This window comes from Cotesia glomerata, linkage group LG5 (genome assembly GCF_020080835.1).
Source record: "Cotesia glomerata isolate CgM1 linkage group LG5, MPM_Cglom_v2.3, whole genome shotgun sequence".
NCBI classification, from domain to species: Eukaryota; Metazoa; Arthropoda; class Insecta; order Hymenoptera; family Braconidae; genus Cotesia; species Cotesia glomerata.
The window spans coordinates 24,844,823-24,951,548 of record NC_058162.1 but is presented as its reverse complement, the minus strand read 5'-3'; the positions used below and the strand labels follow the sequence as shown (position 1 = coordinate 24,951,548).

Genomic DNA, 106,726 nt, shown 5'->3' with positions numbered 1-106,726 from the left:
TTATAAACAATCATATCGGTTACGTGGATTTTTTAATTTTTTTATTTTGTATCTTTTTGTAAAGGAAAAAAAATTTTTTTTTTCCTAATAGTCTTATGAACGTGGACTTAGCGCGATTTTTTTACAGTGAAACTGTTTTTGTTCGGATTTTAGTATTTTTTGTAATTATAATGAAAATTTACAATTGGTACCAACTAAAATCTCGCGTTGGCAGCATTTTTTACTGCAAACTATCCCCTTGAAGCTACAGTTTATGTAGATATAATTCCAGTGCACCCTGGCGGCCGTAAATGTAAACTGTGAATTACTTTTTTTAACTGTAGTTGCGTATTTATAGGAGGATTACTACACATTTTTATTTTATCTAGTCTGTGGCGCTGACCTTTCTCCATAAAAAAAAAGTCAGGATCGAAATTTGTGAGCGAGCTATAGTATGTGCTGATAAAATTTAATAATTTCAAGTAAATAAATTGTTACAAGTGAACATAATTAATTAATACGGTGAAATGAATTATGAATTACTGTTATGATAAACAAATTGGGTAAAAAAAGTACCGTAGAATTAAATAAAATTTCGTAACCTCAAAAAACCGTTCTGCTTACAGTAAACATAGTCGGTAGTCTGGCGCTCCGTTTACAACGGATTTGAACGGAACTTGGCGCCAGATTCTACCGAATCTGTGGATCAGTAGCCTAGTTTACGTATTTTTTTTTAAATTGAATTTTTATTAAAATTTATTACAATATAACCGTACAAAGACAAACAAATTTTTCTTATTTGTCACGTGAAAACTATGGCGCCACTTGATAAAGCTAGATTTTTTTAGACTGCGTACGCATATAACAAGAAAAAAGGGCGCTGATATTTAAAAAAAAAAAATACTCTGTAAGAAATTACTTAATTATAATTTTCTTTTTTTTTATCAGTTACACAATTTATTTTTTCTTAAAAAATGAATGAGCGTTATGAGGCGTGCACTTTTGGATTTTCCAAACTTTTTATTTATTTTAAAAATAATTTATTGAATCAGAAGAGTTCAAACTCTTACAGTTAATTTTTTAGGTTAAAGTCAAAAAAAGGCGTAATAGCGCTGTCGAATGGCTGTCAATATGAGATTCAACTTAAAAATTATCAACTAGTTATTGACACCCATTATTTAAACATTATAAAGCATATAATTAATTTCAATTATTCAATTTTATAAATTTTTCATATATTGTTAATTGAAAAAAAAAAAAAAAAGATGATATAATTAGATGAAGAAATTAATTTAAACTCGACATTAAAAAAAAAATGCTTTTCTCATAAACGTTCGTAAGCTGGTTTGATGAACTGGTGGTAACTTTATTTTTTTTTAATAATTAATATTTAATATTCTGAACTGACAGTTATTTTTTTCAATTTTTTAATTAATCAGAATTTAATAAAAATTTATATGATAGTTATTCTTATTACAGATGATTAAATATATTTAAAAATAATTTAGAGTATCAATATTTAGAATCCTGTTAATGATTTAGAGCTTTTACCTTAATTTTAGAAAATTTTTTGGTCAAATGGGATGAATAATTCAAGCTACGAAAGATGAAATAAATTTTCTAGTATGAAATTAAATGTCTTCTCTTGAGTTATTGATAAAGAAAAAAATTCAATACTTTTCTATTAAATATATCGTTCTATAACGTGCAATCAACGGCAATATTTAATATCGGCTGCGATAAATTAACCCGAGACGATATTAAACAGCAAGTTTATAACTCAAGAGGATTTTATTTAATTTAGCTCATACAAACTCTCAACATTTTTCATGATTTCTCTTAAAGAAGAGCATCTAAAGTTATATTCCAAGCTCTTATTCTCCCCCAACAAAGACTCCTTTTCCTCTGTTTAACTAACTCTAGACTCCAGAGTAGAGCGGACTGTTTAAATTGCACAGAGAGGAAATGAAATAAAAAAATTATAAATAAAGCGCTCCAGCTGGAACGTAAGTCAAAAATTACTCGGTAAAAAAGAAATGAAAGAAGAAATATAGTAAACCATATTCACTGTTCTGTCCTTTGCTAGCTCCTCGGGGCTACTTGGTTAATTATCTCCGAATGTATACAACGGGTTTAACATTATTTATATTACTTTTGAATAAATTCAAAACTTCGCCGCGCTATCTCTATTTAATTAATGGTGTAATGTAGCTTTATTTTTATTACAATTTTTTTTATCTTAAGAAACTTTTTTTAAACCGTAACATTCTTATCTTTTATAACTTTAGAATTTTTTACCTTTTGTTCTTAAACAGAAACAAAGTCGATATTCTTCAAAATATTTCATCAAAAACTTAAATAATTTTTTTTTATAGCTTCAAAAATATCCAAAATATAATTCTACCAATAATTAGTCCAAAATTCATTGCATTTTTATCTTAAAATCAGTAATTTATAACCAGACCGCCATTTCGTGGACTTTTGATAAAATGGCGCTTAGAAACAACGGAAAATTTGAAATTTAAAATAAAAACATTGATATCTTTTCAAAAATCCAATCAATGCTTTTGATTATTTTTTTTTAAGTCTTAAAAGTATACAAATATTTCTACAAAAAAATTACCAGAAAAATCATTTTAAATTTGTCCATACAATATTTTTTTCAAGAAAAAAAAATTATTAGTGAAGATTTCAGCGTTAAAACAAAGTTTTTTTAATGATTTTTTGTATTTCGCGGTTGGCAACGCGGGAAATGACGTACATAGATGGTGCATCTGTAAGCGCGCGAAATTTGAAATCTAATAGGCGGTATTATTCGAAAATTTTGAAAAAAAGAGTTTCTTTATTGAGATCCACGCGAAGTATTCAAATTTTTAAGACTGAAAATTTGTAAATTTAATCTACGTAGCCTAATAATTAATAGAAAAATTAAAAAACAGGTTTCTGGGATATTTAATCAAATGATTAGGTTTGAAAATTGTAATTTTTACATGTTAATGGAGATTTCACCAGTCGTTTATTTGGTTAAGAATTTAATGCAATTAACGATTAAAAAAAAAATTTTATTTCCACTGAATTTGATTGAAAAAATGATAAGCTTTCGATTAAAACAATAAAAAAGTAGCTTTCCGAACGTATTACGAAGATATTTTATATTTTTTATGAAAAATCACTCGGAACTTCCGTTCTTTAAAGTCTGGTATTTGACATGGCAACACCGCTTGCGCAGTTACTCGGCGCATAAGTAACCGCGGTTCTTTAAATGATAGAAGATCTTAGTCATTTTAGTTAGACAGTAAAAATAAATAAATTTTAAGGTTAGAGAACTCTTGCGGTTTTGTCAAGTGTATAGTAATTCAGAGTGCTATATTTTTTATTAGTCAATTAAATGTTAATAATTATTTAATGAGTAAATTTTTCGGAAATTTCCTTAAAAATATTATTAATTAATTTAGAAATTAATCTTCAGATGTATAACCAAAGTATTTGTAGGTATTATTTTTTTATAGACATTCTTTACACTAGAAGGATACGTGGATGTTCTTAAAACTGGTAAGTTTTCGTCACTGATCGACATTTTGTATTCAAAGTTATGTTTGCTAAAATGGTGCTTAAAAATGGCAGGAAATTTAAAATTCAAAATAAAAACATTGATATCTTTTTATAAATCCAACCAATGCTATTAATTATTTATTTTTATAGCCTTAAAAGTCTACTAATTATCATTTTACAGAATATTACCCCGAAAATCCTTCTAGATTTTCCTACACTAAACATTTTTAGCTAAAAAATAGTAAGTTTCCGTCACTGATCGCCATTTTGTATTCAAAACTCTGCTTACTAAAATGGCGCTTAGAAACGGCGGGAATTTTAAAATTCAAAATAAAAACATTGATATCTTTTTAAAAATTTAGTCAATGCTTTTAATTATTTTTTTTATAACCTTAAAAGTATACAAATAATCATTCTACAAAAAATTACCTCAAAAATCCTTTTAGTTTTTTTACAATAAACATTTTTAGCTTGAAATCGGTGTTTCCATCGCTGATCGTCATTTTGTATTCAAAACTACGTTTGCTAAAATGGCGCTTAAAAACGGCGGTAAATTTGAAATTCAAAATAAAAATCCAATCGATTAACGCTCAAGAAAAGTATTTTCAAAAATTTTCTTGAATTACACAATTGTGTTATCGAATTGTAGTATTTCAGGAAAAAAAGGCACATTCTACCCTGGCCTACATACTGAAGTACGTCTATCAGTTTGAGTTTATGTGAGTTAGTTAGATTGGTTATTCTAGAGTGGAACCACAATCTCATGATAGAACACTAGTGTTGCAGGAGTGCTCATGAGATTGGTGATCGTATTCCGCTCCTTATACATTGTACTGCTTCAACTCCTATTCTGGTGGTGTAACCATAATATAACACTCCACATGTGTTGTAGTACATCTAAGCAAGATATGTATATACATATCATCAACTGATACCAACTACGCACACACAATATACTCAGGAGTGCTTCGAACGTGTTACGTATCTAGTATCTACGTAACGATAATAATTTACGTATGTAAGCACACAAGAGAGCTTGCAAACTATGAAAGTATGATTAATTGGATCATGCGTTGAGACACTAAAAATTACTGCTAGCAAACAAGTTTAAATTACTTTAATTAGTTAAGAACATATTTGGAATGAAATTTTTATACGCTAAAAACAGTATAAATAATATTTAATTTATTTGAAAGCTTTCTATGTTAACTAAAAGCACGTATATTTACTTTGACGTGATAAATATTGTCCCTTGCAAAATATTTTTTTTTTTTTTTTTTTTAGGGAAAAGCCTGAAAAAGAACCGTTCAATAATGGCTGTTGAAAGGATATGTAGATATATGATACATGACACTTGAATATTTATTGTAGAGTAGTATAGTAAGGTGTCAATTAAACGGGTATGCAACAGTTGCGACAAACGTTCAATTTTAGTTGGAGCCGTTGACCCTTTATTGTATACGACGCTACATGCCCGCAAGCGTTTGCGTCAAAGCCAAAGCTTGTTTCTTATGTATTTGGATCAGAACCGAGGATCATACTTCATACTAGGTTTACTTAGCCTAAAATAATAAAATTCTGTGTGCTGAATAGATATACAGGTCATACCACAGTTATTTTTAGTTATAATTATAGTTTTATATTTGATGTGGTTTAGGTTAAAAGTTTGATTCTGAGCATTTGAAGTTACTTTTTCTCCTGCGCATGCGCCAAGATTGTTCCATAGGTTAAAAATGTTATACTGCGCATGCGCATATATTGTTCCATAAAGAACAAAGGGTACTACGCATGCGTATAAATTGTTCCATGTATTTCAAAAGAAGTCTATAGTGCGCATGCGCATATATGGTTCCAATAGGAACAAAGGGTACTACGCATGCGCATAGATTGTTCCATGGGTTCCAAATAAAGATTATAATGCGCTTGCACGTAAATTGATCTTTAGATTCTAGAAATAATTTTATTGCGCATAAATACGTAAATTCTAAAGAAATTCTGCGCATGCGCATAAATTGTTCCATAAGTTCCCAATGTTATTTTACTGCAAGCATAGATTGATTTATAAAATCCTAATGTGTTTGTACTGCGCATGCGCATAGATTGTTCCGTAGGTTTTAAATGCTATTACGCCTGCGCGGAAATTGTTCCATCGATAAATATCTTAATACTATTATTTTTTTCACAATTTTAAGAGAAAATACAAGCTTACAATGTAATAAATGGTATAAATAACTATTTAGAGAGTTAAAAAATAAAAAATTAAATGTTAATTCATCTAAAACAAGTTATAAGGTATCTTTCAATTCTCACCTCGTATTTCTCCTACATGAATAAATTTCACATCTGTGACATGAATCTTATTCTCTGTGGCCACTTGACAGATGTACATTTGTCATATCAAACAATCGGAGTCTCCACAATTGCGAGGGTGACGCTGAATATCAAATTGCCTCTGAACTTTCGGTGAGTCCTCAGGCTCTTCTCTCTGTTTGTATTACTTTATGTCTCCTTCCTACGCAGACCGAACCTTACTTTATTTTTATTTACCTAATAGAAAATTTTATAAACTTATATTCTTCTTTTATATTTAATTCAAAATATCAAGGACACTCTACTCACCTTGAGCAATTCACGAAAAAAAGTAAACTCTAATAGATAATAGTTGATTTATAATAAATAATGATCAACTGGAAAAAATTATTATTTCAATCAGTAAAATCGTGAATTTAATAATCACTTTATTATTTTTATCATTTAAATGCTACAATTTGTTATTTACATGAAAGAAAATACTATTTCAAACAGTAATATTCGCTATTTAAAAGTCAAAAATGTTAAAGTATAATAATTAAGAATGTTGATTTTGATATTTATCATTTTGTACCTAAAAAATGATCTTATGACATGTAAAAAATATAGACTACAGTTAATAAATTTTTATACAAGCAACGTCAATATTTACAAAGTTAAATGGTAAATTTCAAACGCAACGCTGAAAATCAAACTCTAATTATTGATTTGCTTGGACTGATAAAATATATATTTTAAGAGTAGAAATTTTACTGTTTCAAATGTAAAATTCTCCAAGTGTGAAACCTTCCGCTTCTCCTTATAGTATAGACTATATATTGAAACGGCAATTTTTACTGTTTGAAACTGTAATTTTTTAAGATTAGAGACTTGTTATTTACTATAGTGACTGCTACTAATCACATTTTCGATATTAAATTGTAAATTGTGCACGAAAAAAGTAAACTGTAATAAATAATAGTCGATTTGTAATAAATAATGATCAACTGGAAAAAATTACCATTTCAAACAGTAAAATTGTGATTATAACAATCACTTTATAATATTTATCATTCAGATGCTACAATTTATTATTCACACGGAAGAAAATACTATTTTAAACAGTAATATTTGCTATATGAGTCCAAAATGTTAAAGTATAATAATTAAGAATTTTGACTTTGATATTTATCATTTTGTACCTAAAAAATGATTTTATAATATGTAAAAAAGATAAACTACAGTTACTAAATTTCTATACAAGTAACGTCAATATTTACAAAGTAAAATGGTAAATTTCAAACGCAACGCTGAAAATCAAACTCTAATTATTGATTTGCTTGGACTGATAAAATATATATTTTAAGAGTAGAAATTTTACTGTTTCAAATGTAAAATTCTCCAAGTGTGAAACCTTCCGCTTCTCCTTATAGTATAGACTATATATTGAAACGGCAATTTTTACTGTTTGAAACTGTAATTTTTTAAGATTAGAGACTTGTTATTTACTATAGTGACTGCTACTAATTACATTTTCGATATTAAATTGTAAATTGTGCACGAAAAAAGTAAACTGTAATAAATAATAGTCGATTTGTAATAAATAATGATCAACTGAAAAAAATTACCATTTCAAACAGTAAAATTGTGATTATAACAATCACTTTATAATATTTATCATTCAGATGCTACAATTTATTATTAACGTGGAAGAAAATACGATTTCAAACAGTAATATTCGCTATTTGAAAGTCGAAAATGTTAAAGTATAATAATTAAGAATTTTGACTTTGATATTTATCATTTCGTACCTAAAAAATGATCTTATGATAAGTAAAAAATATAAATTACAGTTACTAAATTTCTATACAAGCAACGTCAATATTTACAAAGTAAAATGGTAAATTTCAAACGCAACGCTAAAAATCAAACTCTAATTATTGATTTGCTTGGACTGATAAAATATATATTTTAAGAGTAGAAATTTTACTGTTTCAAATGTAAAATTCTCCAAGTGTGAAACCTTCCCCTTCTCCTTATAGTATAGACTATATATTGAAACGGCAATTTTTACTGTTTAAAACTGTAATTTTTTAAGATGAGAGAGTCGTTGTTTACTATAGTGTTAGCTACTAATCACATTTTCGATATTAAATTATAAATTGTGGCTTTTTCACTTTCTACATTAAGTTTTGTAATATTCACATAAGTGCCACTCCGATTTCCGCTGTACTGTTTGAAACTATAAAAATTAACCGGAATTCGAGTGCATTTTACTTTTTACTTTTTTCCGGGTTGATTTCCATAATAAATTTTTGATTTTGCGTTTGTTCTTTCCAAGTCTTCTTTAATTTAAAAACTACTCTTCAGATCTACAAAACCACTTTGGATAAAAAATTGCTTACATTACGCAACATTTCATTCACTTTTTATCAACCCTTCGATCAAAACGTTCTACGTAAAAGCTTTTTTTTTTTTTTAATTCCATTTTCCAACTTTCTTTTTTATGCAAGCACAAAAATGTTCCAGAGAGATGAAATATACGTGAAAAAATAATTCCAGTGAATTCTCTACTGTTAACGGTACATTAAATAGACAAACAATTTATGCGCTTGACATTTCCATGCATGCAGTCCATTTAAACCTCTTTAAATATTCCGACTGTTATTAGATAACCAACAACTGTACGAGCAAACTATTTTAGTTACAAAATACATTATTATTTTTTAAGTATATAATTACAGCGACAGAAAAAACATTTAAAATAAAAAAAGTTAAGTCTGAATAAGACAATAGGAGACTTTTAGAACTTGAGATAATTTCCGAGCTTATTGCAAACGCGATCCGATGATTATCCCAGGACTTTTAGCTCTTAGCTCCGTTTCTTCTTACTAGTTCTGCTTCTTTTCTTATTCTTGTCATTATTTTTATTGTTTTTGTTTGTTATCTTCTCGTACTCGGTGCAGGAGGGCTGGTAATAGCAGCTTGGCACGCTAGCGTATGATATGACTTGGGAAAAACGGACCACTCTTCTGAAATTAACAAAATTTATAATCGTTGTTTATAATTAATGTTTTACGCACTCAGGAGAGTAGAAAAAAAAAAAGGGAATAAAATTTCTTACATTAAATTTTTTTATAAAACTTTATAAAAGAATTGTGTAACAATTTTTAACAAAAAGAAAAATAATTTTTTAATTATTTTTAAGGTACACTGATAGAAGGATTTATTAACTATTAAGGGGGTCCTTTCGCCATCAATGTTAAATAAAAAATATTAGATTATGCATAAAATTAAGTTTTATCTAATAGTTAAGGTCTTATTTATCTACTAGTGAAGTTTAATTTATTCTTCACCATGCAAACATTTGAAAAAAAAATTAGGAAAACAGTTGACCCTAAAGGCCATCCCTGCAACTTCCCGCTAATTCCGTTAATATCTGGCCGCTTTTTTGAGCTCTTCGAGCTCAAAAGTACAATCTGTGTGTTGTTTTAAGCTCTCCGAGCTCAAAAAGATACCTTTTCTATGCTTTTGAGCTCTTTGAGCTCAAAAGTCTGATAGAAGTTTCATAGAACACTATTTTTTGAATGTTCATACCGCAATAACTTTTGAATGAATGAACCGATTTTTACGCGGTTGGCGGCATTCTACGCAGTTTTTTAAGCCTCAACAAGAATTTCTAAGTTTTGATTGGTCAAACTATAAATTTCGGAGGAACTCCGAAAAAACACTTTTTTCGGGTTTCTTTCGTTCACGATATCTTTCGAACGAATCAACTGATTTTGACCAGATTGACGGCAATCTACGTGGTTTTTCAAGGTTGAAAGCTAAAAAGTTTTTGAAATCGATCAGTAGAGCCGTTTAAAAGTTATTCCGAAAAAACCTCTTCTGAAAAAATTTTTTTTCCTATTTTTTTTTAGATTTCTCCAAATTCCTCAAAATCTATCGGTCTGAATCGGTTCAAATTAACAGAAAATCTAAGTTTGGCAAAGCCCTTTCGAATGGCACCAACCGCGATGAAATTGGTTCAACCGTTCAAAAGTTATAAGAGGTTTACATATTTACACACACACACACACACACACACACACACACACACACACACACACACACACACACACACACACACACACACACACACACATACATACAGACATAGTGACACCTTCGCGGGAATAGTCAGGAAAGCTTCCTAGGACCTCAAAACGTCGAGATCTGACGAAAACTCGATTTTCGAAAAACGGGGTAAAACCAATAACTTCCCGATTTTTGAAAATTTTCAATTTTCTTAGCGGGAAGTTAAAAATTTCTAAAAATGTTAGTATTTTTTTCGAGTTTTACGAGAAAGTCAGACCTTAACAACTTTCTCGAATTATGGCATTAACCACCGATTAGATGGGATAAAAAAAAACTCAAAATAAGGTTTTCAAAATATTCAGGTTTGATTTTTTGCAATAAAATATATAAGTTGCCGTGGAATTTATGGAAAAATTATAATTATAAAATCACAGAAAATTTTTAAGTAACCTACATTTAAATGGCGTCAGAATATTTGGCAACGTTGTGTAGCGCGCGAGCTTCAGACTACTCAATAAATTCAAACTAAACTTTAACGCACTTATGTTTTTCATACATACTTATTAGTTAATTTATTGTTAATAAATTTTCATATTTCATAATTGAAAAATAAAACAATAATTAAAAATACTAGCATTCCTGCCATGAGACATTAGAATGTTATAGTTTTGTGACTAAAAATTTTTAATTAATTTATTTATTTACACTGACTGCAAAAACTTAAACATGGTTAAAGTTATATTGTGCAAATAAAAATGTAAACAACCAAAATAAAGCGTTGCCAAATCACGGACAGGTTACTGACAGCTGATTTACAAGAGTCAAATTAATTTTTGTATTTAACTATTTTTTTTTTAATTTTTAAAATTTTAACGATTAATGCCTCATATACTATTTATTTTTTTATTTTAGGAATTTTTATGGGTTTTTTATTTTAATTTATCGAATATTGACTACTACAGTTGTTGTGACAACTGGAGCGAAAGGACTTCCTTAATAATTTAATTTATTTGAAAACAATTACTTAATTTATTAAATTTTAATAAATATTTTTTAACATTCAATAAATATTTATTTGGGAGGAAAGTACGTTTATTAATAGTTAATAAGTATTTATTAACAGTTAACAAATATTTATTAACAGTTAATAGATATTTTGTTGAGTGAATTTCTTTCGCTTGCAATGTCATATGATATGAAGATTGCTTATAAACAAAAATCATCTTTATAAATTATTTGCATTAATTATATTACATTATAATAACGTTTATTGTAAAATAGCAAATTCTATCACAGCTCATAATTATCTTTTATATTTTTAAATACTAAAAACGTTAATTTATTTAGTGAATTTAATTATTATTATGTTTTCCAGCTATCGGGTTATAAAAAGTGTCAAAAGAAAATAGCTATTTTTGCTTTTCATTTTAAATAAATATTTGTTAACAGTTAACAATAAATATTTATTAACAGTTAATAAATTGTACTTAATAAATTACTTATTAACTGTTAATAAATATTTGTTAACTGTTAACAAATATTTATTAACATTTAATAAATCGTATTTAATAAATGATTTATTAACTGTTGATAAATATTTATTAAATCCTATGATATTAAAAAATCATTTATTAATAGTTAGTAAAGCTTATTAAATATAAACAAATCCTTCTATCAGTGTAATTATTATCACGATTCAAAAAAATTACTAGCATGAAATTTTGTAATATTAAATAAGAGACCGATGCTAAAATTGAGAAAAATTTTTAAAATTTTTTAATAACTAAATTATCACAAGAAAAATTTATTCAAAAAATTTAATTTCTTAAAACTATAAAATCGACAGCTCTATCACGCCTTTTTTTGACTTTAATCTAAAAAATTAACTGTAAGAGTTTGAACTCTTCTGATTCAATACATTATTTTTAAAAAAATTTTTATATTTTTAAAAGTAATTAATCATTTATGGAAATTATTATTAATAAACTTTAATAAAATTAGTTACTTAATAATAAGTTCGGATAAATAAGAATAAGCAGATGATTGTAGGTATGCTTAGTATAGGTGTCAATAATTGGGGCGAAGGTATGTCAATAATTAGATCAATCGATTTTTTAACCTGCCAATAATTGGTGTATCCGGATAATCTAATTAATTATTTAAAATTAATTATTAAATATCAGTGATTATCATTTTAAAAAAAGAAATTGCTTAGTAAAAACATTACTTGAGACATTACCACAAACAAAATTCAACGATATTGATATTTGATTGCTTAAAAAAAATCAAATCATAACTTTGTATCTAATAGTGTCAATAATTGGGGCTTTTACCTTAATGAATTTTATTTTAATATTTAAAAATAAATATTTATTTATTTTTCATTGAAATTTTTCGTGTATATTTTTACTGTTAAATATATCAAAAAAAAATAAAATAAAAATAGATTCTTTAAAAATTCTAAGTGCGTATAACCCCTTGAGGTCATATCCCAAGACTTATCAATGAATAGTTTGTTAATGAATAAAAGATGAGGATTTACTTGGAGTGACGACGATGAGGCAAGAGGCTTAAAATCCTCACGATTGTACTCTCGAGACCCTGGATTATCCACCTGATACACTCGGCCATTCCATGTCTTTTCAGAGAAAATTTATATTTCTTTTTTTTTTTTTTACCCGATAGATAAATTTAATCACTTATGTGGTAATCCTGCATTTATTAATTTATTTTTATTTTATTTTCATGGTCGTAATTAATTTTACGGCGAATTTAGTGAGAGTGCAGGTTAGATCTAGAATTTGTTTTATCAATATGTAGTGCTTTGTTTTTAGATAAAATAAATTGTTTAAAGTTTAAGTCTCCAATTTCAGTACTTAGTTTCAAGTTTTCTTATCTTAAAGATGTAAATCTTAGATTTTTTAGTTTTGTAATATAACTTTAATGCATTTCAGGATATAATTTCTAAAGGAAGCTTAAGTGGTCTAAAAAACATTAGTTATTTTTTAAAATATATTATTACTTCTCAATTTAAAAATAGATTAACCTAAAGAAAAATATTTTTTTAAAAATATTGATATAATTTATTTATTTGAAAAATTCTGAAAATTATTAAATGTTTTAATTGAAAAATTAAAAAAATTCCTTGTATTTTTTTTTTAAGTGTTTTCTATTTTAATTAAAACATAAAAAATTGACAAAATTTCAAAAAACTAGACCGTAATTTAATTAATATAAAATTTTTAGTCAATTTATTATGATAAGTATTTAGGCTGCATTCGAAAATCCTCTATCTCTAGATACATAATTAAGAAATGACCTTGTATCTTGTGAACTATTGACATTTTTAAAGATATAAGCTCGTCCCGATGCTACACTCATCGAGGCCTTTCTTTTGAATACCCATATCAATTTTTCATATATTTTATATATTTATATATATCACAAATACCATATATATAAAATATATAAAAAATGCCATGTGGGTACTCAAACGAAAGATCTCGATGAGTGTAACATCGAAATGAGTTTATATCTTAAAAAATGTCAATAATTAAGAAATTACTTTGTATCTTGTGAACTAATGACATTTTTAAAGATAAAAGCTCATCCCGATGTTACACTCATCGAGACCTTTCATTTGAGTACCCACATCAATTTTTCATATATTTTATATATTTACATATATCACAAATACCATGTATATAAAATATATAAAAATGCCATGTGGGTATTTAAATGAAAGGTCTCGATGAGTGTAACATCGAAATGAGTTTATATATCCTAAAAAATTACTTTGTATTTTGTCAACTAATGATATTTTTAAAGATAAAAGCTCATCCCGATGTTACACTAATCGAGGCCTGTCTTTTGAATACCCACATCAATTTTTCATATATTTTATATATTTATATATATCACAAATACCATATATATAAAATGTATAAAAAATGCCATGTGGGTACTCAAACGAAAGATCTCGATGAGTGTAACATCGAAATGAGTTTATATCCTAAAAAATGACGTTGTATCTTGTGAACTAATGATATTTTTCAAGATATAAACTCATCCCGATGTTACACTCATCGAGACCTTTCATTTGAGTACCCACATCAATTTTTCATATATTTTATATATTTATATATATCACAAATACCATATATATAAAATGTATAAAAAATGCCATGTGGGTACTCAAACGAAAGATCTCGATGAGTGTAACATCGAAATGAGTTTATATCCTAAAAAATGACATTGTATCTTGTCAACTATTGACATTTTTAAAGATATAAGCTCACCCTGATGTTACATTATCGAGACCTTTCATTTGAGTACCCACATCAATTTTTCATATATTTATATATATTATATATATGTATATATGAAAAATATATCAAAATGCATGTGGGTACTCAAATGAAAGCTCTTGATGAGTGTAACATCAGGATGAGCTTACATCTTTAAAAATATCAATAATTAAGAAATGAGCTTGTATTTTGTGAACTATTGACATTTTTTAAAGATATAAGCTCACCTCGACATTACACTCATCGAGACCTTTCATTTGAGTACCCACATCAATTTTTCATATATTTATATATATTATATATATGTATATATGAAAAATATATCGAAAATGCATGTGGGTACTCAAATAAAAGCTCTTGATGAGTGTAACATCGGGATGAGCTTATATCTTTATAAAGGTCAATATTTATGAAAGTACAGTGCAATTTAACAAAAGTCATTATTTAATGAATCAAAATTTATTTATTGTTCACAAGTCACGGGGGTCTTTTTAATCTATTAATTTTTAATAGATTAAAAAATAAATATTGTGATTACTCATAAAAAATAAAATCATTAAAGTATAACAGTTTGATATAGTATCCAAGAATAAGTAACAGAAAATAAAGAAAACTAACCCAACTACAAAAGTCTTCAGTAAAACTTAGCGGTAATCATGTTTAGCGTACAAACGTAGTTTCCGCTGGCCATAATATAGATATATAAACATAACGGGGGTGGAAAGGGTGAAATAGGGGTGAAGTAGAGAGAGAATGCCCCCTGGTGGTTGCCCGCCCTTGGGTGTATTCGTGCTGCACCGAGTAAGTAAAGCATACAAGGCCAAACTGATTAGCGGTGGACAAACTCAAACAACTAGGCGTGCTTCTCTCCACAGACTCTAGCCTCTAGTCTGGTGAGGTCTCTGGCTCCACTTCTGTCTCCTCAACACCCTCCACCTCCTTCCGCTCCTCGGCCGCAGTGACTCTTTCTCTCGTCTTCAATTATTAAACAAAACTCAACTAATTACATTGGTTTTGCCTTTTATAACAAGCTCACAAAACAAAGCGCTAATTAATCTGAAACTAAATCGAATTTTATTTAATTATAGTCATCGGTTTGACATTGACCTACTTTTATCAATTTTTTGGATTTATTTACGTTATAATTTAGGAAAAAAAATATTGATTAAAGAAAATTATTATTGATCAAAGTAAATTAAAAGTTGTATCTTTGTGAGCTTTATACCTCCGATATTATCGAGGTAATACGTCGATGCTTTTTATTTTGTCGATTTGACTTTTAAAGGAGTGTTGTATTGTTCCCATTTTATGCTTTCGTTCATTTAAATTCAATTCCTGGCGCGTTTTAAGTATTAAGTTTGCTTTTATCTGATTTTAATACCGCTCGTTCTAACCTCACAATTTATAAACACAGTCTCAGGCTTTTTTAATGGCTTTTTTTTTAAACGAAACGAGTTGAATAGGCTATTTTTATGTTAGTTCACTTTTATTGAGCATTAAAAAAATTATTGTAACATTTTTCAATGTCATTCTTTCACAGGACAATTAAAAAGTAATGCTAAGTGGTAGCAAGTCGGCCATTTTTATGCGCGATTCATATTTACATCAATGGTTGTTACTTTTAGCGTCAGCCATTTCGAATTGACTAATTTTTTTGGTGAGTGTTAATAAAAACGTTAATAGTTTATTTTCACTATTACAGACTTTAAAATAATTTATTTTTTCATTTAATTATTATTAAAATTTATTCTGTAATAGATTAAAATCAAAACTTTTAAAAATTCCGTAGTAAGTCGGCCATTTTGAATCAACAAGTTTATAGTTGTTATTTCCACTTTAAATTCAATTAAAATCTTAAGTAATTAAGTTTTTAAGCTTAATTCATTGTTATTGTACTTGAAAAATATTACTCAAATAATATTTATTAAAAATTCTTTGTGTAAAACTCAATAAAACTTTCCAAGCGGTAACAAGTCAGCCATTTGTAATTTTAAGGTAACTCATTGAAATAACGCGCGAATTTTTAATTTTTCTGAATAGCAGTGTCAAAAATTAATCAATTATTCAAAGTGAATTTTTCGGTACATAGAAATTTTATTTCACCCCACAAAAATTCAATATTAAAAATAATTATTTAATTTAAATAAATTCTTTATTAATCCTCCAGTTTTGTTCAAAAAATTACATAGAAGTTTAAAAAAAGAAATATTAAAATTAAAATCAAATTGAGTCTAAACTTTTTTCCGAGCTTGCATGGCCATCAGAATCAACTCTGGACAAAACCACCGGCCTCTCATGCACACTTGTCAGCACAGTGTTGTGCTTTACTGTCAACCCCGGGTTTTCCTGAGGTGTCCTACCAGCAACAGCTCCTCCTTTGGCAGCACCACCACTTCCTTTTCCTTTATCACCGGGTGTTGCTGCTGTTACTGATGCTGATTTTGATCTTGGTGGCTTGTTAACAATCACTTCCGTCAGCTGCATCGCCAAGGCCGCTCTACGTCGCCGAACCTGGATCCAAAATGACAAATGATTACAATTTGCACACGGGTAATGCTTCTACGCTTCAACGCTAATCAAATTCTTCATTTGCACCCGTTTGTTTCACGTTTCCATTCATCTTCTCATCTCGCGATATATATACGTAAATATATGACCTATGTTTATCAATACATCGACGTATCTACAGAACAGTCCATACGTCATCGCCAACTGTATGTTTTTATGATTATATTTAAATATCAAATTACTTTTTATAATTTGGTGATTTAAATTATTATTTTTAGAATTTAAAAACTTGAATATAAATTTTTATTGAAAAAAAAATTGTTTCAATAATAATTTAATTAAAAATAAATTACAAAAAATTTATTTTATTTAAGATTATATTTTAAGGTGTGTTTAAACGAGGATTTTTTTATACGAATTGAACGCCCTCATGGTCCGATAAGTGAATCATAAAAAAAGAACCAATTAAAGAGTATATTCGCGGCGGTCAGCTAGTGAATAACTGAGTATAGCATCAGCTGTCTTCAAGGTGCACGGAAAAAAGTACACTGTAAAATTCACTACGATTCCGGTTAATTTTTATAGTTTTAAACAGTGCAGCGGACATCGGGGTGGCACAAACGTAAATATTACAAAACTTAATGTAGAAAGTGTAAAAGCCACAATTTATAATTTAATATCGAAAATGTGATTAGTAGCTGTCATTATAGTAAATAACGACTCTCTCGTCTTAAAAAATTACAGTTTTAAACAGTAAAAATTGCCGTTTCAATATATAGTCTATACTATAAGGAGAAGGGGAAGGTCTCGCACTCGGAGAATTTAACATTTGAAATAGTAAAAATTCTACTCTTAAATATATATATTTCACCATCCCAAGCAAATCAATAATTATAGTTTGCTTTTTAGCGTTGCATTTCAAATTTACCATTTTACTCTGTAAATATGGACGTTGCTTGTATAGAAATTTACTAACTGTAGTTTATATTTTTTACTTATCATAAAATCATTTTTAGGTACGAAATGATAAATATCAAAGTCAAAAATTCTTAATTATTATACTTTAACAGTTCTGATTTTCATGTAGAGAATATTACTTTTTAAAATAGTATTTTCTTCCATGTAAATAATAAATTGTAGCATTTAAATGATAAATATATATAAAGTGATTGTGAAAATCATGATTTTATTGTTTGAAATGGTAATTTTTTCCAGTTGATAATTACCTATTACAAATCGACTATTATTTATTTCAAAGTTTACTTGAGGTCCGTGCACAATTAATTTTTATAAAATCTACTAAAAATGTGATTAGTAGCAGTCACTATAGTGAATAACGACCCACTCATCTTAAAAAATTACAGTTTCAAACAGTAAAAATTGCCGTTTCAATATATAGTCTATACTGAGAGGAAAAGGGGAAGGTCTCACACTCGGAGAATTTAACATTTGAAATAGTAAAAATTCTACTCTTAAAATATATATTTCACCATCCCAAGCAAATCAATAATTATAGTTTGCTTTTTAGCGTTGCATTTAAAATTTACCATTTTACTCTGTAAATATGGACGTTGCTTGTATAGAAATTTAGTAACTGTAGTTTATATTTTTTACATATCATAAGATCATTTTTTAGGTACGAAATGATAAATATCTAAGTCAAAATTCTTAATTATTATACTTTAACATTTTGGACTTTTACATAGCGAATATTACTGTTTGAAATAGTATTTTCTTCCATGTAAATAATAAATTGTAGCATTTAAATGATAAATATCATAAAGTGATTGTTAAAATCACGATTTTACTGTTTAAAATGGTAATTTTTTCCAGTTGATAATTACCTATTACAAATCGACTATTATTTATTGCAGTTTACTTTTTTCCGTGCACAATTAATAATTTAATATCGAAAATGTGATTAGTAGCTGTCACTATAGTAAATAACGACTCTCTCGTCTTAAAAAATTACAGTTTTAAACAGTAAAAATTGTCGTTTCAATATATAGTCTATACTATAAGGAGAAGGGGAAGGTCTCGCACTCGGAGAATTTAACATTTGAAATAGTAAAAATTCTACTCTTAAAATATATATTTCACCATCCCAAGCAAATCAATAATTATAGTTTGCTTTTTAGTGTTGCATTTAAAATTTACCATTTTACTCTGTAAATATGGACGTTGCTTGTATAGAAATTTAGTAACTGTAATTTATATTTTTTACTTATCATAAGATCATTTTTTAGGTACGAAATGATAAATATCAGCCAAAATTCTTAATTATTATACTTTAACATTTTTGACTTTGACATAGCAAATATTACTGTTTGAAATAGTATTTTCTTCCATGTAAATAATAAATTGTAGCATTTAAATGATAAATATCATAAAGTGATTGTTAAAATCACGATTTTACTGTTTAAAATGGTAATTTTTTCCAGTTGATAATTACTTATTATAAATCGACTATTATTTATTACAGTTTACTTTTTTTCGTGTGTGTTTAGAAATAAATTTTTATACATAGCTGCTCAAAGGACCGAAAATTTCTCCAACTGCCAGCGGAAAAAAATTAATTATAATTAAACAAAAGAATATTAAGCTGCAATTTTCAATCCGCAAGTTTCCATCAGGCAGATGAGGAGATTAAAAAATAAATTGAGTTGAAAATTTTATTTTTTAAACAATTATCGTGTTTACACCTCCGTAAATACTTCAAAAATTCACACCAGCTATTTAAATCGCTTTTAAGGTAAAAAATAGTGGTTAATCGATTTGAAAAAAAATTTTGATGAGTTTAGGGATCATTTTTATTTCTAATAGTGCTTTTTGAATCATTATTATGTACATTATAACTGTCAGATATGATTTAATGGCAATTAGACATTTTTATTTATTTTTCTATGATAAAATTACCCGTAAAAATTTGATGTTAAAAAATAATGTTCCTTAAATATCGTAAAAAATATTCCGCAGATTTGAAATAACATAATACTCACATTGAGAGGAGATTAAAAAAAAAATATATGGGATGAAAATACATAAGATGATTATCAAGGATTTTCACGAGTATTTTAGTAATTTCGGAAAATCACCTTCTGGATGTGATTACGTGTGCTAGGTCGAGCATGTCTGAACACACATATATGCATATAAATATCGTACCCATAGAGAGTAGAGACAAAGCTTCATTATATCAAAGACAAAGTTCGTCGTTCTAAAGGGCAGAAGGTTAAAGCTCTCATACGGTTTACCGTTCTCACAATTTTTTACAATATATAATAGCGACTCCCAATCTCGGCTATGAGTACACAACTTTTAACATTTCGGCACTTTATTCCCCTCAGCTTCTCAGAGACGTGTCGCTCTTCTCGTATACCACCACCGAGAAGACTATACCTGGTGTACTTATGATAAACAAATTTTTTTATGTACGGCCCGTAAAAATAAGATTACTGTAAGAATAAATTTTTAGCGAATGAATAAAAAATGTGAGACCTTGAGCTTATCTCTCCGAGCTGAGTAGGCAATCCATAGAATGTAGCAGCCCATTATGATAGTGGGTACGAATATTCCAGCTATTTTAGAAGCGTCTCTCAAGAGCACGTGATGGAGAGTTAGCAACGTGACTATTAGAAATGCCCCGACGGCGATGTAACGTCCTGTGCGATGTTTTTTCTAAAAAATACAGAGAAAGTTCAATTAGATTAGGGGGATAAATTTTTTCTATGTAAGTTAAATTGTAAATTTTAATTTTAAATTCAAGCCCTGAGGCAATTTTCAGCTTCTATTTTTAGATATCTAATCGAAAAAGTCATTTAAAAATTTTCCGGATGATATAAACAGTCAAATTGCTTGGATTAGATAGTCATAAATAATTTGACGTTTGAATTTCCCGCTTGTGTGGTGATAGTAGCGTCCCTGCAGATGGCGATGGAACTAATCATGGCGGCGAGGTTAGACTGTCGGTTTTAGCGTTAAAATGTTTATTATAAGAAAACTAAAGGGATTTGAACATTTATTTTTTGTAGGGTTCAATTTTGGCGGAATCTGGAGCCAGTTAAAAAATAATAAGCTTGATTGAGAAAATTTTTTTGAAGATATTGTAAGTTTTAAATTAGGCTTAAGAGCCATAATAAAATTATATTTTGAAATCGCTGTATTTTAGAAATGGTGAGTTTTAAGAAAAAAAGTCTACCCTAGCGGTTTCGGTGCCACCGATAAAACTCTGTAGAAACTCGTCCGAAACTCAGCATAACGACGGAGTATAGTCAGCGCATATGGGGAGTAAACTCGGAGTATTGTGTGCAGTTGTGACACATAAAGACGATAGTGGTTAATAGGTGTATAATTGAGATCGTTACGGAGTTTGGTTGGAATTTTGCTGGTATTCTCATGAAGTTTTCCCCGAGTTTTATCAGTGTTTTTACGGGTTTTCTGTCGAGTTTAGTCAGCGTCTTTACCGAGCTATTGTGGAGCTTTCCAAGAGTATTTTGCGAGTTTCATCGGAGTTTTTGATGGATAATGAATGAAAAACCGAAAAAAATAATTCGTACAGACCGGGAGTCGAACCCGGACTATTTGATTTCCAGCCAAGGGCTCAATCGGTCAAGCTATCTTAGACATTATCAGTATTAACTCTTTAGTCACATAATAAGACCCACCAAGTAATAAACAACACTGTCTATCTTACGGAAACCGAAAAAGTTTTGAATCGCTTTATGTATTGATAAAATTCTAATTTTAGTTATGATAATATTGATTCAGTGTAACAACTGTAAACTTTTGACAATTTCATTATGATGTCATTTTTTTTATATATCATATATTTTACTTATAAACTTCATAATATATTTATTAAATAACATATTCTATGTAGATAAATATATTTCAACTTGTAAATAAATAAATTAATTAATAAAAAGTACACCGTAATTGAAAAATGATTTATTTATAGTCATCTTTGTGAAATTAAAATTAATTTTCATGCCGTGAAGTATTATTAATTGCGAGTAAACTCCACAATAACACTACCAAAACTCCGAAAAAACACCAGCGAAACTCTTATAAAGCTCCGCAAAACATTGAAAAAAACTCGACAAAAACTCCCTAGCAACTCCGAAAATACTCAACAAAAACTCGACGAAAACGCCAAAAAAACTCCACTGTAACTCCGAAAATATTCGACAAAAACGCGAGGAAAACTCCATAGCGACTCCGAAAAAACTCGTCAAAAACTTCTGGAAAACTCCAATAATACACTTTTGTGACACCGTGTCGTAACTGCACACAATACTCCTTGCATATACCTCTAAAACTCCGCGTAAACTCCGCTTATACCCCGATTAAACTCCAAGAGGGAGTATACTCCATAGTAACTCCGCGTAAACTCCGAGTTTACTCTGAGTCGTCGATACCGCTAGGGTAAGAATAATTTTTGTCTTCTATATTTTTCCTAAATTTATGAAAAATTTTTTAATCAAGTATTTTTTGTTCAAATTAAAAATAATTTTTTAGTTATAAAATATTTCTACTTAAATCAAGAAAATGGTTTTCTTGGTTCAGGAATTTTTCTTTTGAATCAAATTAATTTTTTTTTGCAGTGTAGTTTTATGCGAGTTATTATAAGCTTACAACCATTTTTAACTTAATTAATCAAACTGAAAACTAAAGCATTGCATAAAATATATAAATGGTCTTGTTAAATAAAATCAAGATTAGGAATCTTAAAATCTCTAGTTAGCGTATTAAGCTAAATTAAGATTTATACTAAAAGATATAAAAAGCATATCTATCTCTATTTAAAGTAAGTAACACGCAATACAAAAACAATGCTTTTTTTTATCGATCGCATTCAAACAGGTTTCATTCCATGTCGTGACCGTTGATGAAGATACTTGTCAACCCGCGATTCAATTAAAGTGCTATAAAATTATATTAAGTGAAATTTGGATTTATCAAGAGTTTTGATTTAATCAAAAAAAGTTTGATATTTATCGAACAAACATTAATTTAGTCTGAAGAAAAAAATTAGAAAAACGGCAGACCCTGAAGGCCATCCGTGCAACTTCCCGCTAATTCCATACCTAGGTGCATAAAACTGCACTAATGACGTTTTTGAGCTCTTCGAGCAATTTATGTGTTATTTTGAGCTCTTCGAGCTCAAAAGTCTGAGAGGAGTATCATAGAACACTATTTTTTAAATTTTCAAACCGCACTAACTTTTAAATGAATCAACCGATTTTCACACGGTTGGCAGTATTTGACGCAATTTTGTTAGTTTCATGAAGAATCTTCAAGTTTGAATTGATAAAACTAGGAAATTTGGAGTAATTCCAAAAAAACACTTTTTTTGGTTTTTTTTTGTTCATGATATTTCTTGAACGAATTGACCAATTTTGACCGGCTTGACGGCGATCGACGTAATTTTTTCATGCTAATAGCTGATTAGTTTTTGAAATCGATCAGTGCAGCCATTTAAAAGTTATTCCAAAAAATGTCGGAGTTATATTAAAAAAACACTTGTTTCCAAATATTTTATCGAGGATATCTTTCGAGCCAATCAACCGATTTCCACGTTTTTGGCGGTGATCGACGCGGTTTTTTAAGTTCTGAAATTATTTTATACCATCAAAAATGATTCGAGAAGAAATGACGAAGTTATGTCAAAAAAACACTTTTTTCGGTTTTCTTTCGTTCACGATATCTCTTGAACGAAGAATATATGGCGAGGCTTTCGCCTAACTCCGAAGAGGCCGTTTCCTGGGCTCAAAAGAGCTATACACGCACGTATATCCATCCTACCTTCACATAGGAAATACACAGCCAAGTTTGCCGGCAAGGAAAAACCCTGTCCTCAAGCATTTACGCTATCATAGGACAGATGTGAATTGAGTTGATTTTAATGTCAATCTGTCCTCGTACTTAGTTAACTGTATCAACCCATTCAACGACTGCGTTAGCCTGATCGGTAATATAATAACAACCCGACCAGTTACCAGCGGGGCCCATGCGGGGAGGTGCAGCCGTAAGACCTGTTTGAGCCATAACACTCATCCCCCCTTACAAGAGTCTCGTTCGTTCGTTCTTCTGTCTAGTCTCGTCCCCGAATCTTTGAGCTTACCTGCGTTGCCAAATTATTTTGACAACGTCACGAGGCCTTGCTCAGAATATCTCTTGAACGAATCAACCGATTTTGACCGGATTAGCGACGATTGGCGTGGTTTTTCAAGCTTAAGGGCGGATTAGTTTTTGAAGTTGATCGATAGAGCCGTTTAAAAGATATTCCAAAAAAACCACTTTCAAAAATGATTTTTTTCTTATTTTTTTTGAGATTTTTCAAAATTTCTCAAAATCTATCGGTCCGAATCGTTTCAAATTCTCAGGAAATCTAAGTTTGAGGGAACTCTTTAGAACGCCGTTTAGTATGTTCCGATCGATTCAGTCGTTCAAAATTTATAAGCGAGTCACATAGTCACACACACACACACACACACACACACACACAGACATAGTGACAACCTCGCGGGGATAGTCAGGAAAGCTTCCTGTGACCTTCAAACGTCTCGACGAGATCTGATGAAAACTCGATTTTTGCAAAACGGGGTGAAAACAATAACTTCCCGATTTTTGAAAATTTTCAATTTTCTTAGCGGGAAGTTAAAAATTTACTTTAATAAACGTTCAGATTTTTTGAATTTTTAAACCTTATCTTCTTATATATAAGAAGTTGTATATTTTTTCTAAAAAGAATTTATTTATTTATGCCAAAGCCTGATGGCAAAGTAAAAATAAAAAATACAATTAATTACAAATTTAAAAATATTAATAACAACAATTTTACAATTATAATAAGCACTCTGATTGCAATTATATAAAATAATTATGATTTTGATTTCTCTTATAATCTTATAAACATTTATAAACCCTATTTATTCATCTAGATTGAAAAAATAGTCAAAAATTTTATTTTTGAAAACTTCAAGACTGGACGCATTTACAATATCAGACGGAAGTTATTGCCACAGACGTATAGCAGTAATTATAAATGCATCTTCATAGTGATAGTGGTTGCAAGGTTAAGTATTTTAAAGTTTACATTGTTTTTCTTAGTAGCTAAACGATTTGATCGTCTGATTTCAACATCTTCTATGAACATTTTACGTAGATAATAAGTTTTATTTACAGAAAGTAATTTATAAAAATAATTAGCTAAATAATAAGTTCTAGGACTTGTGATAGAAAGCCAGCCTAGTCTACATCTGTAAGGGGTCACATGAATATCACGCTTTAAGTTAAAGATGAAACGGATGGTAGAATTTAATGCTATTTGCATTTTCAAGTTATTTTCAGAAGTAGAATTTGACAAGTTGGTAATAATGTTTTAATAAAAAAAAATTGTTTTGTAAAACAAACGTTGCAGCGTGTTAGTTATAACTAATAACGTTAATAGAAATGAAGTACACTCAACGATAATTACAAAGTAATAATAATAAAAATATAAAAGCAAACAACACGCGTGTGCTCGTCTTTTTCCAGTCACAATTGGACCATAGAGAAGTACACACGTTAATGTCGAGTTATTGTAGCAGAAAATTGGCAGGGATGATAGGAGAAATAAATTCCAAATTGAATAAAATTTCAAGAATAAAATTAAAATGTAAATAATGTTTTAGATTTTTTCAACGCATTACATGCAAAATAATTGGATTATCCCCCTGGACAGTTGATGACAATAATATATACAGTGTTTCGTTCATCGGGTCATATTATAATATTTTATATTGTATTGTTTTGTCGGTATGGAGTCTACATGGAGTGTTCAATGATCCACCTCCTACTTTTTCTTCAGCAGTTAGTTTTATAGTAATCCGAACAAAAACAGTTTTACTGTAAAAAAATCGCGCCAAGTCCACGTTCATAAGACTATTAAGAAAAAAAAATTTGTTTTTTTCTTTACAAAAATATATAAAATAAAAAAATTAAAAAATCCAAGTAACCGATATGATTGTTTATGATTTTCGGAAATTAAAAAAAATTTTGTTACAAATTTAAAAATTGAAAAAAAAGTTTGGAACGTATTTAGTGTGCGCGGTTGCAAAATTTGAAAAAATTGAAATACACAATGACGCACACTAAATACGTTCCAAACTTTTTTTTTAATTTTTAAATTTGTAACAAAATTTTTTTTAATTTCCGAAAATCATAAACAATCATATCGGTTACTTGGATTTTTTAATTTTTTTATTTTATATCTTTTTGTAAAGAAAAAAAAAAATTTTTTTTTTCTTAATAGTCTTATGAACGTGGACTTGGTGCGATTTTTTTACAGTGAAACTGTTTTTGTTCGGATTTCAGTATTTTTTGTAATTATAATAAAAATTTACAATTGGTACCAACTTAATTAAATCTCGCGTTGGTTGCATTTTTTATAGCAAACTATCCCCTTGAAACTACAGTTTATGTAAAAATAATTCCAGCGCACCCTGGCGGGCGTAGATGCAAGCTGTGAAATATCTATTTTTAACTGTAGTTTCCCATCTAATGAAGGATTACTATGCATTCTCGAATTATTTAGTCTGTGGCAGATCACTTTGCCCATCGAAAAAAAGTCAGGATCGAAATTTTTGCGTTGCTATAGTTTGTGCTGATTAAATTTAATAATTTCAAGTAGATTAATTGTTATAAGTGAATATAATTAATTAATAACAGTCAAATAAAGTATGAATTACTGTTATAATATACAATTTAGGAAAAAAAAGTACCGTAGAATTAAATAAAATTTTGCAACCTCGAAATACCGTTCTGCTTACAGTATACACAGTCGGTAGTCTGGCGCTCCGTTTACAGCAGATTTGAACGGAACTTGGCGCCAGATTCTACCGAATCTGTGGATAAAAAGGATTATATTCGTTTCACTGCTATCTTTAATTTTGATTCCGCTGTATTATATAATTCGACAAAAGCGACTAATAAGTGTTTATAATCGATTTAAAAAAGTCAACGGAATCTTAAAAAAGTGCACTGATTATGAGTTGAGACGCGATTGCACTAATGATGTTATATTCTGTGTAAATTTTGTAACAATTGTTTTTTTGGTGGTGATTTTGGATATGTGTTATTATGCCCCGGATAGAGTATTGTTTGAAAGTTTTCCGAGTGTAATTGGGGGAAGTGTAATGATCCAGTATGCAATCCTGCTCAATAAAATCGAAAGCAGATTTAAGAGCATAAATTCCGTTATTTTGAAGATTAGTGAGCCAAAAATGAGTGTAGTCGGCCCGCAAATGATGTCAGTAACTTATGAGTCTTAATTTCGGGAATCAATTCTGTACAATATAGAGAATCTCCAAAAAGCATATATGGAACTGTACGAAATGTGCTATAACGCGGCTTACTTCTATGGAATTCCCATTATAATTGTGATTTTGTGTTGTGGTGTAAGAGTGATCACTCTATATCTAGTAATCTTGTCAGTAGTTTACTATGAAGCGAATTACGCTCCTATATGATACGTTGTTGGATTTCGTTTTTCTGTTTGAAGTTTTCACTTCAAGCACAACTGAAATGAAAAAACAGGTACGGAAAAATTTGTTAAATTTACACTTTATGAATATTGTTTTTTTTTATCGGGATGATTTAAAGATAGTGTGCGAACAAATAATTGAATTTGTTTTCAGAACCGCAAGCTGGCGAGGACTATATGTTCCCTAGTTGATCAAAGTACACTGGATGATAAAGTTGTCGAAAAGGTAAGATATGCAACAACAGTAATACTTACACACTCATAAGCAATTATTTAAACAGTATGAACTTGAACGGAATTAATTTAAAAAAAATTAGGAAAACGGTTGACCCTAAAGGCCATCCCTGCAACTTCCCGCTAATTCCGTTAATACCTGGCAACTTTTTTGAGCTCTTCGAGCTCAAAAGTACAATCTGTGTGTTGTTTTAAGCTCTCCGAGCTCAAAAAGATACTTTTTCTATGCTTTTGAGCTTTTTGAGCTCAAAAGTCTGATAGAAGTTTCATAGAACACTATTTTTTGAATGTTCATACCGCAATAACTTTTGAATGAAGAAACCGATTTTTACGCGGTTGGCGGCATTCTACGTAGTTTTTTAATCCTTATAAATAATTTCTAAGTTTCAATTGGTCAAACTAGAAATTTCGGGGTAACTCTGAAAAAACACTTTTTTCGGTTTTCTTTCGTTCACGATATCTCTCGAACGAATCAACCGATTTTGGCCGGATTGGCGGCGATCGACGTGGTTTTTCAAGGTTGAGAGCTGAATAGTTTTTGGAATCGATCGGTTGAGCCGTTTAAAAGTTATCCCAAAAAAACCACTTCAGAAAAAATTTTTTTTCCTACTTTTTTTTAGATTTCTCCAAATTTCTCAAAATCTATCGGTCTGAATCGGTTCAAATTAACAGAAAATCTAAGTTTGGCAAAGCCCTTTCGAATGGCACCAACCGCGATGAAATTGGTTCAACCGTTCAAAAGTTATAAGAGGTTTACATATTTACACACACACACACACACACACACACACACACACACACACACACACACACACACACACACACACACACACACATACATACATACATACATACAGACATAGTGACACCCTCGCGGGAATAGTCAGGAAAGCTTCCTAGGATCTCAAAACGTCGAGATCTGATGAAAACTCGATTTTCGAAAAACGGGGTAAAACCAATAACTTCCCGATTTTTGAAAATTTTCAATTTTCTTAGCGGGAAGTTAAAAATAATAAATTTTAGTCACATACTTTAAAATATTTCCATTAAACTTTTTGGTTATTTTTCTTCTCTAGTTGACAAAACAAGCCTATCAGGTTATGATACACACAATAAAATTTCTAATCTACTAAAAATCATTTTATTGCAGTTGTCCTGCTTTTCCAGTGAACTCAGTGAATTAGAAATCGTATTAACAGCCTGCGATATTATACCATTAAACCGTTCGCTTTTAGGAATAGTAAGCAAAATTCAATTTTTGATTCATCCGATTGAATATGCTCCAGTATCCTTTTACATTATGTTACTTTCTAGGCAACGGGTACTGTGACAATTTATTTGGCCATTTCTTTACAATTTGCACTTTTGAATTATTAAATGCAATCAAACTAAACAATTTTTTAAAATTCATTTCAATCACCATGGTTTTCTTCACAACTTCAAGATGCAATTTCAACATACAAAAATTTTGAATACTATTACTCCTACTACTTTACAAATTGTTTTTTCTATGTATAATAAAGCTGTAACGTCCACGTTTTCAAAAATTATAAAAATAAATAATTTATTTGTCCCCGGCTCGAAATTTGCTCGCCGGAGTCCAGGGTCATAAACGGGGATTACATTATCAATAACAAAATATAAACAAAACACTTTATTTTAAATAAATCAAAGAAAAAGGAAAACCTCTTTATTGGCCTGATCATGTTAATAAACGATATAAACAATATAAACAATATATTAGAACACTCTTTTCACACATTATTCGCGGTTCAAAATCGCGAACTAACTGTCAAGAGCTGGTTCCCCCCTTCCCCAGGAGACTAGCCGTCACCCCTGGGCCTAAACCTCTACCCCGAGAGCGAATGGAGAGTGTCCTCTTCGCCCCCACCTACACGGCTTATGATCACCTACCGTACCTCAGCTGAAGGCTTCGGCACGGGGAGAAGCACTTTCATCCGGTCGGTTCATGATACTTATCTGGGCCTTGGTCAGACTCCAGGTAGAGTATCATCCTCTGAAATTACTTGGTGAAGAGTATTCGCCCGAGTAATTCTCCCGAGAAAGAACTGCTTGCTTTATCGAGCCAAATTTTGGCGTTTATCATTTTTCCCCCAACTCTCTTGTAACTAACCGGAAGGGTCGTTTTAGACACCTGTCCGGTGCCCTCGAACTAGCATTCAAAAATAATTATTTATTATTTTAGTCGTAATTTCCTTCATTTTCTATCCATTCGTTTTGCCAAATTCTAAGTTTTTATTTTCGAAACTCAATTCTTTATTATTTTAATCGCAATTTTCTTCATTCTCTATCCATTCGTTTCGTCAAATTCACAATTCTTTATGATTTTAATCGCAATTTCCTTCATTATATATCCATTCGTTGATTTTTCCATACTAAATTGTCCTCGGGACTTATAAAATTTTCGCTTACCTAATTTATTTCTTACAAAATAATAATCGTCATTTCTTTCATTTTATATCCATTCATCACTTTCCCATACTAAATCTTGTTCGGAACTTAGAATAATTTTCCCAGTCTTTTAATTTCTTTTACAATTAATTCGCTCGGCTTCGTAATAATTTCTCACACGCTTATTTTCTTAATTTAATCATACCTTCGGTAACAATAATATAAAATTATTAACTAAATAAATACAATAATTAAATAATAAACGCCGCACTAATAACAATAATTGTTTCTATTAATTTTTAAGTAATTAATAAAAAAATAAACTAAAATACTCAAATACAAAAAGTAAAATTTGGGTCATAAAGCAGCAGAATTGAAATATGCATATCAATAATTAGCAAAGAGAAGTAAAATATGCATAAAAATAATTGCGGAAAAAAAATCAAGATAAAGAACCAAACAGCAATAACGTGCTGATAATTTCACAGTTGCATTTGTGACAGAACATTCGCACAGAACGAGTCAATATTGATCTATTGCGACAACATATTTGGTGAAGCTACTGAATAAAAGACCCAGCAAATATCAACAATGAAGAATACTCGCAATAATTCAGCTTTTCATCAAGTTTACAAATATCTTCAACGAATTTCGTGCAAAACCCTCGGATTAGCACCGTGGGAAGTTAGTAGCAAGCAAGAGGATTTGTTAAATGTTTCATATGTCGGGGCATACTATAATGTTCTGCTGATATTTCTTCTAATCGTTCTCGGTATCTGTGAACTATTTAGTGGATCACTATCCGATGATTACCCTGGAAAGCTCATGCCATTAATAATGGTGGAAGTTTTATTTATTACAATATTGTGCGCTAGTGTGATTCCGTTGCTTTACATAATTCGACAAAAGAAACTCATAAACATTTACAATCGGTTCAAGTTTGTCGACAAGCTGCTACAAAAGTGCGAAAATCACAAATTGAAATACGACTACACTAACGATGTTATCTTCGTTATTAATTTATTGGCAACTATCTGGTGCATTATAATAGTGGACGTTTGGAACTTCCCAGCACATCGAGTTTTTTTTGAAAATTTGCCTACGGTCATCGGGGGAGGTGTTATGATCCAATACGCAATGCTGCTTAATATGGTTGAAAACAAATTTAGAAGCATTGATTTAATTATTTCTAAATTTAGTCTGGCAAAAAGCAATGATAATTACCCGCAAATCTTTTCAGTTACTCAAAAAGTTCTAACACGCGAATCAATTCTCTACAATATAGATAACCTTAAGTCTACGTATATCGAACTTTACGGGATGTGCCATGATGCTGCTGACTTTTACGGAGTTCCTATTTTGATAACGATTTTGTGCTTCGCTGAAAGGGTTATTTATTGCGTATACCTTTGTATTTTGACGTTGTTGAAAGTTAAAGGTTTTTACGTATCATGGCTCGTAGTGATACTGCGTTTAATTTGGATCGTATTTGTTTTTCTGGTTTTTACTTCCAGTGTTACGACAATTAAAAAACAGGTGAGATATCAAACAGATATTTTTTAACTACCCGCTAAGAAAATCGAAGATTTTCAAAAATCGGGAAGTTATTGTTTTCACCCCGTTTTGCAAAAATCGAGTTTTCATCAGATCTCGACGTTTGAAGGTCACAGGAAGCTTCCCTGACTATCCCCGCGAGGTTGTCACGGTGTCTGTATGTATGTGTGTGTGTTATAACTTTTGAACGGCTTGACCGATTTCATCGCGGTTGGTGCCATTCGAAAGGGCTTGATCAAACTTAGATTTTGAAAACTATTTGGACCGATTCAGATCAATAGATTTTGAGAAATCGTAAAAAAACTGAAAAAAAAATTTTTTTCAAATGTGGTTTTTTTGGAATAACTTTTAAACGACTTAAAGGTTCAATTCCAAAAACTAATCAGATCTTAACCTCAAAAAATCACGTCGATCGCTACCAGCCCGGTCAAAATCGGTTGATTCGTTCGAGAGATATCGTGAACGAAAGAAAACTGAAAAAAGTGTTTTTTCAGAATAACTCCGAAATTCCTAGCGCCATCAATTCAAAATTTGAGATTCTTTGTGAGGCTTGAAAAACTGCGTCGAATGCTTCTAACCGCGTAAAAATCGGTTTATTCATTCAAAAGTTATTGCGGTTTAAAAATTCAAAAAATAGTGTCTTATCAAATCTCTATTAGACTTTTGAGCTCGAAGAGCTTTAAAGCATAGGAAAGCAATCTCTTTGAGCTCGGAGAGCTCAAAATAACCCATAAATTGTATTTTTAAGCTCGAAGAGCTCAAAAACGTCATTGGTGCAATTTTAAGCGCCTAAGTATGGAATTAGCGGGAAGTTGCAGGGATGGCCTTCAGGGTCAACCGTTTTCCTAATTTTTTTCTTCTTTTTCAATAGAGAAATTGCACTGAGAAAACAGTTTGTTTGATTTAAATTCTTTGATTTATTTAAAATAACTTAAAAATACGTATTTAATATAAACAAATTTGTTTGATTTAAATTTGGATTACTTTCAACCAAATAATATTTTGTTTTGGTTTATTTGATTGAATTCGCCGATTTATTTCATTCAAATAAGATTTGTTAATAGTTAACAAATCTCGTTTGAAATAAATCATAAGACGTTTGTGTCGCTACTGTCGCTATTTGAGTTATCGTAATTTTAATACCTTTATTGTTGCCTGTTAAAATTGAGTAATTTTGTATAAATACATAAATTTTTAATGAATTTTACAATGGAAAAAAAACTATAAAAATCCAACTCGGATCTCATAATTTTAGTTTATTAGAAGATAACCCAATATAAATTATATGAATAAACTTTCATAACCCTAAAAATAGGTCAGATATTATTTACAATATTACAGAGCATGATTTCTTTATCGACATTCAAATATCACATTTGTTTATAGTTAACAAATTTGATTTGACTGAAATAAATGATTTTAAAGTATTGAAGAAATATTTGTTCTACAAACAAATAACTATTTCATTTAAATACATATACTGAAACCATATCTTTGTCTCAAATAAATTCATTTAATTGTGTCAAATAAGTATTAGTCGGTAGTATTTAAATAAGAGATTTCTTTATAATAAACGAGTCTCATTTGATTCAAATAAATTGTTCTCTCAGTATGCATATTTTGTAATTTTATTGTTTTTCTGAAATTAAGCGGAAGTTATTGAAAGAAATTATAAAAGAAATTGAGAAAATTCATTTTAAAAAGTAATTTTAAAATTGTTTTTTCAAATTTAAATTCAAACGGTAGTGACGTAGTATTCTATCCGATGCGCAACGCCATCTAACGTCAAACAGGTATAATGACGTCACAACAAATTATGTTGTTTTTTTTTTACGTTAAAAATTTATTCTTTTTTTAAAATCAGTTTAGAAAATATTTAATAAAGAAAAAAGGATCAGAAGAAACTTTAAATAAATAATTTTTTTATATATAAATTTTTATTTCGATATTAATTATTAATTATTACACTGTATATTTTTTTTCTTCTTAGAATTGCAAACTGGCGAAGACTATAACTTTACTGACTGATAAAAATACAATGGATGAAAAAATTATGAAGAAGGTATCTTTTATAAGGATAAATAAATTCTTTCAGTAGGATAAATTTTATTAAATTATATTATTCCAGTTATTATTCTTCTCGAATGATCTCTCTCATTTGGAAATTAATTTAACAGCATGTGACATCTTACCCTTAGACCGTACGCTTTTAGGGATAGTAAGTAAATTTTTTAACTTTTTTACTTTAAAAAGTATTGATATTTCTTCTCTAGACACTATTTTCATTTTTTTTTTTTTTTTTTTCAGACTACGGGTACCATTGCAATGTACCTTGTCATTGCTGTTCAATTTGGCAGTAGTTCAATCTCTCATTAATTTATAACTACGATTTTTGTCAATTTTTTTCTATTGAAGTTTTTTAGAATAATTTCCGTACAAAATTTGAATTATTAAGTGTTTTGTGAAAAGATATGAAAAAAGTGTTAATATTTCTTTCATAATTGTGTCATTTAATCACTTTTTATTGCAAATTTGTTGAAAATATTATTGATTTATCGCATAAGTTTTTCTAATGAAGAAATCATTACTTAAAATATGAAAAGTTTGGAAAATCCAAAAGTGCACGACTCATAATGTTCATTTAATTATGAAATATAAAAAAAAAAAAAAAACTTAAGTCGTTCAAAATTAATTGCCGAAAAAACAGCTGTAGTAGGAAGGTACTGCACAAGCGCCCCTGGTGGAATAAAATGTACATAATATCTATAGATATAGATATATCACCATCCATGTTAATTTTACATGGATATATATAGATATACAGTCTTGTAGTTTTCGTTTTTTAGTAGATTTCATAGAAATCTAACTATTGCATTGGTCCTCATGACGGAACTTTTGAAAAATTTTGCTATATTTCGACTCAGCTCGTCAAGCGAATTCAGAAAATGCATATGGTTCAAAAGTTTATATATATATGTATTTATATATATATATATATATATATATATATATATATATATATATATATATATATATATATATATATTTATATATATATGGGATATAACGCGGCTTGTCAGGACGATAGCGTCGCCAATTTACAACGGATCTCTACCAAACTCAACATACTTATTCTACAGATAAATACCAAAGTCAAGTTCGAAGATGAGCTTAATCGGTCAAGTAATTTAGAAATACCAGGATTTCAAAATTTTGAAAATCATAAAAATTCATATTTCTTCACTTTCGAACTCGAATAACTTTTGAATGGGATAACTTATTGCAATTCTGAATTGCATCCGAAAGCTCTTTAAATAAGCTTTAATGTGAGTACCATGTCATATGTGTAGTCTAAAAATTATGCCCCATTCCCCTATGCCAATTATGAAATTTGCTATTGCACTGGTTTTAGTATTTGTCCGTCGATATATATTTTTGTCGATTGCATATAAGTTAAAAGCCCTAGTTCTGTATACAATCTTCGTTATATTTTTTTCTATTCATGATGAAATCTACTTCCATTTCGGCTGCCGAATGGTCTTTTTATTAATTGCAATTAAACGACACTGAATTAATTAATCATTCGCATTCAGTGACCTACAATCGTCGATTAGAATTTTTTAAAAAAAAATTTAACTCAAATAATGGATTTTTTCACAAGTTACAGTGTTTTCGGGTTTCACACATGACGGACAGGAAAATTTTTTGACCTATTTTGGTGTTTTTTTCCAATTCTATTGCAGTAAATCAATTTTTAAAAAGTATGAAATTAATCTCCATTAAATTATCTCGACAATAGTATGCAAAATATCTTGATTCTGTGAACTAACAAGGCTATAATAATAAAAATAGCCGCCAAAATGAGGCGAAAACAATTTTTCGATCGTAAAGCACTCTCTGATGCTTCGCATCATGAGTCGTGCAAAAAAGTAAATAAATGTAGATGTTACTGAAGTAAAAAATAAAAACTATAAATTTAAATATATGAAAAGATAAATAATAGTTTAAAAAAACTAAAAACACGCTTTTTATAGAAAACCAAACTAAAAAATAGAAAATAAATTTAAATTAAGAATAGTGTTAAAAATTTCAATAAATATAAATTAATAATAGTGTAAATAAAAAAAATGTATTTTATTTTAAAAAAAGCGTGAGGTGCATGGTGTCAATAGTTATAAATATTTTATTGACAGATATGAGTAGAGTGATTATCATTTTGATAATATCTTAAAAAGCACCCCACGCTTTTTAAAATAAAATACATTTTTTATTTACACTATTATTAATTTATATTTATTGAAATTTTTAACACTATTCTTAATTTAAATTTATTTTCTATTTTTAATTTGGTTTTCTATAAAAAGCGTGTTTTTAGTTTTTAAACTATTATTTATTTTTACTTTTAGTTTGGTTTATTTATAAAAGCGTGATTTTTAGTTTTTAAACTATTATTTGTTGATTATCAAAAATATTCAGGCGCGCAAATTACCCACGGAGAGTTACATACTGACATACTGACATACTGACATACAAGTGAAGCTAATAAAAAATAATTATTTATAAATATTATAAATACGGGGAATCAGAGTTCGATTTCGGAGAGCGAGCCTGAGAAACGGCTACCAGAACCAAGGAAGGCCGCAGGCGCGCAGATTACCCACGGAGAGTTACATACTGACATACTGACAAACTGACATACAAGTGAAGCTAATATAAAGCGTGTAAAAATGAAATAATTCAATACTAACTCTTCTTTTACTGACGATGATCAATGTTAATTAAACAGAAAGCTTTTCTTCAGACACGCAATTTTAAAACTGCACTTCACAACATATTAATTTCGCAGCGATGGCATGAATAAATTATTCATCAATTGTCAGAGAATAGTAAAAGCTAGCTGTAAAATCGAATATTCTTGCACCGTTCATTAGTAACAAACGTAACATCGAAGCAAACACTAGTCCAGTGAATGCAATAGAACAAAAAACGAGTGAATTACAGAAAAATCAAAAATGAATTATCAGAAAATAAAGTCAGTGTGTTATCGGCTTTCCGTAATTACTCAATATTTTTTTTTCAAACTAATCGGATTGTCACCTTGGTCAATTGACGCTTCTGAGATAATTCGCAGAAACCGAAGAATTGAAAGCCACAATTTTAAATGCAGTTTTTCATACGCTGGAATCGTTTACAATCTTTTATTTATAACAGTAATTTTATTCTACAATAATCTGTATATTTGTTATTCATCACCATCATTTATCGGCTTAGAAGCTGCGAGAACATTCGAAGAACCTTTTTCATTTTTGTCAATTATATGCGTAATTTCAATAATAGTGATTTACATGATTCGGCAGAAGTTATTGATTAATTTAATCAACAATCGGTTACAAGTGTTGGACAATAATCTAAGTAGTTGTGCTGATTACGACATCAAATATGATCACACCAATGACTTCATATTTTACTTAAATTTCTTCTATATAAGCTCCACACTGCTATCATTGCAATTGTACCTCAAGTCACTTCCGTTAATTATTTTTATGAATTTACCCACTTTTTTAATATGTTGGCCTCTGATTCAACATTTAATGTTTATAAATATGATGAAATTGCGATTCGAGAGTATCAATTCAACACTTTTAAAACTAGGAACTTACGAAAGTAAAATACTGCGATCCCGCGAATTAGTTTTGAATGATATATCAAGCTTAAAACGCGCATATGTAGAAATTTGTAAAGGATGTGATGATATCGGTAGTTTTTTTAGGATTCCTGTCTCCATGGTAATTTTTATCCAATCGGTCAGATCAGTTCATAACTTATACTTCATAACAATTGAATTGATCACATCTCTGAAATTCAAGTTTTTAATATACTTTGCTATGACCAGCGTATTACATACTGCATTTCTTTTTATACTTTTGACAACTGCTGTAACCAAAGTGATTAAACAGGTACGTAACTATTAATAAATAGATGTTAATTTTTAAGTTCCCGCTAAGAAAATTGAAGATTTTTGAAAATCGGGAAGTAAATTGGTTTTATCCCGTTTTGCAAAAATCAAGTTTTCATCAGATTATGACCCAAATTTTACTTTTTGTAATTGAGTATTTTAGTTTATTTGTTGTTAATTACTTAAAAATTAATAGAAACAATTATTGTTATTAGTGCGGCGATTATTATTTAATTATTGTATTTATTTAGTTAATAATTTTATATTATTGTTACCGAAGGTATGATTAAATTAAGAAAATAAGCGTGTGAGAAATTATTACGAAGCCGAGCGAATTAATTGTAAAAGAAATTAAAAGACTGGGAAAATTATTCTAAGTTCCGAACAAGATTTAGTATGGGAAAGTGATGAATGGATATAAAATGAAAGAAATGACGATTGTTATTTTGTAAGAAATAATTTAGGTAAGCGAAGATTTTATAAGTCCCGAGGACAATTTAGTATGGAAAATCAACGAATGGATATATAATGAAAGAAATTGCGATTAAAATAATAAAGAATTGTGAATTTGACGAAACGAATGGATAGAGAATGAAGGAAATTACGATTAAAATAATAAAGAATTGAGTTTCGAAAATAAAAACTTAGAATTTGGCGAGACGAATGGATAGAAAATGAAGGAAATTACGATTAAAATAATAAATCATTATTTTTGAATGCTAGTTCGAGGGCACCGGACAGGTGTCTAAAACGACCCTTCCGGTTCGTTACAAGAGAGTTGGGGGAAAAATGATAAACGCCAAAATTTGGCTCGATAAAGCAAGCAGTTCTTTCTCGGGAGAATTACTCGGGCGAATACTCTTCACCAAGTAATTCCAGAGGATGATACTCTACCTGGAGTCTGACCAAGGCCCAGGTAAGTATCATGAACCGACCGGATGAAAGTGCTTCTCCCCGTGCCGAAGCCTTCAGCAGAGGTACGGTAGGTGATCATAAGCCGTGTAGGTGGGGGCGAAGAGGACACTCTCCATTCGCTCTCGGGGTAGAGGTTTAGGCCCAGGGGTGACGGCTAGTCTCCTGGGGAAGCGGGGAACCAGCTCTTGACAGTTAGTTCGCGATTTTGAACCGCGAATATGTGTGAAAAGAGTGTTCTAATATATTGTTTATATTGTTTAATTTGATTATATTTGTTTATATTGTTATTAACATGATCAGGCCAATAAAGAGGTTTTCCTTTTTCTTTGATTTATTTAAAATGAAGTGTTTTGTTATATTTTGTTATTGATAATGTAATCACCGTTTATGACCCTGGACTCCGGCGAGCAAATTTCAAGCCGGGGACAAATAAATTATTTATTTTTATAATTTTTGAAAACGTGGACGTTACAAGATTTTGACGTTTAAAGGTCACATTAAGCTTCCCTGACTATTCCCGCGATTTTGTCACTATGGATTCGAAAAGACTCGACCAAAATTAGATTTTCAATACAATTTGGACCAATTCGAACCGGTAGATTTTGAAAAATCTCAAAAAAAACCACAAAAAAAAATTTTTTTAAATGTGGTATTTTTGGAATAACTTTGAAACGGCTTTACCGATCGATTCTAAAAACTAATCAGCTCTTAACATCATAAATCCAAGTCGATCGCCGCCGGTCCGGTCAAAATCGGCTGATTTGTTCGTGAATTATCGTTGTCGAAAGAAAACCTGAAAATGTGTTTTTTCGGAATTGCTTTGGAATTTCTAATTCAATCGATTTAAACTTAAGAATTATTCATGAGGCTTAAAAGAATTCGTCAAATGCCGCCAACTGTGGGAAAATCGGTTCATTCATTCAAAAATTCTTACGGTTTGAAAATTCCAAAAATAGTGTTTTATTAAATTGCTATTAGAGCTTTGAGCTCGAAGAGCTCAAAATGACACAACAATCATATTTTTGAGCTCACAGAGCTCAAAATGACACGAAAACTATATTTTTGAGCTCGAAGAGCTCAAAAACGTAATTAGTGCAATTTTGAGCGCTTAATTTTGGAATTAGCGGAAAGTTGCAGGGATGGCCTTCAGAGTCAACCAGTATGTTAAGAATTTAAATATTCCTTGTCCTTCATGTTCTTCAATAAATAAAAAAAAAAAAGTGTGTGTGTACTTATGTACGCGCGTTAGAAGTTATACTTCTTTGGTGTAACAAGATAGAAATCTTTCTAAATATTTTATCTATCGCGTTATCCTACGTTTGTAGAAAAAACGACACTAATAATAAAAAAAAAGGTATTTAATACATTGAAAGTTTTATTATAACGCATTATTTAGTTAACTAAAGTTTATTTAAAAATCATAAAAAAATTATTTTTACATAATTAAAAAAATCTGGTAATCGGTTGACCGTGCAGGCTAGCCCTAGAACTTCCGGCTAAGTTTGCATTTCAAGCACCTTAAAATGTGTTTTTTGATTAATATTTGAGCTTTTCAATCTCAAAGCACAGTTTTTCACATTTTGAGCTCTTCGAGAAAAACAAAATTTTACGAATTTTTAAAAAACTATAACTTTTGAATGCATCGTTCGATTTTTATTTTCAAAAAAGCATTTGACGCAGTTTTTTAAGAACAAAAAATATATACATAGTTTTGTTATGATTTTTTCGCACGCTTTGGAGTTATTTTTAAAAAAAATAAAAATTCAAATTTTTTTTTTAATTTCTTCGGAATGGCTTGATGAATTAACTCTTAAATCTAATCAGATCTACGTTTTGATAGACCCTTTCGAATGACGTGTCGTAGAACTCAATCGGTTGATTTGTTTTTGAGAAACCGTACGACAAAAATTCATTGACACACACACACACACACACACACACACACGACCGGACACCTCGGCAGGAATAATCAGAATGGCTTCCTGGGACCTTAAAACGTGGACATCCGATGAAAACTCGACTTTTGAAAATCGGACCGAAATCAATGTGATATCCCCTGTAGATGGATAACTAGGGATAAGGTTCTTATTTCTAGAAGTGATGACTAGTCGAATCTAAAATGATTGTAAGTTTATTTAGAACAATGTCTTACAAGAAAAATGGCACGTCTTTGTCAAATGCTCGTATAGAACTAATTTTCACACATAGGTCAACCAGTGTTCCCAGAAACTTTTGCTTGTCTGATCGACACAGTGCCGTCAAATTATCAGATCTTCTGAAAAATTATCGTACGCACAAAAAAAAAATTTTAAACTTAAGTTCTTGACTAAATTTACATATTTCAAATTTTTTTATGCCAAAATATTTTCATTTAAAATTCGGACATAAATTTACTCTTGAAAAATATTTACAAAAAAAATGTTTCTTCATGAAATGAAATCAAATAAAAAAATAATCAATTTTATATATTGATTCATATTAATTTATTAAACATTAGCATAACAAAATAAACTGTGTAGGGCGATAGGGCACCCGCGGGGTGCTGCATACTTCGAGCAGGTAATAAATGAAAGTTAACCCGCATGGATAAGAATGAAAATCAAACATATCGAAAATTATCGTACAATTACCGTACAAGACTCATTTTATCGTAACTTTTCGTCACATAATCAAAGTCGGATGTACGATCGTATAATGCTTCAAATTATGTGACGTTTACGATAATTATGTGACGGATGGGAACACTGAGGTCAACTGACCCTCAGCACTCATCCTCTTTTCCCACTCCTCGTACTTACTCTGACATCTCTCAAAAATCATACCTACGTACCTTCCCAGTCAGCATCCAAGTCAGAAAGATTTCAGTATGAAGTCTTTTAAAAAACTTCTTATAGAAGTCCTAATGTGACGTCTTAAGGAGCTCTTTTTTACGAGGTCAGAACTAAGAGCTCTTAATGAACTCATAAGTTTGGAGTCAATTTTCTGACATCTAACTGAGTCCCTTTTTTGGACTTCTTTTTGAGTTGCGTATAATGAGCTTATAGACATTATAAATCAAAAAACAAATTTCATTTTAATATAAAGCTGTCAAAATCTTATTCATTTTTCATTTATTACTTTCCTGATTGAGAAATTAAATTGAAAATGATTAAAAATAATTCGAATTAAATAATTTAAAACAATTTGAATAGATTAATATATAGATATACACTTGGCATAGGTTAACTCATTTCTCTTAATCCAGGTTAATTAAATTTTTCAAAAATTTTAAATTATATTATGAAGTAGTAGGCAATAATGTTAAAATCTGGTTCGTAATCAAACTAATTTAGATAAAATAATAAAATTGGATTCTAATCTGAAAAAATTATGTGAACTTTCTACATTTAAGGAGTACTTTGCATGTATCAATTTTAAACATTTTATTCGAATTTAACGATATCTTATAACTATATACTTATTTATTATTGTTGAATTTTTAATATTCATTAATTTATCTATTAGATTTTATATTGTGAAAAGTAAACAAAATTTATATAGACTATTTAAAAAAATATTACAGGTAGACTTTTGAATATTTTTTAGTATATAAATATTCATAAAAGCTACTTTTTCTCTATCGATACACAGTATCAAATAGAATAAATAATATGATCGCAACATTTCATCACTATATAAACTTAGCTTATAAGAATAATGAGATGTGTAACGACATATCGTTTGAACAGCGTAGGGGGTTAGGTATCGATCTAGCACGCGCGCGACTAGGGTTCGAATCTTAGTTACGGCAATTGCGATTTTCACTTTCTCTCTTTAAACCGACAATATTAGGTCTAATTAAAATAATAAACATTCGAAATCAGCATCGGTGCTTCATGAAACTCTGAATTATTTTTTATAATTTACTTTTATTATTATTATTATTATTATTAACATTATTTTTGTTGTGTTCTTATTATTGTTATCATTATAATAGCGTATAGAGATAAAAAATCATTTATTTGTGCGAGTTCAGAAAAAAGAGCTCTTTAAGAGCTCGTTTTGATGAGTTTTTAAAGTCTACAATAAGCGGCGCATTCGACCTCTTCAGAAGGTCTTAAAGACGTCTTTTAGACGTAGACTCTGACGTCCAAATCAGAAATCTGAGCTCATTCGGAATAACTTAATACGTCATTTTGCTATCTGGGTTAGTACATACTCTCGTTCTCATTCTTTCTCTCTTGCACTCATACACTCCAGACATGGTATCTTACAGCTAGACTTAAATACTACCTGATGGCCTACGCTTTTTGCGTATACTCTTTTTATTTTTGATATTACATCAATAACTCCCCATTATTAGAAATTTTCAATTTTCTTAGCGGGAAGTTAAAAATATATATTTATATAAAATATCGTGAATACAGTTGCCAGTTCTCACGCAAACATACGTAGATGTACTTATTTTTATTTTGTTGGTAACTTTTTTTGAAAAACTAAAATGTTGAGTAGCTACACGGAAAAAAAGACTCTGTCAAAATTACAGAAAAAACTGTCAAATTTACAGATTTACCGCTGTCAACCCAAAAATGTCAATTTTACAAAGTTAAAAATGTTATTTTCACATTGTGAAAACTGTCAATCTAAAACTGTTAATTTTACAGTTTTTCAATGTAATAATGACATTAAAAAAATGTGAAATTCACTTTTAAAAAAAAAAAAGTTAAATTTATGTTAAAACAAAAATTGAACTTGTTATTTATGAGTAAGAATTTCACATTTCGTGAAATGTAAACAATAAACAAAAAAATATTTTAAAAATTAAAGTTTTAACTGAAAAAATTAGGTAAAAAAATTAGGTCACATAAAATAATTGTTCAAATCTGCAAACCATAGAAAGTAAAAAGCATTAAGATACATATAACTATAATAATGAATATTAGATTTATCTATACTGTTAAGAGAATAAGCAAAATTCTGTGGCCAGTGTATTTATATGACAAAATGGGTTTTTATGATTAAATTTGGTATTGTTGGAAAAGTCTTGACCTAGAGTTGGGCCTTTTCATGATTTAATATCATTCTCACCAATAGTCAATTTATGATGATAAGTAGTTACACAGAAAAAAAAATTAACTTGATTCAAGAGAAAAATTCTTGAACAAAGAATATAATTTTGAAGAGGGTAATTGTCTTGAATCAAGACGAAAAATTCTTGAATTAAGTAAAGTTTCCTTAAATCAAGAAAAATTTTCTTAAATCAAGAATTTTTCTACTCAAGCCAAGAATATTGAGCTCTTCAAAAATATATACTTGATTCAAGAACATTTTTTTTTCTGTGTAGGCTGCATTCAAAAATGCTCTATCCCTAAATACATAATTAAGAAATTACCTTGTATCTTATGAACTATTGACAGTTTTAAAGATATAAACTTATACCGATGTTACTTGATAATTTTCAAGAATATATTTTCTTGTCTCAAGTATTGATCGAATTAATCGAAGTATTTATTGTTTAATTCAAGTGAATCTATTTGTTTGTAAATCTATCGAAATTAATGCAAAAATTTTATTATGATAAATATTGATATTTTTTTGTCAAAAAACTAAAATTCATCTCAAGGTAGTACCTCCACGAAAAGCATATTTCAAGAAACTTATGGAATTTTTTTTATCGAAAGATAAATATATTAATAATTCACCACCAAAATTTCAGATCAATTCACTGCACCGTTTTTGAATAATTAATTTTCAAAATTGCATCTTTGACACGTAGGGGTATAGAGAGATGGTAAAGTTAGTATGAAATCTATTTGCATCACTTGAGTGGTACGGAAGATTTCATACTAACTTTACCATCTCTCTATACCTCTACGTGTAAAAGATGCAATTTTGTAAATTAATTACTCAAAAACGGTACGGTGAATTGATCTGAAATTTTGGTGGTAAATTATTAATATATTTATCTTTCGATAAAAAAAATCCCATAAATTTCTTGATATATGCTTTTCGTGGAGGTACTTCCTTAAACGATTTTTGAGCCAAGAAATTTTTTTCTGGACAAAAATTTTTTTTTCTCAGTGCATCTTTAAAAATATCAATAATTAAGAAATAACTTTGAATCTTGTGAACTATTGACATTTTTAAAGATGTAAGCATTTTTTCAAATTTTTTTGTTTTAATCTAATTTTTTTTTTTTTTTTAACTGAGGTCTTTTTTTTGCTTCATTTTGATTTTTTTCTTTGTTCTCAGCGATACTCAAGACTTCGGGCGATACTTAAGAATCGTGGTTTTCCCTCGACGATGTTTTCTGGGAGGAGAATATCTAGATTTTGATGACATTGGCTTCAAAAAATAAAATTTGTTTGCATATGATTTTTTTGGGAGAAGACCGTCGTAGCTCACAAAAAAAAATTTTTGGCTGATTTTTTGCAAAATTTCGACTGATTTATTCGAAACAGACGGAAAATAAACGAATTTGATAGTTAAAAGCCGCAAAAACCGTCTTGAACCTTCAAAAACCGTTAAGGGGACCGTCGTGCCCCAGGCTCCCCTAATTAACTTTTTACATATTATTACTGTTAATTTGACAGTTTTTATCTGTAAATCTGACATCTTATGGTTATGTTATTTTCACATATTATTTCTGTAAATTTGACAGTTTTTCTTTGTAAATCTAACAAAATCTGGCCATGTCAATTTAACATTCCCATATCTGTCATTTCCACAGATTATTTTATTCCGTGTAACTTCAGGGTGTCGGTTTTTCCTGACGGTGTGCGCGCGCATCGTAAAAATTTAACCTCATCATTTTTGCCTAACGCGCCAAAAGAAGTATATCTTCAAAAATTTATAAAATTGTTTCAAGCAAAAATTAAATGTTTTCAGAATAAAGAAACCGTCAGAATTATCAACTTACTAAGAGATCGATTTGATATGGATGAAAAATTATTCAAAAAAGTAAGTGAATCATATCTTTGCATCATTTGTGAAAAAAATTTTTAATTAATTATAATTATATGAATTTGACTGATTATAGCTAGTGAAGTTTTCTTCTCACCTTCCATATTTGACTGTTGAATTCGCCTGCTGTGGAATAATACCACTAGATCGCGCTCTTTTGATTATTGTAAGTTTACTTTTAACGATACGATAAATATCCGATATCATTTTGATAATAAAATTTCAGGTTTCCACCACTATTGCCTCGTATCTCGTTATTTCTGTTCAATTCTACATCAGCTTATCTGCCAATTAATTCAAAATTATTTATTTCAACAAAAATATCTGGTAATTTTTGGAGTTAATTATAAACAAGTTTGTATTGTTCCATTTTTGAGAAATAATACTGTATTATAAATCATAATCCGAGAATCAAGTGTTGTCAATTTTAATTTACTAAAAACTATTGATTTATACAAACGCGAAGAAAATTAAATAACTTAGTATGCGACTAATATTTAGTTGTTGCTGTGCAATTCCATATCGATTTTTTTTATTGACAATGATCAGAGTTGTAAAGCGGAAAGCTTTTCTTCTAGCACGCAATTTTTAGACTATATTACACGTAACATCATAGTATAGAAGCGATACCATGTATAAATTATCCATTTCTCATCATATTTTTTTAAAAATGTCAATAGTTCGCGAGATACAAGGTCATTTCTTAATTATATATCTAAAGATAGAGCATTTTCGAATGCAGCCTAAATACATCATAATAAATTGACTATTGGTGAAAATGATATGAAACCATGAAAAGGCACAACTCCAGGTCAAGACTTTTCCAACGATACCAAATTTAACCATAAAAACCCATTTTATCATATCGCGTGCCTAATGCCAAAAGGGCGTATTACAGCAGTTAGATAAGGTTTTATGCCAAAAGGACGTATAAAAAAAATTTTTTTTGCCATTCTTTCTAGAATCGCTCGAAACGTAAAGATCTACAGAAAAAAAATTTTTGACGTACTAACGCCAAAAAAGCGTATCTTAAGATATACGCCCTTTTGGCTTTAGGACATTGTCGGTCTAAAGCCAAAAGGGCGTATATAAAAAAATCAGGATTTTTCAAAATTTCGAAAAATAGTCTTCAAAATTGTTGGGAGAAAATTTGGATAAAAAAAATTTTTTAAAAGTCAACATTTTCGATGGTAGTAACTTCAAATTTTCATCATCTTGGACAGACCAATGATTAAAAAAGCATATGAATTAAAAATTTTTTCGCGTACTAAAATGTTCATATTTTTTATAAATTTCTTTTTTTTTCAGACGAAAATGTAAAAGATGCACGTATAGAAGGTGCAGGAATTGTACCCCAATAAACTTTCCGTATTTTGATATTAGTTTTTTCTAGTATTTTTTAACTTCGAATTATTATAATAATTCCTTGCCCGCAATAGCTGCAATAAAAGATATATTTTTGTTTAATTGTATACTTTAAGCGCAAGCGTAGGTATGCTCTACTCGTCTAAAAATTCAAACCACCGATTCCGTTACGTAAAATTGGTGTTAAAACCCATAATATGTATGCATAAAATGAAAAACACCTTAACGGGAAGTTAAAAATTATACGCCCTTTTGGTTTTAGATCACTAAATTTTCAGTGTACTAAAGCCAAAAGGGCGTATAACTTGAGACATACGCCCTTTTGGCTTTGGAATTTTTTTTTTTCATTTTTAGGCTTAGAACATGTTTACAAAAGGATTGGCACCAAAAAAAAAATTATACGCCCGTTTAGTTTTGCAAAGCCAAAAGGGCTAATAACTTTTTATACGCCCTTTTGGCATTAGGCACGCGATATTAATACACTGGCCACAAAATTTTTCTTATTCTTTTATATTAATAATACAGATTATTCTAACAAGTGTATTTGGTAATTATTAATAAAAATAATAAAAATTGTACTCGTGCTACGTTTGATATTTAAACTGGGTGGAAACAATTCTGTAAAATGACATAAAATTTCGTTTGTATCGTTCCATTTTTGATAAATAATATGATGTCATAACCTGAGAATTAAATATAGTTAAAAATTTTTTATAAAATCATAAGCGCATGCAACCTCTTGAAATAACTGTTCCAATATATGCGAAGTAAATTGATCAACTCCGTATGTGACTAATATTTAATTGTTGCTGTACAATTCCATATCAACTCTTTTTTTACTGACGATGGTTAATGTTAATAAAGCAGAAAGCTTTTCTTCGAGCACGCTATTTTAAAATTGCACTTCACGATATATCAATATAGCAGCAGTGATATGAATAAATTATTAATCCATTATTAGAGAATAATAAAAGCTAGCTGTAAAATCGAATATTTTTATACCGTTGATTAGTAACGACCGTGACATCAAAGCAATCACTAGTCCAGTGAATGTGATTGAATACAAAACGGGTGAATTACAGAGAAATTAAAAATGAATTATCGTAAAATAAAGTCAGTGTGTTATCGGCTTTTTGTGGTTAATCAGTACTTACTCTTCAAGCTGATCGGGTTGTCGCCTTGGTCAGTCGAAGCTTCGGAAATAATTACCAGAAACCGAAGAATTGAAAGTCACAATTTTAAATTTTTATTTTATTTTTATTTTCTTTATTAATAAATCCTGACAGCCTGTATGGCCAATTATGAGGATACAAAAAGATACATTAATGTATTTTAGAAGGTATATTACACATGTTGCAATGAGCAATTATAAAAGAAACATATTTTTTAAACTATTAACTAAAAGTACAGGTGTTTAAATTTGATTTATATAATAAAATATTCGCATATTTATACTTATTATTACAATAAGATAGTATATATAAGCTCAATACAATAAATATAATTATTATTAAGGCAGTGGAGCATGATCATATGCTTTTGCTAATTTAATTGTCTAGAGTTAATTATGATGGATGCTAGAACATTGGCGCTGCAGCGCGTTTGATAGCCAAGCAGGTCAATATCACTATTCTGTTGAACTATATAATTACAGGCGTTAATCAGTCTATTAATAGGTGATGTAAGGATGAAGTTGCTCCTCTGCCGAGGTGGATAGAAAGGCTGATCAGATCTTAAGCATCTTTGCGGTACTAATATTGGAATCCGTTCCAGAAATCTGGGACAATCAATTTCATTGGATAGTAGTCCGGATACTAATAATATTGATGCACAAATTCTGCGCTCTTCAAGAGTCAGTAAGTTCGCATCCACACACATGGTAAGATAATCATATCCACGGTCCGGGTATATGCCAAACTTTTTAAATGAGAAATATTTAAGGAATTTACGCTGTATTTTCTCAATGTTGTTAGTATGGATCTTATATGTTGGTGACCATACTACTGATGAGTACTCGAGTTTAGGCCTAACAAGTGCAACATACAGGGCTTTGACAACATTATAGTTCTTAAATTTTTTAGTAGTACGTATGATAAAACCCAGTGTTCTCATAGACGATCTTATAATGTTAGTATAGTGTTGAATAATGAGATAGAAAAAATTGTTGATTGGTGCAATTTAAATTGCTTGAAATTGAATGCTACAAAAACTAGTGCTATTATACTAGGAAGTAGGCAGAGAGCAGTAATTTTTGTAAAAGTGCCCAAAATATAATTGTCAGTAATCATGTGATTCCATATGTACAATCAGTTAAATACTTGGGTTTGATAATTGATAATACTCTATCGTGGGAGAATCAAGTTGTAAGCGTATGTATTCGTGCGATGAAAACGCTAGCACAACTAAAAATTAATAATGAGATTTTTAATGAACAGTTACGCATAAAATTGGTTACGACCTTGATTTTTCCCATCTTCGATTACTGCTGTGCTGCTTATACAAACATCTCAGGCAAATTACAGCATAGATTGCAGCGTAAAATAAACTCATGTATAAGATATATTTTTAAAATTTCGAGATTTGAGCACACTACTCCGTATTATAAAAAATTAGGCTGGTTAAAACTTGATGTTAGAAGAGATTATTTCATAGCTTGTTTATTTTACAAAGAAATTAAGTTAAATTACTGTCAATTATTTAAATCGAATTTAGAATTTCTGCCGATTGTGCTAAGGAGAGGTGACGTCAGGAATGATTATCTACGTCTGCCAAGAAGTAATTGTGCAATTTATGAAAACTCTTTCCTAATTCATGGTATAAAAGTTTGGAACTCGTTACCGGCCGAAATTACATTAATTGACAATTTCGAACAATTTCAACAGGCTTGCTATGACTTCTTCTTACAATAAATGTTAATGTTATTATTTCTCTGTTAATATGTTATTATTTTAAGAATTAATATGTTCTTACTTTTAATAATTTAATATCAAATATTTAAATTGTATTAAAAACACTGTATCAAATGTATACATGTAAATGATAAAATTTATGTATTGTTGATGGTCCTGAAGGAGCTTAGAACTCTAGGATCAAATAAATTTTTCTATCTATCTATCTATCTATAGTGATCAGTGAACGTAAGTTGAGAGTCAAATGTTATTCCAAGATCATTTACTATGGAGACTCTGTCTATGGAGACAGAATCGTCCCATCTATGGAATAGTCGTATATGATAGGGTTTTTAGACTTGTGAAACGTTATTATCTTGCACTTAGTTCGATTTAATAACAGTTTATTGCTACTGCACCATTCCGCAAATGTAACCAGGTTATCCTGCAGAACAGTACAGTCACATGCACTATTTATAGAGTGATATAATTTTGCGTCATCAGCAAATAAATCCAAGTGCACTGATAGTAACGATCCAACATCGTTGACAAAGATAATAAATAATAGTGGTCCAAGATTGGATCCTTGAGGTACTCCTGATGTTGAGTAAAAGACTGGAGATAGAAAACCATTATAAAATACAATGTTTTTTCTATTTGTTAGGTAAGAAATCATCAGGTTAGCTAATAGTTCGGGTATGCCTAAATTTATTATTTTGTCAACGAGTATTGCAATGTCTACTTTGTCAAAAGCTTTTGAGAAGTCTGTATGGATGACATCAATCTGTTTCCCACAAGATATATTGTCAGCAATATATTGTGTGTATGGCAACATATTGTGTGTAAATACAATTTTTCATATATTGGAGTGTGTTATAACATTATTTTCATTGCAGTAACTTCATCGTTAAATATTTACTGTTTTTACTGTATAACATCAATGAAAATAGTCGACCAAATTTTTGATACATTTCAAAATATCTTCGCATTTTTTTCATCGTTTTGTATTATTTTTATTGTACTATTTATCACCACTCGACAAAAATTAATTATGAATTTCATCAACAACCACCTGCGAAATGTTGATAAAAACTTGAATACGTGCGCCGATTATGAAATAAAATACGATTGTACCAGTGATGTAATCTTCGCTAGCAACTTTATCTTCACAAGTACCATAGCAATAGTGAGACAATTTTTTTCCAAAACAAAACTAATTGCCTTCATAAACCTACCAAATTTTTTAATAACTTGGCCACTGATTCATTATACAATCTTTATAAATATAATAAAATTACGATTCAAAAGTATTAATTCAATGCTTTCAAAACTTGGTACCACCGAAAGTAAAATATCGCGATCGCATAAGTTAATTCTGGATGATCTTGATAGTATTAAACGCGCATACGCGGAACTTTATGAAGGTTGTGATGAAATTGTGACTTTTTATGGAATTCCTACCTTGGTTGTGCTAATTATATTTTCGACAAGAACTATTCGCAGTTTGTATTATATAGTGATCCACAGATTCGGTAGAATCTGGCGCCAAGTTCCGTTCAAATCCGTTGTAAACGGAGCGCCAGACTACCGAGTGTGTTTACTGTAAGCAGAACGGTATTTCGAGGTTGCAAAATTTTATTTAATTCGACGGTACTTCTTGTTCCTAAATTTTATATTATAACAGTAATTCATACTTTATTTTACTGATATCAATTAATTATATTCAATTATAACCATTAATTTACTTGAAATTATTAAATTTTATCAGCACAAACTATAGCAAGCTCAAAAATTTCGATCCTGACTTTTTTTCGATGTAAAAAGTGACATGCCACAGACTAAGTAATTCGAGAATGCATAGTAATCCTTCATTAGATGGGAAACTACAGTTAAAAAAAGATATTTCACAGCTTGCATACACACCCACCAGGGTGCGCTGGAATTATTTTTACATAAACTGTAGTTTCAAGGGGATAGTTTGCTGTAAAAAATGCAACCAACGCGAGATTTAAGTTGGTACCAATTGTAAATTTTTATTATAATTACAAAAAATACTAAAATCCGAACAAAAACAGTTTCACTGTAAAAAATCGCGCCAAGTCCACGTTCATAAGACTATTAAGAAAAAAAAATTTGTTTTTTTCTTTACAAAAATATATAAAATAAAAAAATAAAAAAATCCAAGTAACCGATATGATTGTTTATGATTTTCGGAAATTAAAAAAAATTGTGTTATAAATTTAAAAATTAAGAAAAAAATTTTGGAACGTACTTGGTGTGCGTCATTGTGTATTTCAATTTTTTTAAAGTCTTAGTAAATAGATTTTACGAATTTCATTAAAAGTAAAATATTTTGCAACCGCGCACACTAAATACGTTCCAAATTTTTTTTTTAATTTTTAAATTTGTAACAAAATTTTTTTTAATTTCCGAAAATCATAAACAATCATATCGGTTACTTGGATTTTTTAATTTTTCTATTTTATATCTTTTTTTAAAGAAAAAAAAATTTTTTTTTTTCTTAATAGTCTTATGAACGTGGACTTGGCGCGATTTTTTACAGTGAAACTGTTTTCGTTCGGATTAAATATCTCGGAAACTAGATGGTCAAAAATTCTCAAATTGCGCCAATCGACGCAGAATTATATGAACATTAATCTGCCAAAATTAAAAAAAAATCCTAAGAAAACGACTTTGGCGAGGGTACTACCTTAATATCGACTAATTTTAACTGAACATGGCCTGAAGTTAGAAATGAAAAAATTTTTCTTCATGCATGCAATTTTTAAATTACATGACACGAACATCAATATAGAAGCGATACCATAGATAAATTATCTATACAATGTCACGGAATTATACAAGCTGGATGTAAAACCTAATATTCCTGCGCCGTTGATTAGTAACGACCGTGACATACGAAGCAATCACTAGTCCAGTGAATGTGATAGAACAAAAAACGGGTGAATTACACAGAAATTAAAAATGAATTGTCGTAAAATAAAGTCATTGTGTTATCGGCTTTTTGTCATTAGTCAGTACTTATTCTTCAAGTTAATCGGATTGTCACCTTGGTCTATCGAAGCTTCGGAAATAATTACCAGAAACCGAAGAATTGAAAGTCATAATTTTAAATACACTTTTTCATATGTTGGAATATGTTATAACTCTATATACATATTTATTACAGTATCATATAACATTTACGTTGTTTTGTATTTACAACTAACATTTTACCGCAAACAGATACAGACTTTCGAAACTTTGTTTTTATTATCTTCAGTGCCATGTATTGTTTTTATTGTGCTAAATTATAGTATCCGACAAAAAGTACCAATAAATCTAATCAACAATCGATTGAAAAGTGTTGATAAAAATTTAAATAGTTGTGCAGATTATAAAAGTGAAAATGATTACACTATCGATTGGATATTTTCAATAAATTTTGTTTGTACTTGTAACGTAGTAATACTCATTTATTTGGTCAATAAATCCGAAATAATAATCTTTATGATGTTATTGCCGAATATTTTGACAAAGTGGCCCTTGATTCATTACACTATTTTTATAAATTTAATCCGAAGACGATTTGAGGCGATCAATTCGACGCTTTTGAAATTGGGCACTACCGAGAGTAAAATATCGGATTCCCGTGAGTTAATTCTGGAAGATCTTACAAGCTTAAAACGCGCGTACGCGGAAATTTGCAAAGGATGTGATGAAATAGTGAATTTTTACGGAATTTCTATTTTGATTGTTTCTTCTGTCATGTCCATCCGGCTGGTGCGCATTTTATACTATACAATCGTAAAAACGATTTATTTACCGATAGTTGATGTTACATTATTCATAGTTGGACTGAGTTTGTGGGAATATATTTATATCTTTATAATATTGACAACAGCAGTAACTAAAGTGATTGAACAGGTTTGTAAATTTTATCGCCAAAAAAATTTTTTTTACTTATTGAGTTTTATAATTACAGAATAAAAAAACTTCAAGGATTTTAAACTTGCTCAGGGATCGATTCGATATGGATGAAGAAATATTTAAAAAAGTAAGTTAATTTTACAAATCAAAAGCAAATATTTTTTTTACCCACTCTGAAATATATTTGAGGCTTTTTTTAATGACAAAAAATAATAAAAATTCAAAAATGTCTTTAATAAGCGCCTTCGCGTAACCTTATCCTTAAAAAGAAATCATTGCGTAATAGTATATTACACATCTAGGGCAGTAAAATAAGAAATGTCTCAGATCACATGTAATTATTGTCCGAGGTGGAGCCGAGGTCAATAAACATGTGATCTGAGGCTTTCTTATTTACTGCCCGTGGTGTGTATACTATTTTTCTCCTCGACGGAGGCTGAAAGCATCAATTTTCCGCCCGCTGCGCTAAATGAAAATGCCGCTTTCCGCCTCCGTCGAGGAGAAAAATAGTATTCTCACCACGGGCAGGAAATAAGAAAGCCTTAGATCACATGTTTGTCAACCTCGGCTTCGCCTCGGTCAACAATTACATGTAATCTGAGATATTTCTTATTTTCCTGCCCTAGGTAAGAAATATACTATTATTTTATACCTTTATAATTGTCATTCTAACCGTAAACTGTACTGACATATTATAATTCTGTTATTAAGCATAAATAAGAATGACAAAAGAAAACTATTCAATTTACGAATAATGTTTGATAAAAAATAAACTATTACTTTCTATTTTATTATAAGTTTTATAATAAAATGGTATTTTCGCTATTCGTCTGAAACTATCTAGTTCTGGTTGGCTCCAGACATTGAAACTAGCATTTTTAATGCAACTTATATGAAAAATATAATGTGTGACGCGGGATGAAACACGATTTCAGACCGAGTGATGCCAGCCCTCGCTTCGCTCGGACAGGCAACTTCACTCTGGTCTGAAATCGTTTTGTTTCATCCCTAGTCAGAAAATATACTAGTATTCAGTGTATACGGCGAGTGAAAAAATGACTATTGAAGAAAAAAAATACTTTTTCTTCCCTCCGGGCGGAAAGCGTCAATTTTCTGCCCGCTGCGCTAAATGAAAATGCCGCTTTCCGCCTCTGTCGAGAAGAAAAACAGTATTCTCACCACGGGCAGGAAATAAGAAAGCCTCAGATCACATGTTTGTCGATCTCGGCTTCGCCTCGGTCAACAATTACGTGTAATCTGAGACATTTCTTATTTTCCTGCCCTAGGTAAGAAATATACTAAATTGTTGTAAAATTTCAAAATGTTTCTTTTAGTATTTTTTTTTTTTTTTTTAATCAAAAGTGTTTTTTTTATCTATATTTAATCTATCATGCTTGTAAAATTGATTAAAAATAATTGTTTGTTATGAAAAAATTGAAGTATTTATTAAAATACTTGTTGATTTTTTTAACTTCCCGCTAAGAAAATCGAAGATTTTCAAAGATCGGGAAGTTATTGTTTTCACCCCGATTTGCAAAAATCGAGTTTTCATCAGATCTCGACGTTTTAAGTTCTTAGGAAGCTTCTCTGACTATCCCCGCAATGGTGCCTGTATGTCTGTATGTCTGTATGTCTGTATGTATGTGTGTGTGTGTGTGTGTGTGTGTGTGTGTGTGTGTGTGTGTGTGTGTGTGTGTGTGTGTGTGTGTGTGTGTGTGTGTGTGTGTGGATGTATGTAAACCTCTCATAACTTTTGAATGGCTTGACCGATTAAATCGCGGTTGGTGCCATTCGAAAGGGCTTGACTGAACTTAGGTTTTGAATATCTTTTGGACCGAATCGGACCGGTAGATTTTGAGAAATTTAAAAAAAACTACAAAAAAATTTTTTTCAAATGTGGTTTTTTTTTAATAACTTGTAAACGGCTTGACCGATCAATTCCAAAAACTAATCAGCTCTTAAGAAAGTCCTTTCGCTCCAGTTGAGTTACAACAACTGTAGTAGTAAATATTCGATAAATTAAAATAAAAAACCCATAAAAATTTCTAAAATTAAAAAATAAATAATATATGAGACATTAATCGTTGAAATTTTGAACATTAAAAAAAAAAATAGTTAAATACAAAAATTAATTTGACTCTTGTAAATCAGCTGTTAGTAACCTGTCCGTGATTTGGCAACGCTATATTTCGATTGTTTACATTTTCATTTGCACAATATAACCTTAACTGTGTTTAAGTGTTTGCAGTCAATGTAAATAAATAAATTAATTAAAAATGTTTAGTCATAAAACCATAACATTCTAATGTCTCACGGCAAGAATGCTAGTATTTTTTAATTATTGTTTTATTTTTAAATTATGAAATATGAAAATGTGTTAACAATAAATTAATTAATAAGTATGTATGAAAGACATAAGTGCGTTAAAGTGTAACGTCCACGTTTTCCAAAAATTATAAAAATAAAATAATTTATTTTTCCCCGGCTCGAAATTTGCTCGCCGGAGTCCAGGGTCATAAACGGGGATTACATTATCAATAACAAAATAATAAACAAAACACTTTATTTTAAATGAATCAAAGAAAAAAAGAAAAACCTCTTTATTGGCCTGATCATGTTAATAAAACGATATAAACAATATAAACAAATTAAACAATATAAACAATATATTGGAACACTCTTCTCACACATACTCTCACTCGCCGTGAGCGTCAAAGTCGCGAACTAAACTTCAAAAGCTGGTTCCCCGCTTCCCCAGGAGACTAGCCGTCACCCCTGGGCCTAAACCTCTACCCCGAGAGCGAATGGAGAGTGTCCTCTTCGCCCCCACCTACACGGCTTATGATCACCTACTGTACCTCAGCTGAAAGCTTCGGCACGGGGAGTAGCACTTTCATCCGGTCGGTTCACGATACTTACCTGGGCCTTGGTCAGACTCCAGGTAGAGTATCATCCTCTGGAATTACTTGGTGAAGAGTATTCGCCCGAGTAATTCTCCCGAGAAAGAACTGCTTGCTTTATCGAGCCAAATTTTGGCGTTTATCATTTTTTGCCTAACTCTCTTGTAACGAAAAGGAAGAGTCGTTTTAGACACCTGTCCGGTGTTCTCGAACTAGCATTCAAAAATAATTATTTATTATTTTAATCGCAATTTCCTTCATTCTCTATCCATTCGCTGGTTTTTCCATACTAAATTGTCCTCGGGACTTATAAAATTTTCGCTTACCTAATTTATTTCTTACAAAATAATAATCGACATTTCTTTCATTTTATATCCATTCATCACTTTCCCATACTAAATCTTGTTCGGAACTTAGAATAAATTGCCCAGTCTTTTAATTTCTTTTACAATTAATTCGCTCGGCTTCGTAATAATTTCTCACATGCTTAATTTCTTAATTTAATCCTACCTTCGGTAACAATAATATAAAATTATTAACTAAATAAATACAATAATTAAACAATAATTGTTTCTATTAATTTTTAAGTAATTAACTAAAGATAAACTAAAATACTCAAATACAAAAAGTAAAATCTGGGTCATAAAAGTTTAGTTTGAATTTATTGAAAGGTCTGAAGCTCGCGCGTTACGCAACGTTGCCAAATGTTCTGACGCCATTTAAATGTAGGTTACTCAAAAATTTTCTGTGATTTTATAATTTTAATTTCTCCATAAATTCCACGGCAACCTATATATTTTATTGCAAAAAATCAAACCTGAATATATCGAAAAGCTTATTTTGAGTTTTTTTTTACCCCATCTAATCGATGGTTAATGCCATAATTCGAGAAAGTTATTAAGGTCTGATTTTCTCGTAAGACTCGGAAAAAATACTAACATTTTTAGAAATTTTTTTTTCAAAAATTTGCTCGGTGAAGTATAAATTAAACTTCACTAGTAGATAAATAAGGACTTTAACTATTAGATAAAACTTAATTTTATGCATAATCTAATATCTTTTATTTAACATTGATGGCAAAAGGACCTCTTTAACATCGAAAAACCACGTCGATTGCTACCAAGCCGGTCAAAATCGGTTGATTCATTCGTGAGCTATCGTTGACGAAAAAAATCGAAAAAAAGTGTTTTTTTTCGAATGACACCGAAATATTCGGTCGGATCAATTTGTGTTTAAAAGTATATCATAGAATTTGAAAAACCGCGTCGAATGCCGCCAACCAAGTGAAAATCGGTTTATTCATTCAAAAGTTATTGCGGTTTGAAAATTCAATAAATAGTGTTTTATTAAACTTCTATCAGACTTTTGAGCTCGGAGAACTCAAAATTACACGAAAATTATATTTTTGAGCTCGAAGAGCTCAAAAACATAATATTTGCAATTTTGAGCGCTTAATTATGGAAGTAGCGGGAAGTTGCGGGGATGGCCTTCAGAGTCTAACGTTTTCCTAATTTTTAGTAGATTTCATAGAAATCTAACTATTGCATTGGTCCTCATGACGGAACTTTTGAAAAATTTTGCTATATTTCGACTCAGCTCGTCAAGCGAATTCAGAAAATGCATATGGTTCAAAAGTTTATATATGTATGTATTTATATATATATATATATATATATATATATATATATATATATATATATATATATATATATATACATATATATATATACAGGGTATCCCAAAAGTCACGGACGCCATTGTAGCATCTGATGAAAAAAATAATTCTGAGACGAAAAGTCCTTAGCCATTTTTCAATTAACCGTATAGATAATTAATTATTAATTAAAAATTACGTCTCTTTATTTGTAAGAGAGAGAGCGCCAGTGTCCAGTAAAGTATGTGCCAAACAAAGACACAACTAACTGTATGACTAACTAGTTTCTATAGCTAACGTAGTCACATATATTTACTTACACATTCACACGTGCAAGCGTCTTCGTTGGAACGCACTTGACTGGACACTAGTGCTCTCTCTCTAACGCATAAAAGAACGTTATTTTAATTAATAATTAATTATCTATGCGTCTGATTAAAAAATGTCTAATGACTTTTCGTCTCAGAATTATTTTGTTTATCAGATGCTACAATGGCGTCCGTTACTTCTGGGACACTCTGTATATATATATATATATATATATATATATATGCTGTATATATATATATATATATATATATATATATATATGCTTATATATATATATATTTATATATATACATGGGATATAACGCGGCTTGTCAGGACGATAGCGTCGCCAATTTACAACGGATCTCTACCAAACTCAACATACTTATTCTACAGATAAATACCAAAGTCAAGTTCGAAGATGAGCTTAATCGGTCAAGTAATTTAGAAATACCAGGATTTCAAAATTTTGAAAATCATAAAAATTCATATTTCTTCACTTTCGAACTCGAATAACTTTTGAATGGGATAACTTATTGCAATTCTGTAAATTGCATCCGAAAGCTCTTTAAATAAGCTTTAATGTGAGTACCATGTCACATGTGTAGTCTCAAAATTATGCCCCATTCCCCTATGCCAATTATGAAATTTGCTATTGCACTGGTTTTAGTATTTGTCCGTCGATATATATTTTTGTCGATTGCATATAAGTTAAAAGCCCTAGTTCTGTATACAATCTTCGTTATATTTTTTTCTATTCATGATGAAATCTACTTCCATTTCGGCTGCCGAATGGTCTTTTTTAAATTGTTTCTTTTTGTATGAAAAAAATTTAAAATAAAAAATGTAATTTCTTCAGCTGATAAAAAAAAGTGTTGAAAACTTCCGACAATTGTAATTCTTTATATTTAAAATTAAAAATTATAATAATTACAGTTTAAAAATATATTTTTTATAAATTAAAACCTCGGATGTTAATTTTACCAGCTATGAATCTAATATTTACATTTTACAATGTAATTTTTATAAAATCTGTCAAATTTACAATTTGAAATTGTAATTCTTCTCTAAAGTAATTTTTTCTCTCAGTGGTAAGTATTATAAATAATTAATGATTAATTTTTCTGATTATAGGTGTTGAAGTTTTCTTCCCACCTTCCGTTTCTGACCGTCGACTTCACCTGTTGGGGAATTATCCCATTAGATCGCACTCTTTTGACTATGGTAAGTGTACTTTTAACTACAAAAAATAATCGATATAATTTTTTTTTAATTTCAGATTTCTAGTACTATTGCAACATATCTGGTTATTTCCATTCAATTCTACAACACCTTATCTGCCAATTAATTTGTAAATAATTATGTTAAAAAAAATATTCTGTAATTTTCAAAGCTAATTATAAACAAGCGTGAAATCATCTGTAAAATTTGTATTAATAATAATCTAATATCAAATTAGAGATAATCGTCATAATCCTTCAAAGGAATTAGGAATTAATTAAACGTCATGCGTGAAAATCTCCGGAGTGCAAGTGAGAGAAATTAAACACAACATGCATGAATATATCCTGATTATCGTAAAATTTAATGCTATAATTCAGAAACAATGTATACTTGAATATTTAAGTATGTATATCCTAAAATTGTTAAAAATAAAAATTAATTTTAATTTAAAAGCCTTCAATAATTTTTTTTTCACTAACGATAATATTTAAATTGATCGTTGATTGACATTTAATTTAGAAAATTAAAGCGCAATTTGTCCTGGGCTTAAAAACAATTAACATAAATTATCTATTGTGTTACATAAAAGAGCAAATGAGACTCGCGGGAATAAAATATCGTTAGTAATATCAAACATCGATCTCTTGTTTGAGTATTATTTGAATGCATGCTGATGATGATAGACGCGTGATGTTTAATAACATATTATATTTGATTATTATTATATACACCCACATACACACTAACTAAATATATATTCGTAGATCTGTCGACGGTAATTGAATTGTCACTCACAATGATTCAATGTGATAATTATAATTAATCTTTTATCATTTATCCCATTTTTAAATTTAAACACTTTTTGAATTTGCCGCCTTTTTTTCTTAGTTTTAAAATTCAAAATATCAAGATGGCGGCGAGATGCCGAACATATGGTCGGCCAGTTTTAACAAAAAAATGAATATTACAAACTAATTAAAAGACTTTTAATGCTAACTTTTTGCAGAAATATATTTTTTATGAATCTGAACTTAAAAAAAAAAGAATTGAGATGTTTTATAAAATTTTAGCAGAGATATCGTCATTTTTATTTACGAACAAATGCACTTGACATTTTTACGGCGATTTTTTGGATTAAAATTGAAATTTAAGGAAGTTCGAGCGTAACTACACTGATAGAAGGATTTTTATTAACTATTAATAATTTAATTTATTTGAAGACAATTATTTAATTTATTAAATTTGAATAAATATTTCTTAACATTCAATAAATATTTATTTGGGAGAAAAGTACATTTATTAATAATTAATAAGTATTTATTAATAGTTAACAAATATTTATTAACAGTTAATATAGTATATTTCTTACCTAGGGCAGGAAAATAAGAAATGTCTCAGATGACATGTAATTGTTGACCGAGGCGAAGCCGAGGTCGACAAACATGTGATCTGTGACATTTCTTATTTTACTGCCCTAGATGTGTAATATACTATTGTTGAGTGAATTTGTTTCGCTTGCAATGTCATATGATATGAAGATTGCTTATAAGCAAAAATCATCTTTATAAATTTTTTGCATTAATTATATTACATTATAATTACGTTTATTGTAAAATATCAAATTCTATCACAGCTCATAATTGTCTTTTATATTTTTAAATATTAAAAACATTAATTAATTTAGTGAATTTAATTATTATCATGTATTCCAGCTAGGGTTATAAAAAGTGTCAAAAGAAAATTGATATTTTTGCTTTTTATTTTAAAAAAATATTTGTTAACAGTTAACAAATATTCATTAACCATTAATAAATATTTATTAATAGTTAATAAATTGTACTTAATAAATTACTTACTAACTGTTAATAAATATTTGTTAACTGTTAACAAATATTTATTAACATTTAAAAAATCGTATTTAATAAATAATTTATTAAATGTTAATAAATATTTATTAAATCCTATGATGTTAAAAAATCATTTATTAACAGTTAATAAAGCTTATTAAATATAAACAAATTCTATCAGTGTAATGAGTCAAAATAGTGTTAACATTTTTTTAAAATTTTAGTTTTTCCAATATTCGTAAAAATTCTTTATTTTAATTTAAAATAATTTAAACAATTTAATAATTGATGAGTTTTACTTATTTAATAAAGTAAAGTAATAAAATGACTTTGGTATTTATTACTTGCCGGAATAAATAAACAGATTTGGCAATAGCGCGCTTGATTGTACCCATAACTAAGACGTGGATGAGTGTGTGAGTTAAACATTTCTCTCTCTGTAACTATATTTCTATCCTTTTGTTTTTTCTCAGCTGTTGACGCGATCCCAGATAGCAAAATGACGTATTAAGTTATTCCGAATGAGCTCAGATTTCTGATTTGGACGTCAGAGTCTACGTCTAAAAAACGTCTTTAAGACTTTCTGAAGAGGTCGAATGCGCCGCTTATTGTAGACTTTAAGAACTCATCAAAACGAGCTCTTAAAGAGCTCTTTTTTCTGAACTCGCACAGATGAATGATTTTTTATCTCTATACGCTATTATAATGATAACAATAATAAGAACACAACAAAAATAATATTAATAATAATAATAATAATAAAAGTAAATTATGAAAAATAATTCGGAGTTTCATGAAGCACCGATGCTGATTTCGAATGTTTATTATTTTAGTTTGACCTAATATTGTCGGTTTAAAGAGAGAAAGTGAAAATCGCAATTGCCGTAACTAAGATTCGAACCCGAGTTGCGCGCGTGCTAGATCGATACCTAGCCCCCTACGCTGTTCAAACGATATGTCGTTATACATCTCATTATTCTTATAAGCTAAGTTTATATAGTGATGAAATGTTGCGATCATTGTCTATATTATTTATTCTATTTGATACTGTGTATCGATAGAGAAAAAGTAACTTTTACGAATATTTATATACTAAAAAATATTTAAAAGTCTACCTGTAATATTTTTTTAAATAGTCTATATAAATTTTGTTTACTTTTCACAATATAAAATCTAATAGATAAATTAATGAATATTAAAAATTCAACAATAATTAATAAGTATATAGTTCTAAGATATCGTTAAATTCGAATAAAATGTTTAAAATTGATACATGCAAAGTACTCCTTAAATGTAGAAAGTTCACATAATTTTTTCAGATTAGAATCAAATTTTATTATTTTATCTAAATTAGTTTGATTACGAACCAGATTTTAACATTATTGCCTATTACTTCATAATATAATTTAAAATTTTTGAAAAATTTAATTAACCTGGATTAAGAGAAATGAGTTAACCTATGCCAAGTGTATATCTATATATTAATCTATTCAAATTGTTTTAAATCATTTAATTCGAATTATTTTTAATCATTTTCAATTTAATTTCTCAATCAGGAAAGTAATAAATGAAAAATGAATAAGATTTTGACAGCTTTATATTAAAAAGAAATTTGTGTTTTTGTTTATAATGTCTATAAGCTCATTATACGCAACTCAAAAAGAAGTCCAAAAAAGGGACTCAGTTAGATGTCAGAAAATTGACTCCAAACTTATGAGTTCATTAAGAGCTCTTAGTTCTGACCTCGTAAAAAAGAGCTCCTTAAGACGTACGTCACATTAGGACTTCTATAAGAAGTTTTTTAAAAGACTTCATACTGAAATCTTTCTGACTTGGATGCTGACTGGGATGTTGTCAAATCTTTATTCGAATAAATGGCTGACGATAAACAAGTTACAAACATAAAATTTGACTTTAAATATTTCAAAAATTATATCGGTAATGTATTATTATTAAATTGTTTTTATATTTTGCAATAATCCAAGTTTTTTGTGTATAGTTTTTTATCCGTTAAAGTTGGGAGATTAATATTGAAAAAAATAATTAAAGTCTCGACAAAACGTTTGTCCGCCATAAGAGCCCGTGTATAAGGAGATAAAATATGTGATTTTTAAAATTTAATATTTAAGTAACTAAACGGTGAATCTTTTTTAAATTTTGGGATTAGATAAATTACGTATTTATTTATACGTATACTTAATTTCAAAGCTCAAAGTTGGAAATTATTTTTTACATTAGATTCGCTCGAACCTCCTTAGAAAAATGAATCATTTTTTTTGAGAATAAATTAAAAAATAAAATCGATAACTAATACTTAAAAATAATTGATAAAAAAAATTGAGAATTGATCTGGAGTTATCTCAGGAGACAGCGGTCTATTGAACCTTAAATTTAGTCTGGAACAATTCTTGTAACTGGAGCAGAGCTTTGACCGGCTTTCTATCTCAGTAGCTTTTTATTAACTAACTAAATATTTTCAAGATGAAGTTTCTGGGGCAAAAATTATAGAATATAGAACAAAATTTCAGATTCACTCACCCGGGAGATTTTGCTAAAACTAGAACGGAACCAGAATTAGAGCAGTCATTTGTTGGCAAGAGTATAAACAATTCTTTTTATGAAAATTGTTATGTAAATTCGGTTATTTTATGTAAAAATTCTATTATTAAAAGAATAAGCAAAATTTGGTGGCCAGTGTATTTATATGATAAAATGGGTTTTTATGGTTAAATTTGGAATCGTTTAGAATTGTCACCAATAGTCAATTTATTATGATAACTATTTAAGCTGCATTCGAAAATGCTCGATCTCTACATACATAATTAAGAAATGACCTTGTATCTTGTGATCTATTGACATTTTTGAATATATAGGCTCATCCCGAAGTATCACTCATCGAGACCTTTCATTTGAGTAGCCACATCAATTTTTCATATATTTTATATATTTATATATTTTACAAATATATATATATATATAATATATGAAAAATGTCATGTGGGTACTCAAATGAAAGGTCTCGATGAGTGTAACATCGAAATGAGTTTATATCTTAAAAAATGTTAATAATTAAGAAATTACTTTGTATCTTGTGAACTATCGACATTTTTAAAGATATAAGCTCATCCCGATGTTACACTCATCGAGACCTTTCATTTGAGTACCCATATCAATTTTTCATATATTTTATATATTTATATATTTTACAAATATATATGTATAATATATGAAAAATGCCATGTGGGTACTCAAACAAAAGGTCTCGATGAGTTTAACATCGAAATGAGTTTATATCTTAAAAAATGTCAATAATTAAAAAATGACCTTGTATCTTGTGAACTATTGACATTTTTAAAGATATAAGCTCATCCCGATGTTACACTCATCGAGACCTTTCCTTTGAGTACCCACATCAATTTTTCATATATTTTATATATTCATGTATTTCAAAAGTACCATGTATATAAAAGATACAAAAAAATGCCATGTGGGTACTTAAATGAAAGGTCTCTTTGAGTGTAACATCGCAATGAGTTCATATCTTCAAAAATGTCAATAATTAAAAAATGACCTTGTATCTTGTGAACTATTGACATTTTTAAAGATATAAGCTCATCCCGATGTTACACTCATCGAGACCTTTCATTTGAGTACCCACTTCAATTTTTCATATATTTATATATATTATATATGTATATATGAAAAATATATCAAAAATGCATGTGGGTACTCAAATGAAAGGTCTTGATGAGAGCAACATCGGGATGAGTTCATATCTTTAAAATATATATTATATATATGTATATATGAAAAATATATCAAAAATGCATGTCCCTGATTAAGAAATCTGATTTGAAATCATTTAAAATGACTTGAAGTGATTTAAATGCATGGGATTTGAATACTATATAGATATACAATTAACATGAAGGTAATCATTTCAAATCATCTTTCTGAATCAGGGGTGGGTACTCAAATGAAAGCTCTAAATGAGTGTAACATCGGGATAAGCTTATATCTTTAAGAACGTCAATAGTTAAGAAAGTACAGTGCAATTTAACAAAAGTCATTATTTTATAAAGCAAAATTATATTCATTTATAGTTCACAAGTCACGGCAGTCACATAGTGACTACAAGGTTGTTAGTTGTAATCAATATATTACAGGAATTTGGAGTAAAAAAAAAAACTCACCTTTGGGAAGCGAGACTGCGATACCTCTCTGAAATTTTTCGCACGCATGATTACCAGACTCCGATATGGAACATATTATATGATATCAATCAAAGTCACAGTTCTTGTAAAATTATTTTGATTGATAGGTTCACCCCTTAGAGCCTTCAAAATCACGACACTTGAGAAAATTAGGCAGCGACACTGGATTGAAGTGTCAATATACGCTCACATCAAAACTCGGCGATCGGCGGCTGCTGCATTACTGGCTGTTGCTGACGATGATTGTTAAATCCTGGGAAGTAAATGCAGAATCTGGAAAACATTTCAAGATTTATGATAACTATTGATATAAACCACACCGCAATGCTGAAATAATAAACCGACAAAACATAAAGAGTTAAAATAGAAGTATAAAATAAGATAATAAAAGTGGATTAAAAGGAAGAAAGAGATAGAAAGAATAAAAATTAAATCAGCAGACTTAAAAATTTTTTTTATATTGAAAACATTATTACAAAATAATAAAAAAAAAATTTTTTTTTGTAAAAAACTATATAAGTGGAAGTCCTAAGTATTGACAGGGGCCTAAATATTGACACCCTAAATTATTTTTAAATTTATTCAATCATCTGTAATAAAAATAACTATCATATAAATTTTTATTAAATTCTAATTAATTAAAAAATTGACAAAAATTACTGTCAGTTCAAAATATTAAAGATTAATTATTAAAAAAAAAATTGGAAAAACGGTTGACCCTGAAGGCCATCCCTGCAACTTCCTGCTAATTCCATAAGGCGCTTAAAATTGCACCAATGATGTTTTTGAGCTCTTCGAGCTTAAAAATACAATTTGTGGGTTATTTTGAGCTCTCCGAGCTTAAAGAGATTGCTTTCCTATGCTTTTGAGCTCAAAAGTCTGATAGAGATTTGATAAGACACTATTTTTTGAATTTTTAAACCGCAATAACTTTTTAATGAATAAACCGATTTTCACGCGGTTGGCAGCATTCGACGCAGTTTTTTAAGCCTCACAAAGAATCTCAAATTTTGAATTAATCGCGCTAGGAATTTTGGAGTTATTCCGAAAAAACACTTTTTTCGGTTTTCTTTCGTTCACGATATCTCTCGAACGAATCAACCGATTTTGACCGGACTGGTGGCGATCGACGTGGTTTTTTGAGGTTAAAAGCTGATTAGTTTTTGGAATTGAACCATCAAGCCGTTTAAAAGTTATTCCAAAAAAACCACATTTGAAAAAAATTTTTTTTTCAGTTTTTTGAAGATTTCTCAAAATCTATTGATCTGAATCGGTCCCAATAGTTTTCAAAATCTAAGTTTGGTCAAGCCCTTTCGAATGCCACTAACCGCGATGAAATCGGTCAAGCCGTTCAAAAGTTATAAGCGGTTCACATACTTTCACACAAACACACACACACACACACACACACACACACACACACACACACACACACACACACATACAGACTCCGTGACAACCTTGCGGAGATAGTCAGGGAAGCTCCCTGTGATCTTCAAACGTCGAGATCTGATGAAAACTCGATTTTTGCAAAACGGGGTGAAAACAATTTCCCGATTTTTGAAAATCTTCGATTTTCTTAGCGGGAAGTTAAAATAAAGTTACCACCAGTTCATCAAATCAGCTTACGAGCGTTTATTTTTTTAACAACTTTGATTAGAAAAGCATTTTTTTTAAATGCCGAGTTTAAATTCATTTCTTCATCTAATAATATAATCTTTTTTTTTTTAATTAATAATATATGAAAAATTTATAAAACTGAATAATCGAAATTAATTGCATGCTTTATAATATTTAAATAATGGGTGTCAATAACTAGTTGATAATTTTTAAGTTGAATCTCATATTGACAGCCATTCGGCAGCGCTATCACGCCTTTTTTTGACTTTAACCTAAAAAATTAACTGTAAGAGTTTGAACTCTTCTGATTCAATAAATTATTTTTAAATAAATTTTTATATTTTCAAAAGTAATTAATCATTTATGGAAATTATTATTAATAAACTTCAATAAAATTGATTACTTAATAATAAGTTTGGATAAATAAGAATAAGCAGATGATTCTAGGCATGCTTAGTATAGGTGTCAATAATTGGGGCGAAGGTAAGTCAATAATTAGATCAATCAGTTTTTTAACCTGCCAATAATTGGTGTATCCTGATAATCTATTTAATTATTTAAAATTAATTAGTAAAGATCAGTGATTATCATTTAAAAAAAAAATTAATTAGTAAAAACATTACTTGAGACATTACCACAAACAAAATTCAACGATATTGATACTTGATTGCTTAAAAAAAATCAAATCATAACTTTGTCTCTGATAGTGTCAATAATTGGAAATTTTACTTTAATTATTGATTTTATATTTTAATTTATTATCCAAAAATTATTAACTCTTTTAAATTTAAATTTTAATCCAAAAAATTGCCGTAAAAATGTCAGATGCATTTTTTCGTAAATAAAAATGACGATATCTCCGTTAAAATTCCATAAAATCTCTCAATTCTTTTTTTTTAAGGTTCAAATTCATACAAAAGATATTTTTGCAAAAATTTAGAATTAAAAGTCATTTAATTTGTTTGTAATATTTGTTTTTTTGTTAAAACCGGCTCACCATATGTTCGGCATCTCGCCACCATATTGATATTTTGTATTTTAAAACTAAGAAAAAATGCGGCAAATTTAAAAAGTGTTTAAATTAAAAAATGGCAGAGATAAAAAAATTGATTAGTAAAAACATTACTTGGGACATTATTACAAACAAAATTCAACGATATTGATATTTGATTGCTTAAAAAAAATCAAATCATAACTTTGTCTCTGATAGTGTCAATAATTGAGTCTTTTACCTTAAGTTCAATTATTAAAAAATATTTTTAATAAACTAATAAATAAAAAAATCAAAAAACTTCGGCTAACTTTAATATTATAAAATAAAAAGGTTCTTAAGAATAAAATCCTTTAATGAAATAGTTTAAAAAGTAAAATACTCTATATTTCTTACGTCTCGTTTTGTATTATATCGTGTGCACTGAGCATCCAAGTAATTTATCTCTGCTGGGGTGTCTCTGACTAGACGATTCTGGTGCTTGATCTATATGTATAGCTTGACTACACTAGTGGAACACAACTCCTTAAATGCGGAAAATCAGGGCAATAGAATTCCAGTGAAACCCACCGTGAATTCTTTTATTCATCACATACCTCCCATCTGGACATTTATTTCTCAACGGATCTATTTTTAAATCTCAACCTAAAACAAACAATATAAATCTTTAACTATTTTAAAAAGCTTCTGACTTCATTAATGTTAACATTTACATACTTACATATTATTTTTTAAGTGGATTTTTATATGAATCATACATAATTTATAATCTTCTTTTTTTATTTATAAATTTTAGAAAGTATTTTTAAATTTATTATTTTTCTTTTATTTTTACAAGTCAATTTTTTTTACCACAATTTATTTGTTATAAAATTCTTAAAATTATTAAATATCTGTTAAATTAATTTTCATAATTTTTTGGTGCATAATAAATAACAAAAGTTTTAGAATTAAAGTATTTATTTAATACTTTATTACATATACAAAAAAAAACTCATTAACATTCCTTCAAATAGCGACTTGTAATATTTCTTATAGAACAAAAAATTAAATTGTCATGTAAATGCTACATAATATTACTCTTATGTCTTTAATCATTGTAATTAAATGATTAATTATTATTATTAACTATAATTACAATACTGTAAATTACATACATATAATTTTAATATAAAATTACAATAGCAATTATTTAAACAGGGCGTATAAAAATAATTTATGAAAATTAAATTAGCCGACATTTAAAAATTTTTGTAATTTTTTTTATTTAAAAAATTATTACACAAAATTTCAAATGTGAAAGATTTTTAAAATTTTACGTCCAATTTTAAAACTTGCAATTGAATTATTTAAAAAAAATTACAAAAATTGTTGAAAGTCGGCTAATCTATATTATTAAGAGAATAAAAAAAAATTTGTTTCCAGGATAGTCATATGATAAAATCGGTTTTTTTAGTGAAATTTAGTGTCATTACAAAGGTCTCGATTTGAATTTGTGCCTTTTCAAAGTTTCATATCATTTCTACCGATAGTCAATTCATTATGATAAGTATTTAGGCTGCATTTGAAAATTTTATAACTCTAGATACATAATTAAGAAATGACCTTGTATCTTGTGAACTATTGACATTTTTAAAGATATAAGCTCACTCCGAGGTTACACTCATCGAGATCTTTCATTTGAGTACCCACATCAATTTTTCATATATTTTATATATTTATATATTTCACAAATAACATACATATAAAATATATGAAAAATGCCATGTGGGTACTTAAATTAAAGCTCTGGATGAGGGTAACATCAAAATGAGTTTATATCTTAAAAAATGTCAATAATTAAGAATTGACATTGCATCTTATCAATTATTGACATTTTTAAAAATATAAGCTCACCCCGATGTTACACTCATCGAGACCTTTCATTTGAATACCCACATCAATTTTTCATATATTTTACAAATACCATATATATAAAATATATAAAAAATGCCATGTGGGTACTCAAAAGAAAGCTCTGAATGAGTGTAACATCGAAATGAGTTTATATCTTAAAAAATGTCAATAATTAAGAAATGACATTGTATCTTGTCATTTATAGACATTTTTAAAAATATAAGCTCACCCCGACATTACACTCATCGAGAACTTTCATTTGAGTACCCATATCAATTTTTCATATATTTTATATATTTATATATTTCACAAATAACATATATATAAAATATATAAAAAATGCCATGTGGGTACTTAAATTAAAGCTCTGGATCAGTGTAACATAAAAATGAGTTTACATCTTAAAAAATGTCAGTAATTAAGAAATGGCATTGTATTTCGTGAACTATCGACATTTTTAAAGATATAAGCTTATCTCGACGTTACACTCATCGAGACCTTTCATTTGAATACCCACATCAATTTTTCATATATTTTACAAATACCATATATATAAAATATATAAAAAATGCCATGTGGGTACTCAAAAGAAAGCTCTGAATGAGTGTAACATCGAAATGAGTTTATATCTTAAAAAATGTCAATAATTAAAAATTACATTGTATCTTGTCATTTATAGACATATTTAAAAATATAAGCTCACCCCGACATTATACTCATCGAGAACTTTCATTTGAGTACCCATATCAATTTTTCATATATTTTATATATTTATATATTTCACAAATAACATATATATAAAATATATAAAAAATGCCATGTGGGTACTTAAATTAAAGCTCTGGATGAGTGTAACATAAAAATGAGTTTATATCTTAAAAAATGTCAATAATTAAGAAATGACATTGTATCTTGTCAACTATTGACATTTTTAAAGATATAAGCTCACCCCGATGTCACACTCATTGAGACCTTTCATTTGAGTACCCACATCAATTTTTCATATATTTATGTGTATTATATATATATATGTATATATAAAATTCATATCAAAAATGCATGTAGGTACTCAAATAAACGCTCTTGATGAGTATAACATTGGGATGAGCTTATATCTTTAAGACGTCAATATTTAAGAACGTATAGTGCAATTTAACAAAAGTCATTATTTAATAAAGCAAAATTTTAATTATTTACAGCTTACAAGTAACGGCAGTCACTACGTGACTGCCAAGTTGCTAGTTTTATTATTAAAATTTCATGAACTTTATAAACTATTAAAAATACCAAAAAATATTCAGAGATGGATAATATAAAATAAACTGCTCGATAACCTTAAATAAATGTTACTTGTATAAATATTAAAATTTGTCCCCGGATCAATTTCTTCTGAGAATAATTTCAAGAAATACTCTAGCATATATAATATTCATAAAATAAATATTTTGATAATTTATAAATGTTTCATTATAAAAGATAGATAATGTATCCCGGCCCTCGGTGATTCAGGTAGGTAATAAAAATAAAAATAAACGGCGTATTCTTAATCACAAAATTTAAATCTCGGTTTTGTATAAATTTCTTCCCATCGTAACCTTGATTACTATTTTAGGTTGACTGTGTCTGTTTAATATCGGTGGTAACTTTTAAGACTTTAATTACCGACTGTATTTACTTGATTCTCGTGACCTGCCAGAAACTGGTGAGAGTATGTAGATTAAGATCCGAGAGGAGTTTGGGAGCTTCGAGGATAAATGAGCTCGAGTTGATCGCGAAATTCCGGAGATTCCGTCTTTCCAAGATCAAGATCCTTTTAATGGTGATGTTTCCCCGAAATTCCAGCTTATTTTATCTCGGTTATTCTACCAGGAAGTCTGACGTCTTAACTACGACATTTATTAATTATCATTTACCTCCATGCCGGTAATTAAGGAGATCCAAGTACCGTCCTAGTGTAAATAATGTCTATAAAAAAATAATACGTAGAAATACTTTTGTTATGCATGTTAAAATTAATTTTTAAATTAATTAATAACATTTTTGAGGAAATTTCCGAAAAATTTACTCATTAAATAATTATTAACATTTAATTGACCAATAAAAAAATATAGCACTCTGAATTACCGGTATACACTTGACAACACCGCAAGAGTTCCCTAACCTTCAAATTTTTTTATGTTTACTGTCTAACTAAAATTACTAAGATATTCTAGCATTTAAAAAACCGCGGTTACTTATGCGCCAAGTAACTGCGCAAGCGGTGTTGCCAAGTCAAATAGAAGACTTTAAAGAACGCAAATTCCGAGTGATTTTTCATAAAAAATATAAAATATCTCCGTAATACGTTCGGAAAGCTACTTTCTTATTATTTTAATCGAAAGCTTATTATTTTTTCAATCAAATTCAATGAAACTAAAATTTTTTTTAAATCGTTAACTGCATTAAATTCTTAACCAAATACACGGCTGGTGGAATCTCCATTTTACATATAAAAATTACAATTTTCAAACCTAATTATTGAATTAAATATCCTGGAAACTTGCTGTTTTTTAATTTTTCAAATAATTATTAGGCTATGTAGATTGAATTTACAAATTTTCAGGAAGTTTTTAAAATTTGACTACTTCGCGTGAATCTCCTTAAATACTCAATTTTTAGAATTCTAACTATGAGAGCCGTAGCCACCTAGTGAATTTTTTTAAAACTAACTTTTTGATCCAATTGATTTTTTATTATTAAGGAGATCCAAGTACCCTCCTAGTGTAAAGAATGTCTATAAAAAAATAATACGTAGAAATACTTTTGTTATGCATCTTAAAATTAATTTTTAAATTAATTAATAACATTTTTGAGGAAATTTCCGAAAAATTTACTCATTAAATAATTAATAACATTTAATTGACGAATAAAAAATATAGCACTCTGAATTACCGGTATACACTTGACAACACCGTAAGAGTTCCCTAACCTTAAAATTTATCCACAGATTCGGTAGAATCTGGCGCCAAGTTCCGTTCAAACCCGTTGTAAACGGAGCGCCAGACTACCGACTGTGTTTACTGTAAGCAGAACGGTATTTTGAGGTTGCAAAATTTTATTTAATTCTACGGTACTTCTTGTTCCTAAATTTTATATTATAACAGTAATTCATGCTTTATTTTAATGATATTAATTAATTATATTCAATTATAATAATTAATCTACTTGAAATTATTAAATTTTATCAGCACAAACTATAGCAAGCTCAAAAATTTCGATCCTGACTTTTTTTCTATGTAAAAAGTGACATGCCACAGACTGAATAATTATAGAATGCATGGTAATCTTCCAATAGATGGGAAAAACTACAGTTAAAAAAATACATTTCACAGCTTGCATCTACATCCGCCAGGGTGCGCTAGAATTGTTTTTACATAAACTGTAGCTTCAAGAGGATAGTTTGTTATAAAAAATGCAGCCAACGCGAGATTTAAGTTGGTACCAATTGTAAATTTTTATTATAATTACAAAAAATACTAAAATCCGAACAAAAACAGTTTCACTGTAAGAAAAAATCGCGCCAAGTCCACGTTCATAAGACTATTAAGAAAAAAAAATTTCTTATTTCTTTACAAAAAGATATAAAATTAAAAAATTAAAAAATCCAAGTAACCGATATGATTGTATTTAATTTTCGGAAATTAAAAAAAATTTTATTGTAAATTTGAAAATTAAAAATAAAATTTTGGAACGTACTTGGTGTGCGTCATTGTGTATTTCAATTTTTTTAAAGTCCTAGTAAATAGATTTTACGAATTTCATTAAAAGTTAAATATTTTGCAACCACGCACACTAAATACGTTCCAAATTTTTTTTTTAATTTTCAAATTTACAATAAAATTTTTTTTAATTTCCGAAAATCAAATACAATCATATCGGTTACTTGGATTTTTTAATTTTTTAATTTTATATCTTTTTGTAAAGAAACAAGAAATTTTTTTTTCTTAATAGTCTTATGAACGTGGACTTGGCGCGATTTTTTCTTACAGTGAAACTGTTTTTGTTCGGATTTATGTTTACTGTCTAACTAAAATGACTAAGATCTTCTAGCATTTAAAAAACCGCGGTTACTTATGCGCCGAGTAACTGCGCAAGCGGTGTTGCCAAGTCAAATACAAGATTTTAAAGAACGGAAATTCCGAGTGATTTTTCATAAAAAATATAAAATATCTCCGTATTACGTTCGGAAAGCTTTTTTTATTGTTTTAATCGAAAACTTATTATTTTTTCAATCAAATTCAATGAAAATAAAATTTTTTTAAAATCGTTAACTGCATTAAATTCTTAACCAAATACACGGCTGGTGGAATCTCCATTTTACATGTAAAAAATACAATTTTCAAATCTAATTACTCCATTAAATATTCCGGAAACCTGTTTTTTATTAATTATTAGGCTACGTAGATTGAATTCACAAATTTTCATGGATCTCCTTAATTTAAAATCAAATTTTTATTAAATCTCACCTAAATAGTGTTTGTTACAGCTTGCACATCTTTTCAAACTGACACTCGTCTTCTTCATCAGGATATTTATCTCTCATGACTGCCAGCGGACAGGGAGAGTTTTTTGGACACCCAGGAAGATTTACGATTCGTTCTTGATGCATGACTAAAATACTGGGCGTTTTTTTATTTTCTTCTGCTACTGATTCTTTCGACGACTTTATTGGCTCTTGTGACTGACAGTCGTAGGAAATAAATGCTAAGTTTGACGCAAAAGCGTCGATAAGGCTCACTCGCCACAAGCGGTCTTTTGATGAATTGTAGGAGTTGTGGAGAAGCGGGTTCGGGTCCCTTGCTATTCCCAAAAGAGATAAGAGTTTCAAAATTGTTCCTGAGTGGGTGAAATACGCAGATACCTTTAATTCGTCGTCAGTACTGTAATAAATCATTCACATAATTGTAATAATTATTTATTAAAGAGTTAAACATATATATTTAATATTTAATTTATATTATTGAATGAATAAGACAAATTTTGTCATTGCAAAAGTCTTGACTTGAATTTGTTAATAAATATTTAGGCTGCATTCGAACATTTTTTATCTCTAGATACATAATTAAGAAATGACCTTGTATCTTGAGAACTATTGACATTGTTAAAGATATAAGCTCATCCCAATGTTACACTCATCAAGACCTTTTCTTTGAGTACTCACATCAATTTTTCATATATTTTACATATTTATATATTTCACAAATACCATATATATATAAAATATATAAAAAAGCCATGTGGGTACTTAAATGAAAGGTCTTGTTGAGTGTAACATCGAAATGAGTTTATATCTTAAAAAATGTCAATAATTAAGAAATTACATTGTATCTTTTGAACTATTGACATTTGTAAAGATATAAGCTCATTTCTATGTTACACTCATTAAGACCGTTCATTTGAGTACCCACATCAATTTTTCATATATTTTATATATTTATATATTTCACAAATACCATATATATAAAATATATGAAGAGTGCCATGGGGGTACTCAAATGAAAGGTCTCGATGAGTGTAACATCAAGATGAGCTTATATCTTCAATAACATTATCAAGTGACAAGATATAATATTATTTACTAATTATTGATATTTTTGAAGATATAAGCTCACTCTGAATTACACTCATCGAGACCTTTCATTTGAGTACCCACATCAATTTTTCATATATTTTATATATTTATATATTTTACAAATACCATATATATAAAATATATGAAAAATGTCATGTGGGTGCTTAAATGAAAGGTCTCGATGAGAGTAACTTTAAAATGAGTTTATATCTTAAAAAATGTCAATAATTAAGAAATGACATTGTAACTTGTCAACTATTGACATCTTTAAAGTTATAAGCTCATCCCGATGTTACACTCATCGAGACCTTTGATTTGAGCACCTACATCAATTTTTCATGTATTTAATATATTTATATATTTCACAAATACCATATATATAAAATATATGAAAAATGTCATGTGGGTGCTTAAATGAAAGGTCTCGATGAGTGTAACATCGAAATGAGTTTATATCTTAAAAAATGTCAATAATTAAGAAATTACCTTGTATCTTGTAAACTTTTGACATTTTTAAATATATAAGCTTATCCTGATGTAGCACTCATCGAGACCTTTCATTTGAGTACCCACATCAATTTTTCATATATTTTATATATTTATATATATGTATATATGAAAAATATATCAAAAATGCATTAGGGTACTCAAATGAAAGCTCTTGACGAGTATAACATCGGGATGATCTTATATTTTTCAAATATATATTATATATATGTATATATGAAAAATATATCAAAAATGCATGTGGGTACTCAAATGAAAGCTCTTAATAAGTATAACATCAGGATGAGCTTATATTTACAATTATCTGTTACTTTAGTTAAAAAAATTAACAAATAAATACATTGGTAAAAACTAAAAAAATCAATTTTGAATTTAATTTTAAGGTTTTTAATGTTTAGAAAAAAAATTGAATCCAAAATTTATGACAAATAAATTAATAGCAAATAAAAAAGATAAAATAAAATAAAATACTCACTTTAAAAACTTAAACATATCCCCGATAGCGGTACACGCATGCTGATACGTCAAAGGATATCCGTACCCATCAATCCAATAGTACTTAAGGTCATGACTGAATTCCATAATCAGAAATTCATCCGGTGATAAAAGCTCGCACCAGGGAGATTTAGAATTCTCATTCCAGGCAGTCTCAAACGCGCACGTTGCTCGAATTGATTTCAGTTTGTCTATAAACATTAATTCCAATATATTAACTCGGGTATAGATTGATCTAAATACCTCATTGTTCAAATAATTCTATTTATAGCCGCGTAGACAATATAACTACGCAATATATATATTGCCGTTGAGTATAGATTAAATCACATAATCACTATATAAGTAATTAGAATTACTAACCGAAGTCAACGGTTACACCGAGCCGATTAGATAAATTCTTAAGCGTTTGAATCATCACCGGAGAAGATCTGAATTTTTCAACTTCTGCGTACGCTTCAAGGTTGTCGTCGACATCTCTTTGCCATTTGTCGCATGCTTTGTAAAACTGTAATTTTTTTACGATCAGTCAATTGTAAATTATAAATAATTTTTTTAATTATCTTAGTAGTAAATAAATACTCTTAATATTTTATCTTTTGCATCAACTGGCGGATATTCGACATCAGAACTCCCTTTTTTTCCGAATAAACCTACTGTAAAATTTCCAGCGCTTTCTTTAGTTCTTTGTCTGTCTGTAAATTTAAACTAAAAAAAAAAAAATTGTATTATTTCATTAAAAGAAACAAAAAAAAATTTAATTTAATTATGAACGAAACATTTAAACATTGATTGGATCGTTTTTAGTAGATTTCATAGAAATCTAACTATTGCATTGGTCCTCATGACGAACTTTTGAAAAATTTTGCTATATTTCGACTCAACTCGTCAAGCGGATTCAGAAAATGCATATGGTTCAAAACTTTATTTATGTATATATTTATATATATATAGATATACGATATAATCGGCATTGTCTCTTCTCTAACTCCCGTAATTCTATACGGATCTCAATAAAACGTAACATACTTATTCTTAGGACGATTTCTGTGGTTAAGTTCTAAGATGAGCTAAATCTGTCGATTAGTTTAGAAATGAGAGCAATTCAAAAATTTTCAAAATCGCAAAAAATTTTCACTTTTACCTTATTTCCGTGCAATAACAATAGAACGCGACATCCTATTGGATTTCTGTAAATTGCATTTGAAAGCTTATTTAATAAGCTTTAATTTGTGTACTTATTTATTTCTCCAAATCGAATAGTTTAGGAATAATAGCAATTCAAAAATTTTCAAAAATCGCAAAAATTTGCACTTTTACCGTATTTCCGTGCAATTACAATTGAACGCGATATCTTATTAAAATTCTATAAATGGCATCTGAAAGCTTATCAAATAAGCTTTAATTTGTGTACCTCATTATCAGGGTAGGCCAAAAATCACCTACTTTCTCAGACAGATTTTACTTTTGCATTCGTTTTGACGTCATTGTTGTTTAATCAAACAGAAATTTATTTTTTTTTTTTCGTATGCAACCCTAGTAGTATTTTTATTATTCATCATGAAATCTACTTCCATTTCGGCTGCCGAATGGCCTTTTTAATTAAAAATTGTTCTTTTAACAGAAGAAACGCCATTTTCAGGTATAGTTAATGTTTAGAAAGGTACTCTAGAGCCGCCATCTAGCGGAACTAGTAGAACGCACAATAAACAGTTCCGTTTTTTTTATGATCTTATAACAGAGTTCGGAAAATCCAAAAGTGCACGCCTCATAATCTCATTTTTCACAATAAAATTGATTAAAATAAAATATAAAAAGCCATTCGGCAGCCAAAATGGAAGTAGATTTTTCAAATAAAGAAAATTGATTTTTAATAAAATAATATAATAACACTAATAATGTACAACTTAATTTATGAATTAAAAACAAAATTCAATAATAAATTTAAAACTATTTAGAACAAATTTTGGAAAAAAAATTAACTTTTGAAGAAAAAGTTTCTCAAAGAATTGCAAAGATTATAAAATTTGAATTATAAATGACCAAATTTTAAATAACTGCTTAGGAACAATAATTTGCAAATCAATCAGATGTTTGAAACCGGATAAAATTTTAATTAAAGAAAACAATATATAGAACTAATTTGTGACATATTTACTGACGAATTACCTGAAAACATTACACGAAAGACTAATCATTATCGTAATTATTGAATTTACATCATGATTAAGCTATGATGCAGACAATAATTCTAAAACGGCTGCAACAGTAAAACTGTTTCATTAAACGAACTCTAAAAGGAGTAATATTGAGGCTATTACCACTTCTGAGTAGTCGAAATTGAAGCTTATAAAAAGAGCTTTACGATGCATTTTACCGAATTTTTATATCTTGTCTTGATCAGTAATTATATCAAGTTGAAGTAGTAAAAACATCAATTTTTACGATTTTCAAAATTTCAAAATCTTGTCATTTCCAAATTACTCGCCCGATTAAGCTCATCTTCGAACTTAATCTTGGTCTTGATCGATAGATAAAGCATGTTGAGTTTGAGAAGAATCGGTTATAAATTGAAAACGCTATCGTGCTGACAAGCCGCATTATATATATATATACTTATATATATATATATATATATATATATATATATATATATATATATATATATATATATATATATATATATAAATACATACATATATAAATTTTTGAACTATATACATTTTCTGACTCAGCTCGACAAACTGAGTCAGAAAACGACTAAATTTTTTCAAAGTTGCGCCATGAGGACGGCTGCAATAGTTAGATTTTTATAAAATCTACTAAAAAGCAAAATAATAGAAAACAGAAAACTCTGCTATGGTTTAGTAGCGCCATAATTCTAAGGCGAGGAAAAAAAATACTACAATAAAATGTATAGATAGATATACAAAAAAATCTACAGCCATATATTAGTTTTTTATAAATAATAATTAAACGACAGTTAATTGAATGCCAATATTAATTGAGAAAGTCCTAAGTGTGTTACTTTAGATAATAAAAAAAAATAATTCCGGTACGATAATTTTTTCGAGCAATTTCCCTACCACACACACCAATCCATAAACACAGACACACGAACGTCCAGAAAAGATTATTTATAATGTTATTATTTACTATGTTAAATAAAATAATTGTTATTCAAGTATATTTTATGTGCTTGAGAAATTATTTGACTTGATACTAGTACACTCATATAAACCTGTAAATGCGATATAAATTAAAAAAAAAAATCAAATTTGGTTTTGAGAAAACTGCTTTTTTTTTTAAATGTCGAGAGTAGAGCACTACCTCAACGCTTCGCTTATGAGGCGTGCAAAATTGCACGCCTTAAAACATTAAAACATTGACTGGATCGTTTATAATTAAAAATTGTTCTTTTAACAAAAGAAACACCATTTTCAAGTACAGTTAATCTTTAGAAAGATACTAGAGCCGCCATCTAGCGGAACTAGTAGAACGCACAATCAATAAACAGTTCCGTGTTTGTTATGATTTTATAATAAATCTTATAATAAAATTAAGATGAAAATATGTGTTGCAAACTATTCGTAACATGATTGGTCAACTATATATATTAAGTATGAATATATATGCAAACTTCATATTCAGGCGCGCGCTTGCGCGCGCAAATTTAATTTCTAGTAAGGAAAAAAATTTTAATGAATATTTAATGATTAAATTAACTGAAAATTAAAGTTTGTACTTTATAAGTTCGATTATCGTATTTCTCAGGCATCAAATCAGGAAACCGTGCCTGAAATCTCTCAGCAAGGCCACGTAGTTCAACGCCACCTTCTTCAGCCAACGCCATCGGCTCATTTTGTCCTATAGAAAACCTCCAATTAGCTAGATTAGTCTGTTGTTTCTCAGCCAGCTGACATTTGTTGTTTTCACAACTTTTCGAAATTTCATCACGGAATTTCTCGAGTCCAGCCATTGCGTCGATAACTTTTTTTTTTGGGTACCTAGTTCCGTGTCTTATTAACAGCCAAATTTTCTTTGCTTTACAACCTATAAATAATAATAATAATAATAATTTATTTAATTTTAATTAATTTAATAATCCGTTGTAAACGGAGCACCAGACTACTGACTGTGTTTACTGTAAGCAGAACAGTATTTTGAGGTTGCAAAATTTTATTTAATTCTACGGTACTTCTTGTTCCTAAATTTTATATTATAACAGTAATTCATGCTTTATTTTACTGATATTAATTAATTATATTCAATTATAATAATTAATCTACTTGAAATTATTAAATTTTATCAGCACAAACTATAGCAAGCTCAAAAATTTCGATCCTGACTTTTTTTCTATGTAAAAAGTGACATGCCACAGACTGAATAATTCGAGAATGCATGGTAATCTTCCAATAGATGGGAAACTACAGTTAAAAAAATACATTTCACAGCTTGCATCTACATCCACCAGGGTGCGCTAGAATTGTTTTTACATAAACCGTAGCTTCAAGAGGATAGTTTGCTATAAAAAATGCAGCCAACGCGAGATTTAAGTTGGTACCAATTGTAAATTTTTATTATAATTACAAAAAATACTAAAATCCGAACAAAAACAGTTTCACTGTAAGAAAAAATCGCGCCAAGTCCACGTTCATAAGACTATTAAGAAAAAAAAATTTCTTATTTCTTTACAAAAAGATATAAAATTAAAAAATTAAAAAATCCAAGTAACCGATATGATTGTATTTGATTTTCGGAAATTAAAAAAAATTTTATTGTAAATTTGGAAATTAAAAAAAAAAATTTGGAACGTACTTGGTGTGCGTCATTGTGTATTTCAATTTTTTTAAAGTCCTAGTAAATAGATTTTACGAATTTCATTAAAAGTTAAATATTTTGCAACCACGCACACTAAATACGTACCAAATTTTTTTTTTAATTTTTAAATTTACAATAAAATTTTTTTTAATTTCCGAAAATCAAATACAATCATATCGGTTACTTGGATTTTTAACTTCCCGCTAAGAAAATTGAAGATTTTCAAAAATCGGGAAGTTATTGTTTTCACCCCGTTTTGCAAAAATCGAGTTTTCATCAGATCTCGACGTTTAAAGGTCACAGGAAGCTTCCCTGACTATCCCCGTGAGGTTGTCACGGTGTCTGTATGTATGTGTGTGTGTGTGTGAAAGTATGTGAACCGCTTATAACTTTTGAACGGCTTAACCGATTTCATCGTGGTTGGTGCCATTCGAAAGGGCTTGACCAAACTTAGATTTTGAAAACTATTTGGACCGATTCAGATCAATAGATTTTGAGAAATCTTCAAAAAACTGAAAAAAAAAATTTTTTTCAAATGTGGTTTTTTTTGAATAACTTTTAAACGGCTTTATGGTTCAATTCCAAAAACTAATCAGCTCTTAACCTCGAAAAACCACGTCGATCGCCATCAGTCCGGTCAAAATCAGTTGATTCGTTCGAGAGATATCGTGAACGATAGAAAACCGAAAAAAGTGTTTTTTCGGAATAACTCCGAAATTCCTTGCGCGATCAATTCAAAATTTGAGATTCTTTGTGAGGCTTAAAAAACTGCGTCGAATGCTGCCAATCGCATGGAAATCGGTTTATTCATTCAAAAGTTATTGCGGTTTAAAAATTCAAAAAATAGTGTCTTATCAAATCTCTATCAGACTTTTGAGCTCGAAGAGCTCAAAAGCATAGGAAAGCAATCTCTTTGAGCTCGGAGAGCTCAAAATAACCCATAAATTGTATTTTTAAGCTCGAAGAGCTCAAAAACATCATTGGTGCAATTTTAAGCGCCTAAGTATGGAATTAGCGGGAAGTTGCAGGGATGGCCTTCAGGGTCAACCGTTTTCCTAATTAGTAGATTTCATAGAAATCTAACTATTGCATTGGTCCTCATGACGGAACTTTTGAAAAATTTTGCTATATTTCGACTCAGCTCGTCAAGCGAATTCAGAAAATGCATATGGTTCAAAAGTTTATATATGTATGTATTTATATATATATATATATATATATATAGATATATATATATATATCTATATATATATATGGGATATAACGCGGCTTGTCAGGACGATAGCGTCGCCAATTTACAACGGATCTCTACCAAACTCAACATACTTATTCTACAGATAAATACCAAAGTCAAGTTCGAAGATGAGCTTAATCGGTCAAGTAATTTAGAAATACCAGGATTTCAAAATTTTGAAAATCATAAAAATTCACATTTCTTCACTTTCGAACTCGAATAACTTTTGAATGGGATAACTTATTGCAATTCTGTAAATTGCATCCGAAAGCTCTTTAAATAAGCTTTAATGTGAGTACCATGTCATATGTGTAGTCTCAAAATTATGCCCCATTCCCCTATGCCAATTATAAAATTTGCTATTCCACTGGTTTTAGTATTTGTCCGTCGATATATATTTTTGTCGATTGCATATAAGTTAAAAGCCCTAGTTCTGTATACAATCTTCGTTATATTTTTTTCTATTCATGATGAAATCTACTTCCATTTCGGCTGCCGAATGGTCTTTTTTTTTTTATTTTTTTATTTTATATCTTTTTGTAAAGAAAAAAGAAATTTTTTTTTCTTAATAGTCCTATGAACGTGGACTTGGCACGATTTTTTTACAGTGAAACTGTTTTTGTTCGGATTTATTAATCAACATACATCAATAGAGAGTATTTAAAATTAAATAACATTAATTAAAGAGAAAAATTAATTAGAATTTAATTAATGGAAAAACGAGAAAAAAAGTATAATAATAATAATAATAATCAATAATAATAGTGAAATTAATAGACATCTCTCAATTGTTTTAGATTTTTACACCAAGTAAATTATAGCAAAAAAAAATTTATTTAAAAAATTCAACTTTTAGAAAATCTGAAAAATTATAAATTTACTTTTTATTTATTTTTTACATCTAGTCTAAATTTTATCTTTAAATTTAATTTTTTAGATCTAGTTTATATTTTAAGAAAAATCAAAAAATTATCATCTGCTTATTTCAATTTCATGTTTTTTTTGTGTATAATTTATTTTTAGTAATAATAAAAAAAAATCATTAGACGTCCGCTGATTTCAGTATCATCTATAAATATACGACTATTATAAATGAAAATTAAATTAGCTGATACCTAAAAATTTATAGAATTTTTTTATTGAAAAAAATTATTAAAAAAAAATTTGACACGTATAGAAAATTTGATAAATTTTAAGTGCAATTTTAAAAAAAAAGTTTTACTTAAAATTTTTATTGATTCAAAAAATAAAAAATAAAAATAAAAAATGAAAATGTAAAAAAATAAAATAATTTACCTGGGAATTTAATTTCACTGTCATCATAGTTTGCAATGAAGCGATAAGGAGTCTTTGACGTAAGCCGGCAATTAAATTTCTCACTATTGTAATCACATTTTAGCTTATTATCCGAAAAACTAACACTAAATACAGTGAAGAACAGTACAAAAAATAATCTGAGTTTCATTTTTTTAATTTTTACGTAGTCTAAGTAGACGGTGAAGAGTAACTCGATGTACTAAACTATGTAGTAAAAAGATATGTGATTTCTTATGTCAGAGAAGTAATTACAAAAATGACGGTTATTTTGAAACATCTCGGGACCTTGAAATATTTTTCATTCCCAGTCAGCTGACTTAACTAAATGGTAAGGAGAAACAGTCGGTATGATCAGAATTAAAACCACACTTGGATATGTGGCGGTACTATCAGCGCAGTCACGCCTCTGGCGGCAGACCTGCAACCAAAAACGCCTCAACACCGCCAAGCGCCAGCAACTGGGACGATCCAACGATATATACAACCACAGCTGTGGATGCAATCCAATCTAATAAAAGTTTATTAAATAATAATTAACTATTTAAATATGTTTAGTGACTAATAAATAATAATAATCGTATCACTTGGTCTAGTTATTTTTAGTATAGTGTATTCCCCTTGAATCCACAGATAAGGAACTAAAAGCGCCATCTGTGATATTTTACTAGAAATATATAATATACAATTAGACTGTTGGGATTGGTTGTCTAAAGTGAAGAAAACTGCAAATTTTTCATTTTTAAAAGAAAACAACCTTACCAACTAATTGTAAAAATTAATTTGATGATCCACTCTTATAATTTAGATGAAAAATATGAAAATATATCATGTAAGCAAACTATTCGTAACGTGATTGGTCGAATATATCATAAGAATGAAAATATATGCAAACTCAATAGTCAGGCGCGCGCTTGCGCGCGCAAATTTAAATTCTAGTCTCATAATAAAATTGAGATGAAATGTATGTGAAACCAATCTATTCGTGATGTGATTGGTTGAAAATATTTATTCTCATTCTGATTGGTTGAAAGTGAATATAATATACATAAACGACACATAAATATATCATGACAATAAATATGAGGCGCGCGCTTGCGCGCGCAAATTTGAATTCTAGTTTTACATATAAAAAAAATTGTAAAGTGACAGCTAACTTTTTTAAAGTGCGCCTGCGCGTCAGTCAAAAATCTTAAAATTAAACTATAGTAAATATACAGCTATAGTTTATAATTATATTGTTGTCGCTCCTGTTATATATAAACTGTTTTTGTTTACATCAGACAAATTCCAGAACATAATCTTAAAAAAAATGTTTAACACGGGATTAAAAATCGATGAAAATAAATAAATTAATTATTGTACTTGTCTCACATTTTTTATAAAAAATTATTTAAGAAATTTAAGTTAATAAAAATGGAGATAAATAATTCTTCGTTCGAAATGGTAATTATAAAAGTGGAAAAATTCGACTCTGAGGTAAGATATTTTTTTAGATAGAAATTTTTTAATAACTTTAATGATACTGAAATCAGATGACAGTTGATTGAAATTTTTGCAAAGACAATTAATTTAGCAGATATTTAATAATTTTTAGAATTTCCTTAACAAATAATAAATTATGGCTGAAAGAATAAGAAAAAAATATTGACATGTAGAAGTTTTAAAAAATGATAATTGCAATTTTTCAGAAAGAATTTGTTTATTAAATAAAATTAAAAAATTATCAAGTGACTGCTGACTTCAATGTCATATTTTTGCAATAAAGCAATTATGAAAAAAAAAAAAATATTTCTAAAAATTTGCACTCACGATTTTTTAAAATTTTTTCATGTGGAATTTTTGTTATAATAATTTATTTGACAATAATAGACTTAGCCGACGTTTATAATTTTCTGTTTTTTTTTTTTTTTTTTAATTATTAAATTCGAACCAAAAAATATTTTTAAAAAATTGCACGTATAGGTTTTTCAAGTTTTTTACAATTGAAATTTTTTTTTTAATTTTTTGTAATAATTTTTACAATAAAAAAAATTCTAAAACTAGACACATAATTTCAGGGTTGGCTGAACAGTGAAGGTGCAGGCGATAATCTTGTAAGAAAAGATTATAATTGCGAGTACCCGATTGATGTTAAAAAAATTAAATCAGAAGAACTTGAAAGTCCATTACACCCAAAATACATTTGTGATAAACCTGGTTTGATATTAAATTACAATTATTTTTGTTAAGTACCCTTATTCAAAAAAAGATTTAAAACGGTTCAACCCATGCAAAATGTATATCTATATATTTGTCGAGTTAAATCGTTTTTAATCGCTTTGAGCCATTTTAAATCGTTTTAAGGTAGTTGTAGCGTGATAGGCATTTCAACAGAAAATTATGAAATTTTTTTTATTGAAAGATAAATTAATATAAACCCGTGCAAAAAAAAATTTGTTTCATTATGAATTTCATTGTGAATTTGATAATGAAATTCAGATTTTGAAACAAATATGAGTTTGATAATGAATTAGCTATAAAAATCCTCTAATTTTCTATTGCAGCTGAATCTAACAGCTAACCAACAGCTGAAATCTAATAATTTAATGGGTTATTTTTAAAAACTTACTTGTCACTTTAAACAAGTGATAAGTACATTATAAAAATCGTATATTTCCAGCTTTGAAGAAGATTCAAAATTGTTGAATCTAAAGAAATTAAGACAACGAAGAGGAGTAATTCATGATGAATTTGATGATAATGATTATCAATTTAGTACGAGAGTCATATTGAATTAATTATTTTATTTATTTTATTTATTTATTTAATTTAAATGCCAAGGCACTAGCCGAATGGCAAATGGTACAAAAATAGCAGATAAAAAGTACATGTAGCAATATAAACAGATCTATATAAATAAATTGACAAGTTTAGAAATATAACTATTTAAACATAACATACAATTTGAAGATAAGAATAATGAAATCAACTAATATCGCTTAAAAATAAATAAGAGTGAAGTAAATAAAGGAGAATAAAAATTTTTAATTAGGATAATAGTTGATGAACGATAAATGATAAATGATAAATCTCGGACTTGGATTTGAATTTAAAATTTGGGATTTAAAGTTTGAATTTAAAACACAGCCAATAGCACTAGTTTAGTGATTTGAATCATCTTCAGTTATGCCAGGTATCCAGTTCTCCTTTAGCTCAAGACCACGGAAAAATTCATATGCTTTTATCTTGAAAGTATCAATGCTAAGTGCATTGATGACATCAGTTGGTAATTCTTGCCAAAGACGAATTGATGAGATTAAAAATGAATGCTCATAGGGAGACAGTTGAAAAATTCGGGATTATAAATGCAACATTATTATGTTTAGCCGCCAAACGCTCAGAACGTCTAATGTCAGATGGTTCATCGATGAACAAGTTTCTGAGGAAACTAGGTTCACCAGTGCTAAAAAGTTTATATAAGAAGCACGCCAAGAGGTAACATCGCTTTGATTTAACTGTAAGCCATTGTAGGGAGTGTCTGTGAGGAGTGATATGTTCATCACGCTTTAAGTTGAAGATGAACCTTATACCGTTGTTTATCAGACGTTGCAACTTATAATCAAGCCTTTTAGGAATATCTATCAACACCAATGAACAATAGTCAATGATTGGAATAATCATTGCTGTAACCAATAATTTTCGGGTTGAAGTAGATAATGAATTCTTCTTATGCTTGAGGCTATTTAGAGTACTGTAGACCTTACGAGAAATATGAGAAACGTGAAGGTCCCAGGAGAGATTTGCTGATAAATGAACACCCAAATGTTTAGTTGAGCTTACATAAGGGATCACGTTGCCATCAACAATAATTTGAGGAAGATCACAATCCTCGAGAAGCTTTAATTTTCTACTGCTACCTAGAATCATGAATTATAAGATAAATATGTTTTATTTTGTAATTGTATTTTTTGTTTTTTCCCCCAAAATTACAAAAAAAAAAAAAAAAAAAAAACTATTTTATTTAACTTAGAGGAAATGTATTACTAATTTAACAGTAATCAACAAAAATCATGGAACCATATAAAAATTAATACTTGATTGATAATAAATTTATCATAAAAAGGTTATAAATTTTATATTAATTTGATCTTACCTTAATACTTGATTCATAATAAGTTTATTATAAATCATAAATAATTATCATAAATAAATAAATAAATAAATAAACTTAATTTAATAATGCAGAATGAACTATATTTTTTAGTTTATTTCTTTTTTAAATTATTCAATAAATAAATTTTCTTTTGTAATAGCACAAACAACGAACTGTAAACAATAGATATATATTTTTAAAAATAAATTTTAAATCTTGTTAACGCTTACATAAGAGTCACAAATAATTTTTTTTTAAATAGATTTATTATCATCAAATTCATCATGAATTACTCCTCTTCGTTGTCTTAATTTCTTTAGATTCAACAATTTTGAATCTTCTTCAAAGCTGGAAATATACGATTTTTATAATGTACTTATCACTTGTTTAAAGTGACAAGTAAGTTTTTAAAAATAACCCATTAAATTATTAGATTTCAGCTGTTGGTTAGCTGTTAGATTCAGCTGCAATAGAAAATTAGAGGATTTTTATAGCTAATTCATTATCAAAATCATATTTGTTTCAAAATCTGAATTTCATTATCAAATTCACAATGAAATTCATAATGAAACAAATTTTTTTTTGCACGGGAATGTAATTTATATTCTCAAATGAAAGCTCTTGATGAGTATAACATCGGGATGAGCTTATATTTTTAAAACTGTCAATAGTTAAAAAAGTACAGTGCAATTTAACAAAAGTCGTTAATTTAATAAAGTAAAATTTTATTTATTTATTCATAGTTTACAAGTCGCGGCAGTCACACAGTGACTACAAGGTTGCAAGTTTTATTTAATTTAATTTTTCTTTCTATGATTTATAATCTTTATTACATTTAGAGTATTTTAAAAGATTTTACCGTGATATATTTTGTAAGCATATACTCGAAGTGTTTTTTGTAATATGAGCTAAGTATGAAAACTAAGAATTATCTTCATTCTATATTCATTTCAGTTCTCTAAAGAGGTTCACCCAGAAAAGTCACAATATAATATTTTTCTGAGAGTTCGTAAAAATAATTTCAAATTAAATAAAAAAAATTAGTTTCATTAATATTAAATTAACCTTATTTTTATTTATAAATAAATTTGTTAATAAATTCTTAAATTACATTACATTCTTAAATTAATTATATTCTTAAATTACATTTATATTAATATTATTATATTAATATATTAATAATTCACTACCAAAATTTCAGATCAATTGACCGCACCGTTTTTGAGTAATTAATTTTCGAAATTGTATCTTTACGTAGAGGTATAGAGATGGTAAAGTTAGTATGAAATCTTCCGTACCACTCGAGTGGGCCAAAGATTTCATACTAACTTTATCATCTCTCTATACCGCTACGTGTAAAAGATGCAATTTCAAAATTTAATTACTCAAAAACGGTGCGGTCAATTGATCTGAAATTTTGGTAGTGAATTATTAATATATTTATCTTTCAATAAAAAATTTCATAATTTTCTGTTGAAATGCCTATCACGCTACAACTACCTTAAATCTTTTTATTTATTTAATAAAGGTAAATTAATTTTGAGCGTGAAAATTATTTATCTCACCAAATAAATAATTAAAAAAAAAAAATTACTATAATAAATTTTTTAAAATTGATAATCAATTTATTTGTTAAAAAAAAAAAAACTTAAAAATCATCAATATTGGTTTTAATATGATCATAAAACTGACAATAAATCTATAATTTTAGATTTAATAAGAAAAGAAAATGAGGATCCTGATCAAATTTCTAGAAAAGAAGAATTTCCAATTGATATTAATTTACTAAAAACAGAAGATATTTCTCTGGCTCCAGAAGACATTGGTAATAAGTCTGGTATGACTTTTAAATATTAAAAATTAATAAAACTTCAATTTTTATACAGCTTACAATTTTTTAATTTTATTTTACCTAAAAAAAATTTTTTTTTTAATTTTGAGCTGTCTAATAAATTAAAAATAACAAAAATTTGCAATTTTTTTTTTTACTATTAATCTTTATCTCTAAAATTAATACTTTTTTTAGAGTTAATCAACGCAGAAGACTACATGCAAATATACCCCGAAAAAAAACCTTACAAGTGCGACGTATGCTCCCATAATTTCCGTCAGAAGAAACAGATCCGCATTCACATGCAAATTCACCTCCGAGAGCAACCTTACTCCTGTGACATTTGCTTTGCTACCTTCAACCTGAAAGGAAATTTAAGCACACATCTAAAAATCCACGAGGACAAACATCCTCACACTTGCAATATTTGTTCCGCCCAATTCAAAACTGAGCGGCTTCACGACAAGCACTTGCAAAATCATAATAAAAAATCAAGTACTTGTTACTTTTGTTACTCAAAATTCGGAAGTCAGAAACTTCTGAAGGATCACATGCGGATTCACGTGGCTGAAAATATTCGAACTTGCGATGTTTGTCACTCGAAGTTCAGCACTACCAGCAGTTTGAAACAGCATATTAGAATTCATACCGGGGAAAAACCACATCAGTGTGACGTTTGTGAGAAGAGATTCACTGCTAGGTCTAATTATATGAGACACATGAAGACTCATAGTATAAAATAAAAAGTTATTCAGTAATAATAAATATGTAAATATGTAATATCTAAATCAGTTGGTTTGTTTCAAAATAGAGTACTAATTATTTAGATTTTTCTTAATTATTCTTGTTAAAATAGAATAATAATTAAGAAATGACCTTGTATCTTGTGAACTATTGACATTTTTTAAAATATAAGCTCATCTCGATGTTACACTCATCGAGACCTTTCATTTGAGTACCCACATCAATTTTTCATATATTTTATATATTTCACAAATACCATATATATGAAATATATAAAAAATGCAATGTGGGTACTTAAATAAAAGGTCTTGATGAGTGTAACATCGAAATGAGTTTATATCTTTAAAAATGTCAATAGTTCACAAGATGAAGTCATTTTTAAATTATTGACATTTTTTAAGATATAAACTCATTTCGATGTTACACTCATCAAGACCTTTCATTTATGTACCCACATCAATTTTTCATATATTTTATATATTTATATATTTCACAAATACCATATATATAAAATATATAAAAAATGCAAAGTGGGTACTTAAATGAAAGGTCTTGATGAGTTTAACATCGAAATGAGTTTATATCTTAAAAGATGTCAATAATTTAAAAATGACTTTTTATCTTGTGAACTATTGACATTTTTAAAGATATAAGCTCATCCCGATGTTACACTCATCGAGACTTTTCATTTGAGTACCCACATAAATTTTTCATATATTTTATATATTTATATATTTCACAAATACCATATGTATGAAATATATAAAAAATGCAATGTGGGTACTTAAATAAAAGGTCTTGATGAGTGTAACATCGAAATGAGTTTATACCTTAAAAAATGTCAATAATTTAAAAATGACTTTTTTCTTGTGAACTATTGATATTTTTAAAGATATAAGCTCATCCCGATGTTACACTCATCGAGACCTTTCATTTAAGTACCCACATCAATTTTTCATATATTTTATATATTCATATATTTCACAAATACCATATATATGAAATATATAAAAAATGCAATGTGGGTACTTAAATAAAAGGTCTTGATGAGTGTAACATCGAAATGAGTTTATATATTTAAAAATGTCAATAGTTCACAAGATAAAAAGTAATTTTTAAATTATTGACATTTTTTAAGATATAAACTCATCCCGATGTTACACTCATCGAGACCTTTCATTTGAGTACCCACATAAATTTTTCATATATTTTATATATTTATATATTTCACAAATACCATATATATAAAATATATAAAAAATGCCTTGTGGGTACTTAAATGAAAAGGTTCGATGAGTGTAACATCGAAATGAGTTTATATCTTAAAAAATGTCAGTAATTAAAAAATGACTTTTTATCTTGTTAACTATTGAAATTTTTAAAGATATAAGCTCATCCCGATGTTACACTCATCGAGACCTTTCATTTAAGTACCCACATCAATTTTTCGTATATTTATATAACATATATGTAAATATGAAAAATATATCAAAATGCATGTGGGTACTCAAATGAAAGCTCTTGATAAGTGTAACTTAGCGATGAGCTTATATCTTTAAAGACGTCAATATTTAAGAAAGTACAGTGTAATTTAACCAAATTTATTATTTAATAAAGCAAAATTTCATTTATTTATAGTTCACAAGTCACGACAGTCACATAGTGACTGCAAGGTTGCTAGTTTAAAGTATTAAATAATTCAGATAAATTTTTACAGTTACTGTATTAAAAAAAAAAAAGCTGAAATGTAAAATTCTATAAAAAATAAGTTAGTAATAATTGTAAATTATTCATTAGATACTAATATTTTTCCACCAATTTGTTAATTAAATTAGAAATAATTGCTTACATTTAAGAATAACTTTTTTGTACATTTTGTATAAATTTACTCGACTAAAATAATGTATCTATTTTTTTTTGTATACATGAATACATTACGTTAGCTTCGATGTATTTTATTTTTCCATTTATGAATGAATGAGAAGTCATATTTTCTATTCAGCGCCTTGTTGAAAGTATTCATAAAGGAATTTATTTATAAATAGATAAGTATAAGTAGACTTTTTGTTAGTTGTTTGAATGAATTAATTTACATATAAGTAGAACAGCTTATGACCATAAATTCAATAATTAATTTACTTTGTAAATTATTATTTATGAAAAAATTTCTTTGGTAAGGTAAAAGCCCTAATAGATGATCATATACTGGTACGTGATCATCTATTGGAGCTTTGACCTTACCACAGGTGTCAAATTTTTCATAAAAAGCTTTACTTTATTAACGTAGTTGATTTTCTTATTGAAGTCGCATTGAAGAAAGAGAAACAGAGATAATTTTTAAAAGTTTTTTTTTATTAATTATCATTATTACATGCTTAGAATCTACACTTTTAAGGAAGTCCTTTCGCTCCAGTTGAGTCACAACAATTGTAGTAGTCAATATTCAATAAATTAAAATAAAAAACCCATAAAAATTCCTAAAGTTAAAAAATAAATAGTATATCGCGTTACTGATGCCATAAGGGCGTATCCCGAAAAAAATACCCTTAAATAGGCATAAGGGCGTATAAAAAATATTTTTCCGGGAATCGACGTAGTTATGCCTGAAACGGGCAGAAATGCAAAAAAAAATTTTTGGTACGCCCTTATGGCACCCATAGTACCTACCGGGAGCCATAAGGGCGTACAAAAAAATATTTTTTTCGGGAAACAACGTATTTTTACTTGAAACGCGCAGAAATGACAAAAAAAAATTTTTCTCAAATTTGAAATTTTTTGCTACGCCCTTATGGCACCCATAGTACCTACCGGGAGCCATTAGGGCGTACAAAAAAATTTTTTTTCGGGAAACAACGTATTTTTACTTGAAATGCGTAGAAATGACGAAAAAAAAATTTTTTTTAATTTGAATTTTTTTTTGGTACGCCCTTATGGCCCCCAGGGGCACTCCGGGTGCCATAAGGGCGTACCGAAAAATTTCAAATTTGAAAAAAATTTTTTTTCGTCATTTCTACGCGTTTCAAGTAAAAATACTTTGTTTCCCCAAGAAAAAATTTTTTGGTACGCCTTTATGGCTTCCGGTAGGTACCCTGGGTGCCATAAGGGCGTACCAAATTTTTTTTTTGCATTTCTGCCCGTTTTAGGCATAACTACAGTTATGCCTTATAAATACAGTGATTGATAAGGAACTCTTCTTTATCGACCACTGGAGCATTAGGCCCCTCTCCTAGTGTGCAGAGATCCCTCGCGCTAGCCAACGCTGACTAAAGTGGTCACCCATTCAAGTTGTTGCTTAAATGTGTAATCGCCCAAGTCAGACGTGTGCCGCCCGGCTATCTCTGCCACTTCCAGAGGCTGGCAACGTAACGTAACGCACATATTTTTAATTATAATCACTGAAAAATATTGGTGCGTGCTGGGATCGAACCCGGGTCCCACTCTTTCGAAAAGCGAGCACCGAGCCGACCAGGCCATTGCCAGCCTCTTACTTATAATCTACTAATATATCAAATTTAATTAAATTTTGAACGGTAAATCTCTTCACTGATTAACAGGGTAGCTTGTAACTCAAGAAAAAAATTTTATAATAAGGAAAAAAAATTTTTTTTGAGCTCGATTAAAATTCTTAGTTATAAAAAAAAATTTCTTGGCTTACGAATTTTTTCTCTTGTCGCAAGAAATTTTTTATTATTTTTTTCCTTATTGTAATTTTAAATATCAGCATAAAGCACTAAGACTATAAAAAAAATTAGGAAAACGGTTGACCCTGAAGGCCATCCCTGCAACTTCCCGCTAATTCCATACCTGGGCGCTTAAAATTGCATTTACAACGTTTTTGAGCTCTTCGAGCTCAAAAATACAATTTATATGTTGTTTTAAGCTCTTCGAGCTCAAAAAGATAACTTTTCTATGCTTTTGAGCTTTTCAAGCTCAAAAGTTTTATAGAAGGTTGATAAAACACTATTTTTTGAGTTTTTAAACCGCAATAATTCTTGAATGAATGAACCGATTTTCACGCGGTTGGCGGCATTCGACGTAGTTTTTTAAGCCTTATGAAAAATTTTTAAGTTTATATCGATCAAACTAGAAATTTTGGAGTAATTCCGAAAAATCACTTTTTTGGGTTTTCTTTCCTGCACGATATCTCTCGAACGAATAAACCGATTTTGACCGGATTAGCGGCGATTGACGTGGTTTTTCAAGGTTAAAAGCTGATTAGTTTTTTAAGTTGATCGATGAAGCCGTTCAAAAGTTATTCCAAAAAAACCACTTTTGAAAAAATTTTTTTTTAGTTTTTTTTAGATTTTTCGAAATCTATCGGTCCGAATCGATCCAAATTGTATCCAAAATACAGTCGACAAAGATTTGAGTATTTATCATTTTAATACCGGAGATTTTAATACTAATAATTTTAGTTCATTTGTTTTTTCCTAATTATAATAATATTTAAAATTGTGATATGTTTGAATAATGGTCTAAAGTAAAAAAAAAAAAATAGCTGTTTTATGCTTTTGAGCTCTTCGAGCTCAAAAGTCTTATCAAAGTTCGATGAAACACAATTTTTATAATTTTCAAACTGTTATAATTTTCGAATGAATCAACCGATTTTCACGTGGTTGGCGACAATCGATGTACTTTTTTGAGCTCTATTAAAAAAGTAGCTATTTTAAGCTTTTGAGCTCTTCGAGCTCAAAAGTCTTATCAAAATTTGATAAAACACGATTTATTCCATTTTCAAACTGCTATAACTTTTGAATGAATGAACCGATTTTCACGCGGTTGGCGGCAATCGACGCAGTTTTTGAAGCTCCATGAAAAATTTTCAACTTTAAATCGATCGAGCCATGAATTTCGAAGTTATTACAAAAAAAACACTTTTTTCGATTTTTTTCGACAACGATATCTCACGAACGCATCAACCGATTCTAACGTTTTTGGTGGCGATCGATGGGGGTTTTCAAGGTTAAGAGCTGAGTAGATTTTGAGACCGATCGGTTCAGCCAATTCGGAGATATTTAAAAAAAATTAAAAAAAAACAACTTTTTTTTTCACTTTTTTTGGATTTTCTCGAAATCTATCAGTCCGAATCGGTTCAAATTTTCAGGAAATCTAAGTTTAGTGAAGCCCTTTCGAATGCCACCAACCGCGATGAAATCGGTCAAGTCGTTCAAAAGTTACAAGAGGTTTACACACACACACACACACACACACACACACACACACACACACACACACACACACACACACACACACACACACACATACAGACGTACGGACATCATCGTAAAAATAGTCAGGGAAGCTTCCTGTGACCTTCAAACGTCGAGATTTGATGAAAACTCGATTTTTGTAAAACGGGGTGAAAACAATAACTTCCCGATTTTTGAAAATCTGAGATTTTTAGCGGGAAGTTAAAAATCCAAAGTCTTTTAATATTTCAACAATTTTATATTTTTATTAGCAAATTTTAAACCAATACAGTATTAATGCAAGAATCACACCTAAAAATTCTAAACATCATCTTCATCGTGAGGCTTATCAGCATCAGCAATGGCCTTCTTGATCCAGTCTCGGTAGAAGAAAACTCTGGTGTAGACATCTGGGTACCCTACTGCGCAGGGTCGTCCAAAGGAAACCAGTCCAATGAGAGTTCCATTAGCGGTAAGCGGTCCACCGGAGTCACCCTAATCGTCCATAAAAAATTACAGTACCTACCATAACTTGAACAGAAGGTTAAAATGTAAAAACTTACATGACAAGCGCCTTCTCCCCTGGTGGTCAAGGTGCAAATGTGTCCTGCTGTGACTATCGAGTGGTAGATTTTGCACCTAACCTGCGAAATCACTGTAAGATTTATCTCCTGAAGCTTATCCGGTAGCGCTCCGCCCAAGATGGTGGATCCCCATCCGGAGAGCTTAGCGGGGAACTCTTTTTTAGTTTCATCCTTTGTCGCCAGGGGGATTGGCGCCACTTTCTTGGTGAAGTTAAACTTCCCGGAGATTCTTAACAGCGCAATGTCGTTCGTCAGGTCTCCTGTGTAGTTTTTGTGGACTGTTGTGTAGTTTGTTTTGTAAACGTCTCCGCCTATCTTCAGGCTATTTGTTCCGACTACTACTGTGATGTTTTGTGTGTTCATGCTGGAATTTTTTAAATTAATTAATCACTTTTCTTCTTTTAATTGTTTTCTTCTTATTTTTAAGGTAAGTTAATGAGTATTTTCTTTAAAAAAAAAACAGAGCCCCAATTATTGACACTAATAGAGACAAAGTTACGAAAATTAATTTAGCAGATATTTAATAATTTTTAGAACTTTTATTAACAAATAAATAACGGCAAATAAAATAAGAAAAAAAAATTGACATATAGAAATTTTAAAAAATTAAAAATGCAATTTTTTAAAAATAATTTTTTTAGAATTAATTTAATTGTTAAATAAAATTAAAAATTGATCAAATGTCAGCTAACTTTAATGTCATACAAAGTTATGATTTGATTTTTTTTTAAGCAATCAAATATCAATATTGTTGAAATTTGTTTGTAGTAATGTCTCAAGTAATGTTTTTACTAATCAATTTCTTTTTTTAAAATGATAATCACTGATATTTACTAATTAATTTTAAATAATTAGATTATCCGGATACACCAATTATTGGCAGGTTAAAAAACTGATTGATCTAATTATTGACATACCTTCACCCCAATTATTGACACCTATACTAAGCATGCCTACAATCATCTGCTTATTCTTATTTATCTAAACTTATTATTAAGTAATCAATTTTATTAAATTTTATTAATAATAATTTCCATAAATGATTAATTACTTTTAAAAATATAAAAATTTATTTAAAAATAATTTATTGAATCAGAAAAGTTCAAACTCTTACAATTAATTTTTTAGGATAAAATCAAAAAAAGACGTGATAGCGCTGTTGAATGACTGTCAATATGAGATTCGACTTAAAAATTATCAACTAGTTATTGACACCCATTATTTAAATATTATAAAGCATACAATTAATTTCGAATATTCAATTTTATAAATTTTTCATATAAGGTAAAAGCCCCGATTATTGACACTATTAGAGACAAAGTTATAATTTAATTTTTTTTAAGCAATCAAATATCAATATTGTTGAATTTTGTTTGTGGTAATGTCTCAAGTAATGTTTTTACTAATCAATTTCTTTTTTTAAAATGATAATCACTGATATTTACTAATTAATTTTAAATAATTAGATTATCCGGATACACCAATTATTGGCAGGTTAAAAAACTGATTGATCTAATTATTGACATACCTTCACCCCAATTATTGACACCTATACTAAGCATGCCTACAATCATCTGCTTATTCTTATTTATCTAAACTTATTATTAAGTTATCAATTGTATTAAATTTTATTAATAATAATTTCCATAAATGATTAATTACTTTTAAAAATATAAAAATTTATTTAAAAATAATTTATTGAATCAGAAAAGTTCAAACTCTTACAATTAATTTTTTAGGATAAAATAAAAAAAAGACGTGATAGCGCTGTTGAATGACTGTCAATATGAGATTCAACTTAAAAATGATCTACTAGTTATTGACACCCATTATTTAAATATTATAAAGCATACAATTAATTTCGATTATTCAATTTTATAAATTTTTCATATATTGTTAATTAAAAAAAAAAAGATGATATTATTAGATGAAGAAATGAATTTAAACTCGGCATTTAAAAAAATGCTTTTCTAATCAAAGTTGTTAAGAAAATGAACGTTCGTAAGCTGGTTTGATGAACTGATGATAACTTTATTTTTTTTTTTAATAATTAATATTCAATATTTTGAACTGACAGTAATTTTTTGTAATTTTTTAATTAATTAGAATTTAATAAAAATTTATATGATAGTTATTATTATTACAGATGATTAAATATATTTAAAAATAATTTAGGGTGTCAATATTTAGACCCCTGCCAATAATTGAGGCTTTTACCTTAATTGTTATGAAATTAACACCAAATTAGACTTTTGACACTTTTCTCTACAAATTCAATCAGAAAAAAAAATTTTCTAAAATTCTAATTCTCAAAATTTGGTAAAAATAATTATTTTTACCAAATTTTATGAATTTGAATTTTATAGAAAATTTTTTTAATGTAATTACTAATTACAAAGTAAAAAATCGCTTCTAAAAAAAAAAAATCAATCAAAAATACTTACTAATAAAGACAATGCCCAGCAGTAAGAACCCAGCGATCATTAATAACAACTCCTCCGCAAAAGTGAGACCCGGAAAGTCTCAAAGAAGCTTGATAAGGATACGCGCCATCCTTAGCGGCCTGGCCGCCCACGACCCGCGGAATTTCGCGAGCTGCTGCCGGAGCAAGAGCACTTGCGATAATTACCAAGATTATTATTGTACCTGCTGACTTCATCGCGGATAAAGACTCTCATTAATCTTTGACTACTCACCACCTTTTATACCATCGGGTTCTTTAAAAACTATCGATAAACTTATCTACTGAGATTGCGGAATTTTTAAATGTAATTACACTTAAATTATTACGCACTACAAGTTTGAATCAAATGATTATTTAGTATCAAAGTTTTTGTCTTTTAAAAAATTTTTTTAAAATTCTTAAAATTAAGAGAAACAATCAATTTTTTTTAATTTAATTATTGAAACATAAATACATTTCATAAATTAATAAATTTATGGCGAAATGGGAAAATGACTAAAATTTTAATATTTCTCTAATTCATTCTAATTTAGTCCTAATTTATTATTAAAAGTTTATATATTACTAATTTGTAAAGAAAATTTTTTTTAATCAATAAGAAAATCGATTTTTCTCCCCTCCGGGCGGAAAGCGTCAATTTTCTGCCCGTCACGCTAAATGAAAATGCCGCTTTCCGCCTCCTTCGAGGAGAAAAATAGTATACACACCACGGGCAGTAAATAAGAAAGCCTCAGATCACATGTTTATTGACCTCGGCTTCGCCTCGGACAACAATTACATGAGATCTGAGACATTTCTTATTTTACTGCCCTAGATGTGTAATATACACAGTAAAAAAATTTTCGTAAAATTTAACATAAAATTTTGTGTAGATGTTTTTTTTACATAAAATTTATGTTAATTCTATACAAACGGTTTGTATTGATCAATCCATCCATTTTTTAACACACTCAAGTGTTAATTCAAAGTAAAACTACACTTTTTTAATGTTACTGGCCAACCAACACAAAATTTATGTTAAAGAATTCTTCATATATAGTCACGTATGCCACACAAGATAGACATGTAAATGTGATAGCCTCAACGTCATTTTAATTTGGTGGATTTTGATTTGTGTCATTACGTAAAATACTTAAATGCAGCTAATAAATATACAATTGTAGTGTATAGCAATTAAAAACTAAGTAAATAAAGGGTAATTTATATTAAAACATCCGATAACAGAATTGTAACATTAAAATTCATTACAAGGTTAATGTCCTTTCTAGTGTGAATCTAGAAGACAGAATAAATTTTAAATTATGAGGAAATAAATAAAATAAGAAAAATTATAAATTTTATGATTATGAATCTAGCAGACATGTTGATTTTTTGACAAATTATTTACAAGTTAAAAATACTTAAAAAAATTACACGAATAATTCTTCAAATTTTCTACAAGTGAAATTTTTTTTAATTTTTTTGTAATAATTTTTTCATTAAAAAAAATTGTAAAAATTTTCAGATGTCGGCTAACTTAATTTTCATTTATTTTTTTGAGTTAGACAAAAAAATAAATAATTGAAATTAATAAATTATTAGAAAATAAACTTACAGTTTTTTTAATTTTCTACATGTGCATTTTTCCTTTAATTTATTATTTTCAATTGCTCATGTATTTTTTTTAATCACAAAATATATATATATATATATTTAAATTATTAGTAAAACTCACATATTTGACAGCTGATCTGAGTAACACAAAGAAAAAGTTACAATCAACACTTTATTTGTGTTATGGATAACATTTAAGTGTGTAGAAATCCGAGAATCAGCCAATGAAAGTTTTAACATATTTTTGTGTTACTTTTAACACAGAATTATGTTGATTTCATCAATACAAACAGTATGTGTAGAATTAACATAAATTTTGTGTAAAAAAATCATCTACACAAAATTTTATGTTAAATTTTACGAAAATTTTTTTACTGTGTACTATTTCTCTTCTAGTAACTTTTCAGCCGTACTAACTTGTATCCGGGTCAAATGTTGTTTTAATAGTTTTAACAACTAATTCATTTTATGTTTGTTATTAACTAACATATTTATTATTATAGTTTTAAGAACAAATTTTGTTTATGTTCGTTATTAATTAACACCTAAGTTTATCAAGATCGTGTTGTCAGCATGCTAAATCCTTTATTTGTGTTTTTTAATTAGTTTTTTTTAATTATCCTAAATAATTTACAGTTAAATATATAAACAATAATGTTTCTAAGGTTGAAATAATATAAAAGTCTTTTTAATAAACAACTTGATGTAGACATTTAGTACTTGTCCCACCAGTCACAAATGCCTGTCCCACCAGTCACAATAAAAACAAATTTTTTTAATTGTTTCTACGTAGGTAATCAGTCCAATTCTTCATAATATTGAATGTTTGTAGGATAAATTTAGTATTGAAGGGGAAGTATTTTTTAAAAGTTTACTGGTCGAACTGAAATTGGATTTTAAGTATACCTTTGGTAAGAGAGAAGGATTTTTCAGTCCCACCAGTCACACTCAGTCAAATGATAATTTCGAGAAACTTAAAAAGTAATGGAGGTTTTTGACAAAGGGATGTTGTTAATTAGTTATTCTTCTATATTATAAGATAAATTTTACTATAGTATAAGTTTTAGTCATGTAATTATAACTTATAATTGATGGAATTCCAGAATCAAGTGTCCCACCAGTCACTATGGAATGCCTCATAAATACATTTCATAAATTAATAAATTTAAGTTATTACATGGAAAAAAAAGTTCACTTGAGCCAAGAAAATATTTTTCTTCCTTATTATTTTCTTGAGCGAAAAAAAATTTTTTTTTGACACAAGAAATTTCACCTATTCCAACAAAATTAATTCTCTTGCTTTAAGAAATACGGATCTTGATCCAAGAAAATTTATTTAAGTCAAGAAAATCTTGTTGTTTTGAGAAAATTTAGCCTCTTGCTCCAAAAAATCTAGTTCTTGATAGAAGTAAATTTTCTTGTCTTGAGAAAATTTCTCTCTTGCTCCAAAAAATTAAATATAAAGATAGAAGTGAATTTTCATTAATATTTTTATTGATTAACATGTCAAATGGGAAGATCAAATAATATTTCATAATTTTTTTTCATTCAATATGTATAATTGCACGCTAAAATAATATAAAATGGAAATCAAATATTCTCTAGAAAAATTTTCTCAAGGTGAGAAAATTATTTTCTCAGCTGAAGTAAGTGGCGCTGCTTCCTTAAAGTATCTAAAAATCTTGATCAAATATAAAAATTTATTGTATCAAGTATTTATGATAATTTGAATTAAGAGAAAAAAACTTCCAGCAAGAATAGAATTTTAAGAAAAATTTTAACTTCGGGCAATACAATTTCGGTTTTCCTTCAGGCACCCGACAAATTTTCTTGAGCCTAGAATTTTGTTCTCCAGTCAAGAAATTTTTCTTTCTGTGTACAATTTCATCAAGAAAATAATTTTGAAGAACTTATTCATATATTGTCTTGATTTTAGAAAATTTTTTTTCGATTAAATAAATTTTACTTGATTAAAGAATTTTTCTAGATTTAAGATAAAGAAACCTTTTTAAAATTATTTTCTCGGTCCAACTAATTTTTTTAACTTCCCGCTAAGTAAATCGAAGATTTTCAAAAATCGGGAAGTTATTATTTTCACCCCGTTTTGCAAAAATCGAGTTTTCATCAGATCTCGACGTTTGAAGGTGTGTGTGTGTGTGTGTGTGTGTGTGTGTGTGCGTGTGTGTGTGTGTGTGTGTGCGTGTGTGTGTGTGTGTGCATGTATGTGTGTTTCTTTTTTTTTTTCTTAGGGGGGGGGAATCCTTTTTACGGATTCTAGGCATAGCTGTTTGGCCTGGATATGTGGCGACTCGGCGCAGCGTCATACTAAAACTCGACGCTGACGCCCCTACCCACTAAACCCTAAACCCCTTTCTCTTCTATCCTCTGATCCCATAGTACCACCGTAAGGCATTTCTTCGCGGGGGGAGGAATTAGCTGCCGTTCTTTCTCCGGTGGCTAAGATGTTATTTCTTCTTTCTAGATTCTGTCTTTCGCTCTTTTCCTCTCAATGGATCGCAACTCTGTAAGCACTTTTGTAGTAAAAGTGCTTGCGAGTAGCTAAGCAAGGAGGGTTTGACCCCCGATAAAGTAGATTCATGCAGTACCGACATTTGGGTTTCTGCCATATCGACGGTTGTTGTTGGTGTTTTTGTGATATCGAAGGTCGTTTTTTTGTGTTCTTTTTTACCGGCTGTTGGGGATTGGCATCGATTTGTTGATCGATTTTTACCGACTGTTGGGGGATTATCATCGATTTGTTGATCGATTGTTTGAGGTCAAAATGCTTTCACATAATTTCAGTCGAATCGTTCAAGAGGTAACTTCACATAACTTCATGTAATTTCACATAATTTCAGTCAATTCGTTCAAGAGATAACTTCATATAACTTCACATAATTTCAGTCGATTCGTTCAAGAGATAACTTTACATAATTTCACATAATGACGCATTTTCGTTAAATCTATGATCACAACAGATGGATCATCAATTAATTTTTCAAGCCATTCTTTCTTTTGTTCACCTTCAACATATAAATAGCTTAAATAACACTTCAAATTATTAAAAATTCCCCCAAGTACATTATACGCAGTTTTACCGACATCCCAGCTAATAGCTACTTTTGTGGCGTTCCAGGCAGCTTCTGTCGACAACATTGCTTCTACTATTGACTCTGGTGGGGTTCTCTTTTTCAGAATCTTCTCCAACTTATCGCGCTGTTGGTTGAAACGTGGACACACAAAGAAAACATGCTCCGCATCTTCATTGACCCCTGGACAGGACGGGCACTCTGGGGTATCATCGTGCTTAAAGCGGTGAAGATACTTCCGGTAACATCCGTGTCCTGATAACATCTGCGTTAAATAATTGTTGATCTCACCGTGACTCCGGTTGAACCACACATCAATCCGAGGTATGAGACGGTACGTCCACCGACCTTTCTCTGCAGCATTCCACTCCTGTTGCTATCTTGCGATGCTGTGTTGCCGTTCTTCCCTTCTAAGTTATTCAGGGCTCAGTGTGGTTGACCTTCTTCGTTGATATAGGTTCCGTCTTTCCTCAGCTAGGACTCTGAGAGGCAGAGTACCGCAAATAACACACACTGCTTCCGCTGATATTGTGCCGAAGGCGCTAGCTACTCGTAAGGCACTCAGTCGATATACTGGTCCAGCCTTTCTCCATGATTCTTGCGTCTTTAGTGCGTCGGCCCAAATGGATATTCCGTAAGTGAGCACCGATGTGACTACTGATGACAATAATAGCCTCCTGCTCTGCTTTGGGCCTCCGACGTTCGGCATCAGTCGTGCGAGACTAGCCCTCACTACTGACGCTTTGGCACTGACATGTTCCACTTGCTGCTTGAAGTTGAGTCGGGCATCAAGCATCACTCCCAAATATCGGATATAAGGTTGTGATGTGATTTCTTGTTCACCGACTTTCAGCTTAATGGTCTCTACCACTTTTTTGCTGGTAATAAGCACTGCCTCAGTCTTGTGTTGCGTCAGTTGCAGGTTCACTGCGTCCATCCACCGGTTAACGCGCTCAAAAGTGAGATCTAACATATGGTTTATCTCGTCAAGGTGTTTGGCAACGATCACTACGGCTACGTCATCTGCATATGCTACGAGTTTGACGTTTCTTGGCAGAGTTAGTCTTAATAGACCGTTATACATAATATTCCACAGGAGCGGGCCTAGAACTGAACCTTGTGGTACACTTCCAGTAATATCATACTCCCTCGGACCGTTCTTCGTGTCATACTTCAGGACCCTGTTTTCAAAGTAGCTTGCTACGATCTTAAGGTATTCTGGTAGATTCTTCTCTTGGAGGGCCTGCATGATGCATTCCTAATTGGCGGAGTTGAAGGCGTTTCTGATGTCTAGAGTCGCCACCAGGCAATACTTCTTCGTTCCACCCTTCCATCTGGTTCCTGCGATTGCTTCCTTGGCCGTATCAACAACCAGTTTGATTGCGTCCAGGGTTGATCGTCCTTTCCGAAATCCATACTGATTGTCTGTCAGGAGTGGGTCGACTACTGCTTTAATTGTCTGGTAAATTATGCCTTCAAATATCTTACCCGCTGTATCTAGCATGCAAAGTGGGTGGCAAGATGACGGTTCATCCGGTGACTTTTTCCCTTTAGGAAGCAGCAGTAACCGTTGCTGTTTTCACTTTCGAGGAAAAATCCCTTCTTTGAGGCAGGTGATGTAAACATCTAGGAATAATGCCGGTGCTGCCTTTATAGCTGTTTTAAAGGCAATATTAGGGATTCCGTCTAATCCTGGTGCTTTATTATTCCCTACGCGGTTGCAAACCTCCGTCAGTTCTTCTTCCGTGACAGGTGGAATGTCTTCCAGTTCGCCTTGAGCTAACTGGTAATGAAGCTCGCGTTGCTGCGGAAACAGCGCGGTAACGATTCTCTGCAGAAGTTGTGGGGATGTGGGTGCCGGCATTTGTTTGACTTTTAGGTGAGTCATGACCACCTTGTACGGTCTACCCCACAGGTCTTTGTCCACCTCGTTGATGAGCTCTTTCCAGTATTGCCTCTTACTATCCTTGATGACTTTGTTCAATGATCGACGGGCTTTTTTGTACTCTGCGACCAGCTCCGCAGAATTAGGTCGTCGATAGCCACGCTGGGATATTCTTCTTTTCTTTAGACACTCTTTCCGAAGAACGCTGATGTGGTCGTTCCACCAGTGTACTGCCGGGCGTTGGCTTATGCTGCGTTTCCGGACCATACTTGCGTCACAAGCCTGGACAACTGTTTTCATCAGGTCCTTGGTCATTTCTTCTGCGGATCCAGTAGTAATCGGTTCACTATTCAGGACTATTACCAATGTGCTTGTGTCCAAAGACTTCACTTTCCATCCAATGGTATTGAGTGACTTGATTGGTCTTCTTGTATTCCGATCATGTGATATTTCCCAGAGAATTGCCTTTTGGTCGCTGGCTGTGTAGATATCCATCACCTTCCAGTCGTATTTCCCACTGATGAGGCTGCTGCTGACGAAAGTGAGATCTACAATAGAGCTTGCTTCTCCTTTAGTATAGGTTGGCGTATCACCACTGTTGAGCTGGACTACATCTAGTGTAGTAAAAGCTTCTAGTAGTGCTTTTCCTCGCGCATTGGTCTGCTTGCTGCCCCAGTCTACTGTCCAGGAGTTGAAGTCACCGGCAATCGCGACTGGATAATGCTGCTTGGCGTCCTCGGTCAGTTTGTCCAAGAATTCAGTGAATTCAACAATGGATGTGTGTGTGTGTGTGTGTGTGTGTGTGTGAGACTATGTGACTCGCTTATAACTTTTGAACGACTGAATCGATCGGAACATACTAAACGGCGTTCTAAAGAGTTCCCTTAAACTTAGATTCCCTGAAAATTTGCACCTATTCGGACCGATAGATTTTGAAAAATTTTGAAAAATCTCAAAAAAAAATAAGAAAAAAATCATTTTTAAAAGTGGTTTTTTTGGAATATCTTTTAAACGGCTCTATCGATCAACTTAAAAAACTTCGTCATTTTTTCTCGGATCGTTTTTGATGATATAAAATAATTTCAGAGCTTGAAAAACCGCGTCGATCGCCGCCAAAAACGTGGAAATCGGTTGATTGGCTC

The 106,726-nt window shown here is 29.4% G+C and overlaps 7 protein-coding genes and 2 long non-coding RNA genes across 17 annotated transcripts; 5 read left to right on the top strand and 4 right to left on the bottom strand.

The window, feature by feature from the left end:
• Positions 1–13,201: 13,201 nt before the first annotated feature.
• On the bottom strand, positions 13,202–14,539 carry LOC123265605. 2 transcript variants are annotated; one of them, XR_006509614.1, is made up of 2 exons: positions 14,455–14,539; positions 13,202–13,284 (listed from the first exon to the last, which is right to left on the bottom strand). It is a non-coding gene; the product is annotated as an uncharacterized LOC123265605 (long non-coding RNA). The 2 variants fall into 2 exon arrangements; XR_006509615.1 differs by lacking the exon at positions 14,455–14,539 and adding an exon at positions 13,531–13,610.
• Positions 14,540–16,370: 1,831 nt separating this feature from the next.
• Positions 16,371–68,836, bottom strand: LOC123265602. Its single transcript, XM_044729396.1, has 4 exons — positions 68,589–68,836; positions 65,561–65,854; positions 20,211–20,390; positions 16,371–16,715 (listed from the first exon to the last, which is right to left on the bottom strand). The coding sequence occupies exons 2-4, from the start codon at positions 65,606–65,608 to the stop codon at positions 16,425–16,427; spliced, it is 519 nt and encodes a 172-aa protein (XP_044585331.1). The 5' UTR covers positions 65,609–65,854; positions 68,589–68,836; the 3' UTR covers positions 16,371–16,424.
• Positions 26,643–28,975, top strand: LOC123265604. 2 transcript variants are annotated; one of them, XM_044729400.1, is made up of 4 exons: positions 26,643–27,290; positions 27,392–27,463; positions 28,622–28,711; positions 28,786–28,975. In XM_044729400.1, exons 1-4 carry the CDS (start codon positions 27,198–27,200, stop codon positions 28,846–28,848), a joined length of 318 nt encoding a protein of 105 aa, XP_044585335.1. In that variant the 5' UTR covers positions 26,643–27,197; the 3' UTR covers positions 28,849–28,975. The 2 variants fall into 2 exon arrangements, with proteins under 2 accessions (XP_044585335.1, XP_044585334.1); XM_044729399.1 differs by having other exon boundaries at positions 28,622–28,975.
• Positions 30,249–33,869, top strand: LOC123265595. Its single transcript, XM_044729387.1, has 4 exons — positions 30,249–31,419; positions 33,428–33,499; positions 33,566–33,655; positions 33,745–33,869. The coding sequence occupies exons 1-4, from the start codon at positions 30,475–30,477 to the stop codon at positions 33,811–33,813; spliced, it is 1,176 nt and encodes a 391-aa protein (XP_044585322.1). The 5' UTR covers positions 30,249–30,474; the 3' UTR covers positions 33,814–33,869.
• LOC123265606 lies at positions 45,158–45,854 on the top strand. The gene is made up of 3 exons (XR_006509616.1): positions 45,158–45,247; positions 45,327–45,416; positions 45,477–45,854. It is a non-coding gene; the product is annotated as an uncharacterized LOC123265606 (long non-coding RNA).
• LOC123265596 lies at positions 52,221–59,658 on the top strand. Its single transcript, XM_044729388.1, has 4 exons — positions 52,221–53,430; positions 53,489–53,560; positions 59,431–59,520; positions 59,576–59,658. The coding sequence occupies exons 1-4, from the start codon at positions 52,489–52,491 to the stop codon at positions 59,642–59,644; spliced, it is 1,173 nt and encodes a 390-aa protein (XP_044585323.1). The 5' UTR covers positions 52,221–52,488; the 3' UTR covers positions 59,645–59,658.
• Positions 68,837–71,945: 3,109 nt separating the features above from the next.
• LOC123265594 (multiple inositol polyphosphate phosphatase 1) lies at positions 71,946–84,447 on the bottom strand. Of its 5 annotated transcripts, none has more exons than XM_044729381.1 (7): positions 84,053–84,447; positions 80,447–80,754; positions 77,284–77,409; positions 77,065–77,209; positions 76,682–76,892; positions 74,594–75,007; positions 71,946–72,053 (listed from the first exon to the last, which is right to left on the bottom strand). In XM_044729381.1, the coding sequence occupies exons 1-6, from the start codon at positions 84,219–84,221 to the stop codon at positions 74,608–74,610; spliced, it is 1,359 nt and encodes a 452-aa protein (XP_044585316.1). In that variant the 5' UTR covers positions 84,222–84,447; the 3' UTR covers positions 71,946–72,053; positions 74,594–74,607. The 5 variants fall into 5 exon arrangements, with proteins under 5 accessions (XP_044585316.1, XP_044585317.1, XP_044585318.1 ...); XM_044729382.1 differs by having other exon boundaries at positions 71,946–72,037; XM_044729383.1 differs by having other exon boundaries at positions 71,946–71,974.
• Positions 84,448–85,255: 808 nt separating this feature from the next.
• On the top strand, positions 85,256–90,818 carry LOC123265597 (zinc finger protein 239-like). 3 transcript variants are annotated; one of them, XM_044729390.1, is made up of 4 exons: positions 85,256–85,549; positions 86,131–86,296; positions 89,917–90,030; positions 90,232–90,818. In XM_044729390.1, exons 1-4 carry the CDS (start codon positions 85,487–85,489, stop codon positions 90,777–90,779), a joined length of 891 nt encoding a protein of 296 aa, XP_044585325.1. In that variant the 5' UTR covers positions 85,256–85,486; the 3' UTR covers positions 90,780–90,818. The 3 variants fall into 3 exon arrangements, with proteins under 3 accessions (XP_044585325.1, XP_044585324.1, XP_044585326.1); XM_044729389.1 differs by having other exon boundaries at positions 85,259–85,549; positions 89,917–90,042; XM_044729391.1 differs by having other exon boundaries at positions 85,261–85,549; positions 86,131–86,269; positions 89,917–90,042.
• Positions 90,819–96,213: 5,395 nt separating this feature from the next.
• Positions 96,214–99,243, bottom strand: LOC123265600 (chymotrypsin-1-like). The gene is made up of 3 exons (XM_044729394.1): positions 98,998–99,243; positions 96,533–96,917; positions 96,214–96,464 (listed from the first exon to the last, which is right to left on the bottom strand). Exons 1-3 carry the CDS (start codon positions 99,210–99,212, stop codon positions 96,291–96,293), a joined length of 774 nt encoding a protein of 257 aa, XP_044585329.1. The 5' UTR covers positions 99,213–99,243; the 3' UTR covers positions 96,214–96,290.
• Positions 99,244–106,726: the final 7,483 nt, after the last annotated feature.

Excerpts from the sequence above, each read along its gene's own strand:
- LOC123265604 (XM_044729399.1), top strand. The coding sequence starts at position 27,198 with ATGAAGCGAATTACGCTCCTATATGATACGTTGTTGGATTTCGTTTTT. Across the intron at positions 27,291-27,391 it reads CAACTGAAATGAAAAAACAG|AACCGCAAGCTGGCGAGGAC; the intron begins GTACGGAAAAAT and ends ATTTGTTTTCAG. Across the intron at positions 27,464-28,621 it reads ATGATAAAGTTGTCGAAAAG|TTGTCCTGCTTTTCCAGTGA; the intron begins GTAAGATATGCA and ends ATTTTATTGCAG.
- LOC123265595 (XM_044729387.1), top strand. The coding sequence starts at position 30,475 with ATGAAGAATACTCGCAATAATTCAGCTTTTCATCAAGTTTACAAATAT. Across the intron at positions 31,420-33,427 it reads TTACGACAATTAAAAAACAG|AATTGCAAACTGGCGAAGAC; the intron begins GTGAGATATCAA and ends TTTTCTTCTTAG. Across the intron at positions 33,500-33,565 it reads ATGAAAAAATTATGAAGAAG|TTATTATTCTTCTCGAATGA; the intron begins GTATCTTTTATA and ends ATATTATTCCAG.
- LOC123265596 (XM_044729388.1), top strand. The coding sequence starts at position 52,489 with ATGAATTGTCGTAAAATAAAGTCATTGTGTTATCGGCTTTTTGTCATT. Across the intron at positions 53,561-59,430 it reads ATGAAGAAATATTTAAAAAA|GTGTTGAAGTTTTCTTCCCA; the intron begins GTAAGTTAATTT and ends TTCTGATTATAG. Across the intron at positions 59,521-59,575 it reads ATCGCACTCTTTTGACTATG|ATTTCTAGTACTATTGCAAC; the intron begins GTAAGTGTACTT and ends TTTTAATTTCAG.
- LOC123265602 (XM_044729396.1), bottom strand. The coding sequence starts at position 65,608 with ATGCGTGCGAAAAATTTCAGAGAGGTATCGCAGTCTCGCTTCCCAAAG. Across the intron at positions 20,391-65,560 it reads CGCAGTCTCGCTTCCCAAAG|AAAAAACATCGCACAGGACG; the intron begins GTGAGTTTTTTT and ends TGTATTTTTTAG. Across the intron at positions 16,716-20,210 it reads CTCGGAGAGATAAGCTCAAG|GTTCGGCGACGTAGAGCGGC; the intron begins GTCTCACATTTT and ends TTTTGGATCCAG.
- LOC123265594 (XM_044729381.1), bottom strand. The coding sequence starts at position 84,221 with ATGAAACTCAGATTATTTTTTGTACTGTTCTTCACTGTATTTAGTGTT. Across the intron at positions 77,410-80,446 it reads ACGATAATCGAACTTATAAA|TTTAAATTTACAGACAGACA; the intron begins GTACAAACTTTA and ends TTTTTTTTTTAG. Across the intron at positions 77,210-77,283 it reads CAAAAGATAAAATATTAAGA|TTTTACAAAGCATGCGACAA; the intron begins GTATTTATTTAC and ends AAAAAATTACAG.
- LOC123265597 (XM_044729389.1), top strand. The coding sequence starts at position 85,487 with ATGGAGATAAATAATTCTTCGTTCGAAATGGTAATTATAAAAGTGGAA. Across the intron at positions 85,550-86,130 it reads TGGAAAAATTCGACTCTGAG|GGTTGGCTGAACAGTGAAGG; the intron begins GTAAGATATTTT and ends ACATAATTTCAG. Across the intron at positions 90,043-90,231 it reads AGACATTGGTAATAAGTCTG|AGTTAATCAACGCAGAAGAC; the intron begins GTATGACTTTTA and ends TACTTTTTTTAG.
- LOC123265600 (XM_044729394.1), bottom strand. The coding sequence starts at position 99,212 with ATGAAGTCAGCAGGTACAATAATAATCTTGGTAATTATCGCAAGTGCT. Across the intron at positions 96,918-98,997 it reads GCTGGGCATTGTCTTTATTA|CATGAACACACAAAACATCA; the intron begins GTAAGTATTTTT and ends AAAAAATTCCAG. Across the intron at positions 96,465-96,532 it reads GGGGAGAAGGCGCTTGTCAT|GGTGACTCCGGTGGACCGCT; the intron begins GTAAGTTTTTAC and ends ATGGACGATTAG.